The sequence below is a fragment of the Natator depressus genome, chromosome 2 (genome assembly GCF_965152275.1).
Source record: "Natator depressus isolate rNatDep1 chromosome 2, rNatDep2.hap1, whole genome shotgun sequence".
Taxonomy (NCBI): Eukaryota; Metazoa; Chordata; order Testudines; family Cheloniidae; genus Natator; species Natator depressus.
The window spans coordinates 170,789,673-170,933,851 of record NC_134235.1 but is presented as its reverse complement, the minus strand read 5'-3'; the positions used below and the strand labels follow the sequence as shown (position 1 = coordinate 170,933,851).

Sequence of the window (144,179 nt, the reverse complement as noted above, 5' to 3'; positions counted from 1 at the left end):
ACTTATTGCTAATGAAAGAACCTGGCCATATGCCAAAAATGGCTGAGCACAAATGTGTGTAACCTTTCCAGTTTATGTGGCAAGCTCACCATATTTTCAAAGGTTTCAGAGTAACAGCCGTGTTAGTCTGTATTTGCAAAAAGAAAAGGAGTACTTGTGGCACCTTAGAGACTAACCAATTTATTTGAGCATAAGCTTTCGTGAGCTACAGCTCACTTCATCGGATGCATACAAATTCAAAGGATTTCACTGTATTCCATCTCACTGCTCAACCTAATGTTATCACCCTCACTCCCATGTGTACACCCAAATGAAAACAGCTGCATGATGTAATTATATAACTCTGAATATTCTTGATATCCATATAAATATACAATCCCTTTTTACATTTTGGTAAGTTCTTGGCCTTAATAACTTCCTGCAGTTGGCGTTTCAGAGCTTAATTGCATGTTGTGCGGAAAAATATTTCTTTTATTGATTTTGAATTCCCCATCTCTTAATTTTACAATATAGGGAGAACAGAAGTTCCTGATCTGCCTTCTTTATCCCATTCAGTATTTTATATACTTTTATCACTTTTATATACTTTTATATTGTTCATCTCCTTTCTAAGGTAAACGATTACACTCTTTTCATTTTCTGTTCATATAAGAGATTTTTCATGCCCTTGATCATTCTTGTTTGTCTTCACTGAACCTCCCCTAGGTCTACAATATCTTTTTTGAAATGGGGTGACCAGTAGAATACAGGTTTCAGAGTAGCAGCCGTGTTAGTCTGTATCCGCAAAAAGAAAAGGTGATTTAGTCTCTAAGGTTCCACAAGTCCTCCTTTTCTTTTTTCAGTAAGATATACATTCTTCCAGATGGGGCCCAAATTCAGCAAATAATTTTTGCACATGCTTAACTTTAAGCATGACTATTCCCATTAGGCAATGGGACACCTTGCATGCTGATATATTCTGCTGGATGGAGGTTTAATAAATTTTGATTACCCAGTTTGCTTATGCTATATTCTCCAAGGGTTTGTCTCTGCACTTCTTTTCAGTTTGTTTTATTATCCACGCTAAAATAGACATAGAGGAGACTCATTATATCAATAACTCAATAGAAGATGATATTTCAACGGAGTATTTGGCTTACTTTGTGTGAAAGTACCTCTTGTTCTTTTCTCCTCAAAATGGTTTCTTTTCCCCTAGAGGAATCTTTGTCTTGTGAACTAATTCTCTTTCCTCTAGGCAATCCTGAAAGAGAGGATATTTGAGGAGATGAGTGTGGAGGGGGAATTTATTCACTTTATCTATGGAGAACCTAATAATGCAAATATTGTAAGGGATTTTGAAAGGGCTGATACTGTCTCTGCAGCAGCAGGCTGAGCTGCTACAACATTAGGACTCATCAGAGACTAATGAATTGATGGATAGCTCTGTGTCCCTTCCACTTTGTCAAACAGATCACACTGAGGATAGAATGAGAGATAGGAAGACGGACAGGCCCATGAAGCAGCTTCTCTGCTGAGGAAGCTCCTGGGATCTGCCCCAAAGAATGAAAGGCCTGAGAGAGAGAATTGGCTTAGGTTTGAAGGGAGAGGAGGCAGCTCTGGGGATCCAGGCAAAGGAAGGTGAGGCCTGAGTTAGTCCTGTGTGTAGAACCATTCTTAAAGGGACCAGGAAAAGCAGCCTGAAAAGGGAACTCTGTGAGGATGTATGTGGGAAACTCAGTCAACAAGCTGAGTTAATCAGGGGGCTGGGTTAGGGCTCATCCAGGATCATTGGCCCAAGGATTAGAAAGCTCTCCCTCAGGACTGTTGCAGGTACAGGTCTAAGTTCCAGCCTGAGGAGAAGAGAGTCTGGGGTCTCTAATTATCATGAGCATTCAAAATTGGGTTCTATGCTAATAATGGTATCTGCTGTTCTGTATAAGTCTTTTAATTGAATTGCCTTGCATTCCCTCTAACCTGTGGCTGATCTTCTCTCTGACAGACTGTGAGTAAAGCTCTCTCTGCTTGTTTGGGTACATTTAATTCCTGCATGAACCTACCTAGTGTTAGCTGCCCAGAACATAACATAAGAACATAAGAATGGCCAAATTGGGTCAGACCAAAGGTCCATCCAGTCCAGTATCCTGTCTACTGACAGTGGTCAATGCCAGGTGCCCCAGAGGGAGTGAACCTAACAGGTAATGATCAAGTGATCTCTCTCCTGCCATCCAGCTCCACCCTCTGACAAACAGAGGCTAGAGACACCATTCCTTACCCATCCTGGCTAATAGCCATTAATGGACTTAACCTCCGTGAATTTATCCAGTTCTCTTTTAAACCCTCTTATAGTCCTAGCCTTCACAACCTCCTCAGGCAATGAGTTCCACAGGTTGACTGTGCGCTGAGTGAAGAAGAACTTACTTTTATTTGTTTTAAACCTGCTACTCATTAATTTCATTTGGTGGACCCTAGTTCTTATATTATGGGAACAAATAAATAACTTTTCCTTATTCACTTTCTCCACAGCACTCATGATTTTATATACCTCTATCATATTCCCCCTTAGTCTCCTCTTTTCCAAGATGAAAAGTCCTAGCCTCTTTAATCTTTCCTCATCTGGGACCCGTTCCAAACCCCTAATCATTTTAGTTGCCCTTTTCTAATGCCAGTATATCTTTTTTGAGATGAGGGGACCACATCTGTACGCAGTATTCAAGATGTGGGTGTACCATGGATTTATATAAGGGCAATAAGATATTCTCCGTCTTATTCTCTATCCCTTTTTTAATAATTCCTAACATCCCATTTGCTTTTTTGACTGCTGCTGCACACTGCGTGGACATCTTCAGAGAACTATCCACGATGACTCCAAGATCTTTCTCCTGATTAGTTGTAGCTAAATTAGCCCCCATCATATTGTATGTATAATTGGGGTTATTTTTTCCAATTACTTTACATTTATCCACCTTAAATTTCATTTGCCATTTTGTTGCCCAATCACATAGTTTTGTGAGATCTTTTTGAAGTTCTTCACAGTCTGCTTTGGTCTTGACTATCTTGAGCAGTTTAGTATCGTCTGCAAACTTTCCCACCTCACGGTTTACCCCTTTCTCCAGATCATTTATGAATAGGTTGAATAGGATTGGTCCTAGGACTGACCCTTGGGGAATACCACTAGTCACCCCTCTCCATTCTGAAAATTTACCAATTATTCCTATCCTTTGTTCCCTGTCTTCTAACCAGTTCTCAATCCATGAAAGGATCTTCCCTCTTATCCCTGACAACTTAATTTATGTAAGAGCCTTTGGTGAGGGACCTTGTCAAAGGCTTTCTGGAAATCTAAGTAGACTATGTCCACTGGATCCCCCTTGTCCACACGTTTGTTGACCCCCTCAAAGAACTCTAACAGATTAGTAAGACATGATCTCCCTTTACAGAAACCATGTTGACTTTTGCACAACAATTTATGTTCTTCTATGTGTCTGACAATTTTATTCTTTACTATTGTTTCAACTAATTTGCCCGGTACTGATGTTAGACTTACCGGTCTGTAATTGCCAGGATCACCTCTAGACCCCTTCTTAAATATTGGCGTTACATTAGCTATCTTACAGTCATTGGGTACAGTAGCTGATTTAGGACAGGTTACAAACCATAGTTAATAGTTCCGCAATTTCACATTTGAGTTCTTTCACAACTCTTGGGTGAATGCCATCTGGTCCCGGTGACTTGTTACTGTTAAGTTTCTCAATTAATTCCAAAACCTCCTCTAGTGACACTTCAATCTGTGACAATTCCTCAGATTTGTCACCTACAAAAGACGTCTCAGGTTTGGGAATCTCCCTAATATCCTCAGCTGTGAAGACTGAAGCAAAGAATTCATTTAGTTTCTCCGTGATGACTTTATCGTCTTTAAGTGCTCCTTTTTTATCTCGATTGTCCAGGGGCCCCACTGGTTGTTTAGCAGGCTTCCTGCTTCTGATGTACTTAAATAACATTTTGTTATTACCTTTTGAGTTTTTGGCTAGCTGTTCTTCAAACTCCTTTTTGGCTTTTCTTATTACATTTTTACATTTAATTTGGTAGTGTTTATGCTCCTTTCTATTTACCTCACTAGGATTTGACTTCCACTTTTTAAAAGATGCTTTTTTATTTCTCATTGCTTCTTTTACATGGTTGTTAAGCCACAGTGGTTCTTTTTTTAGTTCTTTTACTGTGTTTTTTTAATTTGGGGTATACATTTAAGTTGAGCCTCTATTATGGTGTCTTTGAAAAGTGTCCATGCAGCTTGCAAGGATTTCACTCTAGTCACTGTACCTTTTAATTTCTGTTTAACTAACCTCCTCATTTTTGCATAGTTCCCCTTTCTGAAATTAAATGCCAGTGTTGGGCTGTTGAGGTGTTCTTCCCACCACAGGAATGTTAAATGTTATTATATTATGGTCACTATTTCCAAGCGGTCCTGTTATAGTTACCTCTTGGACCAGATCCTGTGCTCCACTCAGGACTAGATCAAGAGTTGCCTCTCCCCTTGTGGTTTCCTGTACCAGCTGCTCCAAGAAGCAGTCATTTAAAGTATCGAGAAATTTTGCCTCTGCATTTCATCCTGAGGTGACATGTACCCAGTCAATAGAAATCCCTCACTATTATTGAGTTTTTTATTTTGATAGCCTCTCTAATCTCCCTTAGCATTTCATCATCACTATCATTGTCCTGGTCAGGTGGTCGATAATAGATCCCTACTATTATATTCTTATTAGAGCATGGAATTACTATCCATAGAGATTATATGGAACATGTGGATTCATTTAAAAATTGTATTTCATTTGATTCTACATTTTGTTTCACATATAGTGCCATTCCCCCCCGACCTGTTCTGTCCTTCCAATATATTTTGTACCCCGGAATGATTGTGTCCCATTGATTGCCCTCATTCCACCAGGTTTCTGTGATGCCTGTTATATCAATATCCTCCTTTAACACGAGGCACTCTAGTTCACCCATATTATTTAGACTTCTAGCATTTGTGTACAATCACTTTAAAAACTTGTCACTGTTTGTCTGCCCTTTTCTGATGTGTCAGATTCTTTATGTGAATGTTTCTCGTCTGATCTGGCCCATACTTTGTCCTCTTCCATCCCCTCCTCCTGCCTAAAACCTAGAGAATCTCTATCAATAGACTGTCCTCTAAGAGAAGTCTCTGTCCGATCCACGTGCGCCTCTGCAGCAATCGGCTTCTCCCCCATCTCTTAGTTTAAAAACTGCTCTGCAACCTTTTTAATGTTAAATGCCAGCAGTCGGGATCCACTTTGGTATAGGTGGAGCCCATCCTTCCTGTATAGGCTCCCCCATCCCAAAAGTTTCCCCAGTTCCTAATAAATCTAAACCCCTCCTCTCTACACCATCGTCTCATCCACGCATGGAGACTCTGAAGCTCTGCCTGCCTACCTGGCCCTGCACGTGGAACTGGAAGCATTTCTGAGAATGCCACCATAGAGGTCCTGGATTTCAGTCTCTTTCCTAGCAGCCTAAATTTGGCCTCCGGGACATCTCTCCTACCCTTCCCTACGTCATTGGTACCTACATGTAACATGACCACCGGCTCTTCCCCAGCACTACACATAAGTCTATCTAGATGCCTGGAGAGATCCGCAACCTTCGCACCAGGCAGGCAAGTCACCATACGGTTCTCCCGGTCATCACAAACCCAGCTATCTATGTTTCTAATGATTGAATCTCCCATTACTAACACCTGCCTTTTCCTAATGACTGGAGTTCCCTCCCCTGGAGAGGTAACCTCAGTGCGAGAGGATACCCCAACATCATCTGGAAGGAGGGTCCCAACTATGGGAAGGTTTCCCTCTGTTCCCGTTGACTGCTCTCCTTCTCTGGGCCTTTCATCCCCCTTAACAGCGCAGGGGCTTTCTTTCCGGAGGTGGGACAAATCTACAGTGTCCCGGAAAGCCTCATCAACATACCTCTCTGCCTCCTTTAGCTCCTCCAGTTCCGCCACCCTGGCCTCCAAAGCCCGTACACGGTCTCTGAGGGCCAGGAGCTCCTTGCACCGAATGCACACATAAGCCACCCACCCACAGGGCAGGTGATCATACATGCTACACTGAGTGCAATAAACAGGTTAGCCCACACTCTGCTGCTGGGCTTCTGCCTGCATTTTCTCCTCCCGTTACCTCGGTTACCAGCTAGCTTGAATAGTTGGAGCTCCTACAGAACTTGCCTCTAGGGACTGTGTTGCATTGTCCCAGCGACTGAGGCTGTGTCTACACTACAACCTATGTGGGCATAACTTTTATGTCACTCGGGGGTGTGAATAAACTGCCCCCTTGAGCAATATAAGTTACACCAACATAAGCACTCACATGCACAGTGCTGTGTCGATGGGAGAGCTTCTCCCACCGACGTAGCTTCTGCCGCTCGTGGAGATATGGGGAGGTGGGGGGAGGTTATGCCAACAGGAGAGCTCTCTCCCATCAGCATAGGGCAGCTTCACCAGAAACACTGCAGCATTGGTGCAGCTGCAGCTCTGTACGTATAGACGTGGCCTGACTCTATCCAGTTTTTGCGCACCGCTGCTCACATCAGTGCAAATCTAGGCCTATGAGGGACAAGGGGTTTGTTACAATTTTTCCAAATGATTGCTCTTTAACATAATGTAGCATTGACCTGAACTTCTTTATATGGCAAAAATATAGTGAAGTAATTTAGAGAAGCAATGGAAAGGTGTACAGTTTGCCCTTATATTGTAAGCAGCGTGGTGCATGTACTTGTCAAGGTGGCTGGAGTATCTGGGCAATAGAGAGTGCATAAGAAGAGAGTTAGGATCTCTTAGTACATGTGTTGGGAGAGACACACAGGGACTTAGCAGCTGAGGGAGCTGAGACGATGACAGCTCACTAGACATGCCTACTTTTAGAGCGAGGCTATGTCTACACTACATCATTTACAGTGGTGCAGCTGCACCGATGCCGTGCTTCTGGTGAAGATGCTCTAAGCCAACAGGAGAAAGCTTTCCCTGCAGCTTAATAACTCCTGCCTCTGTGAGAGGTGATAGCTATGTCGGTGGGAAAAGCTCTCCCACCAACATAACACTGTCTAACACCGGCACCTAGGTCTGTATACCTTAGGGTGGATTATTCATACCCCAGAGCGACATAAATTATACCAAACTAACGTGTAATGTAGATATAGCCCAAGCCTTCACCTGAACAGGGAAAATCTTAAATCAATTCAGACACTCTGAACTGTTTGTGCTCCAGTCTGTGCAAAAACATCTAATGAAACTAATCAAAGATCCCACTGTAGACAAGGCTTTGTTCCCAAAGATGGGCTGGATGATGGAAATTAAATGAAGTACCAGATTTAGTCACTACCCTGTGTAACTAAACTGTATATGAGTTAAGGAGGGATCGACAACCTTTGGCATGTGGCCTGTCAGGGAAATCTGCTGGCGGGCCGGGATGGTTTGTTTACCTGCAGCACCCGCAGGTTCGGCAGATCAGAGCTCCCACTGGCCACGGTTTGCCATTTCACGACAAAATTTGTGTCCAGGGTCAGTAAAGACACTCCCAGACAACTAGTCAAGGTTTGGACTTGGTGGAGGACTTTATCTCTGCATGTGGAAGAGGCAGACTTGGTGGTGCCTTTCATAAGGCATCCTATCAAAGTCCAGAAGTAGACACTCATCCCTAATGATGGAGTGGAAATTGACTGCGTCTTCCTCTAAGCCTGAGGAGAAAAGGGTTAAGATAAAGCTGTGCTGTGTGTGGTTTGATATTAGAAGTGGCCTGTTGAATTTATATGTCCTGGTTACTTAAATCATGATTCTGGGGGGCAAAGTATTGCTCGGTGTAGGGTTTGGTTAATTCCAGGGCTTTTCAGTCGTACGATGATTCAAGCAGCACTAGGGATTAGTCTATGAAGCTGGTTATAAACTGGTCGTGGAACTGTGAGAGATAAGATCTGACTAAGGTTGTGTGAAGTTATAGGAAAAATAAAGGAGGTCGATAAAGAACTTTACACATGCTGTCCATCTTATCAAGAAATAGTCTGTCAAAGTAATGAGCCAAAAGTCTTCTCACAAAGTGGTAAATGTATTCTTACCCTAATATACAGGGGAGGTCTTTCTTTATATCGGCTTGTTCAAATGTTATGTAATGTTAGACAGGAATCTTTACAGAGGGTGTCTGTGGCTATTTTAAACGTGTGACTTCCTTTTCTGGCTGTGACTCTCACTCATGAGACACTCCTATGGGGTCAGTATAAAATTGCAGTCTGTTACTGAATATGTAGGGTTTTTCCTAGAAGAATGGGTCTATTCTTTCAGTGTGGAGCTAAAATTGCCCTTTGCATATATATTTAAGTCTGGATTGTTGATGACTTGTTTTTTTGCAGCAATTTGATAGACAATGAATTTACTAATTCTTTGAGGTGTGAGTTGCTACAGTATTGGAGACTAATGAATTGATGGATAGCTGAATCCCTTCCCCTTAGCCAATCAGATCACGTTGGGAGTAGAATTAGAGATGCAAAGAATTTGGGGGACTGGTGCATGAGGCAGCTTCTCTGATTCTCAAGGGAAAAGGAGAAACTCCTGAGGATCTGGTCCAAGAAATTAAAGGCTTAAGTAATCAGACAATCACCTAGAAGAATCAGTCCTCTGGGCTTGGAGACAGAAAGCAGTATGGGGATCCAGCCTGGGGAAGTTGAGGCCTGAATTGGTCCTGTGTGTAGAGCCATGAAAAAAGTATCCTGAGAAGGGAGCTCTGCAAGGAAGTCTCTGGGAAACCCAATTAACCAGCAGAGCTAACAAGGCAGCTAAGTTAGGGTGCAAGGCACATTAGCCTGAGGGGAGGGAGTAGGAACAACAGCCATAAGACTATAGCAGGTGTTGGCTCAGAGTTCCAGTTTGCAAAGGAGAGAGCCTGGGATCTGTAATTATCATTAGCACCCACACCTGTGTTCTACTCTAATAATGGTATCTATTAGATAAGCTTTCTTAGTGCTTAACAGTGATCAGCACATGGCTGAACACCAGCTGGCCACAGCTGAACCCAGACAAAACTGAGACGATGCTGGTGGGAAGAGGGAATCCCCTGTAAACATCTGCAAAGTCATTTCATTGTTCTGTCAAATCCCTCCTTAAAACTCTCCTTTGCAGTGATGCCTACAAAATATCTTAACAGTTAGGGTAGTCTCAGCATGCCAGCAGCCTATCATGCTGACCATTATCATCTGATTGTTTCCTTGTACTCCCTTGTCTGTCTCTGACCTTCTACTTAGATTGTAACCTCTTGGCGCTGGGACAGTCCTTTTGTTCTGTGTTAGGTGCTGTATAAAATATAATGGGGTCCTTGTCCAGTGACTAGGGCTCCTGGGTGCTACGCCAATACAAATGATAATAACCTATAACAACCACAGCCATCAAAATCACTTGCTCCCCAGATAGTTGAATTGGTCTGCAGCTTGGCATCCCCCAGGACTACCACTGCACTCAGATACCCAAATAGGCACAATGACACAAACTGTGTCCGGTCTGAAGAGTGTGCCTGATTCTATCAGACTCAGAGCTAGCCACTAAGACCCAAACTCTTGTTATATCCAGACTGGGCTATTGCAATTTTCTCTCTAGCCTAAGAGGCTAATGGAACCAACAACGGATAAACTAATCTCTCTCCAATGTACTCCTTTCTCCTTATTCTTTGATGCCCTCCTTGTTACCCATCTCTCCCACTTCTGCCCCTGTTCCTGTCACTCCATTCTTTTCCCTTGTCTCTCTGTCATTGTGAACCCCATTTTTCCTCTTCCCATTTCCCGCACCCTTATTTTTTATTCTTGTTTTGTTCACTAAATAAACATCATATGCATGTACTGATCTCCCTCCTTCTCCTCCCACCCCACCCACAAAAAAGCAGGAAGAGAAGCATCCCCAGAAGAAGCTCAGAATTCACCTTCTATTTCTCTCTTGCCATATTGGCTTGCTTCCCCTGAAGATCATTAACTGACATATTCTTCAGATAGCCAGAGTCCAATCTCTCTATTGAGTTTTCAGGGTGGGAGGAGGAAAGGATAGTAGTATTGTGACATCAAGGCTAACTTAATCAATTAGTGTTCTACCACTCTATTTCATTTGCATACTGCAATTCTACTGGCTGAAATGACCCAATCAACAGTACTGTAGTTGGCACAGTGAAACATAAGCACAGCAAAGTGGTTTCAGATATATCTATAGCCTCCAGTGAAGCTGCTGGTCTGATTCTTGACCTTTTTATGATATAGTTCTATATTGGGTGAAACCTTGCTGAAGCTGGTGTGCCTAGCAGCCCCCCTTCATTCAGGATAAATGTAAGATGCAATTAAGCTCCTTTATGAAATAATATAGTTGAAACAATAGGAGCCACTGACCCAAGTGTAACCCACACGCCCCCTGGGCACCGAGATCACTTAGAGATTAATGAGTCTGCTACAGCCTTAGCTAAGAGCCACATGGCTTTTAGTTCATGCAGTAGAGGCTCATACATTTAGCTCTCAAGGTCCTGGTTTGATCCTGCCCACTGTGGTCTGTTGGCATTACACAAGCCCCAGGTCACAAACGAAGAGCTCAGCTATGTGGACAGAGTGCAAATGCAGGGGGCTGGAGGGTGTTGAGAAAAGGGAATAATGTGAAGGAGGGAGTGTGTGTGCCAGAAACTCTAAAGAGGAAGACAAAAAAGGCAGCAAAGAGGTACCAGAGAGTTAGAGAAGCACTTAGAGCATGATCCTGAGAGAACTTGTAAGCAGAGTATAGGCTTTAATAGGGCTTGGAACTGTGAGCAAAGAAACTGTCTCCTGTTGTCTGATTCCTACTCTGTTCAGGGAAACAGGACTTTATATACATTCTTTGTCAATAAACAGGATTGCATCAAAGAAATACCTGACTCTACCATCAATTTTCTGTATCTAGTGGAAACAACCCGCAAGATCCCCGAGTGTTGGTTAATCCTTTTGACCCGAGCTGTTAACCAATTGCCCATACACGTTTCTCAGGGTTCCTTGGCTAAAGAACAGAATATTAGCAGTTATTTTCAGTTTTATTACTAAAATAGATTAAAAAGTTAAAATTGAAAACAGAAAATAATAAAGATGGTTATATGATGATGTACTAGGTTAAAAGAATAAAACAAGATTAAAACTTATAAAAATAATTAAATCATTGTAAATCACTAAGTTGCTCCTTTGGACTAAAGAAGCACCTATTAGCCTGCAGTCCTCCCTCCACCTTGAATGGTACCAGGCATAGAAGAGCTGGTTCCCTGGATATAGCCTCACAGCTCCTCTGGGAAGTTGGTAATGCACAGGATTTGGGTTCTCATACAGTGGGATGCTACATTATCATTTGGACTATGTCATGACAGCATCCCAGCAGCGCGTTATTCTGTACAATGAGCCCTCTATCTTGCTCTGTGTCACTTATGCAAAATGAGATTTCTGACCCTTTTCAACAGAGTAATGTTTTTGCTGTAAACTTCAACAGTTAAGTGAAATAATCATGGTTCTGCTGGAGGTAATGACTAAATGTCACTGTGGAGGCTAATAATCACAGAGGAAAAGAACAATGACTTACATGCTATTCTTTTCTGCCTGGGTCTGACTGTAGTTGCTGGTGACACATTACTTGCTAGGCAATTAATGATAATGCTTCATTATCACATATGTTTGCAGCATCCTGAAACCTAAGGATGCTGATGGCAATTAGCACTCATGTAGAACTAACTGACTCTCCAAAGAGGAAACAGTCTTTGTCTTTGCAAAGCAGCCCATGTCTTGTGTGAAAATCTGGCACTTCTCCACCTTTAGCAGGCAGTAATTCTTTTGTAAAAACTTTCACCTTTCTGGGATAGGAATATAAGTGACATTTTTGAGTTCCAGTAATGCTGCAGCCTAACTTCAAACTTTTTCTTTGTGGCATCCAGATAGAGTGAATGGAGACTCTGCAAGCAAATTCATGGTATAAGTATGTCTGCTAAAGCTCATGCCAGGTGGAACATTGCACTTGATTGATTGCATCTGACTTTCTCCTGATTATATGTTGACAAGAGTGACAGAACAGTGTCTTGTGGTTAGGTGAGCAGCACTTAATAGGACAAGTTTGGGAACACTATGCATGAAACTAGACTCAGCTGGTAGCAACCACACAAACTGATAGTGATCCTTTAACAGTAAGAAACTAGTAAACTGGGTTTTTGTCATTTTGTTGTTCTGGAAATAACTAATACTATTGACTGCTGTTAAGTTATTTTTGTTCTACCTACAAAAGCCTGAGCACTCAAGCCAATGCCTATTGAAGTCAGAAGCAGGGCCTATATTAAGTATGTGTGGTGAGGGATTATTTCAGAAGCAGGTGGCCTAGCTAAAACAGATGGATTTCAGCAACAATCTGAGCTAAAAAAAAAAATAAAGCATCAGTGCACAAAAACCCAACATTGAGTCATTATCTCTCTTCAATACAAAAATAGCAACAGTTTGGGAAGTATTTCATTCCCATAAGAGTGAGGATGGCATGCTCATTAACTCAGATATTTGATTATTAGGACTTAGCATTTATGTGCAACATTAAAGCTCTTGTTATTTTTAGCAGATGTGAATTACAACATTAAATCACACTTTTAAATTATTTTAAACACATGAGCAGTATGTTACCTTAGAAATACACCAACTGGGCTGGAAATAATAAAATAGAGATAAAACAAACCCACTTATTTGTTTTATAATCTTTTTTTAGTGGAGGAATTATTTTTAAAAATAAAATTGTGACAGACAGTACCCCTGTGTTCATCCTTTTTACAATACCATGATACATTTTGTACAAAGTATGCCTTGTGAGGTATCATTTGAAAACTCATAATCTGCTGAACATTATTGTCCTGATAAATGTGTGGCAACATTGTAATGTAAATTTTTAAGATTCTCCTGTATTACATTGCTGTGACATATTCCAAACTTAGATAAGCAGCCCAAACCAGTTCCTCAGACAAAAAGCTAGGAAACACCTCAGCCAGGCGTCAGCATAATCTATTGGACTATCATCTATTTAAATGGCCATTCTTCAGCAGGAAGAAGATTGTAAGCAAGAACTTTACATATTGGAAATAGAACTGGGGGTTCCCATGTAAACAGACTGGTTGTCAGATGAACCCCAGCTGGAGATAATCCTCAAAGAGGGGAGAATGGTACAAGAATAGAGAACACACACACACACACCACAAATGACCTCTCTCTTCCACTGTTCTCTGCTCACAGCAGCAGCAATGCCTGAAGAAACAGTGAACAGGGGGAGGGTTCCTTGTCTGGAGGCTTCCAGCCAGTAAAGACTAAAGAGCATATAGTGAAAAAAACCTTTGCTTTGAATCCATTTAGCTTGCTAAGTTAAATATCAGCCTGCATTTTATCTTTTATTTTCTTTGTAACCAACTCTAATTTTTATGCCTTATTACTTGTAATCACTTAACATCTATCTTTATGTAGTTAATAAACTTGCTTTACCTAACCCAGTGTATTTGGATTGAAGTGTTTGGGAACCTCCACTTGAGATAACAAGGCTTGTGCATATCATTTTCCATTGATGGAATTTCTGTGAGCTTGTATTGTCCAGGAGGGTGCTGGGCAGTACAAGATGCACATTTCTGGGGGGGAGGTCTGGGACTAGGAATTTGCTGTATGGCACCCTGCCTGAGTGGCTGGCCAGATCATTCATGCAATTCAGCTGGGAGTGATTTTTTTGCATGCTGGAGGCTGTGTGAGAACTGGCCAGGAGTGATTGTTCTCAAAGCAAAGCAGTGTAAATGGCACCCTAGATTGAAGAATTGAGTGGACACAGCTGTTCAACAGTCCATATTGTACACTGGGGGAATACATAACAGTCTCTCCTGTTGAAGCTGCTGCACTCTGGATCAATAACAAAAGGGATATCAGAATAAGGGGGGATAGGACCATGGCTCTCCACTTCCCAGGCGAGTGCTCTAATCACCAGACTGAAGAGTCATTCTCATGCTTGGGCCCTTTTCTCTCAAGGGTCATTTGGGCCAGTCCCCCTGTGCCAATTGCTTAATTATTTATCCACAGTGTTCCATCTTAAACAGGAGAGATTGAGGGAGTCTCCCATCAAAATATCCTATAGTCCAATGGTTAGAGCCCTCACCTGAGGTGGTAGATTCCTGTTCAAATTGCTTCTCCCCACAGGATGAGGGAGACTTGAACCAGAGCTCTTCCACAATGAGCACTATGGTCACTAAGCTGAAAGTTATGAGGGAAGTGATTGTCATGCTCCCCTCCCCACTCTCCTGCCTGTTTTTTGTGCCCTCTGAGCTTGCCTACTGCATCTGGTCCCGCACAGAACTTACAAAGCTGAATACCTATCTTCCCCTGCTTTGTGAATTACTGAGGCTTAGGCAGGAGATAGGTGCCCGGAAACACGTAGAGGGAGGCTGTCGTACATGTGCCCAGAAACAAATGTCCAGGGCATTTTTACTACAAAAACATAGGTGCCGAGTGAGTTTAAGTGCCTGCAGGGTTGTATGCATTGCAGTGGAGCCTAAAACTGGCATTTAGGTGTCTAACTCCTTTTGTGCATCCAGGCTGTGCTAATTAACATGTATTAAAAACCTAGTGTAGAGAAGGTATATTGCCTTGGGGAGAGCCTATGCTTTTAACTCAACCAGTTTAGTGTGTGCTAACATCACAATTTAAATCCTAGTCTAGACACAGTTGTGACTGATAGAAGACTACACTCTCCAATTTAACTTGGCTGCAGGGTGAAGCAAACATAAAAAAAATTTTAGCACTCTTTGCTCATTAACAATATCAATAAAAAGACCAGGGCCTAAATAGACTGAACTACGCTCTCTGTTAGCAGAGGTCCCAAGAGGGAAAGTGTAAGATATATTGACCAGCAGCATGAGGGAGGTAGGCAGGGTGCTGTAGATAACCCTGGAAGTTAGCTGCTCTGTTTATCAGTCCAACACTTTTCATGAGCAATACATCTATTTAACCTTTTAAAAACTTAGAGTAATTCTTTCCTCTTATTATGTTTGGCAGGTTGGAATTTATTTTCTGGACTACAACACAAGTTGTTGCTGCCTTTTAAACTCTGTGCTTCCCTTCCCCTCTAGCAGCTAATCCAGCATTTTTTATAGCAGCCTCACAGGAGACAGAATGTCCCATCTGCCTGCTAACAAGATAAATTGCTCTGATTTTGGTTAAGAAGAAGAGAATTTTGAGGAGGAGATGAAAATAGGGGAAGCCAGTTTTACTAATGAGGTTGAGAGCAACTCCTACTCCGAGGATTCAGATAAATACTGTTTATTTTAAAAAATCTGTTTCTGTAGCATGTGAAAAATCCAGTAATGGAAGATGACTTTGTGAGTCCCTGTTCCCTAGGGTGGGCCAACACTGGGTCACCAAGATACATTAGAGAGGACATGAGATTATAACATGAGAGTCTAAATAATTGATGTTAGCCTGGAACTGAGCACTCTGAAGACAGGTCTCACCTCGTATTTTCACAGCTTCCCCAAAAACCCTAGTACTGATTTTGGTGTCTAGAACAATGGTTTCTACATCCATTTATCTCTGAGTTGCTGTCAGCAAAGATTCAGTAGATTGTTGGGTAAAGCACACTTTGTCACTCATAGCTAATTAATGTTTATAAGGTCCTTTGACTGCCTTTGCTGGCAAACATTGTGTTGGCCAGATTTTCAAAAATGCTGAGGGCCCACTTGAATGGGAGTTGAGGCTGCTCAGTGCATGTGTTATATCTATTTTGATTATTTATCATCTCTTGGCGCTGTAGGCAGTCATCTGAATTCCTTAAAGTTACTTTAAAGATATTCTGAGGATAGCATGGATAAGTTCTGCGATTTCAGGTCACAATTTAGGGACCATTTCAGGCTTTCAAAATGTTCTGAAATCTGCTGGTCCTTTTGATGTCCTTGAAGAGAAATGATGCTCTTTTCAATCTCATTCATTGTGTGTTTTAATCAAAATTTAGAGAGAGATTTTCAGACATCCTTTTTTCTCTGCTGTATGAAAGATAAAGCGCTTAATCTGAACTCAGCTCGCCTTACTAGAAGTCAGAAATATGATTTTTAATTTGAGTTTTTTAGTCAATTATTTTAGCATTATTCGTTTCTGTCCTTCATTTAAACATCATGTAAAAATGTTTGGTATGGAAAATGTCTCGGAGTGCACAGAGTCTGACTTGGATAATTTACTGACGTCACCATAGCCGGTAACTTGAATTTTCTCTTTGTCTCTATTTAAACCACTCATATAGTCAAGGCAACAATGGAAGAAGCACCAATGATCTGCAGCCTTGGACTAAACTGCACACAGGTTCTGATTCTGTGGCTGGATTGGCATGGAGTGCTTCCATGAACTTCAATGTGAGTTATATGTACAGAATGGTTATAGGATTGGGTCTTTGTTTGGATACTTTTTACCCATTTTACTTGCATTCTGCCCGCTAACTTAACTTCATCACATCTACTTTTAACACTGCAACTCCAACAGCAGTTTTCCACCATAAGCCAGTTTTTCCCCTCAAAAAATAATGTATTCCAAATATTTACCCTGTTCCCTGAAATGCAACAGGCTGAGCTCCTTCTGAAGAGCTAACACAAATGGGAGAGAGGGACCTAGATTCTGTTTCTGCCTGTGCCTCAAGAGATTGTGCACTACATCTCAGTCATTTACACCTGTGAAAACACAATGGCAGCAATTGTATTCCATCAATGTCATTAAGGACCTGATATATCTTAGAGATTTTTTGTTACTGGTGGTGATGAGTGAGAGGGAAAGACCCCAGTATGCCTCTGAGCCCAGTTTAAGTTTTTAGGGCTGACAGTTAGAAAAGACAGCTTTCAGCTTGTGAAATGAGCACCTTTGATACAGCACTCACTGAGAGACAGTAAACATGAGAAGTCAAAGTACCATTTGTACAGTCACTTTTTAGACTGGAACTGTGCTTTAATCAGGTACTTAATGGGAATGTATTTATAGTAAGTGTTTCTTCCTCTATATTTTGCCCTCCATTTCTTTCCCCTCCTATGTTTCTTTCCTATTCCTCTGCTTTCTACCCTCTTTTGACCTTTCCCCACAAAATTCTGGTTCCCTCCTTTTCCAGCTATTCACTGTGTCATATATCCTAATCTCCAGTAGAGGTTTCACCAAAGCTCTGCTCCTGGGTCTCTTTTTTTAATTATCTAAAAAAAAATTAATCACTCATCTTAATGCTCCTGGTTTAGACTTTTTATAAAAAGAAAAAGTGAGAATCTACCCAAGCCACAGGGAAAGCAATGTTCAAAGCCTCTGACTGATGTATGATCTTTAAAGTGCAGCTGTACTGGAGATGTTTATGCAATTGGAGATTTATTTTATGCTATGTACCATTCTGACTTGTTTTTTATTATACTCATTTCAACTTCTTCGTTACTGATGTCAATACTACAACATAGCATGAAAATCTATTTGTTAAGAAGTTATTAAGCACATCCAAAGATTATAAATAAAGATGTGTGCAAGCCCCAAAGTTTTCATCCAGATCTGAACTGCCCCAAAGTTTCCCCCCGCCCCACCAGCTGATTATACAGAAAAAGGCAGTATGGGGGTATGTAGACAGCTGAAGTCCCTATAGAATTTAACACAATTCCTCCTATAGAATTTTTAAGCTTATTCTGATGCTGTTGCAGTTAAAACTCCCACTGATTCCAACGGAAGCAGAAACCGTCCATTGCTGAGTACTTTTGAAAATCCTGTCCTGCATCACACATTGACATAAGCACTGTGGACAGCTCCAGCTCTAGGCTTTTTCTGCACCAGGCAGATCTTAAAAAATGCAAACATATATATCTAACCACAACCCGTCCCCTCCCCCAGCTACCTGCACTATAAGCAGTACCTTAATTTCTCTTCCCGTGCCCCATAGGGCTCAGTCCCGCTACCACTGAAGTTGTTGAAGGTGAGATCTGTTCCAGTAGTGTGGGATGAGGCACTTAACGTTCATCTTTCATTCAGAACATTTCTTTCCACTTGAATGTTTTTTACTTTGAATATTACTTTACCTGATTTTATTCTCTCTGCCACCATGCAATGGACAGTTTGTATGCAGTTTATCAATACATTCTTAGGCTCCGACTTGCACCATCTGTGACCCTCCAATAGCCCCTGACTTTCCTATCTTTGTGGCCTCTGGTTCCTGTCCTCTGACCCTGTGATGACCTCCAATTGCTCATCTTTTCCCCATAGCTCTGCAGTATCCCCCTGGCTGCCTTTCTCCTCAGAAGCCTCTAGAACACTCTTATTTCTTAACTACTTCCTCCCTCCTACAGCTGATATTGGGATGAAAATCTCTCAGTGAAACTGGAAACTCAGAAAAGGAGCCCAGGTGCATTTGAAATCATAACATTTGTCAGAAAATTCATGACAAAAACAAGTTCTTGCTACTCGGAGGTGAAAATAAATCACTTCACAGTAATTTCACCAAAAAATGAATTGGTTGGGTTCTGAAAATGCTTGGATTAATGACTGATGGGGTGTTCGCCCCATACTGGAAAGGGGTCAAAAGCAGCCTAGGGAGGCTGCACAGGGAGCAGCCAATCAGGGTCCAGTAGGCTCACATAAAAGGGAGCTGCATGGCTAGAGACAGTCAGTGCTGCAGGAAGCTCCAGGAGAGAGGACTCTGTTCCTAGCAGGCTGCAGGAAGCGAATACCTTGGACAGAGCAGTTGCTCAAGAGGACTGGGGGAGCAACAAGGAGCTCCTGGTTGGCTGCTGGGACTTGCAGGCTGGAGGCTCTGAGAATAGGGTGAAGAAAATGCTGGGGCCATTGGCAAGTGGCCCAGGGAATTGAAGCAGTATTGGCAGAGAAGTGAAGGAGAGGCAGCAGGAGGCTAATATCTACAGGGTCCCTGAACCAGGACCTGGAGTCGTGGTGGGTCCATGTCTCTCTCTTCTCCCCCGGCCCATTCACCACTGGAAAAGTGGCTGGACTATAGAACTGGGAGATTCCTAGTCCCCCTGGAAGGGGGAAAACATGGGTGTTGACACAGCTAGAGGGCTGAGTCATGAAAAGGAAGCTGTAGTTCATGGGTGGAGATGGGTCTGCGGGTGGAGAAGGTGGCAAGAGAAGCGCTACCAGCAGAGGGTGCACCAGCTGAGAGAGCTAAACCCCAAGTCAGCCAGCAGGAGGCGCCGCTCTGGTGAGTGAATTCCATGACAAAAATATTGGTGTGAAATTTCAGGAAAAAACGCGTGCTTTTGGACATCTCCTACCTTCAATGCTCCAATAACCCTCCAGTTTTTCTTCTAGTCCTGTGACATGGATTATTGGCCCTTCATTCTTTCTGTTCCTGCACCCTTCCAGTTGGCTCTAAGCACTACATTCTGTCCTTGCAACACTCCAGTGACCATCTAGCTATTGTAAAGTTATGCAGTGGTAAATATACTACCTTAGAGTATCTCATTCTACAGTCCAGTAAGCCTGGCCACAGCCATTATTAAATTTAAAATATTGGTCCACATTCACTAACCTGCCAAGATATGCTTGGCACAGGAAGGGAAAGGTTGATTTCAGGGAATTGATTATGCCTCCCTTATTCACTGGCTGCCCTGGCCTTGGCTAGTTAGATAATTATGGCACCCATTCTAGCTGAGGAGATAATTGGCTAATTCCCAGATCCACAACTACAAAGGCAGAGCAGATGATAGAGAGTGGTGTACCAGACCTACTCATCAACCATGCTAACCTTTGCTGGGATCTCAGTGGAGTTCATGACCTCTGTGGCCAGCCAAAAACTTCATACACCTGTAGCACTCTCCATCCAGACAGACTTAACGAGGTCCACAGAGATCAGTTGTGTGATTGTAACAGCCCATCCCATATCCCATCCAGTTAACTGTATTACATAGGCCCAACCATTCGACATGTGCAACTGCTGAAGAGTGATGATGAAACACATGGGACGTGATCTAAGGTGACCATAGTGGGGTGTGCATTCTTTCCAATGCAAGGCAGCCTTAATGGTCTCATTGTTGCCTTTGCTGCCATGTGCTGTTGTGGGGGGAGCATATACTACAGTGGTTAGGCCTCTAGCTAAATCTCCTTTCAAGCTACTCTGTACTCCTGGAGCACTGCTGCTAGACAGGTAAGTGTCCATGTCAATGACAATATCCGTGCTCTTGCTTGTCCACTGTGTAGCATAAGGTCCAACAGCTCAGCATCTAACTGATCACCATATTTGGGGTCAGGAAGGAATTTTCCCCAGGTCAGATTTGTAGCCAGTGTGCCAGCTTATCTCTATTATATTCACTGCTTTGCATTACATTCTGCTTTATTATATTCAGCAGTAATGCAAGGAACCTGTAGGCTTGTATCCTGTAAGACATTGGCTTCAGCAGTTAGCATGAGGCTTGAGGCCTATGAACTTTGCCATAGATAAACTTAGGTAACTCATAAGTTTTGGGGAACTGGAAGTAGAGTGTAGGGGGAATTTTGTCCATAATGACATCAGCAAACCATAGAACATGAACTGACACCAGCTTCTGGAACATCCAACCGCAAGAGTGCCATGGCAACGAATTGATGTATATGATAATGGGGTGAATCATAAATACACTAACCTATAGAAGGACACCTTAACATTGGTAAGGGGAGGAAATACAAATAAGGAAGAGGGGAGAAACCCCTATTGAATATGTATTAGACATGGTAACGTCAGCGTAACATATTATAAAAGTGGTATCCCACTGCAGTAGGAGAGAGAGATGTAGTCTGTGGGAGGGGATAAAATGATGGCCACTGGTGAAGATGAGGAAGGTGACGGTGATGAGGAAGATAATGGCTAACATTTCAGGTTGTTCTGCAAGGGATGGTGTGAGTATGGATGTTCAGATGTACTTTCTGTATTATCTCTACCTACCTTACTGAGTCAGAGTGTGTGTGACTTTGCTAAATGTATTAATAAATTATTTATTTGTAAATATAAGAGTTCCTATAATGTGAGTGTTGAACTTGTGCACATCGGGGTTCCCAACTATATAATAATTTTAATAATACCAGGCCTGATCTTGGGGCAAGAACCTGTCAACCCTCAGTGATAATTGGGAATTTATATTCAGTCTATAGATCAGGCTACAGATTAGCAGAGACTCTGGGCAGCAGGCGAGGTTGCTTTCCTCTGCAGCACGGGACACAAATCACTTTCTGGTTTGAACTAGAGTAAACAGAAGATTTTGTATCACTTTAAGTCTTTAAATCAAGATTTGAGGACTTCAGTAACTCAGCCAGAAGTTATGGGTCTATTACAGGCGTGGGTGGGTGAGGTTCTGTGGCCTGTGACGTGCAGGAGTTCAGACTTAGATGATCATAATGGTCCCTTCTGGTTTTAAAGTCTATGAGCTGGAATCTGAAGCTGGACAAATCCAGATTAGAAATAAGATGGAAATTTCCAACCATGAAGGTCTAACCATTGGAACAACTTACTTAAGGACATGCTGAATTCTCCATCAATTGAAGTCTGTGAATAAATATTGAGGTAGAGAATGTCTCTTTAAAATATATATATCCCAACAGAAATTATGGGTTTGAGACATAATTTCTGCATTGCAGGCCAAAGAACCTCATCCAGTAAAGTCAGGCTAGATGATCATAATGGCCCTTAGTGGCCTTAAAATCTATGCATCTATGGCTAGCTGCCAAGGGAAGAATGGGTCCAAAAAATTGTTCAGATGGAAAAGTAAAAGGAAATAGAAGATAAAAAGGAGAGAGAGAGTTTGTAGTATTCTTATAATGAATAATAAGAATGTCCAGTTATTGTTGTATTACAATAGCGCCTATGGGTGTCAACTGAGGTCAGGGCCCCTTTGTACTAGGTGCTGGACAAAAACATAGTAACAGATTGCAAACTCGTCAACTTGCTATCTAAACAACCAGGACAGAAACATGCTGGGATTGGTTTTATTCCCATTGTAAAATGTCAAACTGAGCCACATCTGGGTTCAATTTGCAGTTCTCTTGAGTCCCAGTCCAGTGCCCTTCTTCTTTTCTTTCCTTGGTTGTTTTCTTTTGTCTTGTGAGAATACTGGATTTGGAGTCTCTCTCATAATTCCAATGAGCTCTGTCCTCATTATCTCCTGGCATCAGTTAAATAACAGCTAAACTAAAGGAAAAGAGCTAAGTGGGACTAAGAACCCTGGCTGAATATGGTATGTAACTGTCCTTGCTGTCAGATTTTCACAAACCAACCATGAATTTATAAACAGGGCCTTGGCATTAGCAGAGGAAGATGAGAGCAATAGCTGAAAGATGTACTTTGCCCTAGTTCTGCCTGAACAGCTGTACAGATTATGTAATTAAGCTAAATTGTCCAGCTCAGTTACCATTTCCTTTCCTGCTCAAAAGGCAGAAGACTACATTTCTGTCAGGGTATGGTTGTTAATGAGAATTAACTAGAGGGTGGCACATTTAACATATCTTCTCCTGCAGAGTATGACCATAAAAGAAGTGACAATAGGTCATATCAGTGGGAAAAACAAATCAAAAATATCATTTATTTTGATTTTATATTGGTATTTATATAGTTCCTCTTGAGCACTTTAGGAGGGGATGGGAGCAATTATAAATAAAGTATTTAATTATTTATTATAAGTTGGGCTTTAGCACTGGCTATTAGGAAGTGTCAGGCAACCTTATTATATGTCTGTTTTTGAGGCTGTTTGGGCAGAAATTTTCCATGACAGATTTCTGGAACACTTAAGCCAAAATGGCTCAACTGTTTCTGAGAAGAAGGTTTGAGGAAATAGATTGTTTTGTCCATATTAAAACATTCTGGTGACCTTTCCTTTGAAAAGCTTTGGTGCCCCCATGCTTTGTAATAGGGCCTTGAAATCCGGCAGGTGCTGTCCTTTGTACAAGGGGTGTGATTTTTTTAATTATTATTATTATTATTTTTTTTTTTTGCTATCGTCATGAAAAATCCACCCAAGTACAAGTTGACTGGGTGGGAGAGAACACTGAGATCAGATGCGGAGCTGGGAGCAAGAGAGACTGGAACTGGCTGGACAAAGAGACTCTGACCAGGAGCCAGGAAGGGAGGTGACAGGATATGGAGCGGGAAACTAATATTAGGTTAGGACCCCAGGGAGGGAGACTGGGATTGGGAGCTAGTTGGGATGCAGGAGAGAGACAGATCAGCTGAGGAGCTGAGCAGGGAAAACTTGAACTGGCTAGGCAAGGAAACTAGGAGTCAGCCAGAGAGTCTGGAGGGGTGATTAGGGTTTGCTGGGCAAGGAGATTGGGACTGGTATGAGAAGTTTGAGGAGTGAAGGAGACCAGGGCTGGATAGGTGAGCAGAATGAGACTGGGAAGAGAAACCAGGGGAAGGGAAGAGACTGAATTATGACAAGGACAGGTTGGAGGGGACTGGACAGAAGGGGTCACACTTGGGAATAATCAGAAGAGTCTGTACCCACTAGAGACCATTCCCCTCTGGGATCTGGAATGGAACTGAATATTCCTGAGCCTCACCATTCCTCTGCTATCAGCAAATATCTGTGAAACCCACTGGCAAAATGTCCCATGCCCTTCTTTTGGCTGGTCTACATAGAGAATAACTGACTATTGCTATCAGTTACTCTGATAACAAAGGTTTCAACCCTGCTGATGAACCATGTGGATGTGAGTATGGTGCCACATGATAGAATTTTTGGATTTTTTCAGGTTGCTCTCTTGAAAACCTAGGAAAGTGTGTGTGTGTGTACATGAGAGAGAGAAACACAGACACTTTGTTAAAACATTATTAAAGTTGAAAAGAGAAGCATTCAAAGTTAGGAAATGCCAGAATTAAGGTTGCCTGTGTAACTAGGCCTGTGTGTGTGTGCACGTGCATTATGATACAATTTCTAATTTATTTATCACATACTAAGTTTTCCACAGGAGCCATGCCTCATTCCGTGCGCAGGCTGGAATGAATCAGGGTTGTGTAGTAACGGAGGTTGTCATCTGCAGAACCTTTGCTTCATTTTTTGCAGACTTTAGAAGGTATGTAAGGAATGAGGCAGGGATTGTGGGAAGAGAAAGGATGGTTTCATGGTTAAGGCAGTTGAATGCTGCCCTGGAGAATTGGATTCTCTCCCTGCCTCTGCCACAGAGTTCCTATATGATGCTAGGCAAATTGCTTAAACAAAACTTTTTCACAGCTGGTCAGTAATTGCATGTTCCTCATTTTCCGGGTGCCTGACTTGATACCCTGGGATCTGATTTGAAGAAGTGCCGATTGCAGTCCCAGCTGTAACTGAAGTCAGTGGGAGCTGTGCTATGAACATGTAAAGTACTACATAATGCTAAGTATGCTGAAAAATCAGGTCTTAGGTGTCTCGGATTGAGCACCCAAAATTAGTTGATACTTTTGATATTAATCTTGCTGTGCCTCAGGTTCCTATCTGTAAAATGGGGATAATACCACCTCCTAACATCCCAGGGGTGTTATGAATATATATATTTAATTCAAGTTTGTGAAGCACTTGGATACTATAGTGATGAGCACCATAGAAAAGGCCATAAAGAAACTAATAATTCTGTATTTGGGGCAGGGTTCAAGTAATATGCTGTATATAGGGGTCACTGAGGATAAAAACAAATAGTGAATAGCTGCTCAGTCAGTGCACACTGTCCATTCTGTGTACTGAAAAAGATGGGTCCTGTGGGAAAAAATGTGATCATGTAATTAAAGGCTGTATCATAATGCATACACACAAGGGGGCTGAATTAAGGATAAACCGGTAACCTTAATTCTGACACTTCCTAACTTTGGAGTGCTTGACTTTGCAACCTACATGTTCTCTTTGTTTTGTGTGTGTAATTATTCTTTAGGTTCCTGGCTGTCACACTAATATAGTCATAAAAGTTAATGATAGAAGAGTCTCATCAAATCATATTATTCTTTGTCCCCCAAATAACAGGGCTTCCACCACTCCCTGGAGAGGCCATTCCATAGCTTAATACATATGACAGGTTTTTATTCTGACATTTCATCCTAAAACTTTCCTTTCCTAATTTCTCTTAGTTATATCTCTGTGCACCATTAAATAATTCCTGTCCACGAGCCAGATCACTCGTATAATATGTCACCAGGCTGTGCTTCTCGCCAGCTCCAAAGCATGCACTGCCATGCCCAGTCTTTTCAAGAAGGTGTCTTTCTTTCACAGAGGTTACCACACAAAACTCTTTTTAACTGAGTCGTTGGCCCCAGGCTTCAGGGCCACCACTCCCACGGGTCTCTGGCACTCGCCTCAGCACAAATTAAACACTGCCCAGAGGTGCCAGGGCTAAGCCCTGGCACAAACTAAGCACTGCTGGCATGCCAGTTCCTGACAGCTTTCCAGCCTCACTCCCTTCCTGGAGCAACAGCCCCAGGACTGCTTCTCTGGCCACGTGCTCCAGGATCCCACCACAGGAGCTAGCTCTGTTCCAGTGTGGTTTTCCCTTCCCACCGCTCAGCCTGTCTTAGCCTTTCTGCCTCCAGCTAACTACCAGCAGCCTTTCATAGGCCCTGGTGTAGCCCAGACCTCTTTAATTAGTTGGATTTGACCTCGTCCAGGGACACTGGGCTTAGTCTATCCACAAGGACTAGCTACCTTGTGACATGGTCTTTCATACGGAGGTGAGGGGGTTGGGGGAGGGGGGAGAAGCTTCAGGGCTGGATGGCCTAAAGATACCTGTGCTTAGGCATAAGGTACAGGATGGGGCTAACTTCTTCATCCTCCAGCAGGCTCTGGGGATATAAATTAGTCAGATACTTTCGTTCCTGCATAACATCACCTGTTGATGTTTTGTTTGCATTGATATGCTGCAAAGACCCTGGTAATCTTACACATTTTGGTTGGTTTGGATCAATTATCCTAGTAATGCTCATAGTCTGTTTTATTTAAATGCCTGTTGAATCCCTATGGAAAGATATTGTCAGTAGTGTTTAATTTTCTTCTACCTTTCCTTTCCTCTTATTCCCATGGTTACTGTTTGATTAAGCTTTCATCAGAGAACATTCAGAAGAGATGATATTGCTAGTCAAATTATGACTGCATTTAACCCAATTTGGGGTGGACCCTATTGATGAGGTCAGTTCATACTGACTTTTAGGCCTAATCCTTCAGTCCTCATTCAGGTACAACTCCAAATTGAAGTAGATTTTTAGAAGCATAAAGTAAAGTTTTGGGGTATTAGGATTGCAAGATCTGTCACTTTATTATCTTGCAAATGTCTTTGGTGTAGGCATATGATACCTTGGTAATTATTGATGGAAAAATTTTGTTACGCAAAAAAAAAGTAAAGAACTTTTAAACTTTGCTAATGATATTAGATTATTAAAATTTAGTTACAAAAAATCAATATAATATCCTTTTAATTTGTGAGGTTCAGTTTTTGCATTTTGCACAGCTTAGAAAATGAAAATACAGTAACTGGTTAAAAGATAGGAAACAAATGGTAGGAATAAATGGTCAGTTTTCAGAATGGAGAGAGGTAAATAGTGGTGTCCCACAGGGGTCTGTACTGGGACCATTCATTTTTGCATTGTTCAACATATTCATAAATGATTTGTAAAAAGGGGTAAACAGTGAGGTGACAAAATTTGCAGGTGATACAAACTACTCAAGATAGTTGCGTCCAAAGCAGACTGCGAGGAGTTAAAGGGATCTCACAAAACTGAATGACTGGGCAGCAAAATGACAGATTAAATTCAATGTTGATAAATACAAAGTAATGCACACTGGAAAAACATAATCCCAACTATACATACAAAATGATGGGGTCTAAATTAGCTGTTACCACTCAAGAAAATAGATCTTGGAGTCACTGTGGATCGTTCTCTGAAAACGATCCACTCAATATGCAGCGGCAGTCAAAAAAGCTAACAGAATGTTGGGAATCATTAGGAAAGGGATAGATAAAACAGAAAATGTCATATTACCTCAATATTAATCCATAGTACGCTCACAGGTTGAATACTGCATGCAGATCTGGTCACCCCATCTCAAAAAGATATACTGGCATTAGAAAAGGGCAACAAAATGATTAAGAGCATGGAACAGCTTCCATATGAGGAAAGATTAATAAGACTGGGATTTTTCAGTTTGGAAAAGAGACAACTAAGGGGGGACATTATAGAGGTCTATAAAATCATGACTGGTTTGAAGAAAGTAAATAAGGAAGTGTCATTTACTCCTTCTCATAACACAAGAACTAGAAGTCACCCAATGAAATTAATAGGCAGGAGGTTTAAAACAAACAAAATGAAGTATTTCTTCACACAATGCACAGTCAACCTGTGGAACTCTTTGCCAGAGGATATTCTGAAGGCTGAGAGTATAATTGGGTTCAAAAAATAACTAGATAAGTTCATGGAGAATAGGTCCATCAATGACTATTAGCCAGGACGGTGTTCCTGGCCTCTGTTTGCCAGAAGCTGGGAATGGGTGATACGGGATGGATCACTTGATTGACTGTTCTGTTCATTCCCTCTGAAGCACCTGGTATTGGCCTCTGTTGGAAGACAGGATACTGGGCTAGATGGACCATTTCTCTGACCCAGTATGGCTGTTCTTATGTTCTTAGTTGCTTTCACTTGTTTCTTAGCACTTTTGCTTTTAGCAAAAAAGCAGGGGGAAAGAAGAGACTCCATGTGAAGTGGCAGAGGATCTAAGGAGACTTGATATCTGGCATATCCAGATACCAACAAGATATTTCAGGATAAATTAGTAATAGCTCAATTTATAGATGCTCAGTTGGAGTTGGATTTGCAGCTCAAGATCAGTGAAAGGTGGCCAATGTTGTTGGTTGAAACTCAAAAAAATAGAGTTGTTTCAAAAAGACGTAACCTTCCTGGGGCACAAGGTAAGCTGAGAGGAAGGTGACTTCTACTGACAAAAAAAGAGGCAATGCAAAAATGACCAACTGTCTAGATTGTCTCAGATGTGCGGAGTTTCAGAGGGCTCCACTCCTACTACAGAAGGTTTGCTTGTAGATTTACCAATATTGTGAAACCATTGTATAGGTTGGGTGTTACAAGAAAACCGTTTCAGTGGTCAGTAGAGTGGGATTTAGTATTTTCAGAATTGTAACTGTTCCTACTTAGCCTACCCAAGTTTCAAAACCTCTTTCATTATTAGACACAGATTAGGGGAAATATTGTGTTTACAGATTGTGGGAATTGTTGATACAAGAACATCTGAGATGGTACCAGAATTTCAACTTGGCTGCCCCCAGAAACAGAATGTAGCTGCCGAAGCTGAGGCTGGAAGATTTTGTGACAATAACAGAATCCCCATTGGAACACAATTGGTGAAGTCTATCCCAACGGGCAGACTCCACAGAAACAATAGATAAGTGGATACACTGACGGAGTCCATTTGAAATCATCCCTTCCCGGTTGGCTACAAGTATAACAGACAGGGAGGGAAAAGTTCCAAGGAGATTTGGATGGGAGCAAAATTGATTTGGGATGGTGACATTGTCCTGAAAAATACTATGTAAATAAGAAATGTAAAAATATACAAGCTTAATTCTTTTTTTTCCTGGGACATAAGTAATTGAGGATGTCATTATCTTAAGCTTCACTGAGGATGATGTGCTGTGTTAAGATGGGGGAGGTTGTTATGCTGAAAGGTGCTAATGGTTGCCATGGAGCTTGGTCTTTGGATCAATCTCAGACTTCTTAAAGCCAATGAGTGTGCTGAGCACTCTTCTTTTGGGCTCAGCAGAAGGAGCAATCAAGCCCATTTACAATCAAACCCATAACAGGTGGAGATGGGGGACCGCATGGCAGACCAGAGTTGTCATATGAACAAAGGGTATGTCTTCGCTGCAAAAAAAACAAACCAACCAAAAAACACAACCCATGGCAGCAAATCTCAGAGCTCATGTCAAATGACTCAGGTTCATGGTACTAACACTCTGGGGCTAAAAACAGCAGTGTAGAGGCTCCTGATTGGGTTGTTTTTAGCCTTGTACTGCAAGCCTAAGTCAGTTGATCTAGACTCTTAGACTCACTGCCATGTGTTTGTTTTGTTTGTTTTTTTTGCAGTGTAGATGTACCCTGACGGGCTAGGGGATTGTTTTGCAGTCGAAAACCTGGAGAAGGAGCTGTGAGTGTGACCTAGAGAGGAAAATGAGACAGGGATTCTTTGGCTCAGAGCTCGCTAGAGAGGCAGACATGTGGATTTCTGACCAAGGAACTGCTTGCTGTTGCTTCTTTCTACTGTTCGGGGAAAGAAGACTTTGTGTACATTTTTTGTAAATGAACAAGATTACACCAAGAATACATATCTAACTTGAATAATCTTTCTCATCCTAATGGAAACCACCCTCCAGGGCGCTGTGTTTTGGCTAGCTGCTTGGGCCAAAAGGGGCAACAGTATTTTTCATTTGTATCTACTGTCTGTTTCTAAAGGTGGCTTTGTACATTCATAGATTCCAAGGCCAGAAGGGACTATTGTGATCATCTAGTCTGACTTCTTGTATAATGTAGGCCATAGAACTTCCCTAAAATAATTCCTAGAGCATTTCTCTTTAGAAAAACCTTCAGTCTTGATTTAAAAATTGCTGTGATGGAGAATTCAACATGACCCTGGCAAATTGTTCCAATGGTTAACTATCACTGTTAGAAATGTATGCCTTATTTCCAGTCTGTATTTGTCTAGCTTCAACTTCCAGCCATTGGATTGTATTATACCTTTCTCTGCTGGATTCAAGATCATTTATCCCAGATTAAGATTAAAAGAGGTACAAACTTCAGGGCATAAAATGTTTAGCAGCTGGGTCAGGAAGGAATTTTCCATATGGTATAATATTCCACTCATGGGAATGTTTTTACACCTTCCCATGAAGCATCTGGCATTCAGTGACAAGATTAGCACTCCTTATGCAGGGCTTCATGAAAATATAATGGGAAATTAAAACAGTTTGAGGGTGAGCTAGATGCCCCAAACTCGCTTCCATTTACTCCACGGAATGCACAATAATCAAGCCCACCTCCCCACCTTGCTATCCTGTGCCCATTTCCCGTAAATAGATATTCGTCCTAATCCTTTCTTCGTGTCCACAGCCCGTTTTATTTTTGTGGCTTGTCCGCTTCTCCTGCTGTAACTGAAAAGCGTAATCAAACTCTTCTGGGTTACACAGTGTTCTCGGGCACATACCCATTGCTGCTCAGCGGGGGCGGATTGACCAGGAAACACACAGTACCCGGGCGTGGGGGTCCCAGGGCCCGGCGCTCGGGCGGCGCAGCACCGGTGCCCCCCCGCCGGGGGACTGCTCGGCGGGAGGGGGCGCACCCACCCGCAGCCTCAGGGGAGCGGGCGGGAAGGCGGGCGGGAGGGCTCAGGAGGCGCACCGGGCAGCCGGCCGGCGTAGAAGCGGAGCTTTGAAGGGGGGAAACCGCCGCTTCTCTCTGGCTGCGCGGCTGCCCCTGCTCCTCCTGAGGCCTCCAGCCCGCGCTCGCAGGGCTGGAGTTAGAAAGGGGCCGGGGCTAAGTGGGCCCCGGCAGCCCCTAAAGCCCTTGCGTTCTGGCCCTGCCTGATGTGGGGGAGGTGGCTCGGAGAATCACGGCCAATGGGAGCTGCGGGGGGCGGCGCCTGAAGCCCGGGGCCACGCGGGGCCATGCGGAGCCACCTGAAGTCCCTGCACCTGCACCCCCGCACCAAATAGGAGCTGCCCCTGGTAAGTGCTCCTCACCCCACCCCTGACCCCCCTCCCGCACCCTAACTCCCTCCCAGTCCCGGCACCCCAACCCTGACCCCCCTCCTGCACCCTAACTCCCTCCCAGGTCCTCCACACCCAGCCCCCTCCTTTACCCTAACTCCCTCCCAGTCCCTGCACCCCAATCCTGAGCCCTAGGAAGAAAATGCAGAAAAAATACCATGGTGGGGGTGGTAAAAATGAAGCTGAGCACAGGGCCCCACTAAATCCACCACTCCGCAGCAGTGCTAATCCACTCCTGACTGGGATTCTATCTTGGCCTCCTCAGCCAGAAGTAAGTGTGTGTGGGGAAGAGGGGAAGGAAATGTTGTAATACAGATTACTGGCTGTGTGTCCTTTATTTAAAAATGGAGGAACTTCCTTTCTATTATCACCACAAATGGAAAATGATTCTGGACAAAATTTTGTTAGAATCTAGCACAATTTATGTAAATTTACATTAAATAATTATTTCACTAAAGTGAAGGGTCAATTTACAACTTCACTAAAACAGAAATTGTAGAAATGAACATAATTCAATTGATATTTGATTTAATTTTAAAATCAAGATTTTAGGAACATTACAACGTGTAATAAGTTTCTCAGTTACCTGAAGGCCATATGCCCCCATGTTCTGTAATTTGTTACATAATGTTCTTCAGATAACTGTATGGCGGTGAACCTTTGTGAAAAATCTTAGCATCCTGGTCAGCAAAGCAAATAATAAAAGATCAGTTACAATAACTCGGTTTGCTGGAATAAAATGATTTGAACTAGTAGGGGGTGGAGTGGCACTGAGTGAACAAGCATGATTCTCTGAAGTCAGTCTTGGGAGAATCAAAGAGTAAAAACCATGTCCTGAACTGTAAGGAATAATGGGCTTCATCTAAAACCCACTGAAATAAACAGACCCATCAACTTCAATGGGTTTTGGATCAGACCCAATGTGAGTAAAGTACTTCTCCCATCCCCAAAGGGATTTCTCTCCTTCCTAATGCAATCTTATACAATCTTTTCCATTGAGACGGCTGTCCTTTTGTACAACAGAGTTTTTCATATATCTGCACTCCTGTAGTACCAAATGCTTTATTATCTTGACTTGTCAGGATGGCTTTGTGTGTGGTTTCATAAAGTAAATTGACCTTATTAACCATAAACATCACCACCCTAAATTAGATCCGCATTGTCTAGTTATCTGAGCATTCACTGTAGCATGCTGTGTATTTGTTTGATTCTATGTGTAAGGATGTTTGGGTGAATGAGCAGTTGTTAGAGCAACTCAGTTTACTCCCTTATAATTATGGGTCTGAGAGTTCCCTATTATCCAATCCTTTAGTCAGTTGAGGACCAAAAAAAGTCTAAATGACCAGTTATATCAATAAGAGGTGTGATAACTCCATTTTTTAATTTATTGGATACCAAATAAAAGGCCTTAAATACTATTGAATACAGATCCAGGTATTAAGGAAGCAACACCATTTGTTGACAATAAGCATCTGATTTGTATGTCTACACTACGAAATTAGGTCGAATTTATAGAAGTCGGTTTTGTAGAAAGCGTTTTTATACAGTCGATTGTGTGTGTCCCCATACAAATGATCTAAGTGCATGTAGTCAGCGGAGTGTATCCACAGTACCGAGGCAACCGTCGACTTGCGGAGCATTGCACTGTGGGTAGCTATCGCACAGTTCCCGCAGTCTCTGCTGCCCATTTGAGTTCTGGGTAGAAATCCCAGTGCCTGATGGGGCTAGAACATTGTCGCGGGTGGTTCTGGGTACATATCGTCAGGCCCCCCTTCCCTCCCTCCTTCCATGAAAGCAAGGGCAGACAATCGTTTTGCGCCTTTTTTCTTGAGTTACCTGTGCAGACTCCATACCACGGCAAGCATGGAGCCTGCTCAGCTAACCGTCACTGTATGTCTCCTGGGTGTTGGCGGTACTGCATTGCTACACAGCAGCAGTTTATTGCCTTTTGGCAGCAGACAGTGCAGTATGACTGATAGCCGTTGTCGACGTAGTCCTGGGTGCTCTTTTAACTGACCTTGATGAGGTCAGGGGCACCTGGGCAAACATGGGAGTGACTCAGCCTGGTCATTTCCCTTTTAAGTTTCGTCTCATGGCAACTGAGTCCTACCCGCAGTGCACTGTCTTTTAATGAGCAGCCAGCAGAAGATGATGGCCAGCAGTCATACTCCACCGTCTTCTGCCGAGCACCCAGGAGATGACGATGGCTAGCGGTCATACTGCACAGTTTGCTGCCAGCAAGATGTATAAAGATAGATGAAGTGGCTCAAAATAAGAAATAGACCAGATTTGTTTTGTATTCATTTTCTCCTCCCTCCCTCCGTGAAATCAACAGCCTGCTAAACCCAGTTTTGAGTTCTATCCTTGAGGTTTTGAGTTCTATTATTGAGGGGGCCATTCTGTTTCTCGCAAAGCCACCCCCTTTGTTGATTTTAATTCCCTGTAAGCCATGTCGTCAGTCGCCCCTCCCTCCGTCAGGGCAACGGCAGACAATCGTTCTGCACCTTTTTTCTGTGCAGACGCCATACCACAGCACGCATGGAGCCTGCTCAGATCACTTTGGCAATTAGGAGTACATTAAACACCACATGCATTATCCAGCAGTATATGCAGCACCAGAACCTGGCAAAGAGAAACCGGGTGAGTAGGTGACGTCAGCGTGGTGACGAGAGTGATGAGGACGTGGACACAGACTTCTCTCAAAGCACGGGCCCTGGCAATGTGGGCATCATGGTGCTAATGGGGCAGGTTCATGCAGTGGAACGCCGATTCTGGGCTCGGGAAACAAGCACAGACTGGTGGGACCACATAGTGTTGCAGGTCTGGGACGATTCCCAGTGGCTGCGAAACTTTTGCATGCATAAGGGCACTTTCATGGAACTTTGTGACTTGCTTTCCCCTGCCCTGAGGCGCAATAATACCAAGATGAGAGCAGCCCTCACAGTTGAGAAGCAAGTGGCAATAGCCCAGTGGAAGCTTGCAATGCCAGAGAGCTACCAGTCAGTCGGGAATCAATTTGGAGTGGGCAAATCTACTGTGGGGGCTGCTGTGATGCAAGTAGCCAACGCAATCAAAGATCTGCTGATATCAAGGGTAGTGACCATGGGAAATGTGCAGGTCATAGTGGATGGCTTTGCTGCAATGGGATTCCCTAACTGTGGTGAGGCCATAGATGGAACCCATATCCCTAGCTTGGCACCGGAGCACCAAGTCAGCGAGTACATAAACCGCAAGGGGTACTTTTCAATAGTGCTGCAAGCACTGGTGGATCACAAGGGACGTTTCACCAACATCAACGTGGGATGGCCGGGAAAGGTACATGACGCTCGCATCTTCAGGAACTCTGGTCTGTTTCAAAAGCTGCAGGAAGGGACTTTATTCCCAGACAGAAAATAACCGTTGGGGATGTTGAAATGCCTATAGTTATCCTTGGGGACCCAGCCTACCCCTTAATGCCATGGCTTATGAAGCCATACACAGGCAGCCTGGACAGTAGTCAGGAGCTGTTCAACTACAGCTGAGCAAGTGCAGAATGGTGGTAGAATGTGCATTTGGACATTTAAAAGCACGCTGGCGTAGTTTACTGACTCGCTTAGACCTCAGCGAAACCAATATTCCCAGTGTTATTACTGCTTGCTGTGCGCTCCACAATATCTGTGAGAGTAAGGGGGAGACATATATGGTGGGGTGGGAGGTTGAGGCAAATTGCCTGGCTGCTGGTTACGCACAGCCAGACACCAGGGCGGTTAGAAGAGCACAGGACGGCACGGTAAGCATCAGAGATGAAACTGGTTTTCAAAGCTTGACTGGCCAGGCTACGGTGTGAAAGTTCTGTTTGTTTCTCCTTGATGGAAACCCCCCGCCCCTTGGTTCACTCTACTTCCCTGTAAGCTAACCACCCTCCCCTCCTCCCTTCGATCACCACTTGCAGAGGCAATAAAGTCATTGTTGCTTCATATTCATGTATTCTTTATTCATTCATCACACAAATAGGGGGATAACTACCAAGGTAGCCCAGGAGGGGTGGTGGAGGAGAGAAGCACCAGGAGGGGTGGTGGAGGAGGGAAGGACAAGGCCACACAGCACTTTAAAAGTTTAAAACTTTAAAACTTATTGAATGTCAGCCTTCTGTTGCTTGGGCAGTCCTCTGGGGTGGAGTGGCTGGAGGCCCCCCCACCGCGTTCTTGGGCATCTGGGTGAGGAGGCTATGGAACTTGGGGAGGAGGGCGGTTTGTTACACAGGGGCTATAGCGGCGGTCTGTGCTCCTGCTACCTTTCCTGCAGCTCAACCATATGCTGGAGCATATTAGTTTGATCCTCCAGCCTCAGCATTGAATCCTGCCTCCTCTCATCACGCTGCTGCCACCTTTCAGCTTCAGCCCTCTCTTCAGCCCGCCACCTCTCCTCCCGGTCATTTTGTGCTTTCCTGCACTCTGACATTGTCTGCCTCCACGCATTCGTCTGTGCTCTGTCAGTGTGGGAGGAAGTATGAGCTCAGAGAACATTTCATCGCAAGTGCATTTTTTTCGCCTCCTAATCTTCGCTAGCCTCTGGGAAGGAGAAGATCCTGTGATCCTTGAAACACATGCAGCTGGTGGAGAAAAAAAAAGGGACAGTGGTATTTAAAAAGACACATTTTATAGAACAATGGGTACACTCTTTCACGGTAAACCTTGCTGTTAACATTGCATACATAGCACACGTGCTTTTGTTCCAAGGTCGCATTTTGTCTCCCCTCAGCGCATGGCTAGCCCCTCCCTGTGGCTAATAGCGGGGAACATTTCTGTTCAGCCACAGGCAAACAGCCCAGCAGGAACAGGCACTTCTGAATGTCCCCTTAAGAAAAGCACCCTATTTCAACCAGGTGACCATGAATGATATCACTCTCCTGAGAATAACACAGAGCGATAAAGAACGGATGTTGTTTGAATGCCAGCAAACATACACTGCAATGCTTTGTTCTACAATCATTCCCGAGTATGTGTTACTGGCCTGGAGTGGTAAAGTGTCCTACCATGGTGGATGGAATAAGGCTGCCCTCCCCAGAAACCTCTTTCAAAGGCTTTGGGAGTACATCCAGGAGAGCCGCGAATGCCAGGGTAAATTAATCATTAAACATGCTTGCTTTTAAACCATGTATAGTATTTTAAAAGGTATACTCACCAGAGGTCCCTTCTCCACCTGGTGGGTCCAGGAGGCAGCCTTGGGTGGGTTCGGGGCGTACTGGCTCCAGGTCCAGGGTGAGAAACACTTCTTGGCTGTCAGGAAAACCGGTTTCTCCGCTTGCTTGCTGTGAGCTATCTACAACCTCATAATCATCATCTTCCTCGTCCCCAAAACTTGCTTCCATATTGCTTCCATCTCCATTGAAGGAGTCAAACAACATGGCTGGGGTAGTGGTGGCTGAACCCCCCTAAAATGGCATGCAGCTTATCATAGAAGCGGCATGTTTTGGGCTCTGACCTGGAGCAGCCGTTCGCCTTTCTGGTTTTCTGGTAGGTTTGCCTCAGCTCCTTAAGTTTCATGCGGCACTGCTGTGGGTCCCTGTTATGGCCTCTGTCCTTCATGCCCTGGGAGATTTTGACAAATGTTTTGGCATTTTGAAAACTGGAACGTAGTTCTGGTAGCACGGATTCCTCTTCCATACAGCGATCAGATCCCGTACCTCCCGTTCGGTCCACGCTCGAGCTCTTTTGCGATTCTGGGACTCCATCATGGTCACCGCTGCTGATGAGCTCTGCATGGTCACCTGCAGCTTGCCACGCTGGCCAAACAGGAAATTGAAATTCAAAAGTTTGCCGTCCTTTTCCTGTCTACCTGGCCAGTGCATCTGAGTTGAGAGTGCTGTCCAGAGCTGTCACAATGGAGCACTCTGGGATAGCTCACTGAGGCCAGTACCGCCTAATTGTGTCCACAGTACCCCAAATTCGACCCAGCAAGGCTGATTTCAGCGCTAATCTCCTTGTTGGGGGTGGAGTAAGGAAATCGATTTTAAGAGCCCTTTAAGTCGAAAAAAAGGGCTTCGTCGTGTGGGTGGGTGCAGGGTTAAATCGATTTTAACGCTGCTAAATTCGACCTCAACTCCTAGTGTAGACCAGGGCTTACAAAGCTTACTTTGATCTACCTTATTATATATGTAGTTTCTATCCAGGGCCACTAGAAGAGGCTAAGGGGGGTAAGAACATCTCAAAAGGACTCTAAAAGCTCCTTCACTATAGAACTATCCCTGCACACTTTAGGCAGACAGAACTGCCTCTGCTATCAGTGGGTTTGGCCTGAGGAAAGACTGCGGGATGTCTCCCCTCTCTGTTCAGGAGTTACTTCACTCAGCACTTACATGTAGTCACGTACTGGTGTGGAACCCAACAGCTCTTTAACAGTGGACAACACCACAATGCAACAGTTTAGAACAGGAAATATAGTACCCTCTCCAATCAAATCTGTAGTGGGAATTTGTGTATGGTATTTGTTTGTACTCTACACGCCCAAAGACCCTGTCAATGCCTAACAAATACTACATGGCTTATTTCAGCAGTTTACTGTTTACAAAGTTCCTAAATATGTATTTACGCAGTGAGGTTAAGAAATAACTACATCTTAATAGTCAATGAATGGATATTCATCCTGCAGGCTCTGAGGGAGTGGTCATAGTTATTCTGGTTAATGATGCTCATTTTTTTAAAGGTGCTCAAAACGGCTTTTTCACAGTGGACCCCAAAAGGCTTTTAAAAAGCCATGACAATCAACAAAATAAATGTCATTCTAAAGCTCAGTGAACAATTCCTTGTTTTACAACTCAGACCTGTATTAGAGATGTGACTTCTGTGGTGACATGAGTTATATTTCCCCTGTCCATTCCTGAGGGATAGCCTGTATTTATTTTTCAGTTCAATGACAGCTTGGTTCTCTTTCCTTGCTCATTAGAACAGGGGAAGAAGGAGTTTGCTGGTGGGCATTAGCTAATAAACATGTGGCCAGTAATTCCTGGTGAATTGATGCTGTATGCCTAGAGAATTTTCCAGCTGTATTTAATGAGCTCTCATTTCTCAAACTGAAAGGTCCAGCTGGAATAGGAGGGAGCCTTGGATTGTTAGGGAGAGAGAGAGATTCACAATAGTAAAAACACCAGCAAATTAATACTACTTTAAATGGTGAAGGAAAGGACCAGTTAAGCAGCTCACTTGATTTCTTTCTATTTTTGTTTAATAGCAGACCTCTAATGCCAGATTCTCCTCTTGCACCAGTTTTACGGTGGTATAACACCATTGATTTCATTGGATTAATTCTGATTTACTTGGATGAAAGGGAAATCAAGCCCCCAGAATGTAATTGATGACCTGGAAAGTCTTTCCAATCTCTGCTTACAGGATGAATTCACAGCCCAGACAAGAAAGCAAGCTGAGATAATGTAAATAGACTGTTCTGGGGATTTTTTTCCCAGAAGGTTTGTCTTATTGGGCCTCAGGAGAATAGCTTTACATTTCCATTATACCATCATGTGCTTGAGGTTGCGTTCTCTAGTCACTTCTGCTGGAATGCTAGGACAGCTCTCTTGGGTTGGTGGGAGATACATCACATTGTTTTTCATTCCATCATATTTTCAGTTCTTAGACTCACCCCACAGCCCCTTTTCCTCCTCTTTCTCCAAGAATTTTCTACCAGAGAGAGGGACTTTAAAATGTTTTTAATCAAGCTACTGCTGTACGTAAGGATTCAGCAGCTGGCAAAGATAAGAGGACTGGATAGATTATGGCAGGATATGCTTTCTCTTTTTGTAGTTTGCTGTATCTGCAGAACATGAACTTTTGCCCGAAAGGAATTTTTGGCATTATATTTTGTTATATAAAAATGATGTCTTTGACACTGCTTCCATATCAATTGATAGGTATACACTGTATAACAGATCGTTTGTGCTCACTAGGCTTTGTTCTACTGTACCTTCCACTTCAAAGTCTCACTCCCTTCCTACTCCCTCTTCCTTCCTAATAATGCAAGGCTCTCGTGATGGACTCCCCACTTGTTTTCTGCTTCCACTTCACTTCCCCTAAAACCATCTGCCCACTGCTAGAATCATTTATCTGTTCTTGAACCCGTTGTCATAGTTTAGGACAACAGTGGATGTATTTTCCCTCAGGGGTCCAGCAAGTGGTCCCACTCTCCGGTTTGCAGCTTCTCAGCCATTGTCTTCCTTGGTGGAGACCTGCATCTCTCTTGATTCTGACGGGGATATTTCCAGGCTTTGCAGTTCCCTGCCTATACTGTGTTCGTCTCACCACAGACACTTGCCCAAGGATACTTGCTTGCTTTCTCTTCAGAGATGGTTAACAGCTGTAACTGTTATAATTATAAGGTACCACACAGCACTTCCTATGCAAGCCTACTTTATTCTTAAGGAGAAAAACTATTAAAAAAACTAAAAGAACCTACATGCATGCTAACAAGCTTACCGAAGTTCACCCTAAGATGGATTCTGGCAGAAGTAGTCCTTCAACTCCCCACCCAAGGCACTTCCTTGTGGTTACAAGTTCATAACTGCTTCAGCTCACAACAAGCGCACAGTTGTATGAGATCTCAGTAGGTCCAGTCCTTCCAAACCTACCCTAAGGATTGAGGTCCTCCATGGACCAGAAGTCTTGTCTGCTTGCTGGATCAGGAAGAAGGCCCTCAGTCAGTTTAAAACCAGGCTATTTACCCAACACACCCTTTCTTTGTTGGTCCCTGGAGAATCCAGTTTGAATTAATATATGCATACCTCTGTAGGCGGTGGCCTCAAAGGGTTGATAATGGAGGAAGTGCATTAACATCCCGTTCTCCAGTAGAGAAGGCATGTACAATGTCACTATAACACATACACAGTTGCATTTTTAATACAGTGTATCCCAAAGGTAATAGCCCTAATTCAAAACATTCAATGAAGTAATAATTTTTAATTCCATAAGGGTTGTTCAGGGTATTACAGGATATAGTCAGTCTGTCACATCATTCCACAGCTGAACTCCACCCCTTTCCTGATGCCACCTCTCTTGCTGACAGACATCCAAATGACCTTCTCTCAATCCTGCCCACTAGTAAGTCCCCGTTCCCTCATTAAGGCTATGTCTCATTTTGAGAGACCTCCAGACAATCAGTCTCACTGGTAGGCCCTCCCCTCTCTTAGTGAGATTTGTCTCTTTCTGATAGACTTTTGATTCTCTCCTTAAAGTCATCTTTCATAGTAATACACTTCTAGGTCCTGATTCTCCACTGCCTTCCACTTGTGCACTCATTTACAACTGGTCAATGTCAGTGCATAATGTTACCATTCTGATTTGGAAGCATTTTACATGACAAAATAAGGAGCAAGGCTGTGGAGAATCAGTCCCCTAGCAATACCATGATTACGGCTAGCCCCTGATCCTCCCGAAATCCTTCTGCCATGCAAATGCTTGACCTCGCAACTGGGACTGCAAAAAATGAGCCTGTATTTGCAAAGAGCCCATCTTTTGTAAACAGCTTGGAGAGCTCTGGGTCTATAAATGCTAAGTTTGGGTATATTTACTATTTGAGAGAAAAACTTCATCTTGAATTGGAGAAAAATGAATATAATGGCATCTGATATTAATATGAATATTTGGGTTGTATTGTGCAGTATGATTAATCAGAATGATGAAGCATTCTGTATGTTGAATAATGTTATACTATACTTACTGCTCCTTAAAATATTGTTTGCTCCATTTTTTTTAAGATGATGGCCAAGCAACCAACACTGCTAAGAGACTGAAAGGCACAATGAGTATGCAGCACTATGAAGAGTTTAACACAGCCATGTTCTTCAGGAACATCCAAGAGGTTTGCCAATTAACACATAATCCTTCATCCTTAACTTCATTTCAGATAGGTTGGGTATTTAATTTCAGCAATTATAACAAACTGTAGGTGTCCCAATCTTCTATTGTGCCCTGCAATTTTAATAAAGAGGCTGGCATTGTATGAAAAATTAATATCTGCACACACTGTTGCTAAAATACATGCAGGACAAATTTATTTGTGCTGATTGGTGCAACTGGGCTCAATAGTATCTTTTCCTATCAAAATTAAATTGAATGGAATCTAAATAGTGACATTTCAGTTTCACACTGGACTAACGTGGATCAGCTCCCCAAACCTCCATGTATTGTGTTTCAGGTATAAGTGTATACTGCTTAAAGATGTAAAACAGCTTGCTTTGGGGTAGGGTTTTCCTAACCATCTAAGTAAGTTAGAAGCATAAGTTCCATTGAAAGTCAATCATACTGATGATGGTAAGTTATTAGTCAGTTACAGTGATCAAGATAAGAAATTAGTCGTCACTATTTGAGCAGTCTGGTGGTAATTTAGGCCCTGATCCTGCAAATGGGACTACTGTTGTGTGCAGAGCTGTTCATATCTGCAAGTGTCTGCAGAATCCAGGCTGTAGGTAAAAAGGAAGTGTGGGGGGGTGGGGAGTGGAAGAGTTCCACAACCTAGGATTGAACAATGGGACTTTTACTATATCTCTTTAGCCTAATACACTCCCATCCAAGCTATTTCAACAAGTGTCTTGTATGTGTTCTAAAGATGAGAGGTTATTTATATTTTTTTTTGTTATAATCAACATTACCCAAAGAAGAGTTACGTTTACATCTTTCTGAAACAAAAGCTTAAAAATGTACTTGTACAGGAATGTTACAATTTTTAACAACAAATCTCGAACTAATGACTGGTTTTTCTTCGACAAAATTAAGAAGCAGTTTTACTCATATAATTAGGACCATCTTTTTTTATTCTGTTCACAGAACCTAGCAAAATGGGATTCTGGTCCATAACACAGACACCTAGGTGCTATGCTAATACAAATAATTCACAATATATAATACAACACAAATAGGGAAATGAAAGATAATATAGTATCAGCTGTTTTCATAGTAGTGGTTACCATATTTATTTTACAGACAGCCCCTGTGAGACCATATATTTCATAATGGCTTTAGGAACAACTATTTCAGCATTAATAAGAGTACTAATATTCAATAAAAACATTTTTGTGATAAGTGTTAACTTTTTTATTCTGTGGGTTTTTTAAACTTGTTTTTATGCCCAGATATTGGCAGAGGGTGGCTGTTCTTTGAAGTGTCAAACCATTTAAACATTGTCTTAAGAGACAGGGAAATCAGAATGTGAATTACGGATTAAATTTTATTTAGAGAACTTGCCCAGAAGAAAAGGCTTGTCCAAGTCAGCTGTTCTATTTGATTGGTGCAACTTGTGCCTCCTAGATGCTTTGCTGATGCGTTGTAGTGTGGTAGAAGGAAAGTGTTCATTTATCTGATAGACAAGTTGAAAATGTTTTTTCTGAAACGCATGCTTTCACAGACAACAAAAATGCTACATGCTGGGCTAAGTGAATTTCTATTAAATGTAGCTGACTTGCACCAGGGATGAATCTGGCCCCTCGAGTCCAAACAAAGATGATGGAAGAGCACTAATACCACTTGATGGAGCCTAGGTAGGGTTTATATGAAATCTGAAACTTTTTATTCCTGTGCCCTGAGCTACTTTTGTTCTTTCAGTTTAGCATTTGCTTGGGAGAGAATATTATGATTTTGGATATCAATATCCTTCTCTACAAAGATAATTTCCATCAAGTGTAATAGATACCCTACCTCACTCATAGTGTATGTCACTATGTAACTAGGCTCTATTTGCTTCCTTTCAAGCCCAGAATTTTCTACCCCTCAGGAACTATATCTCCTGTTGACAAAGTATTGTCCGTCCCTTTTCTTTTCATGAGAACATAAGAATGGCCACACTGGTCAGACCAATGGTCTCTCTACCCCAGTATCCTGTCTTCCGACAGTGGCCAGTGCCAGGTGCTTCAGAGGGAATGAACAGAACAGGTAATCATCAAGTGATCCATCCCCTGTCGCCCATTCCCAACTTCTGGCAAACAGAGGCTAGGGACACTTCAAAGTATGGTTTTGCATCCCTGCCCATCCTGGCTAATAGGTCCATCAATGGCTATCTTCCGTGAGCTTATCTAGTTCTTTTTTGAATCCTGTTATAGTCTTTGCCTTCAAAACATTCTCTGGCAAATAGTTCCATGGGTTGACTGTGCTTTGTATGAAGAAATACTTTCGTTTGTTTGTTTTAAACCTGCTGCCTATTAATTTCATTCGGTGACCCCTAGTTGTTGGGTCATGAGGAGTAAATAACGCTTCCTTATTTACTTTCTCTACACCAATCATGATTTTATAGACCTCTATCATATCCCCCCTTAGTTGTCTCTTTTCCAAGCTGAAAAGTCCCACTCTTATTAATCCTTCTTCATATGGAAGCTGTTCCATACCCCTAACAATTTTTGTTGCCCTTTTCTGTACCTTTTCCAGTTCTAATATATCTTTTTTGAGATGGGGTGACCAGATCTGCATACAGTATTCAACCTGTGGGCATACCACAGTTTTATATAGAGGCATTATGATATTTTCTGTCTCATTATCTATCCTTTCTTAATGATGCCCAACATTCTTAGGGTTTTTTACTGCCACCGCACATTGAATGGACGTTTTCATAGAACTATCTCTTTCTTGAGTGGTAACAGCTAATTTAGACCCCATCATTTTATATGTATAGTTGGGATTATGTTTTCCAATGTGCATTATTTTGCGTTGATCAACATTGACTGTCATCTGCCATTTTCTTGCCCAGTCACCCAGTGAGATCCCTTTAACTCTTTGCAGTCTACTTTGGACTTAACTATCTTGAGTAGTTTTGTATCATCTGCAAATGTTGTCACTTCACTGTTTACCCCTTTTTCCAGATCATTTATGAATATGTTGAACAGCACTGGTCCCAGTAAGGACCCCTGGGGGACACCACTATTTACCTTTCTCCATTCTGAAAACTGACCATTTATTCCTACCCTTTGTTTCCTATCCTTTTACCAGTTACTGATCCATGAGAGGACCTTCCCTCTTATCTCATGACCGCTTACTTTGCTTAAGAGCCTTTGATGAGGGACCTTGTCAAAGGCTTTCTGAAAATCTAAGTACATTATATCCACTGGACCCCCCCTTATTTTACCAAGATAAAACTCCTGACACCTGATTGATCCTCACTCTACGTGTGGTGTCAGTAATGTATATTGGGTTATTTAGAGAATGAAGAATACCTAACAGCTGGCTGTCAGCCACTCAGGGCAATGTACATGGCCAGTGGACTATCATCTGTAAGTGCACGCAGAATTAGCCTTTGAGGCCAGGAAAAAACCTTAGGTCATAGGCCCCTAATATCCTTCTCCAAGCCTTTCCCTGTGCGTGCTTTCTCTCTCCGCTGGCTTTTCCCAGTCCCTTCTCTTCTTTCCAGTTCCTTCCCAACTGCCAATTCTGCAGCCAGAATTCTCTCCGTATCTCTCTATTGCCACAGAGCTCCCATCAATGTATGCAGGAGCACCCATCTTCCACTGAGGAATGTAACCAATATTTTGTTAAGGAATATGTCATCTGCAGATGCATTTGCACCTCTAATAACTAAATTGCAATATGAGGCACAAACATGTTTGGTGTCTCTCCAAAGCATATCTTGTATGTTACATGAGATTATAGAAATTTGAGAGGTACTCCTTGGGAAACTCTACGCCACTGCATGTGTGCAGAATTCATGTCCCCTGCAGATTTCTTTGCTTCTCTGCAGAAAAATGACTTTCTGGAAGAGCAGTCATGTGCCCTCCCCAACAGCATGGGTGTGTCATTTTTGGACACCCAGAGCAGCCGGCAGAGAGGTAAATCACAGTGACCAGAGCCCCTGGCCGGTGGCTCCTACCCTGCACCAGGTTCAGTTGCTAGTCCGGACTAGGGGCGGGAGAAGATGAGATTTCCTCTTCTCCTGCATGGAGCAGCTGGGGCCAGGGCTGGGTCAGACAGCCACCCCCCCCCCCCAACCTGCAGGAAGCTCTGCACAAGCCCCCCCACTTCTTGTTCCCCATCTGCCCAACCTCCTTGCATCTAATCCCCCGATACCCTGCTGGTGAGCCTCCCCCCAGAAACCTCCCACCCTGCTGCGCCTCGCCCCCTGCACCCGGAACCCCCCTGCACCCAGACCCCCACACACTTGAATTCCCACCTTGATGAGCCCCATCCCCCTGCACCTCGACCACCCCCAACCACAAGCCTCAACCAGCTGCAGCTGGACCCCCATCCCACCAAGCCTCACTCCCAATGCTCCTAGACCCCCTGCTGAGTTCCCCCATACCCAGACCCCTCCAGCAGAGCCCCAACCACCTTTACTTAGACCCCCCTGCAGAGTCCCATTACCTCTGCACCCAGAATACCACAGCGAGCCCCTGTGCATCCAGATCCCCTGCCTCATCGAGACCCCCCCCCCACTGATTTGCCCCCACCCAGACTGCCCCAGCCAGAACCCTCTCATCTCACACCTGGATTCCCCCCCCCCCAAACCCTTCCACACTTGGATCCTGCTGGGCTGAGCCTGCGTGCCCACACCTGGCGCACTCATGGCCCACTCTCACTCCATCTCTTCCTCGAGGCTCCCCCACTCGCTCCTCTCTGCCTGTTTCCCCCAAGGCCTCCCTGCCCACCTGCTGCTTGCTCCTCTTCTCCTAAGACCGCCCTCACCCCTCTCTGCCTCTTCTCCAGATGCCCCCCTCCCAGCTTCTCTCCGCCCCTTGCCCTGAGGCCTGGCCGGCTGCTCCTCTCTGTGGTGCGCGGGAGGCGCCTAGGGGGAAGAGGTGGAGTGAGTGCAGGTCCCTAGGGGAAGACGCAGAGTGAGGGTGGAGCCTGGGGGTGATCAGGGCCACAGTCTGGGCGCTGGTTGCTCCCACAGCTAGAATAAAATTAATAAAATTAATTTATTGACAAATAAAATGTGCAGAATTTTGCAGAGCTTTAAAATATTGTGTGCAGAATATTTAATTTTTTGGTGCAGAATTCTCTTAGGAGTATAGAGGGAAAGTGAGTTTAAATTAACCAGTTTATTTGAGCATGAGCTTTCGTGAGCTACAGCTCACTTCACGATATGCTATGCATCCGATGAAGTGAGCTGTAGCTCACGAAAGCTCATGCTCAAATAAACTGGTTAGTCTCTAAGGTGCCACAAGTACTCCTTTTCTTTTTTCTTTTTACGAATACAGACTAACACGGCTGTTACTCTGAAACCTGAGTTTAAATTCTGATGCAAGTGCAGGACAGAGCCCTGTTATTGAAGACTATCGAGCCTATATTTGATTTTAGACAGTTATGTATATGCATTGCTTCTCATTTCATGTTAAGGATTATGGGCCAAATTTTCAAAAGTGGCCTCTGAAATAACTTGGATCTGATTTTCCTAGCTGGTGTGTGTAACCCACCAGTCAGGATGTTAGATGTCCTCTTCTATGTCCAAGTCACAGAGGCTGCCAGTCTGTTACAGCTCTTTGCTAACTTTTTAATTTAAATGGCACAGACTCTTGCTTTTAGGTCAGAGACCCCTGGTTCAGTCCTTGATGTTGGCGAAAATGGTGGCCATCACTTTGCAGTTACTATTGACTACTGACAAATCCAGGCCAGGGTATCTCACGTTGGCCAATGAGTAAGGCTACGTTTTAATCACGGGTATTTTTAGTAAAAGTTATGGACAGGTCACGGGCAATACACAAAAATTCATGGCCCCCTGACCTGTCCATGACTTGTACTATAAATACCCCTGACTAAATCTTAGATACCGTCGGGGGCCACCAGGGCACCACGGCCGGTCCGAGACCTCCGCTCCAGGGCAGTGCCCAGGTCCCCTGCTGCTCCGATATCTCCTCTGGTCAAGCTGCTTGGGGCCACCAGAGCTGGGGCAGGTGCGGCGGGCCCCGGGACTTCCCCAGCTGGACAGCCCTAGGGTCAGCTGCACCGCTGCTGCGGACGTCAGGGAGGTCCCGGAAAGTCACGGAAACCCCAACCTCCGTGACAGACTGGCAGCCTTACCAATGAGAAATGGAAGATCCAAAATCAGTGGTTCCTTTTGAAAAGCTGTTCCTAAATTCTTCTACAAGGTACCTGAATCCTCTGAAGATCTGCAGTAACATCCAACACAACAGGGGGTTCTCAAGTGTACTCATTACTCCCACCTACAGAACATGGCCCCTGAACCCCAGAGGCTGCCTAATGGAAGCTTTCCGCGAAGGCTTTTGTAATCTCCCACCCATAACCCTTCCAGGCCTGGCACGGGGGCTAGCCGCTGCCATTTGGCTGAGCGTTTCTAGTCTAGCCTAGGAAAATCTGCGGCGTTTTGGACAGCAGGAGGCTAGGCCCGAGGGCTGGTAACTCTCCAGCCCCCAGCGCGAGGGAGGCTGCAGGGCCAGCTCAGCGGGAAGCAGAGGGGGGCTCGGGTCTCCTTCCCCCCCCGCCCGGGCTGCTCTGCCATCCAGGTGCCTAGCACGGCCCCATCGTCCTTCTCCGCCCGGGCAGCCTTGGCCCGGGGCTGCTCCCGGCCCAAGACTGCGGCGGCTCCCTGGCCAGGCAGCGCCGCGGGGCGGGGCGGTCCCGGGGGGCGGGTCCCCGCCGCTCCTCTCTCCCCGCCCCGCGGCTCCGGGCCTCTTTGTGCCGCTCCGGCCACCCTCGCCCGGATCCGCTCCCTGCTGCCGCCGCCGCTGCTGCTCCCGCGGCTCCGAGCCAGGCGCCCCGCACGGGACCGTCCCCCCGCAGCTGCTGGCCGGGAAGGCGAAGGGCAGCCTGACTGCGGACTGACGGGCCCTGACCTCCTCCCCCTCGCTAGGGGATCGGCGTGGGCGTGGTCCCCCAATCTCTCCTGGTCTCCCCCCTGCCAGGGGATCCCTCTGTGCGCCGCCTCCCCCCCCAAGCCCCGGGGAGCTGTGCCAGCCTACCGCCCCCGCACCCCAGAAGGCATCGCCTCTGGGTGTCGCCCCCCACCATGCTCACCCCCTGATGCTCTTCTTACACCTCCCCTCTCCCCCAGTGACAGTGATGGGGCTCGCTCTGCTGACAGCTTTCATGTACATCTGAGAAAATAAGGCTACAGAAAGAAGAGGCGAAATGAACCATTTCCAGCAGTGGGTCATATTCCTGCTCTCCTTGTTTCTGGAGGTAAGATTGAAGATAGAAATATATATTTTTTTAAATTTAATAAATATTCTTCTGTTATTTGCAAATAGATTTTCTGGTGATATATATTAAAAATCTTTATTAATAATGGCATTTATGTATTCAGAGATTGGTCTGATGACTTTTAAAATGATGGCAAATCACTTAGTGCAGAAAGTGGATCTGTGTGGTCATGTCTCCCCCCACATCTGGCCTTGTTTCCCCCCCCTCCCCCCGCACCAGGGGATTCCTCCTTTGTGTGTATATTACACCTCTTCCCCCTCTAAAGATCAAAACTATAGTGTATTTTGTGCTGTCAGCCTTGGAGACCTTGAATACATTTTCATTTTTGATTCTTGAGTGAGTAGTTTCAGATTCCAGATTTATTTTTCTCACTCTGGGTCTCCTGTCCCACATGTTTCTTTTTTCTTGTGCAGTTGTGTATTTTTTTTCCCACCCAGTAGAGGGGAACACTAACCTTTTGAGAGAGAAATCTGTCTGTAGTCAAATATTAATGATGCTCACAAGCTGTAACTGTACAGATTGGGAAAGAAAAAGCTTTTAGTCTCCTAGGAGCCATGGAAAACTCCCACAGGCACCTGAAAAACTTAAAAAGCAGCATTGTAGTGGGACTGTTGTGAAATTATTCTCTGTGGTGAAATTGACTTGATTTTGTAGGACTGAGTTTGCTAGTTCTTTGTGAGGTGCAGCAAGGGTGGTGGTGGAAGGAGTGTATACAGGGAATACTGGTATGGTTATAGTTATGGGCCAATAAAACTATTCTTGGCTATACAAAATCTACAACTGGCAATTTAGAAGCTCTAAGAACTAAAGTTGTTATAATTATTAGTATTCAGCTGTATGCTGAGGGAGGGCAAATTTCATTTGTATATTATTCTTGTGTTGGAATTGGTTCAGTAACAGACATATTCTGGAACACTAACTGCTGAACGCTACCTTGTCTTAAAGCACTTTGAGTTGGTTAGCTTCTTAGCTAGGTGTTAAATGCTGCACAGATTCACTCTTGTGGAAATGAGCAGATTTCAGCTAGCATTGGACTGGAAGATGTATCAAGTTTTTGGCCTGGTGCCCTTTTGTTGATGAAATGCATTATATAAAATGGACAGTTGCCAATATTGTATCAGGATGAACAGGCCAGAGAGAGTGAAGAATACGCTATTTTAGACTTCCTGGATGACTTTGGTAGTTTCGTATTTAGCTTTAGCAGTTATAACAAAAAGGGGAAAAAAGTGCAGCTTATGTTAATTTTAAAAAGTTATTTTAGGCCTTGTACTTATATCACAGAGCTGGAAGGGTGGCTTTGTAGGAGTGAGATCCACATGCTTTTGATAAAAAGATCAGCTGTACTCATTTCTTGTTTTGACTTTTGGGGTTGAATTCAGTGCACCTAAAAGCATAGCATTACACTGATGTGAACCAGGCTTGGTGCAGGCATATTGCCATGTGTAAGCTCCCCTTTCACAGCTTTGCCAATACACTTCAGTCTCTTCCTTATCAAATACTTCCCTGTTCAGTGTATTTCATTGATTTCCCGAAGACCCAAGTGGTTTACTTAAATGTGCTTTTTGAACACTTGACCCTTTGGATGCTGTCTGGTAGTTTAAAGCTTTGGAAATGTAGAAATGATGTAGTTCTCTATGCTCGATAGTTTAGAGAAGGAGTATGTTTGTTGCAAAAAGAGAAAACTGATTGGAAAACTACTAGTATCTACCTAATGATGCAGTGTTTCAGGAAATGGATATTTTTAGAATCCGTGTTCTTTCTTTTTAGGTTTATGCCACCCACTTAGATGAACTATTCTTGGTATATTGGTCATTATGCCATCCATAATTGTCACACTTAAGGGGAAAAAACGGGACAGGGGATGGACAAAATCACATTTGGTATAAGTGGATTTAATTCTATTAAAATTAACTGGGTTGTGCCTTTTTCACCAGCTGTGAATCTGGTTCAGTGTCTTCCATGATAACTCTTGGACTCTGCAAAAACTCACCATAAAGTACAAGAGGCAAAATGTGAATAAGAGGAAACAGACTTGAAGACCAGCAATAAAATAAACCAGAAAGAGAATTGGTCTTCAGAAAATGTGGGATGTTTTGCACATGCAAGATCTATTTGATTAGATGTCTTTGGTCCATAATACATGTTACGCTGGGAAAGATTTGGTGTGCTTGGAAAAGTAATTTGCCTAAATCCTCTTTGGATATACCCCCATGTTGATTTTATTTAAGGTTTTATATTGGTTTTAATTGTTCTTCTTTTAATCTGTTATGTTTGTTTTGGCATCTGGATTTGTTGTTTTGTAAAGCTCACAATATTTTTATAGCTTAGGTGCTGTATAAATAAAATGTATTGTAAATTGTTATCAGTAATAGCATGTAGAAAAAATGCTCAAGCTTAAGAACTGTTGAGCATAAACCACTGGATCAAAGAAATGTGACTTTTTTTGAGTGAAACTTTTGAAATCTATGGTAAGGTGCACTGACTGCCTTATGACTGGTGCATGAGATTGATTTGCTACATGATTCTTTTACCCAGGTTGCAGCTTCCACATGAGCTAATATAATATTTAAAGTAGTGTGAGCTGTGTCATGCTTTTTTTCATTCAGCCTTTTTTGGGATTCCCAGGCCATTACCACAATAGAAATAATTGTAGTAATAATAATACATACTTAGAATTGATTACTGTCAAAGCACTTTACAACCATTAACTTATAAAGTATTTTTATTTATTTGCTTAAATAGCACAAAATACACCCTATAAAACATTTATATATCTAAATAATAAAACAATATTTATATTTAGGCAATCCAAAAAACACAATGTGATTACAAATGAATATATATTCAATCTCAGATACTAGTCCCATATCTTCTTAAATGTCTCTAGATGTTCTTCAAAGTTAACGTTAGCTAATTCATTAACCTCACAACACTCCAGTGAGACAGATGTTATTTCAATTTTAAAGGGAGAAATTGAGAATGAGAGCTTAAATGACTTGCCCGAGGCTAGTGACAGGGATCAGCATCAGAACAGAGATTAGAACACTGGAAATTGCTGGCTCTCTGTGCTGTTTGCAGGACCAAGCTGCTCTGTAAAGCAGGGCTTGAAATGTATTTGTCATGGAAATTTATTGCAAGTAGAAATGGCGGGGATGGACAATTAATTCAGAGGTATTTCTATTTGACAAAGGGTTCCCACCATAACTAGAGAGACATTTACAACATCAATCACTGACTTCTTTCTCCTGAAAAAAATATAAAAAATAAAACAAACAAGCAGCTCTTCCCCCAAGCAGAGATTTCTAGAACCCCAAATGGGGGAAGAGCCAGAGATTTCAAGAAGTCTTCTAGGCCTGGATCCACAAAGGTATTTAGACTTCTAAATTCCATTGAAATCAGTGAATCTGGGCTCGAATGACTTCATTATTGTCTGTCTATTTAACGGGGAAGGCACTCGAATACTACAGTGGTGGACGGAAGTGCAAAACCTAAGGCAGATAGCTACACAAGTAATTTAAAGGAGTACTTGTGGCACCTCAGAGACTAACAAATTTATTTGAGCATAAGCTTTCATATGCTCTAATACATTTGTTAGTCTCTAAGGTGCCACAAGTACTCCTTTTCTTTTTACAGATACAGACTAATATGGCTGCTACTCTGAAACAAGTAATTTAGGATCCCACAAGAAGTGAATGAACATTGCTAAATGTACATTTATCTTTCTTTTAAAAATGAACCCAGTTAGTCAAAAGTCAGTTTTATGCCACAATAGCAGTGTGTACTATGCAGAGGTCCTTGTGTCTCAAAAATCTTATTTTTCCAAAGAGCCCAGATGCACTCTTGAAATCCATGAGCTGTTGGGGCATTTATATAGCCAATCGTATTATCTGTTGCTACAGCTGTGGCCCCTGTAACAGTCCTGTTCTTTGTTTGTTTTAGTTTTATGTGGGTCATCTTTATAGAGGGATGAAAAGTGGGTCTAATGGGAATATTTGTTTGACAGTTCTGGAATGTATCGTGTTACCCTGCCTTTATTTCTTTAGACACCCAGTGGCTTTTGGGCATGGGTGCTCTATATATTTAAAATATTATTTTAATAATGAGTCACTGCCTTTAGGACATTGTTGAAAACCCTCTTGATTAAATTAGGCCTTCTGCCAGCAAGAGCAAAGGTACAACATCATCTATTTGTGGGTTATTTCTCAGGACGGGTGTTCATGTCAACCTCTGTAGCAGGCTCAGGTCATTGTATTTATGAACCTTGAATTCATTGGTGGGGAAGACTGAATTGAACATTTTAGGATCTACTTTTGCTAAAGGGTATTATGTTAGTTACAACGCTATGTAGAGGAGATGTTCTATAGGTGGCTCACAGGATCTAGGTATACTATTCCCAATTCTGCTGGTAGTCTGCTGTGTAGTTTACATTTTCAAAAGTGTCCTCTAATTTTAGATGCATCAGTTGGATGGTCAACACGAGATCCCCTAGAGCCTTATTTTCAGAGCGGCTGAGCACCCGCAGGTCCCACTGTGGACAGTTGAAAGTGTGAGTGGAAAGCAAGCCGTAAATGTCTCAAGTTCGCCATCCAAAAATGGAGGCAGTCAGAATGTGTGAGCTTTTCTGAAAATGTAAGCGCTGGCATCCGTGTACATTAGGGTCTCCCTCTGTAAAATATGTATGATGATTGATACATGCTATGCCTACTTGATAGGTGTATGGTGAGGTTAAATTAATCAATCTTTGTCAAATACGTAGAGATCATCAGATGAAAGGTAGAGTAAAAGAAGAATGAAGTGTTATTTTTTTGAGTACAAGGGAACAGTCATAATTTGTTGATCAAATTGCTTTAACTGTAAATAAAAAAGCACAAATTGCAAGCTTCTTTCCATTTGTGTAATTGCTGTCTCATTTTTTGCATAGACTGAAATGGGATTCCGGGATGTAAGGAAAACTTAATAATTCAGGCTGTTCATAAAACTTCTGTACCTCCCTTTATGTGAACAAAAATGTTAGCAAAGTCAGACAAACCAGACTAAAAAGCCCTTTGCTCCATTTAGATACAGGCAAAGTTCTTAAGGTTGAGGGTTTCTTAAGGCTGAGGGTTTTTTAAACCACAAAGTTCTCGTTGTGTGTACTCATTAAATGGTGTGTGTGTGATCTCCATGACAAATGATTGTCAATAAAAGACCACTGATATTGACCATGTGCTATTAAAATCACGTGGATAAGAAGCTTTACCTGTGGTTGACAGCATGTGGGGAGGGGGAATGCTTCACATGCAGAATCTACTAAAAAGGACTGCAAAGAGCATTTTTCTGTCCATTTGTCCTGCATGACATGATAACACCTGTACCATGTGATTGAGAATGTTACTGCAGATGTGTCCACTGACTCTTTCCCATCTGTCTGTTTCAAGATGCTCAGGGACCCAGCGGCATGAAAATGGTTTTCTGTGTCTCCTTTCTCTCTTGCTGTTGATTGGAAAGTAGCTGTTGCATCACAGAGTGAAGGAAGAGAGCCGCTTAGTATGAGTTATTGTTCTGTGATACAACCAGTGCTGGCAGGAACCAAGTCTCCCCTGTCTCTGGACAGCAGTGAGATCTGCAGTGACTTACAGGCAGGCTGCTTCAGGCTGTACACTGAGCCCTTTATTATTGTCAGTGAGAACATTTCCATGTTAATTGCAATAGTGGTACAGCAAGAGAGAGGTTCTTGAGACCCATTTGCCTGCTGTACAGAGAGGTTGGAGAATTAGTCCCAGGATGGATATGCCTGCTGTGAGTTTTCTTTACTGTGTGGGTTTTTTTGTTTTTTGTTTTGTTTTGGTTATATCACTGAGTTGGTTTTTTTTATAGAGAGCTGTCACAAATGCCTAGCACTTGTCATCATGCTTTCTATAAAGGGAAGTTGCACTTTCTCTCTCTGACCCCCCCCCCCCCATCCCTTTGCTCTCCTTACTTCCCACTTAGTTGATGGAGATTCCCATAGTTTGCATGCACTCATCAGTTTAATATTGTCTTTTGTGTCTGTGGCAATACAGCATGTCCCCTCCATTCTTCCAGCATGCAGTAGCCTTTTTGTGAAGTTGTAGTTTATTATGATGACTTCAAATATCTTTAGCAAAGTTTTCAAAACCACAGGATTTTTTTTATAATTAACGTACCTCTGCGTTTCAAAATTGTCTTTTTTTGGGGACAAATTTTTGATTGGTTTTAAAAAATAGTACTCCAAGGCCAGGGTTTTCCAGGCCTTGACCTTTGAAAGGTTTCCTGCGAACAAGTGGCAAGGGGAGATAATGAAGGTCTGAATAGTGAGGAGTTTAATATTTTTTTTCCTGCCAGTGTTATCTTGGGACTATCAGGAATGTCAAATTTGGGCTTCTCTAGTTTTATTCTATTTTATTTATTATTTATTTATTCATTCTCTGTTTTTGAATGACTCAATACACAGAGATGGCTTTCTCACACCTTAACTGAAGGGGCAGAGATGCTGAATCTTTAACAAAGATGTCCTTCCTCCCAATTGTATATTAAGCATTAACGTTAAATAGCTGTTAACAAAATACAACATTTTAAACAGTCTGATTAATAATATCTTTCTCTTAATGGCCCAGCTTTCACTCTCTTTAGGTTTCATAATTTCCCTACTTCCCAAGTCATCTACCTAGTTATAAAACAGACAAGACCTATGATTGTAATGGAAAAAAATCCTGCTTTTTTGCAGTAAGTGGGAAGAAGGCAGATGGGAATCCATAAAGCATTGGAAAACAAGAATTGGATTTGTGCCCCTTTTCACTCCAAGTCATCTTTAAATAAGATTAACTTTTCCAGAGTGCTGGTTACTTTTCCCACATCGCTCACCCAATGTACTTCAGTACTTATAGCAGGGGTTCTAGTGACCTCTCTGGCCCTCCCTTCCTGCATAATGAGAGAGGGGTCCCAGCTAGACAGGAAGGGGCTCTGATAGTGATTGCAGGATGGAAAGGATTTAGAATCACAGTTCTGGACTACAGCTGATTCTGGTCCCAGCATTCCTGTGGCATAGCTCTTCATTAGTCCCATGGGCTTCTTTTTGAGTCTCAGTAAGAACATGACGTTTGAATGAGGGAAACTTGCATTGATTCTTTTTCTTAAGCAACCCTGTAAGGCTGCCTAAGAAACCAAAAGCCCAGCACTGGTGGTGTAGCATTGTGGAGAGGTCAGGATTATCAGCCTGTGAGGCTTCAGGGCAGCATGAGGCATAGGTGCTACCACAATACTGACACACATACTACTTCTACTAATAAAATAACCTTATGCCTGTGTTGAAGGTGGTCCAGACTCTGTTTGAAATCTGCAAGGTTTCTTCTGATCATTCTTACAATTTTGCTGATCACTTTGGTTAATAATGAGAACACTTTTCCATCTATAGATCTCAAAGGCTAGGTAGGAGTTATTCTGTCCATTTTACAGAAGAGGAAACAGAGGCACAGACTAGCTAAATGGTTTGCCTACCTTCATGCACTAAGTGAGTGACAGAGTCAGGAATAGAACCCAGGTCTCTTGACCCCTAATGTAGGGTCCTGTCCACTGAGCCACACTGCTGTTTTACAGCCAAGGAGACTGATTACAGGGAAGAAACAATCAGGCACTCAATTCCAAGGCTTTCGGACAATGAAAGCAGACATTGTTCATCAGTGCTGAAAAGCAGCAACAAAAACATACATTTACCAATACACATTCTGACCACCATCCTCTGCTATACTGTAGCTCTCTAAGCATCTCTTTTCTGCATTTAGAAAAATAATGGATGTTATGGATCGCTGTAGAAAATATGCTTGCTTAATTTGACCGCTTAAGTGTTCTCAGGAACAATCCCAGTTTATGACAGTTCAATTTTTTAATTATTTCCAGAAAGGAAAAAAATCTCTGAATCCATGGAAGTGAGTTTTCAAAGTGCTGTGCAATGATTTGCCTGCCCTCCTGCTTCTGGTGTTAATGGACCTCTTGCAGCTAAATTGTTGCCCACCACTTTGAAAATGGCTCACTCTCCCTCAAGTTTCACGTAGGAGGAAACAAAGGTAGAAGCACTGGGTCTGATCCTACGTTTCGTGCCCACCCCAAACTCCCACTGAAACAGAATGATTTTACCTGCCTTAAAGTAATATATTTTGTGCCTAGGTGGCTATATTCATTCCCAGCCTATTAAAATTTTGAGATGATGAGCAGAACCCTCCAGAACAAGGACAGGCCTGCTGTCTCAGGGGAGGGTGAAGCTGCAGAACTCAGTATTTAAGTGACTGGGAGACAAAACATGAACAAACAGTGATGGGTGCGGAGATCATAATGAAATGTTCAGCTCTGGAGCCTGAAGACTATCCCCATCAAAATTATGGCATGATTATCCACATCACAAGCTTCTCCATGTTGCCCTGCCAACATGCTTCCACTCTGACCTACAAGAACCGCCTCTAGGAAGGGAGGGTATTTTATTATACATGGCTCTTTTTCTTCTCAGGCTGTCTCTCTGTGGGAATTGCTAATAGGTGTCACCTATGCTGGGGTTTCTGTGAGCTGCACATTGTCTGTTGGTGGTTGGACTGAAACTGCCAAACTCATTTCAGATATAGAAAGTAATATAATTGAAAGTTTTTTCTTGCAAATGTAGAAAGTCAGTTCAGACTCCTGTTTCTTTGCACTTTCATTATGCCTGGTAGCTTTAAGAAAGCATTAGCTGTTGATGCAAGATCAGAGCAGGATGACTCAAGCAAGAGTTTTCTTTCATGCCCCTGGGGGAATCTGACTTTCCCATCGCTCAAGATAATCAGCCCCATCCCAGTGAAATGAGACCCAGAAACTCTCTGTCGGCCTTCCCTGAGCTTGAGTTACGGCTAGGGGCCGTACCGCACTCAGGACAGCACGGAGCCTGAGGACCAAAACACTGAAGGAGATGGAGTATCAGGTTTCAAATTCTGCCTGCAGATGCAACTGTACAACACCATTGACTTTGACTGGGTTGCATGGAAGTTACTGAGAGTAGGTTCTGACCATCAGCATGCTACTCTGATATTTTTTATTAGTTAATCTGGGGTTTAAAAATCTATTTTTTAAAAGTCTAACACAACCTGTAGCTATACTGAGTGCTCAGTTAACTGACAGGTGTCCTTTTTGGGATCGATAGAGATCACAAATTGCAACAGGTTGGGTGCTAATGGTGCAGATGGTACCTGTTACTGTCAGTCCCAGGCTTTCAATAGTTGCTTTATGATTCATGCTCCTAGGCAAGCAGCATGATCCAGTGAATAGGGCACTGGATTCTAGCCTTGGCTCTGCCACTGACCTACTGGAAGGCTTGGGCAAGTTACATCATCATTTGCTTCAGTTTCCCCATCTGTTAACGTGGATGAAGGGATTTTTTTCTTTGTACAGTGCTTTGAGATCTGTACATGAAAAGTACTAAGCATTATTGCATATCATGATCCCACAGACCTTCAGCACTCAAAGCTCTTATTGACTACAGTGATTCTGGCCCACTGCAGACAGCATCTTTCATGCCAGGATCTCAATGTGTTGGACAAATGTTAATTCATTAAGCCTAGCAATATTCAGTGAGTAGGCAGTTGTTATTATGCAGATTGTTTACAGATGCGTACACTTTTACCAGAAGACTGTAGAGGAGATTTTAAAATCTCAATAAGGGACATATAATGTGTACAATATGAGGCCTATTGTAAAATGCGCTAAACCTTCTGACAGATTAAATTTACTGATCAAATATGATGCATATATTTCCCCCCTTACTATGAGCTTTTAACTTTGAACAAAGGCTACAGGAGCCCTCAACCTATATCCTTTACAGTTTTATATGGTGATTCCTAAACATAAGACTCCACAAGGGTGCCTACAGTATCAAGGGCATTTGGATTAAGTTTAATTCCACAGTAATCTTGACCTCCTGATTTTATTGGTGCCCTAATCCTGGGTCTCATCCAAACTCCAGTAAGATCAGGGGAGAGACTCCCATTGACTCTGCTGATCTTGGAACAAGCCACCTGAGAGGTGCTGAGCACCTGCAAAACCTATTGACTTTGCTAAGAATTGTGAGTGCTCAGCAAGGCTTCAGCACCTCTCAGGATTTGACCTGTTGCAAAGTGAACTGTGCACCATGTGTACTGTGCAGAGTCATGTCTGTTTTTCAGTGTGCTGGTTGGTGTTTGCCAAAGAATCAGACAAACTCCATTAATTTATTTATGGCACCACGGCTAGAACGCCGAGGCATTAGTGAATCAGTTCTTCTTTTCTGCACCTGTTGCCTGCCAAATCTGGAGAGCAGTTAAAACAGTTCGCTTGAGTGAGAGAGGGTTATTTTAAACAGTTACGTGCTCCCTGGTTGTGATTAACGTTACATAATCACTACGACACAATTCTCCTTATGCAAAAAAGATTATGTAACAAAGCGATTCTGTAAGCAAGTCCCTGGTAAATGCTAAGAATAATTTGTGAATGTGCATTTATTTCTTTTATATATACAATGCTTAATTTCTGTAAACTTTGGGTGGTAGGCCAAAGCACAGGACAAAATTCATAGTGTCAGATTATTGGGGCATATTTACTCCAGTGCACTGTAGTGTGGGTAGCATTCTAACAGGACAAGTGTGGTGTTCACTTATTGTATCTTAGTCTGGTGGGGTCCTATCTGGCTCAAATCTTATACAATAAAGTTTAAAATCGTATGGCTCATTAGTTGCTACTGGTTTTCTCAATTAGCCCTTAGACTCTTGTCATTTCCCAGACTGCCAGCCACATGAAAGTTTAGGAGGATGTGTAGTTTAAATCCCTGGAAGGACAAGAAAACCTGCTTTGCCTCACAGAGAGTTGGGGAGCTTTCCTCTTTCTCTTGCAAATTTGCCTAGGTATCCATTCTGTTTTATATGGTGTGACACAGGGACTCTTTGGCAAAGAGGGCCCCCTGTTCTTGCAAACAACTCTTATCTCAGACTTGACCAAGTCACTACACCAAACACATGTCTTGCAGGGTATTTATCCATGAGGGGTAACATGTAAGGTATCTACAGAAAGCTCATGACTTACCAAGGCTCATAATCATTGCAAGATGTATGTATTGGTAATATTTAAGGAATAATGTGACTGTACTGAAAGTATGCTTTAGGAGCTTGATATAAAAGTTAGTCACCAGGGGATAGTGTGTCTCATGATGGCCCACACATGCAAGAGGGAGTTGTCACCCCTTCCCTGGTGAGGTGGTGAGTAATGCAAGGCTTAATTGTCTAGTCTTGCTCCATCCCCAGATTATCAGTTGGAAACCATCAAAGACAACTGCAAACAATCAAAACCATTTGCAGTGAAAAAGGAATATTACAACAGACTGGTTTGCCCTGTCTGTGAACAGAGACAAAAGACTATATCAGTATAACAGAGGAGGGGGAAAGACCCCGTGCATCATTTCACTGAGGAGACCTCTTGGGGAGCAGGGACATTCTCATGAAAAATTGGATCCTCATTCCTATGAAGCCAGCCATCCCTGCAATAGACTGAACTTTGTGTGTGTGTGTTTTGGGGGGGGGGGGGGGAGACACCTATTCCATTAGATAGGAATGGTAACTATTGGTAAGTGCAGCCCCAGGTTCATGTTTCATGATTTTGTTTTGTATTGTAACCATTTGTTTCCACCGCTGTCTCGTTTTGAGTAGAATCTCTATTCTCCCTCTGAAATAAACCTTCTTTTGGTTTATTATAAGTATTCACAAGTGCTATGCATTATACACGAGTTGTGATTTAAGGTCAAACTATTAAACTGGAGTGCACTGTTCCTTTGGGGGCACAGGATCTGGGATTTCTGAGAGTGGTCAGGGGCACTCAAGGATTGGGGTGCACCTATTGTTAACCTGTAAGGCAAAGTCAGGGTTGGCATAGCTTGGAGGGGAGTGCTTGAATGGCTGACAGGCTGGTGGTGTGAGGGAGCTGGCAAATAGTCATCACAGGAAAGACTCCGTCTTACTGGAAGCAGGGAATAATAAGGTGACTCACAGTCCTGGCTGCCCCGAGCACCATCATAGTTGGCAGGATCTGTTACCTTGTTTGCTAGCTAACCACACACCATGTACTTATAAACCGGTTAGTGAGAGATCAAAGAGAGGGAAAGTTAGAAATGGAAAGAAAGGTTACAGTTTGTTTTATTTTGGGAAAGGAAACAGAGCAGCCGAAAAGGGAGGATGAGCAGATAACTATACACTAAGCCCACGAAGAAGCAGCTGGAACAGTTGTGTGCAGAGCACTGCTTATTTGTCACAGGAAGATATATGCGTGGGTTGAAAACCCTCCTCATGGAATATGACAAGCATCATGAAGGGCAGCCAAACTCCCTGAGTGTGCTTAAAGACTCGGGGAATCTGCCTAATACCACCACCAGTGTGACACCCATGGAGCTGGACAAGGCCAGGATAGAGCTTCGCAAGCTGGAACTAGCAGAAACAGAGAGAGAGTGTGAACACCAGTAGAGGATAGCAGAAGTTGAAGCCCAAGAAAAAGCGAGGCATCACACCCTGAGCATACTGGCCTTACAAAAGCTGAGTCCTCAGCCCATGGGTAATACTCCCCAAGGATCAGTCAGCTGGGACAAACTCTGCCCTGCATAGAGAGAGACAGATTGTATTGAGAAGTATCTCATCACTTTGAAAGAAGATGTGAGCTGCACAAGGTTCCAGAAGAAAAGAGAGTTCCCAAGCCAATCTCCACGTTGTCTGGTAAAGCGCTGCAGGAGTTTAATGAGATGGACATGGGGGAGACATTGAAATGTGACAAGCTTAAAACAGCTGTGTTGCAAAGATCACCCCCAAAGTGTACCGTTTAACATTTTGAAACCTCAAAAAAGCGCATGAGAAGTTGAGTCATTGAGAATGTGTGATTTAATGAAAAAGTAGACAAAGGGGAAAGGGGTAGAGGATTCTGACCAGTTGTATGATCTCTTTGCACAGGAACATTTCCTGAGTATATGTACTGAAGAAGTCAGTGGCAGTCAGGGATAAAATCCCTGACACTGTACAGAAAGCAGCTGATATTGCTGACTCCTATGTCCAGGCCAGACCATTCAGTGAGCACAAACCCCAGAGAGAGAAGCAGAAGCCTGGTGTAAAGAGAGCCCTCCATTTATCCTCAGGAAAAGGGGAAGACAGTGTGATTCCAAGCATGCCCCACCCCAGAACTGATCCCTTTCTGGGAATCATAATTACAGGGCCCTAGTGCAGGCATGTGCCCTATAAGGAAAGCAGCGGTGAGTTCTTTGTGCAGGAGAATAAGACCAGGTTCATTGGAGAGCTCTACAGGCAGCTTGTGGTGCCCAAAAGGTGCAGAGCTATTAAGGTTGGCACATGATTGTCCATTTGCTGGTCACTGGGGGAAGGAAAGAACTTTTGAGAGGCTTAAGAAAAATGTTTGGTTTTATAATCCATATTCAGGATTTGGTGAAGGACTATCTTAAGGCACGTGGCTTACGTCAGAAGCAGGAGAAACCTACCAGTATCAGCAAGGCTCTGTTGCAGCCTTTATGTGTGATTAAAGAAGCATTCATGAATATCATAGGGAAAAGATACATACTAGTGGTGGCTGATTTGCCGCTAGATATCCAGAGGCAGTCATCAAGTCAAAAGTGGAAGCTGGGACAGTTGCAGATGCACAGTTCACTATATTAATCAGTGTGTGTTTTCCAGAAGAAATCCTGTTGGATAGAGGGTCAGATATAATGTCCCTGATATTGAGAGAATTGTGGAAGAAGTGTGGGGTAAAATAGTTAAAATGTGCCCCTTACTACTCAGAGGCAAATAGTCAAGTTCATGCTAAGAATGCATGTGGACAGAAAGTGGGAGATTGGAATGTATCATTGCTGTATCTATTATTTGCTTGCAAGTGAGTACCCGGAGAGTCCACAAGGTTTGCCTTGTTTGACCTCCTATATGGGAGAAAGATCAGAGGGTCCCCTATATCTTATTAGGGACTCCTGGGAGGTGGACCCTGAATGAACGGGGGAGCCCATAACTGAATATGTAACCAGGTTTAGAGAGGATTTAAAATGCAGGATTGATTCAGTGCAACAAAGTCTCTTAAAGTGCCAGGCTATACAAGAAGAGTGGTCCAGCAGGAATAATTTTAAAAAGACATTTATTAGGGGAGAACACATTTGTCCCGAGCTCCAAAGGGTGGAGTCTGTTGTTGACTGGCCTGTACCTCAAACCAAGGGCTGGGTCCAGGCCTTCATAGGCTTGGCAGGTTGTTGTTGCAGATTTGTGGAGGGCTTCAGATAATGTTGCACCCAGTCTCGCCTCCCACCTGCCTCTCTCCACTGCCATGTTTATCCATCTCAGTCCTAGGGCTTGTCTACATTTGAAACAGTACAGCAGCCCAGCTGCATTGCTTCAATGTAGACCCTACCTATGCCTACAGGAGGGGTTCTCCTGTTGGTGTAGCTAATCCACCTCCCTGAGAGGCAGTAGCTAATCTTCTGTCAACCTAGCGTTTACACTGGGGGCTAGGTTGGCATAGCTATGTCTCTCAGGGGTGTGGATTTTTCACACCCCCTGATAGATGTTATGCCGATGTAAGTTCCCAGTGTAGACTAGCCCTGAGAAGTAGCTGTGGGGAGATGTCACATGGGAACAGAAGCTGGGGTCATGGGCTGGAGAGAGCTGGCACATTGCTGGCAGAATTTTTGAGCAGAGAAATCAGGGACTGTAGATGGGTGATGGCACTTGAAGTTTTCTTCAGCCCACTGGGCTATGAGAGGGTGCTTGGAAAATTAGGGATGTACAAAGGGCTTCAGGAAAGGGAGAGGAAGGCTCCAGCGGGAGAGGAAGCAAGTGAAAGGAGCTGAGTTTCCTTAGCTCCTGACTCTCACCTTAGAACCTGAGTTCTAATTGCTGCAATCCTTGGTACAATTCTTGCCTGGAATCTGCTCTTTTTTCACCGCCCCTCTTCTGATCTTCCCTCCTCCCCACTTTTTTTTCCTTTTTAAACTATCTTAAACACTGCTGCTAAAGGTGTAATTTTCTCCATCACTTCAGACATGTTCCCCTCGCTGCCTTTAATCCCCTTATTGGCTCCTCATTTTACTGCCTCAAATTCAAGTTGTTTATCTTCACCTTCAAGCTACAACATAATCCTACCTCCGCCTACAGCTCTGATCTCATTTCCTTCTACTCCCCCACTTGCTCCTATGCTCCTTCCAGTCATCTTGTCTTACAGCTGCTTTCTTCTCTCTCATTTAATATGTGACGCCACAAATGCAGAGCATGTGGCTTGGAATAATCTCCTGTTTCCTGGCCGTCAGGCCCCCTCTCTCCTACTTCAGATTTCTCTCATGAAACTTCTTCCAGGGATCTTTTCTTCTGCCTCTCTCCACTGATTCACTTTTGTGTCTTTCAATGCACCCTTTCCCGCCACACACCAAGGCACTAGTGATGCAGACCTTGACACATCCTCTTTTCCCACAGACCCCTCTGTTCTTCTCCCCCGCTTCATAGAATGCTTTCTGTTCGCTGATCCCCAAGACCATACTCTTTTTGCATTCAAATCCCTCCTGAAGGACCACTTCTACCTGACACCTGTAATAAACTAGATGATTGATACCACGGAGGTTGATAGGTAAATGGAAATAGTCTGTATATGCAACAGAAAAAATATATATAATAAAACCTACATCATCTTATCATTGTATGATCTTGTCCCTCTCCATGTGACATCTTTACTTCTGTGTTCTATTTCCCCTGTCCTCTTTCTTTGTTTCGTCTCTTATGTATTAGGGCAGAGACTGTGCCTTCTTTTATGTGTCAGTGCCAACTTACACAGGAGTTCTCAAACTTTTTCATTATGTGGATTATATGTTACTAGGGAGAGACTGACTTGTAGGCCAACACTGCTTCCTTTTGTGATTACCCTTCCCGTTTGTGATAGCAATTGCTTCCATGGGAAAGTAATATTAGAAAAGTATTTTAATGTACATTTAGCTGTTGGTTAATGCAGTGTAGTAGCCGGAAATAAGGAGGAGGAGCTGTCACCATGTGACCAGCTTTCTGTGAACCACTACCAAGTGCACCATGAACCTTCAGCCTTCTGCATTGTGGCTACCGCTGGTAGAAAAAATTGCAATTGTATTATTTGTTATCTACTTATATGGTTTCCATCACTTCAGTATGTGAGTCTCTCACAAATATTAGTGGATTTATCTTCATAGTGCCCCTTGTGAGGTAGGGAAGTGTTGCTATTCCCTTTTCACATATGGGAAACTGAGACACAGAGAGAAGTGACTTGTCCAAGATCTGTTGCAGAGGTAGGAACTAAACCTAGATCTCTAGACTCCCAGTTGAGTGTCTTAAGCACAACATCTTCTTACATGACTGCTTTCCAGTATGTCAAATTACACAAATTTTGTAGCTATACATCTAAACAAAGTTCACCCTTCTCAGAAGCATTTGCTCGGAAGAGGTTTAAGATGAGCAAGGGGAATGGGCGGCGGCACCTTTGTAAATGTGAAATCCATTCTACTCTTTGTGGACACATGAAATTCTTGTTAACATCAACGGGAATTATGTTTATATATGCAGAAGAGAGCAGAGGCAAAGAACCAAATTCATCCATGGTGTAAATCCATTAAAACCAATAGATTTATACCAGGCATGGATTTTGTGTTTGATTCTCATTATTGTTAATATGAGTTATGCCTGAGTGTTGAGATGAGAATTATGTCCCTAAATTACTTTTGTCTTCTTGTGGGACTGTCTAACATCAAAGCAAAAGAGAGAGAATTACCTACTCTTTGTGTTATCTGTTGTTCTCTTGTTCATAAGGGGCTCAAAGCTATATGAATGCACATATTAGTGCAATGTTAAGACTGAAAATTTAACCTCACATCACAAATGTCAGGAAATTCAGGGAAGCCCGCCCTGCTTGCACATACGTAGTACATTACAGACTTTAACTAGATATCACATAATCCTCGGTGATGGTAAATATAATATGTACAATTTATAATAAATTATAATGGAGCTGCACATTTTTCTACAATGTTGGATGTACCTGTGTAGCCTTTTATAATGAAAATGCCAAAGAATTAGAGCCTTCTATTCAAACATAAGGCCGATCCTGCTATCACTGTAGTCAGTGGCAGCACTCACATGGACTCATCAGGAGCATAACTAGATCCATATTCTGAAGTTTAACCCAAGTCCTAATCTGTGATTTACTCTATTTCAAGAAAGTGGGGCCCCTTGAAGGATATAAAACTTCTGAAGGGAATATGGTTCAGATGAATAGCTCTCTAAAGGTTAACCACAGAGTAGTGGCATCTGAGCAGGCCCTACATATGAGGAAAATTACACGCTTTTACAAAAATCCCACCATCTGGAAGTGCCTTTTGGAGACAAATTAATAACTCATAAAAGTTCCCTTTTGAAATTTTCCCACAGTGAGTTTTTAAAATAACATCTTGAAAAGAGTGGGAACAGGGGCCCTTTGTAACAGTGCTTTCCTTCAAACTCTAATGTTTACATACAACGAGGTATTGAAGATGCAATTAATATTGGGTTTCATAATATTGCTTAGTCGATGCTTGCAAGCCTAGTTCAAAGCAGTAAGAATGGCTGTTATAATTATGTTGTCAGCATTTGCAATTCCTCTAGCAACAGTAATGAAACTGAGACAAAAGAACTTGAACCTCCTGTGTTTGACCCGATGACTGGTGGCCTGATCCTGCCTTGAGGACTGTGTGGATGTAAGGATATATTCACATAGTCCTTGAGGCAGGAATGGGGCCTAGATGTATAAAGTTCTTCATAAAAATGAATGACTTTTCTAAGTTCTTTGATCTCCCTAGACACATCCCTAGTAACCTGTTCCCAAGTTGCAGACCACAAAACATGTCATGTTGATTCCAGAGTTAATTTCCAGATGACTCTTGCAAGGCTTTTATATGCTTTTCCTCAGGACCGAGTCTTTTTAAATAATTTTTTTTGGCTCAGGTGCCTTCCTTATTCATGGCTGCCATTTCTCCTCTGAATCGATTTATCTAAAGTATGTGAAACCAGCTTGTAGATCTAGCATATTTCTTCATGGTGTATTCAGACCTAGCAATGAAGCAAAGAGCTGATCAGGCCGTTATGCTGTAGAGCTTGGTGACAACTAACAGTTAGATTTTTATGTGAGACAGAATTTTTAAATTAATAATTGTACTTCAATAGTATCTTTCATACCAGGATCTCTTGGCACTTTTAAAGCATGAATTAAGCCTCATTGCATGCCAGACACATAAGTGAGCAGAATTATTGTTCTCAGTGGGCAGATGGAGACACTGCATCCCAGAGCAGTGAAGTGACTTGCACAGTATATCAGTGGCAGAACTAGGGATAGGACTTTTAGGATTCTTCACTCTAGTCCTTTGCTCTAATGATTAGGAATGATTCTGTCTTCTAAGGCTTAATCCTGCAAGGCACATTACTTTACTGGTCAGGGGCCAGTGTGCTCAGCACTCTGCAGGATGGAGCCTGAAGAGAGAGACCTCTCCATGTAATTCTGGAGGTCGATAATAAAAATCCCAAGCCAGAGTTTTCCAAGGCAGGGAGCATCCATCCAAATAACCTTGAGTGTGGTCCCAAGTTTCTCAGCATGGGGCTCCTTTCTTTGTCTAATTGTCAAAGTGGCACCACCACAGAGTTGCAAAATGTTTATGCAGTGTATTTTGACAGTGGGGAATTTGATATTAATAGAGAGAGAGTATGATTGTTACACTGTCTGCTTACCCAAATCCTTTAGTTTACTCGCCCTTTCAGATACTTACTCCTCCTCCCACCCCCTTCCCCCCAGAATATCACGAAAGTTCCAAAGTGACATGTAGGACTATTATTGTTTGAGCTAATCAAGTCTCTGATTATTAGGGATGGGAAAAATGAGTTCAGATAGAATAAGAACTCTCTTAAACCTTGACCTCAAACCTACCTTATTGGAGTTCTGAATAAATGTGGAGAACTTGTTGCCTCAGCATATCTGGCTTGTATCCAGTGCTGGAAGCAGGCGTCCTGAAATACTGCGAGAACAGCTTCTCCTGTGAGATTTCTAGCCCAATTTGTAAGAAACAAAAAGTTCAGGTAAGGCTGGGAATGACCTCTTGAACTTTTAGGTGCTTAGCCAAAGTATTACCATTTGGAAATCACCTGTCATTATTAACTATGTTGTCACTTCATAGACTCACTGAAATATATATTTAATAATTTGTAGCTCACAGAAAACTTCGGTTTAAAAAACCCCAAACTGACAAGGTTACATAGTATTGAATGCTGCGTGATGTGGTCCACTCAACCAACGGGGCTAACCTGGAGTAACTTATTTCAGTAATTTTTGCTCCTACTAATTTACCATTGTGCCTTTTGTGTGCGCGCGCACATGTGTGCACAATGAAAACTGCAGAGAGCGCTGTGACACTTCTGGGGGTACCCAGGGTTGTGAGGCACTTCATTACCACCTCCCCTTAGTGTGAGGAATTCTAGTCTGTGCCTGCCGTGGGTCAGCTCGACCAGCTACGGGCAACGCAAGCACTCATCTCTGGGCCTGCCCACAGGCCCTGCTGGCACTCTACAGTTTAGTGATTGGTGCACTCCAACCCTCGAGCCCTACGTGCGTCTCCCTGGAGTGTCCAGCCCCTGTGTCACTGGACACTTGCGGTCTTCATGCGTTCACTGCTTCCAAAGAAACAGTACAGCTTAGCTTACCAATTTCACCTCAGATCCCTGCTCCACTTAACTCATAACACTTGGGTTTGTTTCTAGTAAAATCAAGAATGAATTTATTTAACAAAGCATGGAGATTCAAGAAGTAGCAAGTAGAAGTACTGGAAACAAATGATTACATATAAAATAAAATCATAACAGCTATTCTGGAGCCTAGACTTAATCAGCAAGATACTCAAAATCCATGAAGCACTTTAGAGCTAGGCTGGCTGTGACCCTCCTTTCATGAGACATGCACGCTGTCAGTTTTCTGCTTAGGTGAAGAACTAGATGTGTCCCCTTGCACTCCAAGATGTACCAGAACAAGCCTCTGTCTTTGTTCATAAACCGAACATCCCCTGCTGCTTGATTCTGCCTGTAGATTTTCTCCCTTGTAGATTTCACAGTCTCTTAATTTGCACCTGGATATGTATACACCTAGGCATACAATACATAATACACAAACAGCCAGACAGGGAAATAGGTGTCTGCCTGAAAGGCACATCTCTGATGTATGTTACCTCCTTAATCTGCCTTAACTCCAAGACCTTCAGAACATAATTTTCAGTATAGATACGTAACTACTTAAATATTATCTGTATATACATTTTGCAATGATTATCATGACCAGTGGGCTACCGGCTCTTGGTAGAGACCGCACATGCCACCCTTTGGTGAAAGATTATGAAGATAGCTCACCCAGGGATCCTTCTACAACATTATATACCCCCTATGCCCTCTGCCAGTTGTCACCCAGGAGTGGTCACAAGGACAATGTCCAGTAGATATTTCCCTTTCTTAAACAGAACCTAAATCTGTCTTATAGAACAATTTTGTTCACCTTTTTGGTTAGAGGCCGTTTCTACTAGGTATTCTCCTCTTAGTATGTGCCCCAAGCTGCCATCAATGATGGGAGAGAGATACACCCATTCATTACGAAATAAACAGAGGGCCTGACGCTGAATAGCGACTGTAAAATTACCCATAATCTCTCTAACATATTGAAAAGAACATAGGATGTAATTATCTAGACTTTCTCCGACATATTAAGAGAGTAGTAATCCCATCATGTTTTCAGGTTCTAATAACAGGAATTCCTTTTCCTGCGAGTCTGATGCTTGCTATGTGTGTGTGTGTGTGTGTGTATACACACATACATATATATCTCAAGTAATCAAAAGTAATATATTTGTAACTTTTCCAAATGTCTCCAACTTTGGGGGTTCATATCGAGATTATTATTATTATTATTAATTTTTTGGCTCTTTCTGACTTCTTAACTAAAATCTTCAAGAATCCTTCGACTCTCTGGATTGTGACTTGATGTAGTATGCTTGTTGGTAGATCCCTGCAAATCCGCGGATATCCACATCTACGGATGCAGCTGTGGTTGTATTGTTTACCATCTTTGGGGATCGGATGTGGATATAATTATTCAGATTCAACTAATACCGGTGAAAGTTCACTTTGGCTTTGTCTTGCGTTGTCAGTTTGTCAGCGCGAATTGAAATTATCACTGCATCGCCCCTCTGCACTTCCTTGCCGATTGACTCCAGAAAAGATTCCAAACTCTGTATTTGAAGAGCCAATGGAGAAAGAAATTCAAAAGAAATTAAGTGCTGGTGCATATAGTCTGCAGGGAAATGACAGAGGCAAATCACCAATTTTCAGATTTCTTGTTGATGAAAACAGAGATACTATGGCTAGATGTGTTGCGTGCAAAAAAGCTTTTACTAGTCATAAAACCGGTATGTCAAACTTACATAAACATAAATGCAGACTGGAATTGAGATCCAGTTTGCTGAAGAAATTCACCAAGTAATGGGTCGCTGTCACACAAGACGTGAAGACAGTTGTGTCTCAGGAATTATTGAAGTCGTAGCAGCAGACATAAGAACTTTCGAGGCAGTCTGCAGCGAGGGATTCCTAGCATGTTCGCAATGTTTGATTAACATGGGTGCCAAATATGGTCAAATGGATGCTGGTTTGCTAATACCATATTCCACAACATTAGCCCAGCATGCCACACTGATGGCAGAAGAAAAAAGAAAACAAATGTCCATGGAGCTGAAAAACATTATTGGCACAGTGGGTGGAGGAGTTACCCTCGATCTGTGGATGGATGATTACAGAAAGGTTGCCTATTTGGGAGTAACTGTTAACTATCTAGAGCCTCAACAGTTCAGAATAGTGGAGTGGGTGCTTTGTGTGACTCAGTTTGACAGCAGGAAACCAAAAACTACAGAGAACATTCATTTGGCTGTTATTCGGGCACTCAGAAAACTTGATATACACAGCATTACCAACCAGATGGTTTTCGTTACAGACTGGGGAGCAAACATGGTTGCAGCCCTCAAATCCTATGTGCGAATAAGCTGCTCAGCGCACATTATAAATACCATACTTCAGCATGCTACCAAACTGGGAAACTGGAAAGAGAAAGCAGTAGCCGAACTGATCCACGCAAGCCAAATCTTATTACTTCAGGAGATCTGGATTTCAAAGCAGACTGCAAACGTCTCTGAAAGGAGGTATAGAAACATGATGGAACAGCAAACTACTCACATTTAAGACAATCGAGGAGCAGTGTGGGACAGAATATATGAAATTTTGACACAAAAGGGGGATACTCAGCTCATTGCTAGCTTTGTCCTCAACACCCTGAGCATCTTAATAGAGTTCCTGGAGCCCTTCAAGGAAGCTTCAGATGCACTAGAGCAATCATCACTGGCCACTTTCCACTTTGTGCCCATTTAGAGCAAAACACTGAAAAAGCATCTCCATGCTTCTACCACTGATGTAAATAGTCTAAGTCAACTCAAATCCAAAGCCTGGCAATGTCTCATCGAAATGTTTGAAATCAAGCCTATACACAGAGTCATGGTTTTTCTGCATCTACAAATGAAGGGATGAACGTTTTTTCACTGAAGAAGAGAGACAGGCAGTTTATCGTGAGATCAAGAAGCTTGTCTCATTGCGGAAGAAAAATATTCCTGCAATGAATCTTATGCTTCTTTTGTCAGCTACACAGACACCATCACCAAAGAAGACAAAAATGGTCACATACAGAGTCTGCGGATTTGCATAGTGAATGGGGAAGTGAAGATGAAGTGTCAAAGTATGTCACCCTGAAGCTGGCAAATAATTGCTGCAAAGCAATTGCTGGAGTGGCGGAGACAACACAAGCACAACTTTCTTCTTCTCAGTTGAGTTGCGCTGTTTGTGCGTTCCATCCCCGCATCCAGTGCACGCTCTGAGAGAGTCTTCTCAGTCTCTGGTTACACAATTAGTGAGAATCGTACTTCACTTAAGCCAGAAACCGTGGATGATTTCATGATTTTACACAGTAATTTTTCAAAGAAAATCAGCTGTCCCAAGAAAGACATCTAAGACAGAGTCCCACAGTTCAGGGCTGGTAGAAGTCACAAGGTAAATAGGCAGTTGACTTTTTTTTATTTTGTAGTTCAGTTTGTGATTTTGAACATTATTGACTTGAGATGTTTGTTGTTACTTTTATGTAAAAGACTATTTGTAGCCTATTGTATAATAAGGTTGATGTTTAAAATAATAATAACAACAATAATAATAGCGTGTGCATGTATTAAGCCATATAGCTTTCTTATACACACACATGCGCGCACACACACACACGCTCCTCCTGAGAGGCACAGTGTGATAGGGTGTGGATACAGATACATATAAAGGTGGAGTGTGGAAGTTAATGATCACGGATGCAGAGCTACATTTTTGTATCTGTACAGGGCTCTGCTTGTTGAAATCGCAAAGTGTAAAGTTCTGTCCAAGGGAAAAAATGCTGAATTTCTCCTGACTGTTGTGAATAAATGAAAGTGATGAGTATAAGTTTCTAAATAAGTCTCCCTTGTATGCTGTCACTGTGCCTCAGTAGGTCACGGTTTAGAATGCCAGATATAGGACAAACTGCTGTGAAATGGGGGAGATTCACCCCAAACTGTTAGTTATTCTATCATTAGCTACACCAAGTCAGTAACAAATATAAACTTCTGTCTCACCACATTGGCTAACAAGAAGTTAAAAATCCAGTCTACTTCCTGTCCCAAACAAAGCTCATATCCCAGTCTGTGGAAAGATACGGGTACAAGATGGAGTCCAGGGTCACATGAGCATATCACATATCCTTACATGACTTGCTGACTCACAGGGGGTAGCCGTTGGTTATATCCCTGCTAAGGCATCCACAGGAAGACTTACTGGGTGGGATGAATTTAATAGGTTACACAGTTACTGTTTTTACATGTTGTTTTGCATCCCTAGTCTCCATGCCCATTTGGTGCTTTTCCCCTCTGCTGAGACTGCCAGCAAGGTTGCTAACTAATCAGCAATGCTGATTGTTTTTGTGATGTGGATAAGATCCCAGTGTGGGATTATCACAGCCTTTTCTATTTGGATCTCCAATCTATTTGGAGGCTTCATAGGGTTTTAAATGTTGATTTTTAAGATGTTTTCCACCTGTTCTTCATCTGCTACTTATTGTGTTTGTGAAGCATGTGGCCCAGTGGCTAGGGCACTGAACTGGGACTCAGGAGACTTGGGTTCTGTTCTTGGGTCTACCTGGCCTGTGGAGTGAAATTGGGCAAATCTTTGTGCCTCTGTTTCCCCATTTGTAAAATTGGAGTGATACTTATCTCCCTTGTAAATTACTTTGAGGGTCCTATGTAAGAGCTAGCTAATAGTGTTATGTAAATGAAACTTTCCCATCGATGGACTATATATCATTTATTACATAGATTTCTGCCATTACCAGAAACCAAACAAAATGATTTTACCCCGTCTTGTAGTTAATACTAATGCCCGATAGGGTAACGGTGTTGTCACCCTTGTGTAGTACTGGCTCTGACTAAGCTGTAGTGTTCTAACTTGTTTGGAGGGTACCTTTCTCTCATGTAGTCCGTTTCAGAAATAGTTTTGTTAATGCATGTAAGGAGCTTTTATATTTTAATCAGATTTGTCTATTTAAAACTCTGGGTATAAATTAGCATGATTTTTTTTGTCACCATTTGAGGGTTCATTATAATCCCTTTTATATCCCTGAGAATCCTTCAGTTTCCCTCTGCTTTAACCGTCTTCACCCCACTCTCACGGCCTCAGGTCACAACATCCATCTTCTCAGCCAGAAATGACCCAGATAGAGATTGGCTTTGATCCTGTCAATGCTGTGCTTTAATGAGTGAGAGGCATTACATCTAAGCAATCTAGAGTAATCTCCCCACCCCCATCACAGCTGAGTATGCTGCCTCTCTGTCATTCCCGACCATAGAATTTGGTGCTTCAATTTGCAGAGTTTTCGTGGACCTTTTTCCTGTCCAGATTCATGTAGTTTTGCTGTAAGGTTTAGATTCAAGTGAATCCAGAAGTTCAAAGCAAAATTCAGCCTAAATTACAACTCAAAATCATGTCGTCCCAGGTGTGACTTCCACTCACCCAAGTTTGTCAAGGTTTGTGAACCAAAGCACACCTGGCCAAAGGTTCTGATTTGTAATGAGTCCTAAAGTCAAGTGACTGTCATCTGGCTTTGGGCTTTGTTGTGAAAGTTTCATAAGAAGCATTGTCACTGAGCCACCAAACCGGCCCAAATGTAGGTCATCGGCTCATCATCATTGGGAGTCTTTAAATCAAGATTGAATGTCTTTTTAAAAGTTATGCCCTAGTTGATGCACAAGTTATTAGTCTTGATAACATTCACCTCTGAAATAGGGAAGAACAAGTTCCTCCATTATAGGAATGACTGGGTGACATTTTGTGGCCTGTGTTTTGCAGGAGGTCAGACCAACCTTAAACAGTGAAACGATGATTATTTTTTTTTAATACTCTTCTTTCACTAAATCTAGATGGCAAAACCCTGAATATCTAACACTGTAATATACTCTGCATATCTTTTCAATTTAAAGGCTCGACTCAATAAAAAATACATCCCTGCAGGGTCAAAGATGAGACCAGTATGGAATACCTTTTGTAATTGATGTATAAAGCATTATTTAATTAATGCTTCATCCCTGCCACCAAGATACGTGGCAGGAGTAAAGTTTCATTTAAGCAATAATTATGCAGTGATTATACTGAATGATATTTCATTTACTCAGTGCAGAATAGGAAATATAGCATTTTACTGTCAAATTGGTTGTTTTCAGTTATTTACTTATGGCAAGGTCAGCAGACTGAAAATAAGACCTGTCTTTTTTATTTTTCTTAAATCTGTTAGAATTGTTTCAATGCTCTTTTCCACCCTTAAACCAAGCCAAATTCTCCCTCCCTTATTACAATATTCATGAATGCAACACTTGGTAATCGTACAACAATCCAGCAAGCATGTGTTTGCAAGATTCTATCTGCCAACATTCAAAAGCTATAAATAGGGACCTTTGGGGAGAAAAAATAAGTCTTTTGGGCTAAGAGTGCATTAGGAGGACAAATAGGTCAGTATTTTGCTGAAAAGTAGGGTTTGTCCCTTCTATACAGGGAGAGCTGGAACATATTGCAAAATGGAAGCATAAAAATAATCTTTTTAAAAGAAAACTGATTTACTTTCAAACTCCCAAGTAGCTGTAATAAACAATGATAAGAAAATAATTGCTTTGGGCCAGTTTTTAACAGCCTCACTTATGGCTTGTCTGCTCCGGAAAAAAGTCCAGAATAGCTACTATGGAATAGCTATTGCTGCTGGAAATGAATTAATCTAACCTGCACAAAGGCAGAATGTGCCCACATGGGGAGTTAGTTTGGGATAACTATTTTGCTTTAAATTCATATCCTAGCTATTTTTCACTAACTTCCATGTGAATGTCCCATGTAGAACAGCCTTTACTCTTAACAGCACCTTACTCTGTGTGATCCCATTGACCTTAGCAGAGATACTCATGGAGTAATGTGTTATTCAATGGGAGTAAAGGCTGAAGATTATGAAAGCTATCTTGACAAGTGTGCTTATTTACACCTCAGGTAGTTCCACGGATTTCCAGGAGGTTGCACAAAATGTAGATGAATGTAGAATTCTTGTCTTTTTAAACTAGCGGGGACAGTGATGAGAGAGAGGGCCAATACACTTGAAAAGCCAGTTTTCAAGGATTTCCTTGAGTATGCTTTGGGGAGGAGGTAGGTAAATCATTAGACTGAAGGACTCATTCATGTTCAGCTGGCAAATGCTCGGTGCTCTCATGTGGTATGAGTACAGTACTGGTACCATGAAGCAGATTGTGATGTTTAGTCATGACAATAATTTGTCACAAAAATCTCATCACATGACATGTAGGTGTTTTGTTGTGTGACTTTTAGTCATACTGAACTATTGTCTTTGAGCATATTCTATATAGCTTCTTATATTGTGCTTATCACTGTAGTATCTGAGCTCCTTGCAATAGTGCATTGAGCAGTGTGCTAATATCCGTCATGCATTGTTTGTTTTCTTATCCTCTCTGCTGGGGAGAGAAGTGTATGCTGTGTTTATGTTAGAGAAGAAAAGGTCAAAGATATGTGCCTTGCACTTGGAGTTGAAGGTAGTGAAGTTTGTAATTGGCGTTACTTCCTGGTGGAGTTCATTCCATGGTCTTGAACCGCCTCCCAGAGAAGGTTCTGTGTCCTTGTTTGTAGAGGTGTGGTCACATGCTGTGAAGAATAGGTAGAGCTGTGGGTCATCTGCATATTGCTGGCACTTAAGGTCTGTTCACCTAGTGGCTGCATATAGGTGTTGAAAATGACCGGAAAGAGATTTGATCTTTATGAGCATAAGATATGCTTTAGTCAAACACAAGTTATTGGGCTCAGTACATAACTGGATGAAATTCTATGGCCTGTGTTATACAGAAAGTCAGACTAGATGATCATAATGGACTGTATTAGCCTTAAAATCAAATATGCCTAGCATTAAATATTATAAATCAGGGTTCTAACTGCTGGGGCCAAAATGTCAACCACAAAATGTCCCATAATGATATGTTTGGGGCCAAATGTGATGCAACAGAAATGTGTGTAATAACAATATGTTTGCCATGTCAACCTGCAGCTAGATCTGTCAGAACCATATGTCCAGGTCTTAAAAGCCATGGGATGAAGGCTTGGATCCAGGAGTAACTTGGTCACTGAGATGCCTACTTTTCCTGTTTCCTCAAAAGAAATCCAATACATGCACTCTGGGTCACCTAGCCCTTTTGAATTTTGATTTACACAGCATTCTGCTGATGAATTCATGACCATGCTCATTGATATGAGAGAGGCTGTTTGTATGAGCATCTCAGTTGCATAAATGACCAAGAAAACCTCTGATATGTTATGTGGTGCATAAATGAAAGCAAGATTGGAGTCTTAGTTTAGAAGTGAGATAACTGCGAGAGGAGATGTGGTCTGGAGGCCTGAGCCCAGGAATTTGAGTTCTAATCCCAGCACTAAATTCTTCTGTGACCTTAGGCCTCAAGCACTTCAACTCTTTGCCTCCGTTTCTTCAACAATATAATGGAGATAATAATATTTTACCTGACTCCAAGGAATGGCGTGAGGATTGTTCAATTAATGTTCATGCAGTGCTTTGACTAGTAAAAGTGCTAAATAAGTGCTAGGTATCACTCTACAAGCCTCATATCAGTGGAAGGATGAGCAAGAGTTTAACTAGGTTTAAAAAAATCAGGTTAATTGAGAACCAAATGAGAAAATAAGCTCTTGTTTGATTACATGTGGCCCAGAAAATCAAGGAGTGAACTTATCAGAGCAGACAGGATGGAAAACCACCGCTTCTATTACAATGCGACAAGTGGTAATGCACTCAGGTTTAAATCCCAAATGAAAATATTTGTAGACTCTCTGGACTAACGCACTCCCGGATTGCTGTTCCATATTTGTTGGCAGTCCATTTCAGGGGAAGGTTGCAGAAGCATAATGCCATGTCGTTCTGGGCTGTGTTAACATCATTTTGTTGTAGGTCAGACATGGGAGTTAAGTATCGCACTCTGCTTGGCAATGGCGAAGCCTCAGCTGGAAAATTGCATCCAATTTTGAGCACCACACTTAAGAAAGATGTGAACAAACTGGAAACAGTCCAGAACAGTCCACAAAAATGAGCAGAGGTTTAGAAAATGTAATCTGTGATGAAAGGTTGAAAGAATTTGGCATATTTAGTCTAGAGAAGAGAAGGTTGAGGGGAAGCATAACAGTCTTAAAATATGCAAAAGGTTTGTTATAAACAGGATGGTGATCAATTGTTCTCCATGTCCACCGAGGGTAGGACAAGAAGTATTGGGCTTAGTTTGCAGCCAGGGAAGTTTAGGTTGGATATTAGGAAAGCCTTTCTAACTACAAGGATAGTTAAGCACTGGAACAGTTTACTTAGGGAGTTTGTGGGAACCCCGTCATAGGAGGTTATTGGACAGGTTAGACCAACAGCCGTCAGGAATGGCCCAGGTATACTTAACCCTGCCTCAGCAGAGAGGGCTGGACTAGATGAGCTCTTGAGCCCTTCCAGCCCTACCTTTTGATAGTGAAGGTTCATTTAGATACAGTGTTAGAAAAGGAACCAGGAAAAGGTCCTTTTGACGTTCATGATTCCATCACTGAATCTCTGCTCCCTCAGTTGGAAAGGTAGACAGGGTAGTAAGGAACTAGGAAGGTTTTGGTTAGACTCTACCTAACTCCTTGAGCTCATGTGATCCTAGTTTTTCCCTCCTAAATCCCCTGCAGTGTTTGAATAAACCATGAAAACTCTTCAGTAATGAGTCCAGTCAGTTGAAGGGAGTAGCAGTGCCGCATCCCTATTTATATTTTCTAACAAACCCTACTTCTAATGAATCCACTTCCATTTTATTTCATTCTGTGTGCGCTATACACCACACACAGCTTCCTCCTCCAGCAAAAACTGAAGACAACTGATTTTACAACCTCTGAGCTTCCTGCTGTTCATTTTATCTCACATCAGTCTATGTGAATTTCTTCTTATCAGGGACAGATGCACAGTTTCTGTGTCATATAACACACAATTGCTTGCTTTCCCCTCTCAACACCTAAGGAAATAAACTAGATGATTATAAAAGCTTTTGTACCAGGTTCATTTTATTTTAATTGACCGGTAAAAGCAACTGGTATATAAGTTGCTTGCTTCAGTATCCCTGCCTAAGCCACTGGCCAAACAAAATGACTGGCTCCAGACAAAGAGAAACAATAGTGACAACAAGAAGAATTGGCTCTGAGAAGACATCAAATGAGTGCCAGCAAATGCTGTGACCCCCAGTGTCTATTTGCTGGTTGTTCTGAACTCTTTGTTTGACATTTAGAAATGTCAGCATTTTTTTAAAAATTTGTTTTACAATATTTTCTGTTACGCTGAAAACATTTTTGCAACATCTTTGGCAACTCTGGAAACTTGCCAAGAGCATCAAGGGCCACTCTACTTAATTTGCATGCCTATTTACATCAGGGTGTTTGTTTTTCAAATTGACAGTATGTCTATTGTAGCCTCTATGCACATATAAAAAAAAACCTCTATAAAATCACCTACTTACATTTATCATATATGAACTAATGTCAACAAATGATGTTAAAAATCCTCTTCTGTGTTTATCTGCGTAACAATTTTGCCTTTTTCTGTTTTATGCATTTTTAAATTTCTGCTGGCTATAGAGACAGCCAGCCATTATGTGTTCAGTGTAGTCTGCCTAGGAGTCATACAACATGTGCTCTCTCATGTAAGGTGAAATTCGCCACTATGCATAAAACAAAGCCTATACAGCACATATGCTCTAATTTGAAGGCATATGCAGTCTGTAGGCCTTTCTGGGCCCTCTAAGTAGGGGTGATTTTCACTTGGGGACTTTTACTGTTGTTCTTCTTTCTTCTGTTGCTCTCTTAATCTAAAATAAAAGTAATTCAGATTGAATGTATTTGTTTGCTCTTTGAGTGTAGAGAAACGGATAACAACAACCACAAAATTAAGATATCACAACCTTCCTTAAACCACTTTAAACTTGAGAACATCTACATGAATTAGTAGGTCATACAACGTGTCCCCAAAATCAATTAATTTATCCATTGGCTCAACACAGACCAAAGTGAATTCTAGTCTCTTGGGTCTTCTGTTGAAAGTTCTATACACCCAGCCCCCAGATGTATAATTCTGCCTTCAGCTAATTTCAGCTGGCAAGTTGGAGTGTGAAGAAATAGCCTCTTAAAAACACAGGAACCAAACCATAAAGGGCTTAAATACAGCCGGGGAAGGAGAGAGGGGAAATACGGGCACATGACCATAAAATTGGCTTATGCTTGTATCTCTCTAGATAGATGAACAGATTTTTTTTTTTTTTTTTTTACCTATAGTTCACCAGAATGAAAACCCAGCAATTTGACCAGCTATTTTTATTCATAGTTACAGGCTGACACACACTGAATTTGGCCTCGGGGCTGCCTCCTTAGTAACCCTACCTCCTTAGTAACACCAGGCTGGAGCCTAATTTATGGTTCTAGAGAGTCCCCTCTCCCTTTCCATTTTGGAAACAGTAAAATGAGCTTTTCAATTTTGCATGTGAAATTAAAAGATATTGCGATCACTCTCTTCCAGAAAAAGCTTTCAGCCAGTAAAATATTCCTGAAACACTGTCATAGTATGAGCGTTCCGAAAAATGGCTAGCCAAATGTAGTGATGTAAAAATTCAGTAGTATTCAGAGCAAGATGGATAGTAGGGGAAACGACGTAAGTGGTTTTTAGGGAAAAAAACCCCAGCTCAGAACAGAGCTTACTCTTTTTTTTTTTTTTAATCAGTCATAAACATGATCCATTTTAGTTTAGTTACTTGTGTACTTTATTTAAAAGACAAATAGCTTTCCTTTCTCTTATGTCCTGTTAAACCCTTTAATAAATTATGAGGAAATAGGTGAAGGGTTTTCAAAATGTAGCCATGGACTATAGATAAGGCTGCATATCAATCATAGAAGTCACGGATTCCGTGACTTTCTGTGACTTTTGCAGCAGCCAGTGCGGCTGGTTGAGGGGCTGCCCGAACACTCGGGCAGCCCCTGGGCCAGCAGCAGTTTGGGTGTGGGAGGGAGCTCAAGGCTCGGGCAGAGGGTTGGGGTGCAGGGCGGTGCTTACCTGGCCGGGGGAGGCTCCCTGGAAGTGGCCGGCATGACCTTGCAACTCCTGACCTATGTGGAGGGCCCAGGGTGTTCTGTGCGCTGTCCCTGCTTGCAGGCAGCGCCCCCGCAGCTACACTGGCTGTGATTGCTGGCTGTGAAACTGGAGCTCGGCAGGGGCAGCGCATGGAGCCACCCGACCTTCCCTCCCCCTAGGAGCTGCAGGGACATGTGGAGCCAGGTAGGGAGCCTACCAGCCCTGCCAACCTCCCTGGTTGGTCCTGGGCCACCCCCACCCCTCCCAGCACCCACGATGCCCCCAGACCGCCCCTCCCCCCCAAGAGCACCCGGCCCTAATTTTAGTTACGGGTAAATAGTACAAGTCATGGTCAATGAATTTTTGTTTACAGCCCGTGACCTGTTCAGGACTTTTACTAAAAATACCCGTGACTAAAACATAGCCTTAACTATAGGTGTCCTGTTGAGTATTCAGTGTTACCAACTCTCACAATTTTATTGAGAGTCTGGTGATTTTCTTAAAGACCCAGCTCTTTGAGTCATGTGATTATGGGAGCTTTCCCTTAAAAACAAAGAGGGTGCTAGCCCCTGTGGTTGCAGAGAAAAGTTTAACATTTAAATTATGTTTGGTGGACAGGACTTAAGTCAAAATGAAAATATACTCTCTGAAGACTTCCAATTAAGATGCAATCAAGCTGTAAAGTGCTTCTAATTCAGCCACTGTTCCTTTCAAGTATGAAATGCTACCTCCTGTGCTGGGTTGCCTTTTTTTTAATGAACAATGTGCTGTCCCAAGTGCAGGCTTCTGGGAGTGGCTGTGATAATTAGCCGGCCGGTCACCTGTCCAAAAATATTCTGACTTTGGCTTCTTTTGTGAAGGACCAATGAAAACTAGTCTGTGAGCACACAGCCCTCCAAGAAATACATGATTAAAATGAAAATGCAACACACCATTTCCCTGAGACAAATCTTGTCCTGGGACACTCTCTCTCAAGGCAGCTCTTACCATTTTTAAGGTTGCTAGAGGGAGGAAATTAGGCCAGGGTTTTTCACAATCACCGTCACCCAACTGTTGCATGATAGTGTCTGGTGGTGGTTCTTACTGCTAGAGGGGGAAAACAGGGTTGGTCCCTGAGTTGCATAGCGTATGTGGAACTGCAGGGCTCTTAACTTTGCAGAGCCTCAAGAAGCTGCTTGCTTTGTTTGTCAGCTTCAAGGCTACCTGAAATCTTATTTATGCATAAGCTAAAAGAGGTTTCCCCTGCATTTAGAGCTTCCATTCTTCTTCGTTATGATGGCTTCCCTCATTTTAGTTAGGCCTGCAGTTCAGTTATCATCTGCAGCACTTGCCTTGTGACCCATTGACAGGTATTTAAATAATTAATATTTGAAATATTAAAGAAGAAAGGTTAGAGGTGCACAGTTGGCAAGAGTGATTGATTGTTGCTGCTTTTAATTTATTATCATGTCACTGTATCTTCGTAGTAGAAAAAACATTACCAGTTATGCTCTCTCATTGAGAGGAAAGTTTTAGGGCCGAAGCCAAAACCCAGTGAAGTTAGTGGAACGACTCCAGTAGATTTGAGTGGGTTTGGGATCAGGCTGTTTCTGTAGAGAGGCGGTGTCCACAATGGTAGTTTGAAAACATTTCTCATTTCTACCCATGTTGCTTTTTCATTTTCTTACACTGCTTTGAAACTTTCCAGTTGCATTAGTAAAAATGTGCAGAGCCCTGTAAATCTGCGAATCATTTTTGCAGATTGCGGCTCGGATGCGGATACAAATTGTGTATGGGCTCTAAAAATGTGTCCTATGTGGGGGTATGAGGAAGATTGTCTCACCTAAAGCTCTGCCCACCGTCTAAGATGGAATCATGTTTGAAATCATTTTCACATATGGTTGCAGCCTGGGGTGGTTGCACCCCCATCTAGTACAGTCACAAATCATATTACAACCTTGTTCAAAAACCATGCTACCGACTGCCCCAGGGAGAGTACGGTACCATTTCAGCTAGTTCTGTTGTTTGGGAAAATAAACAAGGACCAAAGTGATCCTGTCCATGCTGGACAGGAAAGCTGTGCTAGGAACAGTCAGTTTTGTTGAGTCTTTCACAGTTCAAGCTGTAGTTTAAACAGAGCCTACCCTGTGTCAACACAAGATGTGGGGCCATGTTTGACAAGATGTGTTACATATGATTATCCTGCTGAATCCCCACGGCCTTCAACTGTAGTTAAATGTAGTTTAACAACTGGTATAGGCAGAGCCAAGCCCCATTCAACACTCAACAGAGAATGCGTGATTGCCCCCTCTTGCATTGGGTAATGAATGTGTCTATAAATCGGTGGCCCATTTGCTAGCAGAGACTGGGCCTAAGTCAGAGTAATTTAGTGTCGTCTTTGTGCAGCACAACGTACCATGCTGCAGCACTGTGTTCAAACACGGCAGTGTCCTGTCTGTGCGCTAATGCTGTTTTTGTCTTGGCAGTGGGGATGGAATCAAATTGTTTGAAACCTAGTGTAGATGGGCTCTTAGAAAGAAGAGGTTGGAATTTTTGTACTAAATATTACATACTGTGTAGTTTGGATCCTGCAAACCCATACTCAGGCAAGTAGTCTTTACTCATGTGAATAGTACCATTGAAGTGAATTGAAGTCCTTGCCTTAGTTAGGGTTTGCAGAGTGGGCCCTACAGTTCCTTATTAAAGTTATTTATTTCTTGATTCTGTTTCATTTCTGTATCATTTAATTTTCCATGCATAAATGAAGCTATAATTTTTCACTTAATTGCTGCTTTTGGATACCTGCACGCGCGCGCGCTCTCTCTCTCATTGTGTGTGTGTGTAAACATTGGCTATCCAGTATTAATTCTGCATTGCCTAATCTGTAATCAGTTAAGTATAAGGCAATCCCTGGTGGTTGGTGATGGTGCTGGAAATGTCACAAGTACAGGCCCCCAACTAAAGGCAGGGGGGAAATGTGTACACTTTATCAGGGCCTACCCATTGCCATGGGGCCCAGCCAGAGCGCCACAAGCCCATCACCGTGTGAAAAAAAATTCAGGCTAAATTGTGGATGTTTGAGTTTGACTAAATGTTATTTGTATAATCTCGGTGAGTATCTTTGTACCTATGCAACTATGCAGTGTCCAGATCTCTCAAGATTTACCTGGGCCAATCAGAAGCAGTTTTAAAACTGAAGCAACATCAAGAATCTCTCTTGATTCAGAGTCCACTCTCAGTGCTGATATTATTGAAGAATTAAAGCAACTTTGACACCGGTGGCCATCAGGGAGGACCAAAAAAGATTTAATGGTGAGACACTCTCTGAGGATTCATATTCTGTCACCTCTGAAGATGAAAGAGAGTATTAAGAAGGAATATGTTCTATGCAGATTTGGACAATGTTATCTAAGAATTGGAATGCTGATTCAAAGAACCAATGACATTTGTTTTATGTTCCATTTAGTCCTAAAATATGTCTCACTGGAGCCTGAGGAACTGAAGGAACTATTCAAATATCTGGTTCTCAAGTATCTTCAGGCTCTTTCAGAAAACTTTTCATGTGAAATGCTGTATCTGAAAAAAATCTTCAAGACTACTTTTGGAAAAGAACTTCAACTGCCACCACCAGTTAATGAGATTTACAACAAAAAATGCAACTAATTTTCAGTGAAGTGTGTATAGCCCTATGAATTTTTTTCACATTGCCAGTGACTGTGGCAGAAGCCAAAAGAAATTTCAGCAAGCTGGCACTCATCAAAAACTACAGATGATCTTCTATGGCACAGGAATGCTTAAGTCATCTTGCTGTTTTGTCTATTGAGTGTGAACTCACAAGAAATATTGACTTTAGTGAGGTCATACATGACTTTTCAATGACAAAGGCCAGAAACATAAAGTGATAAGGCTTATCTGTGCCATTTCAGAAATAAAATATTTTCTTTCTTTAAGTAGGTGGGTGAATTGGGATAGGGGCCCATGTTATGGGTTTGTCCTGGGTCCAGTGAAATGTTGCTTGGGGCCTGCACAGGTAAGTACTTTTGGTGTCACATCCTTCTTAGCTAATCCTAAAGCATTTTGCCTCTTTGGCTATTATTTACAAAGTTTGACTGGGACACTTTTTGTTCATTAGAAATTTACAGTTACCTTGTTCTTTATTCAGGTAGGAGAACAAAATACACACCAATGACAAATTTGAAACTGAACTTTATTTTAGGGGGAAAAAATTGTGTTAGACATTTCAGCACTTAAAATAGAAAGAAAGATCTGTTCTTTAGCTGTAAAAATGTGTTTCCAGTTTGTGAGCTCTCATTAAACATATTTTTCTGCTTTACTTGCTAAGAAGTCTGCGAGCCTGATATAATCAACTGGTGTTTGACTGTTTAAACGGGAATGAAAAGGCAGGCAGAAAAGTTTAAGTGGACATTCAGTGGTCTTGATCATGCCAATCTGTCCTCTTCTCCTTCTCCTTGAAACTCAGATTCGTTGCTTGCCTTTGGCATTCACTCTGGCTGAAATATCTGCCTCCTGGAAGTACGATATCTTGCCAGGACTGAAATCAAATCATATTGTTTTGTCATTAAATGGGCAAGGTTGAGTACTTTGGAAATCAACAACAGCTGTAGGTTCTCTAGCTATTTTTATTTGTACTGTAGCTATAATTTTTCTAGTGTGTGAGCGCCAAGGTTACAGGAGGAAAAGAAAATAGGTCCCCTGGGAAGATTCTTTTCCTCTGAAAAAAAAAAAAATTCTCTCCCCCCCCCCAACAAAAATCCATGAAAGACATAGCAGACAGAGCACTGTAGCAATTTGTTCAGCATTACATGTGCCCCTTGAGTTGGTTGTTAAAGTGACTTTCTAGAATGTTTGCCACATAAGTACCCCATTCAGGCTTGGTACCTCATTACCTTGGTATCTGAGCTGTAACATAACTAGCAGAATCCACAGACATTCCTAGTGACACCTGTGTCAGCCTTTCGTAAAGTACCAGATCTAGTGATCTCTAGATTAGTGGCAGCAGAAAAATTTTATTTTAATTTGACTGTTTTATTTAGGTTTAACGTTCCCAGCTATGGGCCTGGGCCAAAATTCATAGAAGCCAATGGAAGATAGTGACTTCAGGAGGCATGGGATCAAGCCCTAAAATCCAGCAAAGAATGCATAAGAAAATTAGAAATCAGATGCCCTTTGAGAGTCCAACCACAGGGATTTTCTCTTAGAAGCATCTGAAAGCAGGATAGTCATTCACCGAGAATGACAAGTCAGAGCCAACATTTTAAAGTTAAAGGTCAGCCCGAAGTGTATGTATTAAGTTATTGCATTAGCTGAAATGATTAATTTTTTCCATATTCAATTCTGTAACCCCACCTAATGATAGGCCTGTGTATTCTGGAGGCAGAGCTTCTTGTCTATAGCTGATGTGAGGTGTTGTTGCTGAGGGACTGGAACATGGGGATGGTTAGGATTTCCTGGAGTTCAGTGGAAGCACTTATTAGAGGAATTACCACCCCTCATGAAGAATGAAGATGTTGTCCTTAGTTCTGGGGGATAGCAAAAAGCAGCAGTTGGAAGGTGCAAAGGGAGAACAAAACTTTTTTCCAATCTGGAGCTTTATCCGAGTATGTCTACATTACAAAAAAAAAAAAAAAAAAAAAGCACCCCACGGCAGTGAGTCTCAGAGCCTGGGTCAACTGACTCAGGCTTGAGGCTGAAAATACTAGCATAAATGTTCCTGCTTGGGCTGGAGTCCTGATTCTGAAACCCAGTGAGAGGGGAGGGTCTTGGAGCCTAAGTTCCAGCTCGAATGGAAACATCTACACTTCTGTTTTTAGCCCCATGAGCCAAGTCAGTTGACCCAGATTCTGAGCTTATTGCTGTGTTTTTTTGTTTTTGCAGCATAGATGTTAGTGACTAGGATGTCCTTTCCTAATGAAACAACTCAGCAAATGTAGACATGGGTGGCTGGAAGCTGACCTGTTCTGTTACAGAAGCGGGAACCCTCGCTGATGAGGCTGCATTGCAGTTATCTTTCCCAGGCAGCCATGAAAACATCTACTTGAAGTCAGTTGGAATTTTGCCATTGAGTTCAATGGGAACAACGTAAGGCCATACGTGTGTACTGCATGCAGGTGTACTGTGTTTAATTAATTGGAAGAAATTTATTTGGGGAGAAATATTACTTTCATTTCATTTATTTTAGGTTGGTTGCTTGGGGGGAGAGGGGAGAGATCAGGTCCAATCCTGCAGCCTTTAGCCAAAACACCCAACATCTTGAGTGGATCTTTTGTAAGAAATTTGTGTGAATTATTACAAATTATTTTATGAATCTTGGAATGCATTAGTATAGATCTGTTTTACTTTTATGGAAGGTGAACAAGAACAGAGCAAGGCATCAGTTGTTCTTACTCAGTAACCTAAAACTTCAAGATCTAAGTGCTGAGTCTGCCAGCATTTATGCACATGCTTAATTTTACTACTTTGCCTAGCCCTATTGAGTTCACTGTAATTTTATATTTCTTTTTTTTTTTTTAAATAGCAAGTTAAGTGACTTAGGGAGTCAGTGAACTGAGGGGTGAGTTCTCTGATGCTATAAAATGGCATAGCTCCATTGACTTCAGTGCAGCTGGGCCAACTTACACTACCAGAAAATTTGGCCCTGTGTCTGAAAACAATGATTTCCTGGTTGTGTGAGCAATTAACTTGAGAACTGAAGAGAAGGAGCCACAACTGAAGCTTGGAATTTGTGAAGTCCACTCCAGAGCCATCCATGGTCAAAGGGGTGGGATTAGCCTCTTCTCTCTTGCTAATGGTCTTAATTCTGTCGGGGAAGAAACCTGACTGGGACCTGGAGGGAACATTTAAAGACCATTGGTTTGTGTGTTCTACGTTCTTAAATAAATCCCCAAAGTTCTGTTGGAGATTTTGGAGCATGATTTTAATCTGATTTACACTAGTTATACAGCTCTGCAGCTCCACTGACTTTAATGGATTTACACCAGGGGTAGAGCAGAATCTGCCCCAAATGTACTGGGTAATTTTTTTTCTTGCTGTTTTATATGTTCTTTTTAAAAATCATTTATTATTTATATTACACTCAGGATTGGGGCCCCATTCACAGTACAACAACACACAAAGACACAATCCCTGTCCCAAAGACTTGGAAACTATTATCTCTAATCTCTTTTCTTCTGTTGTCCCCTACCCATTTATAAATCTTCCCCCCACTTTTCTTAGTCCCATAATATCCTTTGTCATCTTCCTCTTCTGCCATTTTCCCCTTTGCCATTTCATCCTGCCTCATTCTTCTTTCCCATAAGTGCTATTACCATCCACAAATTCAGCAGTTCCAGTTTGCTATGTTATCTACCTGCAAGATGCTGTCTTTCAGGGATTGAAGCATCATATTGTTGGTTCAGTGTTGCCATAATATAGTCTTATAGTCCGAAGCGAACCATTCGGAAGACTAATATTTTGGAGAGCAGTGTACTCTGCGTCAACAAACAGAGCCCTGAAGAGAGAGGCAGCAAGCACAATTCATGTCTACTGTAAGAACATAAGAATGCCCATAGTGGTGCAATGACCAGGCCATGGGTGGTCAGGCCTAGTGTTCCAAGCATGAGTCATGCCTTGTGGTTGGAGCCAAAGGTCAAAAACAAAGACAGTGTTGGGTACCAAGCTGAAGGTCAGACCCGGAGGCAGCGTCAGAGGTCAGGCAGAGGAATAAGGCCCTGGAGTAGGGCAGGAAAGCAGGATCTGGGACAGGAACCAGGAGCAGGTGGAGGCAGGAACTGGGAGTAGGCAGTAGCAGGAGGGGTCTGTAGTAGCAGCCACCCAGAGATTCCTCTAGTTCAGTGATTTTTCGACCTGTGGTTCGCGGACCCCTGGGGTTCCACAGACTATGTCTAAAATTTCCAGAGGGTCCGCACCTTTATTCGAAATGTTTGAGGTCTTCAAATGAAAAAGGTTGAAAACCAATGTTCTAGGTGCTCACACAACTTCCTGTTGTTCCTGGTTTATATAGCACTCCTCAGCCAATTGGGGAGCAGGGTGTTTCCACCAATTGGGAGTTTTGGGGGCAGGGCCCTCTGAGAGCTAACCGTTTGCTGGACCCTTCCCTGGTTACTCAGGTGAGCTGCTGGATGGCAGTTGAGGCCTGAGCACTGCCTAGGGACCAATAGGCCCGGATTCAAGGCCCAGGATCCCTCACAATTGGGTCAGACCAGTGGTCCATCTAGCCCAGTGGTGGGCACCTGCGGCCCGTCAGGGTAATTCACTGGCAGGCCGCCAGACCGTTTGTTTACATTTGCACGGCCGACTGCAGCTCCTAGTGGCCACAGCTTGCTGTTCCCGGCCAATGGGAGCTGCGGGAAGCGGCATCCAGCACGTCCCTGCGGATTACCCTGACAGATGTAGCCCTCTCTGAAGCATCTGGCACTGGCCACTGTCAGAAGAGAGAATGCACAGAACAGGGCAATTTATCGAGTAATAAATCTTGTGTCGTCCAGTCCCAGCTTTTGGCAGTCAGAGGTTTAGTGAGACCCGGAGCATCCCTGGCCATCTTGGCTAATAGCCGATGATGGACCTATCCTCCATGAACTTATCTAATTCTTTTTTAGAACCCAGTTATATTTTTGGTTTTTACAACATCCCGTGGCAGTGAGTTCAACCGGTTGACTGTGTGTTGTGTGAAGAAGTACTTTTGTGTTTATTTTTAACCTGCTGCCTATTAATTTATTTTAGTGACCACTAATCCTTGTGTTACGTGAAGGAGTAAATAACACTTCCTTGTTCACTTTCTCCACACCATTCATGATCTTATAGACCTCTGTTATAACCCCACTTAGTTTGTGTCTCTTCTAAGATGAAAAGTCCCAGTCTTTTTAATGTCTCTTCATATGGAAGCTGTTCCATACCTCCAATAATTTTTGTAGCCTTCTCTGTATTTTTTCCAATTCTAATACATCTTTTTTTTGAGATGGGGCAACTAGAACTGCGCTCAGTACTCAAGATGTGGGTGTACCATGGATTTATATAGTGGCAATATCGTATTTTCTGTCTTTTTACCTGTCCCTTTCCTCATGGTTCCTAATATTCTGTTACCTTTTTTGATTGCCACTACACATTGAACAGATGTTTTGAGAGAACTATCCACAGTGGTGCCAAGATCTCTTGGAACTAATTGAGACCTCATAATTTTGTATGCATAGTTGGGATTATGTTATCAAATGTGCATTTCTTTGCACCTGTTAACACTGATTTTCATCTGCCATTTTATCACCCAGTTTTGTGAGATCTTTTTGAAACTCTTCTCAGTCAGCTTTGGACTTAACCATTTTGAGGAATTTTGTATAGTCTGCAAACTCTGCCACCTCACTGTTTACTCCTTTTCCCAGATCATTTATGAATTAGTTGATCGGCACTGGTCCCAGTAAAGATCATTCAGGGACCCTGCTATTTACCTATCTCCACTGTGAAAACTGACCATTTATTCCTACCCTTTGTTTTCTATCTTTTAACCAGTTACTGATCCATGAGAGGACATCCATCTTATCCCATGACAACTTGCTTTGCTCAAGAGGTTTTGGTCAGGGACCTTATCAAAGGCTTTCTGAAAATCCAAGTACACTATATCACTCTTGTCCACCTGTTTGTTGACCCCACCTCAAAGAATTCTAATAGATTGGTGAGACATGATTTCCCTTTACAAAAGTCATATTGGACTCTTCCCCAACATATATGTGTGTGATAATACTGTTCTTTACTTCGGTTGCAACCAGTTTGCCTGGTACTGAAGTTAGGCTTACTGGCCTGTAATTGCCAGATCACCTCTGGACCCTTTTTAAAAAATGGGTGTCACATTAGCTATCTGCCAGTCATCTACAGATGCTGATTTAACTAGTAGGTTACCTACCACATTTAGTAGATCTGCAGTTTCATATGTGAGTTCCTTCAGAACTCTTGGGTGAATACCATCTGGTCCTGGTGACTTATTACAGTTTAATTGCTCAATTTATTCTAAAACTTTCTCTACTGACATTTCAATCTGGGACAATTCCTCAGATTTGTCACCTAAAAAGAATGGCACAAGTGTGGGAATCTTCCTCACATTCCCTGCAGTGAAGACTGATGCAAAGAATTCATTTCACTTCTCCGCAACAGCCTTGTCTTCCTTGAGCGCTCCTTTAGCATCTTGATCCTCCAGTGGCCCCACTGATTATTTGGCAGGCTTCCTGCTTCTGATGTACTTTAAAAAATTGCTGTTATTTTTTGTGTCTTTTTCTAGTTGTTCTTCAAATTCTTTTTTGGCCTGCCTGATTATGCTTTTACACTTGACTTGCCAGAGTTTATGCTCCTTTCTATTTTCTTCAATAGGATTTGACTTCCCATTTTTAAAGGCTGTCTTTTTGTCTCTAACCATCTCTTTTACTCTATTCTTTAGCCATGCTGTCATTTTTTGGGGGGTGTTCATGTAGTTCGAGACTCTGTTATGATGTATTCAAAAAGTTTTCATGCCGCTTGCAGGCATTTCACTCTTGAGACTATTCCTTTTAATTTCCTTTTAACTAGCCTCTTTTTCTGTAGTTCCCCTTTTTGAAGTTAAATGCTACTGTGGTGGGTTTCTCTGGTATTTTCCCCCCTACAAGGATAAATTTAATTACATTATGGTTGCTATTACCAAGCAGTTCAGCTATATTCACCTCTTAGGCCAGATCTTGTGCACACTTAAGACTAAATCAGGAATTGCCTCTCTCCTTGTGGATTTCAGGACTAGCTGCTCCAAGAAGCAGTCATTAATGGTGTCTAGAAATTTTCTGTCTGCATCACATCCTGAGGTGACATGTTTCCAGTCCATTGTGAACACATATGACCTAAATTATTCCTATGGAGTTGCCCCCTGCTTATCCCAGGGTTGAATTGTATCCAGGGTCCATAAATTCTACCCAGCTGTCATCCTAATTAGAGCCAGGCAACTATGTCAGGTATTTTTTCTGTTTGTGTTTGTTTCTAAGCTATCGCTGGTATTTCCATCTGTTAATGTGGACAATGCACTGATGAAATCCTTGATACTTTCATTCCAAATAAATAATTGTCTAGCAATTATAGGTTTATAAATTAAACATTGCTGGCTTTATTTCATGCTTTTATCCATCCCTAGCAATACCTCAAGGCAGAGCTCTCAATCTTTCTCAAGGGTGGACCACATCTTAATGGAGAGAGTGTCTCATGCACACTTCCCCTTCCCTTCACAATTGTCTAACATCCCTCTGGGAACTACAGCAATTGCTTGCCCTGGAAAGATAATCCAGTGGAGAGCTCTTAGCTGTGTTCATTGAAAAGTCTTTGCTCTTTCTGAAAAAAGTTAATCACACCATCCCATTCATTTTTCCTCACCACTTCATCTCCCAATCCCTTGCATTCTGTTTCTCAGAAATGGAAACAAGAAGGAGATCTAACACCATGTGACCAACCATATCTCTACAGACCTCAAACAAGGGCTTTGTAGACAACTTGCGGTTTACAGATCACAGCTTGGAAATCTGTGTCCTAAGCTTCCAGTGGCATTCCTTGGTAAACACGCTTTGTAATTCGTAGGTTGGCTGCGGAGCCCTAACCCTCAACGGGACTGCTTCCAGTATGCCCATAAGATCCATTTATTGTGAGGGTAGGGAGTAGGGAAGGGGCTTAATTTTCTAATGAACTGATTAGTTGGCATTTGGATTTGTGGCATTACATAAACTGAACAACATGGGAGATGTGTAAATGGTTATCTCCATTTAGAATGCCATGTTTCGTACCTGCAAGATGAATGGACTGAGTTTAGAGGAGCAAAAAGCAGGTCAGGTAAAGGCATGAGTGCCATACCATGACTGGTACTTTAAATCAGATGGATCTGTTCGCAGTGGCTATGACTCCAGCATTTCTACATTGGTTTGGAACCTGTGGTAGATGTTTACTCTTCAGATTATGCTATGAGACGATTTCCAAAAGTGTTGAGAACCCATGAAAAGGAATGTTAAGATTCTTGTGTAATCATTTGACTCTAGTTGCGAGGGCTTTAAGAAAAACACCAATTTGCTAGACTTGTGAATTATGGCAAGAGTTGGCAACACTGGTTAGTGGGTATTTATATTTGTGGATTACATCACAGTTGGTGTGTATAACACCAGATGTTTGAGACATTGAAGACGTGGCATTCAAAGTGTTGAAAGAAAGATCGTTAAAGTTGTGATCTTGCATAGGACCCTATTTCCTTCTTGGGAAAAATGTCTCACCATTACTAGGCATTGCTACCTGTCAGAACTGATTTTTGCTTTTGAATTGCCTGTATTCCTTTTATTGGAAATATGCCAAGGGTATTCCCCCCCCCCCCCCCCCCCAAGAAGGAAAACTCACTCCTAGGCAGGGCCTTCAGGTCGTGCTTCCACTATTTTTGCTATGGTGCTGCTGCTGATTATCCAAATATGGGTAGGATCAGGTTCTCATTTTGAACAAATATTTTTGTTCAACCTTATGTTGGCACACCTGGTCCCATGGCAGGTAAATGCCCAAATGCCATAGTCGCTTAACCTGAGAACTTGAACTGACATGTTAACCAAATACAAATCACATCAGATCAAACTATTTGCTTCTTTTTAATTGCTTGATGAATACAGTAGACTGAGTAGGGTGAATTAATTTAAATCAAATCAATTTAAATCACTGATGTTAATGATGAATTAAATCAGCAGGCAGGAAACTTTTATTTAAATTGTTGATTGTAATAGTGTTTTGCATTTGTACTCTTTAGTTTCCTAAAAAAAATTTGATTCTGATTGGTTGGCGACCATTAAACATGTTGATTTGCAACTAAATTTAGTCTTTACCCCAAATTTGGTGCTTCTTTTTGCTAACCAGAAACATATGCTATATGTATGTGTATTTATTTAAGCAATTATATAGCTTAACTTACATTTATTCAGAATCTTCATTTTTATCTTTTTATTATGTTAAAATGGTGAGTGATGTATTCCTTATTTACTTGATGATTAAATTATTACTGGCAATTTGTATCAAGTTCTGTTTGGATGGACATTCAAATTCAGTTAAAAATGCACAAAAAACCAGCATTTTTTATTAAATAAAGCTACCTTAAATCAGACTAGATGATCCAGTAGTCCCTTCTGGCTTTAAACCCTATGCATAAATGTGCTGGATAAATAAGAAAAAGTTGATCAAAATATATTTTACATTTAAAATGAACTGTTTTTATTAAACAAATGAAGTATTATCTGTAGTTTAGTGAAATGAAGTGATTGTTTCTGGTCGCTATGCCCTTCAAGATTTTAGAACTAACCAGTCTTATCCTCTCACCTCATTTTTATTCATAGACTGGAAGAGGAAGACAAGCTTCCCTGCTTTTTCCATTCCCAGTAGGTTTCTTAACTTTGAATGAATTAGTCGTTTAACTGAACTAATTGAATAAACTGAAATGTAGAAATAGTTGCTCTGCACCTGCTGTCAAAAGCTGGTTAGCACTTTAGCCAACTCTGGTTCCAGATGCTTAGCCAGTGACTTCCACCAGTTCAGTGGTTTGACTTCCTTTTAAACATGGCAGAAAGCATGTACAGCTTAATATTCTTTTTTTACATTTAATGTAAATGATTTAACTAAGTTATAATAAATTTAGGCCTTACTTAGATTGTCAAATTTAATTTTAAATAGGCACATTGTGGTAACGTGGAGGGCACAATACTAATGACAGTTAATGCCATTCTCCCTGCAGGGGACAGATGATAGTCAGAATGCAGCTGGGTTTACTATTCAGTGTAAGGCTGGTAAAATCTGACCATTATAAAAGCTCCACCCTTGGATACCTTATATAGGCAGAATAAATAGAATAAATATCAGGCTCATAGTGCTAAAGTATCTAAACTCTCCATGAACTGACTTTCACACATCAAAATGGCTTCCATGAAATCTATTTGACCTCTCTTCAGTGTTCATATGTTCACTTGCTTAATACACATGGGGCCCACGTAATCTGATTTACAGTGAACAGACACTCATAACCATGCATAATGGGATTCAAAAATAAACCCCTTGCAAGTTCAGAAGTGGGCCTGGCACACATACCTCTTAATGAACCATATTAGGTTGTCTGTCTATTCTATCAATATTAATTTACTTAAAATAGTTTGCATGCTCTATTCTTTGTACTGGATGTATGTGATTGATGATACAATCTTTATTTTGTACTGTGAGATTATGAAGCCCATGGAGTTTTGATCCTATAACTGAAATTTTGGAATAAATATTTCAGAAACAATAGGAAAAAAAGCCTCACTGGGGTAAAAGAAATCTTTTGACTTTTGATGATTATTCATGAAGAAAGACATGGGGAAAGAGTACATCATCAGATGAAGTGTCAGGAATGATAAATAATGTTGGTAGGAAGAGGACAGAGAAGAGCTGTGATTATGTAGCAGCGCACAATCATGTCAGCGTCCTCTCTCCTGAGCAAATGAGAGAGAAAGAGCACATAACATGAACAGAACAAAGCCTCTTAGTTCATGGGACCATCAAAGAAATTCTCCTTCCTTTAGCCTAGGGATCGGGAACCTTTGGCACACGGCTCGTCAGGGTAAGCCCTCTGGCAGGCAGGGCTGGTTTGTTTACTTGCCGCTTCCGCAAGTTTGGCTGATCGCGGCTCCCAGTGGCCGCGGTTCGCTGTCCCAGGCCAAGGGGGGAGCGGTGAACCGCGGGCAGTGGGAGCCGCGATCAGCCAAACCTGCAGACTTGGAGTAACATGATGTGCTCCCTTCTTCTCCAGCAGTTGGGCCCCTGCTAGCCAACCAGACTGGGACCTAAATTGGATCCTCCAATGTGCACAGTGTTGTGTTGTCATTAGACCATCTGTGTGGATCTTGTTCAGCTTTACTACACAACAAAGTAAAACATCAGGCAAGAGGATGGTGCAATTATTTTGTTGTCCTTGAAACCCATTAATATCTTGTTTAATCTTCCACACTTTGGCCATGGAAGCCTGTGTATAAACACCATTTGATATGGTTTGTGCATTGAGAAACCATGGTCAGGATTTACCTCATAAAATGGATTTTTCAAGTGCCTTTTTCAGCTCGCAAGGTTATAAGGTCTTTGTATGTATGGTCAGTCCTATCAAGAAGGTCAGAAAAAAGAGATGCACTGATATCCACGCAAAGTGCTGCCAAGTTAGGTGGACCATAGCAAATTATATTTGATGAATAAGATGAAAACCAAGGTCCGGGCCATTTCTACTCACTAAGGATCCTATGGCACTTTCACAACTAGTTGGTTCAATGTCCTCATGTCCTGACTAGATTCTAAATAGGCTGATTATATTCACATACCTAAAATTTCCCCTGTAGCTTCAATGAGATACAGTATAATCGTTCTGGTTTCAAACAGATCAAACATTATTATTCTGTTCCTGTCCTAAAATGGTTTGTGGTATTGCTATGCCCTGGTAAACCGCTTTCATGTTCTCTCCCAGAGGTGGCTGCCTTTGAGAACAGAATGAAGCAATTACTATAAATATGTGGTTTATAAAATGCTTTGAGACCTTTCAAAAAGTTGTTTGTAAATATAACTTTCCTGCCTGGATGAAACATGTGCAATACTAAGCCAGTTTCACCAACATTAGAATGGACATAGACAGTTTTCTTTGTCAAATTCTAACTCACAAATATTATCCATGTTTTATTTTTCTGCTTTATGTTTTAACCAATGGTTCTGTTGATACTTAAAGAATGTTCATACTTCTGAAGCTTGGCCAAATTCAGATAATACCTGTTTGTTGTCTCTGAGGTGCTGGGTTTCTATAAATATAGAAATTCAGTCACTATCTCTAGGACTATTGATTTAAAATTCAAGAATAGGTAACAAATAAATGGCCTTTCCCATTCACTGTTGAACATACACACACCTTAATGCATTTCTCTGTCAACCCATTCATAATACCAACCTATTGGCTGAAAAGGCTTTTTGTGTCCTTGTGCCACTGTCCAGGGTTCTGAGACCGCAATTCACTTCTATCTGGAGGGTCTTTGTTTCACTTGAAAGAAAGGCACTGCATTTAAGTAGGTTGAAACTGAAAATTGACTAAGATCACATTGCAGCATGTGTCAGGTTCTACTTTTGACAGATATGAAGGCAACAGCCTGGCACGATGGGGTGCTGCTCATCCCTCTGAGAAATAGCAGAGGCAGTCACTGATCTCTCTCAAGTCTTCTATCCGCTTGCGGGCTAATAGTGGATAGTCTTCCCTGTGGCAGACATGTTTGCTTTTTTACTGCTGCTTTGGTTTACATCAATCTGAGCCTCTCCAGTACTCCTACTACCTCTCCAGTACTCCTACTATCAGTGTCTGTTCGTTAGGTTTGGTGATCCCTGTGTGAGACAATTGTACTCTTGCTTATTCATACATTTTGGAAAATGTGGATATCTTTTTCTGAAACAATGAAGAAGCGATTATATTCAATTAAAATTATATTGCTCTAGGATTGAAATGTATTCACAATTAGTGCATAATGGCAAAGAAATCAGTGATGCATCCTCTTTAAATGAAATTGCATTTAAAGACTGTTGTATCCTTTACATAGGAAAAGCTAATAGATTTAAATGTAATGTAATGCTTTCTGATGCTATCTAATGCTAATTCACATTAATTCCAAATACAAATATGATGATTAATGTCACTACTGTGAGCACCAAAGGAATTACTAAGTACTAGCTGCTTGTGGTAAAATTGTATTGTTGCCAAACATGGATTAATGATGTTAAGGTAGGGAATCTGCTTCGGTTGTGAATCTTGTGTGAATAATATCCCCATCTGTCTGAGAGAAGATCCAAAGAGAATGGCAAGAAACAGACAGGTCTGTAATATAAAGTGTAAAAAGACCTGAGTCATGTGATTGGCTAATGTTGGGGCTTGGCGGATTCAGCTGTATCTAAGGGACAGTGTCTCTTCATAGAGCTATTATTCCTACTAGAATGAGAGGACGAGACTAATCAGGTTTCAGAGTAACAGCCGTGTTAGTCTGTATTCGCAAAAAGAAAAGGAGTACTTGTGGCACCTTAGAGACTAACCAATTTATTTGAGCATGAGCTTTCGTGAGCTACAGCTCACTTCATCGGATGCATACTGTGGAAACTGCAGAAGACATTATATACACAGAGACCATGAAACAATACCTCCTCCCACCCCACTCTCCTGCTGGTAATAGCTTATCTAAAGTGATCATCAAGTTGGGCCATTTCCAGCACAAATCTAGGTTTTCTCACCCTCCACCCCCCCCACACACAAACTCACTCTCCTGCTGGTAATAGCCCATCCAAAGTGACCACTCTCTTCACAACGTGCATGAAAATCAAGGTGGGCCATTTCCAGCACAAATCCAGGTTCTCTCACCCCCCTCCAAAAACCACACACACAAACTCACTCTCCTGCTGGTAATAGCTTATCCAAAGTGACCACTCTCCCTACAATGTGCATGATAATCAAGGTGGGCCATTTCCAGCACAAATCCAGGTTTTCTCACCCTCCCCCCCCACCCCCATACACACACAAACTCACTCTCCTGCTGGTAATAGCCCATCCAAAGTGACCACTCTCCCTACAATGTGCATGACAATCAAGGTGGGCCATTTCCAGCATAAATCCAGGTTTTCTCACCCCCCCCCCACACACAAACTCACTCTCCTGCTGGCAATAGCTCATCCAAACTGACCACTCTCCCCACAATGTGCATGACAATCAAGGTGGGCCATTTCCAGCATAAATCCAGGTTTTCTCACCACCCCCCCCACACACAAACTCACTCTCCTGCTGGCAATAGCTCATCCAAACTGACCACTCTTCCCACAATGTGCATGACAATCAAGGTGGGCCATTTCCAGCATAAATCCAAGTTTAACCAGAACGTCTGGGGGGGGGCGGTAGGAAAAAACAAGGGGAAATAGGCTACCTTGCATAATGACTTAGCCATTCCCAGTCTCTATTTAAGCCTAAATTAATAGTATCCAATTTGCAAATGAATTCCAATTCAGCAGTTTCTCGCTGGAGTCTGGATTTGAAGTTTTTTTGTTGTAAGATAGCGACCTTCATGTCTGTGATTGCGTGACCAGAGAGACTGAAGTGTTCTCCGACTGGTTTATGAATGTTATAATTCTTGACATCTGATTTGTGTCCATTTATTCTTTTACGTAGAGACTGTCCAGTTTGACCAATGTACATGGCAGAGGGGCATTCATGTGCCAGCAATGCACATGAATGCCCCTCTGCCACCCGTACCATTGTGATACATGACCAAAACACCTGCTGCAGTCACCAATCACTTGTTTGATGAGCTCAGTAGCTGGGAAGCTTGAAGTTTGGTCACCTTTGCCCTCATATGTTAGAGCCACTAGCTAGGAAATAAGGATGAATTTTGCCAATTCAAACAAAGCTAAATGAAACCACACTTCCTAGCAGGTGGTTTCCCCCCATACTGACACTGAACAGTGCAGCCCTGATATCGGGAAATCCATTAATCTGGCAGGTGGGATTCAGCTTCTCTCCTGGCCTGTGGAAGAGCAGTATTTTCTAGTCTACATACCTGATCCTTCCAGCTGCCTGCATGCAGAATTCCCACTGATTCCAACAATCCATTTTTAAGAAACAGCTTGTGCTTCGGAATGGTTTCGGCTCTTGTTTAGGGTTCTGAGTGAAGGGGGTTCTGGTCACTGATCTGATTTAAAGCTCAGATTCCTGCAGTACAGTGATTCCCAGCCACTGGCATGTCTGTCAGTATTGGTTCTTTAGCCTGTAGCGATTGGCTGTCCCCACTTGGGCCACATTCTAGAGTGCAGGTACCAGATGTAGAAGAAATTTCTGCTGCCCTAACACACAAAAGTGCAGCAAACCCATGAAAGTGACTTCTGTAAAAGGTCTCCTTATGGGATCATGTGTAACGGGGGCAGGAGGAGTTGATCCTTGGCTCAAGTATGGAACCACCTGGTTGGTACACAGCATGTGGAAAAGCAGCACGCCTTCTCTGCTGTGCCTTCTGTCCCCACCTCCTCCACCTCCAGCAAACACGCACACTCAGCAGTAGCCAGTCATGGCCTGACTGCATGGGGTCCTTGTCCTGAACATATGTTGGACTGAGGATTCCTTCCCTAAGCCACGCTGGGCATTGCTCAGTTATTCAGGCCTTCAATGAGAAGATTCTGTTCTGGGCTTCTAATGTGCTTTTATTGCCCACTTCCCATTCAGCTGTGGAAGCTTTAATCTTCAGCAGAGCCTGCGGCGGCCATGAGAATGGGCTTTGGAACAGCCGAGATTCTATTGCAGTTTCGCGTGTGCCCAGCTGAACGGGAGGTGGTGGGCACTGACTGATGCAGTCGCTACAAAATGCTAGGAACCGTTTCTGCAATTGTTAATGTGGCAGGTCACGTGGCTGAATTCCCACTTGTGCTCAGTATTCACCCTGCTAAGTCCTCATGATCTTGTGTGTAGAGAAAAATTATACTGCTACTCCCTGCACTTTGTCTGGCTAAAAAGAAGGAGCCAGATCCTCTGTTGATAACAATCAGTGTAGGTCCACTCATTTAGCAATCAGTCGAGGATGAGGATCTGGACTGGAACAGATTTCACAAACTAAATGTACCTTCAAATAAAAAAACAATCTCTTGCTTCCACCGACAAAAGATTTCTTTGTTCACCGGTTCCCTCAAAAAAAAAATTAATTGCATCTTTATTTGAAAGTGTTTTAATACCTCTGGAGAACTTCTTAGTAGCCTTCTTGTTTTTCCCTCCAGGCCCAGTAAACACACTATGAGTGAACGTGTTGTATTATCCTTTGTGCCCAATGGAGCATTGTTCAGACTGACCTGGTATCTTTGAATTCACTGGTGAATCTGAAGATAATGATGTGTGGTGTGGAGGAGGATCCTGCTGTAGTATTTCTGTAAATCTTGCACGTTGTAAGTAATGATCCACAGAATAGCTTCCGACATTTAACAAGCAGACTGCCTGCTCTCGGGTGGCATTAAAAAGAGTTAGTATTTTAGCAACTTCTTTTTTTCCCTATTGTTCTTAATCGCGGAGTCATATGAAGAAAACTGCTTCGGTCTGTGGTAGAAAGCACGTTTCCTTTCTTAGAGGAAACCTAAATGAGTTCAGTGATTTTAGGAAAGCAGAGCTTGCAGTTCATGTCATTACCCCCTGTTAAAGAAACCAGTCAGTAGCAATGTGTCAGAGAAGCAGATATATGATGTCTCCTCATCTATGATTTTTCAGTTTCTCTAAATACCACAGTGTTGAGAAATGGTTCATGCAATCTGGCTAATATACAGGTCATTAATTCTTTGGAATTGACCTATACTCACCAATTAAGCCTGCATCATTCATTTAAAAAAATGAACACACTTCTATATTTATTTACATTTCATGATAGTGTGGTCAAATTGATAAAGGACATAGAATAAACTATTTTACAGCCAAAATGGAGAGAAATCTTGTGTCATAAAAGTTAAAACACCAGCAGGGTCATAAGCAAGACTGGTTTTAAATCACAGGTCTCATTGTTTGTCTCGCCATTGGCAAGTGTGCGAGTAGCTTTTTCAAGACCTAAACGAAACACAAGTTCTTTGGGACAAGGACTTTGTCAGTGCCTAGCACAATGGAGTACCAGTCTTGTTTTTGGTATTTCTTGGTACTGTGGTAATATCCATATTTAATAATAATTAATAATACAATCACAATGACTTTCCTTGACTGAATTCATCCTGAGGAGAGGGGTGCTGTTATCTACCAGTTGCTGAGGGCTGTTTTATTACTGGTTTATTTGTTGTTTGTAATACCATAGTGCCTAAGAGCCCTAATCAGGGACAAGGATTCCATTGTGCCAGGTGCTGTACAGACCCAGGACAAAGAGACAGTTCCTGCCCAAAAGAGCTTGTGTGGGCATTCCATACACCATTGTTCTTCCCCTTTTCCCCTGTTGCAGTGCAGCCAAGCGGTAGTCATGACATGCAGCAGGGAGACATTGAATGGTTAAAAGGGAGTAGTTGTCAAGTTGTCCCCCCACCCACACCTTTAAATTTCAGAGAAGCTTCATGTCCAGCAGGGAATAACCTACTTCTCCAGCTCCCTTGAACCACATGGCTACCTAGCTGGCAAGTTTTGTGCCATCTATGTGACATGATTAGAGTCTGGAGCACATGACTTAAAAGGAGAGGCTGAGGGAACTGGGATTGTTTAGTCTGCAGAAGAGAAGAATGAGGGGGGATTTGATAGCTGCTTTCAACCACCTGAAAGGGGGTTCCAAAGAGGATGCATCTAGACTGTTCTCAGCGGTAGCTGATGACAGAACAAGGAGTAATGGTCTCAAGTTGCAGTGGGGGAGGTTTAGGTTGGATATTAGGAAAAACGTTTTGACTAGGAGGGTGGTGAAGCACTGGAATGGTTTTACCTAGGGAGGAGGTGGTGGAATCTCCTTCCTTAGAGGTTTTTAAGGTCAGGCTTGACAAAGCCCTGGCTGGGATGATTTAGTTGGGGATTGGTCCTGCTTTGAGCAGGGGGTTGGACTAGATGACCTCCTGAGGTCCCTTCCAACCCTGATATTCTATGATTCACATGACCAACTCAAATCTAATCCTGATGTTCTATGATTCTATGACAATTTTATTTGTTTAACGAAATAATTTGCATAGTTGCATATAACCATAAACATAAGCTCACGGTCAACAGGCCCTGTCCTGAGCAGTGGTGAGGATCGGGCAGGGCATGGAGCTGAACAGAATTTGACAGCTGTGGCTGGAGTTGGGTAGGTGTGTGGGTGTTCAAGGGTATCGGAGGCCATAATTGTATGGGGTAGAAAGCTGGAGGTAGCTGGGTGGAAGGCTGTTGGGATTTTTAGCGCTGAAGGGCACATGGGTGTTGGGGCTCCTGGAAATGATAATGGTTTCACAGAGTTCCTGGGAGTAAAGGGTGCTGGGTGGCAGGGGCCTTCTAAGTGGCAGGGGCTTGGTGTGCTCCAGGGGGCGAGGGGGCTGATGGGAGCAGGGCATCAGGGATGAGGCTGGGGGTTTGTGCTTGTGAAGCCTGGAGCAGGTGGCTGCAGGGGGAAGAGGCATGGGCATCTGAGGCCAAACTGAGGCCCCCCTCACCTTTTATTGCTGCCCCTGCCAGCTTCCCATCCCTGGCCCTGATCCAGCACTGCCTCAAGTGGCCAGAAAAGGAGAAACTGAAATTGAAGACCTGCTGCCTTCCCTGCTACTGAGCCAGGTGTGTGAGGGTTAGGCTGGGCTGCAGGAAGGCATGACGGGGCTGCAGTGTAGCTCGTGCTCACAAACTGATCACGAGTCACAGGGTTTTGGAGCCTGCAGGGAGAGCTCGGGCGATGATATAAGCAGTTCCTTTTTGCAATTTTTTTCAAGGCTGGGCAGGAGGGCAGAGCTGTGTGGGAGCCTCGGGGCTAAGGACACCACATCTGCTCGGCCACTGAGCCCTGCCTGCCTCTATGCATTGGCCTTAGCACAGGGAAGGCTGGGGTAGTAAGAGGCAGGGGTAGGGGGAATTGGGGAAAACGTTGCTGCTGGGCCTGCGTTCGGGCCTGCTGCCTCCTGTTGTCCCAGAGCTGCTCCTATGCCTGGTACCAGCTGCAGCACTTTCCCCACGCTGCTGGCAGTGGAGGAAGCTCCTGGGCAACAGGCAGGAAGAAAAATTCAAATACAAAATAATTTATTTTGGCTATTTGATTTGGACAATTAATTATGAGGTTTCTTTTATTTAAATAATGTGTTGTAATCACTGGATAATTGATACGGTTATGTCATTATTGAAATGATAGGAAGAAAGGAGAATGATTTAAAATTATTTTTATTTGCTTTGAATGTGAATGAAGATGATTTTTTAAATAATAACGCTTAAGGGTTATAAATGTCATTGCAACACTGAGCTATCGAATGCTCTGCTAGGGCTGGGGGGTTTCCACAATGAGCAAGGTGGATGATACTACAGGATGGCTGGGATCAGGGAGGAAGGGTGAGGTGGAGAAGATGGGAAACTAGGAAGGGAGAAAGTCAAGAGAGCCATAGGAAATAGATGGCCCTTCCCCTCTCTCAGGGATGAGAAGAGGGTCAGTGGAGTCTGACCTGGGAAGGGTGGGTTAGAGGATTTTTTGAATGCACCCCAAACTTAACTGACTCATTTTACACAAAGTGTATGTGTGTGTGGGCAGGTGGATCTTTAGTTCTCCGGCTGCAGGAATGGAGTGCAGCTGCATGTTGTTTTCAGTCTTCGCATCAGTCTGAGGAGGAAAATGGGGTCAGTTTCAGAAGGAAAGAGGCTTAATTTGTTCTTAAGTTGAAAGCTGTGGTCCTCCTTACAGGGCCCAAAGCCTGTCTCTGTTAATAGGTGGCTGGCATGAGCCCTACCACCTTATCAGTGATCATGTGAGACAAGGGTCTTTTCTTCCAGTCTTAATTGTTTAATCTATAGTAAATGGTCTTCTTGGGCAAAAATTCCTCTAAGAGGGATATACTAAGTGCACGTGAAAGAGAATAATGTTGCTAGATTGCAGAGAGCAGTCTCCTTTCCTAGATACTTTACCATGCACCTTGAAACATTTACAGATTTTATTTTTGTTGTAGAGAAATAAGAAAATATCCCAACCCTGTTTGTTGACTTTACTCCTTTCCTAGCTCTATTCCATCTGCATAGAGATTACATAAAGATTATCACTTCACTTCTATAAACTAATGTCTAATTAAATGTATGGTCATATGAATGAGGTAGTCAATTTCAATTGAGGATGCTTTAGAATTGTTTCATAAATGACCTGTGATGCTGACTGGCTCTTAACTTCCCTTTATCTTTGGGGTTTTTGTAAAGCCCTAAAACCCTGCACGGAGATAAGATCAGACAGACAGATCCCCGTCTCTGTCTGGAGCTCCACTGACCTCCATGGACATCTCCATGCAGAGTTCAGGGCCTAAAGGTGTATATTACAGTTCAAGATGTCTGAGTTCACAATAGTAGTATTTATTAAGATTGTGAAATCTTTGGGATCAGAGACCTTTTTCTTGTCTGACTACATCATATTTATTTGATGCCTGTATTTATAATAAATTATGATTGCCCTACATAAACAATAACACCAAGATGATTATGGTTTTTCTTTCTTTCCAGTGTACAGAGGCCAAAAAGCATTGCTGGTACTTTGAAGGGTTGTATCCTACATATTATATGTAAGTAGTCATCATTTTCTTCTATATGTGTTCAGTTGCTCAGATTTCACTCTCTTGATTCTTGTGATAGCATCGTTTCACTAGTTCTCCAGTAATCCTAGAGTCTTCCAGAACAGAGAAGAAGGTTCTCAAGTAAAAAAGAAAGTGGGGGCAGGGGGAAATGATTAAAACAAAACAAATCTAAACTTCCACATCTTTTTTTATAGCAGACAGAAGCAAAAAATAAAATAATAAAGCACAAGTACATTTTCCCCACTTTTCAGGCCACCTTTAAGCTGAGAGAAGAATAAAGGAGTTTATAAACAAGTCTGTCATCAGAATGTTACAAGAAAAGGTGGCCAGTGCTTTATGAGGCAATGATCATATCTTTTTTGTTTTGAACAAGGAGCAAGTAGCTGGGCAGGATACCAAGCAGGCTTTGAAAATAAATTTTGTCTCTGTGGTATTACTGTTTGTTTAGTCAAGGGAACTGAGGTTATTTGTTACCCAGAGTGTAGCTGCGTTATTGGTGGATGGCATCCAAGTTTACATCAAGTTCAGTCGTAAACTAGTCCTGAGAAGTTCACTGTTTTCTAGATTGGAAAGTGCCTGTGAAGCTGGCCACCTGCATTACCAGCCAGTTTGTTTTAGGAGAGGTTTGTTTTTAGGATTGAATGTTTCATGTCTTTTGTGACAGGGTCAGGCCAGATGGCTACAGGAGAGTAATAGAAGGCAGATATATTAGCCCCACGTTAAGTAGGTCCCTTTTCCCTTGGTAAGGTAACAGGGAAGGTTCCAGAACAATCAGGAACCTTCTGGAAACAAGACAGACAGGCTGATTAGAACACCTGCAGCCAATAAAGAAGCTGCTAGAATCAATTAAGGCAGGCTAATCAGGGCACCTGGGTTTAAAAAGGAGCTCACTTCAGTTTGTGGTGCATGTGTGAGGAGCTGGGAACAAGAGGCACTAGGAGCTGAGAGTGAGAACGCGTACCGTTGGAGGACTGAGGAGTGTGAGCATTATCAGACACCAGGAGGAAGGTCCTATGGTGAGAATAAAGAAGGTGTTGGGAGGAGGCCATGGGGAAGTAGCCCAGGGAGTTGTAGCTGTCGCACAGCTGTTCCAGGAGGCACTCTAGACAGCTCCATTCCACAGGGCCTTGGGCTGGAACCCGGAGTAGAGGGTGGGCCCGGGTTCCCCCCAAATCCTCCCAACTCCTGGTCAGACACAGGAGGAGTTGACCTGGACTGTGGGTTCACGAAAACGGCCAAACTGAGGGCTGCCGTGAAGCTCCGAGGCGAGCAAATCCGCCAATAAGCGCAAGACCCACCAAGGTAGAGGAGGAACTTTGTCACACTTTGTATAGGGTTTTTGCTATTCATGTACCAGGTGAAATTATCAGAGAGATGAATGGGTACTTGCATCCTGGATATGGTGTGTATATAGTAACATGGGGAGCAAAGATGTAAGTACCCAGATTATTATTGTTATTATTTGTGTTACAGTATTGAGTACAGATCCAGCTGAGACCAGGGCCCATTGTACTAGGCACTGCAGAGAAACATAGTAAGAGACGGTCCCAACCCTGGATGATGATGGTGATGACACCTAGCTCTTAGCTAGCGCTTTTCATCCAGAGATCTTGAAACACTTTACACTATCATTATCCCCATTTTACATATGGGGAAACTGAAAGAAGTGAAGTGACTTGTCCAAAGTCACACAGCAGCTCAGTGGCAGAGCTGGGAACAGAATCTAGGGTCCTGCTCATAGAATCATGCTGCATCTTCAGAACCTTCCTTTTCATAAGTCTAAAATTTTGAAGATTAAAGCTTCCACAGCTGAATGGGAAGTGGGCAATAAAAGCACATCAGAAGCCCAGAACAGAATCTTCTCATTGAAGGCCTGAATAATTGAGCAATGCCCAATGTGGCTTAGGGAAGGAATCCTCAGTCCAAAATATGTTCAGGACAAGGACACCCATGCAGTCAGGCCATGACTGGCTACTGCTGAGTGTGCGTGTTTGCTGGAGACGGAGGAGGTGGGGACAGAAGGCACAGCAGAGAAGGTACAACAGGTACAAGCTGTGTACCAACCAGGTGGTTCCATACTTGATCCAAGGATCAACTCCTCCCGCCCCCGTTATACATGATCCCATAAGGAGACCTTTCACAGAAGTCACTTTCATGGGCTTGCTGCAGTTTTGACTGTCAGGGCAGCAGAAACGCATAATTTCTTCTGCATCAGGGACTGCATTCTAGAATGTGGCCCAAGTGGTGAGAGCCAATTGCTTCAGGCTAAAGACTCAATACTGGTAGACATACCAGTGGCTGAGAATCACTGTACTGCAGGAATCAACTTAGTTCCACCTGCTTCCACCCCACGGGTGGTTGGATTGCCTGTTTTGCCCCTGTCGGTCTGTGCCTTTAGGTAGGTGAACACAGGCTGCTAGCAGCAGTGGAGAAGAAGATGAGAGTGCGACAGCAAACTATGGCATACCTGAACAGAAAGGGAGCTTAAACAAATGCTTATAGTTAAGGACCATTGAAGTCAATGGGATGTAGGCACAAGCTTAAGCGCTTTCTTGAATTGCAGCCTATACTTGCAAAACTCAGTTCTTTGACTTAGCACCAAGTGGGTGGGAAGGATGGGTGGGTGCGGGGAACATTCCTAAAGATTTGGCGGAAGGAAGGAGATGATCAGCTGGATTCTATCATTTGGATTTTATAACTTTGTTGGGCACTTGCATACTATCGTAATGAATGTGGGATAGATGGATAGGTAGAAGCGATAGGTGAAACGTTCCCTAAGCAAACTCATCCTTGCTTATTATGAGGGACTTGGGATAAAAACAGTCATTATGTTGCATAAGAACAAGCCTCCCTTCTATTCTCCACCCCCATTTCATCTGCCCGAAACAGAAGAAAAACACTACAGACAAGAGCAGCCAGGAAGGTAGGCAAGAAGCAAAGCTCTCTGAAGTGACACACAATATTTTACATGCATGTTAATCATCCGTGATCTAAAATACTAACTGGTATATGATGTTTGTTGGGATCTGACTGTCTTTTTAGGTGACAAAATGTTCAGAATTACTCATAAGCTGTTGGCCAGAATAGATGGGTTAATTTAAATAATTTAATTTTCTTTCCATCCTTATAACAACAGGAGTTTAGTTCCACCTACATGTAATTTTTTTGCAGCAATACAGGAAAGAATCTGAGATGTTATAAAAATTCCACTGTACCTTAACATTCAGGAGCACATTATTCACCATCACACCAGGGTTCCACTTATGTTTCTGCTCACGCACAATCATAGCAGACTGCCGTTTTCCTTGTTAACATGAGGTTCTGTTTGCTCTCATGTTTGGTGTTGGCTCAGTCTGCTTATACTCCAGGTAAATTCAATGTGAACTGGTGAAAGCCTCGGTTACATACACAGACCAAACAAGAGACTGACTATTTGCAATAACGAAACTGATAGATCTCCCAAGTACAAGGATGCTTCCTAATGATTTTTCTTGAGGCAACCAGCATACCACCACCTTTGTGTGCTAAAATTGATTATTCTGTGGGGAGAAAATGCATTTATTTTCTAATCCATCAGTGACATTAATTGGACTTGTAAACAACTCACCACCCCCAACGCTGAAATGGAGACAGCTCATACATTATGCTGAGAATTGTAAGAGAGACTGTTCCATTTGTAGGTGGTGGTGGTTGTTTTTTTTTTTTAATTATTAATAGACCTACTCAATTGTTGGGATTCTTCACATGTCCCTGTGGTGGGAGCCTGGTGGACACCGTGCCATTTAACCAGATGATGATGGATCATGTTGATCGTGGTAGTGCCCAAGGGCCAGCCAAGAGTGGGACCCTCACTGTGCAAAGCACTGTACAAACACAGAGTAGTAGACAGTCCCTGCTCTGAAGAATTTATAATCTGAATAGACAAGATAGAGACAGCGTAAGGCCAAGGGATAAAACACAGCAGCAGAACAAACAATATGATGGCGGCAAGCATCATCTTAGTTCAACAGTTTTTTGGGGCAGGAGGGTGGGGGGCATGATTCAAGCAGGAGGTTGTGGGGGAGGGGGGATTACCTAACTAAACGGAGAGGGAAAGGTGAAAGGAGAGGGAAGGTTGAAGGGAAGTGGGTGATGGGGACGGGGCAGGTTGAAAGGAAGTGGGTGATGGGGACAGAGCAGGTATGGAGTGAAGCTGAGATGAAGAAACGGAGAGTTGGAGCAAACAGCCAATCAGCACAGGGCAGAGAGCATATAGTCAAAACTGCAGAAAATTATGTGATAGCATTGGGATCTGAAGGTCACTGCTTTGGCTGCTTCTGTAACTGTTCCTCCTGGCTGGGATCCGTGGCTGGCTCCTTGCTGCAGTTTTTCCTCCACTTGACTAGAGGAGTGGAGGCACCATATAAGTCCTAGTGCCCCCTGAAGGGGGTCTCCTCTACACAGTTTTAGGTCACAGGACTGTTGGGGAATGGGGATTGGCTACAGCTGGGCTCCATTTTACTCCCTCGCCCCCAATGCAGCAGTCCTTAAGAAGAGAACTTGATAGGCAAGCTCAGGTATATAATGAATTTAGTGGCATTTTATTCCAAATGATCTAACAGGACTGGCTTTTCCCGCCGACATAACTACCACCTCTCCCAGAGGCAGGAGTTATTAAGCTGATGGGAAAGCTCTCTCCTGTCAGCATAGAGAGTCTCCACCACAAGTGCTGTAGTGTAGATGTAGCCTTAGGAACTGGAATGAAGTCATCATTTTATTTCAGATGAGCCAGCAAACACTTATGGGACAGGAACAACTTTCAGTTCCTAATAAGGGGTGTGGGATTGGAATTGGTGGCCCAAAAGTGAAATGTGCTGCACCCTAAGAGTACTGCACATTTGAAGGACATTTCTGTTGGAAAAAATGGCACGGGAAGAGATCTCATACAAGAGTCAGTAGTTGTTTGGCAAGATACATAAAAGACTTGTAGTATATATCCATTGTGTGCAGGAAGATTTGTAGATTACACTACAGAAAGGAAGATGCTCAGATTGCCCTGTCCGTACAGGTGTCCTTTGCCATTGCCAGCTGGGATCATAAAGAGGTTTCCTTCCTTAGTGAGAAAGGCCTTCATATTGTTACAGCTTGCAGAACAGTTAATGGTAAAGTGTAGCTAACAATACAGCAAGCTTCAACTGCTGTAGGGGAATCTGGATTATGTTTTGATTATGGCTATTGAAAAGGAAAACAAGGATTTGGCTTGTGGAGAGCTTTCAATAGATTGAGTCAGAGCAGCTGGTCGTTAAGCGGACATTATTTGCCATAACGGGAGACGCAAAGGAGCCAAGTTAACAATGACCTGCAAAAGAAAAAAATTGGGTTTGTTCCCTATTTGTTGCTTTATGATGTCTAGATATGGCCTCTTTGTTAAAATTGTTGAATTTGCTGCTGGTTTTTTACATTAGAAATTCATCTTTTGTCTATTGTTTCAAAGTTATTGGTGGCTGGAGACTGGGCAGAATGATGACATGGAAGGATGAAAACCTGATTAATTGAGAGAGAAAGTGATTTTTATTCAGATTAAATGCTTTTAATCTATCTCAGATGCCTGAGAAACATTTTGGGGGTGTGGGAGCGAAAGTGTTGTTAAAGATTTCAATTCAGAGATGAGAAGAATCACAGCCAAACATCTCTGAGACCTCCAACAAGTTGTTCAGCCAAATCAGGGAAAAGCAGATATATTTTTATTGTGTAATAAGCAAGAAACAAAAATACTTCTTACCGGCACCCTGAAAAGAAATTCCCAGTTAAAGAAACCCCAAAGCAATAACTCTTTTTTTCTTTTAAAAACTCCAATAAAAACTTGAAAAACAAAAAACAATTTTCAGGGCTTCTTTGTGCACCATGAAGAGGATGGCTGTCCTACTGCTGACCTAAAAAATAAAAAAGCACTCAGCATTTTAGCCCTCCATTCAAACCATTAGCCTCGCTGCTGCTTATCTTCCTGAGTCATATGCCAGGAAGGCCAATCTATTATTTTGCTCTCACTTGAGTAAGGGTCTTATGTGGCTCACTGGTAATCAAAAATGCATTGACCTTTGGATTCCAATTCTGCCCCTTTGGAGATATGCATAGGTATCCCTGACTCTGTTTAAGAGCTAGATTGTGACGGTGTCCATAGGAATGCACAGAAAAGTGGGGATGGTGGGGGGGAGGGGAGACTGTACAAGGAACCTTAGCCCAGCCTTAACCCAGACATACCTACAGCATAGACAGAGAGATGAGTTATTCTGAACATTTCTCTTATCTGAACAGAAAGTGAGATCTGGACACAGAACATTTTTGTAATATGCCAGTTAATATTATAGATCACAAAAGACTGACTCACATGTCAAATGTTCTGTGTCAAATGGTGCTTTTATCTGTACTGTTTTTTCTCCTGTTGCTGACAAGTGAAGTGGGGGTGGAGGGTAGGCAGAAGGGTGTTTGCTTTTTACCTACTTAGAACAGTATGATGGTGATGATCCCAGGTCTGTCTTTCATTACAAGCAAGAGTATGTTGTAGGTAGGTCAGGCATATCATATCTTTTTCCTCTTACAATCACTGCCATCATATCAGAGCACCTAGTAAAATGATCTAATCCCAGTGACTGAATTCAGCAGATCCTTTCTGAGCATCTCATGTCTTCTCCAGGGTTGATAGTATGTTCTGTAGAGCAGCGCAACCTTTTTGCGGAGGAAGTGGCATAGGGTGTGATCCTACACTTGTTGAAGTAAATGAAGGGACTGCCACTGATGTCAGTAGCCATTGGATCAGGCCCATGGTTGGGGACATGTTTGGATGGGAGGGAGGAAAGAAGCAAAGAGTAGTGGGACATCAAATCTATCCTCTATCCTTCTATCCCGCAGTGGGATCCAGTAGTGCATATTTCTGTGCCTTTCCAGAATCCCAGTGAGGTAAAAATTACTGCTTTCTTTCAATTTTCTTTTTACCAGCGGCTTGCTAAATTTCCCCAGAATTACACAGTAAAACACTGAAGATAGCATATGAAACATTATCTAATCCTACACAGGTTATGAAGAAGTACTACAAAGACTGGCCTTGATCCTACAATCAGATCTGCTTGTGCTGACCTCTGCTCCCATGTGCAGTCAATGAACTCAGTGGGCCTCTGCCCAGGTGCAGGAGTTGTCTAGCCCAACCAAGTGCAGGGTTGGGACCATGGTTTGCTTGATACAAGCCATTAATTTGCCCCTTATTGTAATCAATAAATTGCTTATGTAAAAAAGGCAAATCAGGAGGCAAAAGTTGCAAAATCTTCAGTGATTTAAGGTATGTTCAGTTTTCTAACTTTGGTGATATCCAAATTTGCTTAATCAGACACTGTTTCAGATCAGCCTGTTGGGTTACAGCTTTTTGAGCTTGAACCAATCAGAAGCTACAAAGGGTGGTAGTGTGACAGGTGCGTATAAACTTGATTGGTAATAACGTGTTTAGTAGCCAGTCTGTTCCTGTGTGAAAGACCCACTCAAAAAAACAGAAAATTACTTACATAGTGAAATCAAAACTGACTATTGATGAAGTGGTGTCCAATCTGCAAAGAAAATAAACAAGAATAGAAAAAAATATTTTTTCTTGAATTTCTTTCAGTTGTGGTAATCTTAGGAGTGTCACTTGTAGGAGTGACTTGTATCATTAGTAGATAAAACACTTTCCTACAGAAAGAAGTGTATTTATTTTAGAGTTGGATGCCCCTTTAATATTTGTTTCTCCCACATAGGTTAGTTTAGTGCATATGTAAAATAAATTATTCCATATGTACGTAGATCATTTTTCAGATTGTACATGTCAACTTAATTTCCTGTTTTTTACCTGTTTAGATTCTAAGAATTTGTCTACACTGGCAAGTGAAAGACAAAACTTTTGTTGTTCAGAGATGTTAAACACACACACACCCAAAAGACAGAAGTTTTGTTCACGACAAGTGCCGGTATGAACAGCGCTTTGTCGGCAGGAGCGCTCTCCTGCCAACAACACTAATGCTGCTCGATGGGGGTGGAAGTTTTTGGCGGCAGGAGAGCTCTTTCCTGCCGACAAACAGCGGCTACACTACTGCACCTCTTAGCAGCACGGCTGTAGCAGCACAGCCGTGTCACTAAAAGCTGCGTAATGTAGACCTAGTCTAAGCATCAGATTCCTTCCAAAAATAAAAAAGCAGTGTTGTGAACAACATGAAAAAATAAGCAAAACGATGTTCCTGCAATATGTATACAATAATCCATGTACTGAAGTTTGTTTTGTTTTGAAGTACATTTACTACTGACTGCATTTATTTCTGTGCATATTTAATTGCATAATCAGTTTCACATTTTTGCACACATTTTCTCCATTTTTGCCTGCAAAGATGTCTAATTACTGATTACATAGGAATGTAATTTAGTTCTATTACGTTGTGATTCAGTTGGTTTCCATGTTTGCTCAGCTCTGGAATGTAAGCCTGTAATTAGGTATTCTGCAGGTGGAGTCAATCAAGAATATTTATTTCGCGTTACCAAGTGCCTGAAAATGAATACCAAAAACAATATAAAATCAATTATTTTCTATCTCTAATCTCTTGCTGTTATTACTAGAGCACTTCAGAAAGTAGATACATTCTCAACGATACATACAATAACACTGTGTCAGACTTAGAGCAAATCACTATCTAAACATCATCTGTTGCATTATGAGGATTACTTAATATGCTCTGCATCCCGTGACAGTTTACTGCTTTTAATTGTTGGGCTCTTTGATTTTACACTTAGCTTTCCAATGACAATTACAGCTGCATGAAATGTCAGCAGGTGTGTGTTTAGCGAAGTGATCTAGCTTCATATTTCTCCTTCATTTGAATTGAAAAGAGCCTGCGGGGGTAAAGAGACGCTGTGCAACAGCTAGCATAATTTCAGATTTTTTGAATGGCTGGCACAGTACACAAACATAGACCTGGATTTGGGCCAAAGACACTGATTTAGCCATAAATGATTACATGAAGGTCTCGGATGCATTTTCAGTTCAATTCAAGAGCATAAGGAGAGAGATTTCCTTCTTCTAGATAAAGTGAAAGTTGTCAGGTAGTTTTTATTTAGAAAACCCCCCAACCTCCTACACTCTTTCACAGTAACGATCCAAGACATTGTGATGGTTCTATTGTAAGATTTAGTGTTCTGGACCATTAAAGTTGAATATTGTCTTTTTTTTTTTCATAAGGGACTTGGTGGCTTGGTGCAGAGTGAATTTCTGTGCATTCATATCTTAAACCAGGGGAGTAGATTGGAATTTGAAATGTGTACACCCATTACTTCCCCATCCCCCGCAGTATGTTCATAATCTCTGAAGGCAGACATACCATTAGACTCAATATGATTGCTAACCCAGCGGGTGCAGTTTAAGACAGAGAGAGCTAGTGATGTGACCATGAGAGGCCTGATGATTAACAAAAAGTCCTTATTCCAGTCGTCATTAAAAATCTACATTCCCACCTCTTGGAAATTAAAAACTTGTCATGGTATAGAGAATATAAGCCTGCCCAAACCCAAGCCTTAAATTAGCTAGCTTCTCTGCTTTGTTCTACTAAGTACAGGCCTGCAACCTGTGCAAAGAGACACCTATAAATATGTTTCATGGGCCAAATGCTGCATCCCCCTCCAAGGATGGTCAAGGTCCAAAACACAACAGAACTTGCTCTGTTCTGTTGCATGGTGGTATTCCACACCTTTTACAGACAAGGAGAAGCACTCTACTGTGGCTGTCTTCACGAGCATGGGAAGAGGTAGTTGGGGCCAGCGTAGACTGTGGTGTAACCATGGATTCATAGACCCATTGGTTTAGAGTAGCAACCACTGAAGAAGATGTGCAAATCCCTCCCCCCCAAAAAAGTTTATTTAAGCCCCCTCTGGAAGGCCAGTTAATTTGGGCTGTTCATGAAAAACGATCAGCTCTTGCCTACCATCATTTTTCATGCTTGCATGAAGGACAAGAGCCAAATCTTTTCTCATTGGAGGGATTTTAGTCATGTCAGAAGCAGGGAGAAGACTGAAATGAACAATACTGTTTGTCTATCAATCTCTGTTTTTGCCACACCATAGGCTAATTCACTGAAAATTCCCCTCCTTCCTTTTATGTCCTTGTAATTGCCTAGTAAAGTACCGGCTGACTTATCAAGTACAGTAGGTGGACAGAATGTATTTCCCTTGCTGTCACGTGTACTGTACCTCGTATTTTACCTTTGAAGTACTGCTTTTCCACAGAAGCTACACATACATTCAGCTGTGAAGCAATTACGGTATATTCATTATGTATATTTCAGCAGCTGAGATCAGGGCCCCATTGTGCTAGTCAGTGACAGCCCCTGCCCCAACTAACTTGAAAACAAAATATACAAGACAAACTAGGGGTGAGAGGGGAAATGGAGGCATAGAGAACTGAAATGAGTTGCCTGTGGTTGCACAGAAGACCTGTGGCAGAGGTGGGAATAGAATCCAGGTCTTTTGATGCCCAGCTCACTGACTTACCTAGACCATTCAAAGGTGTCTGGTTTGGGGTGTCTCTATTCTTGAGTACCCAACTTGGACACCTAAGGCTTGATTTTTAAAGGGGCTGAGCAACCATTTCTCCGATTGACTCAGTTGGAGTTGTGGATGTTCAGCTCCTCTGAAAACCAGGTCATGTACTCCACCACTGAAATGCAGCCAACAGTAGGGTTGAGAGCAGCAATCAACTGGTGCCCAGATGCAGCACAACTGTCTAGAGAAGGTACGCTTTGCCAATGGCACCAGGGTCTTAGGGCTACGAAATGTGCTATAGGGGCAGACAGGGCCTTGATGTTAAAGACTCATCCCAAAAGATATAAAACAATTTTGGGCCCAGTCTTGAAGTCCGTTCTCAGGCAAAATTCCCAGTGACATCAAGATTGGGCTCTTTGTTTCTATTTTGAGAAGCAGCCCCACAATGTACCTTTTCAGCAGAGTGCTCTAGCAGCATGGAATCCTTGGGATAACCTCTCCTCCGTGTTTGTACAGCTTTCCCTTCCACTTGGCTTGGTTCTTTCTCTGTCTTTGATACACTGGGACTGTACATTCTTATCAGTTCAAGCAATGCTTTGTTTCAAAGAACACTTTTTACTGTGAGCCCAAAACACAGAATAATATACAGAGCCACCTGATAGTAGAATAAATTCGGAAAAATACTCACTCTTTTACATATTTCAGCTATTCACCAGTCTGTCTGTGGGGAAAAAAAAAAAATTTATTAACCCCTGACCCTTCATATCCTTAGGGTATGATTCTGGTTTGATGACAGTTTTACATAGGACTTACTCCTAATTTACAGGAGTCAGATCAGAACAAGGCCACTATTCTCTGTCACTGTTGTCTTTGCTTATCAGTCACATTAGTTGTTTTGCAATCTGTAACATTCATCATTTTCTCATTTCATTAACTCACTTGGTTTTTTCCACTCAAGATGGCTACCGCCTGGCAGGGTGAGTTCCAGACAGACTAGATCCTCTTGGGATTTATTTAAGTAAATGCATTTTCTGACTTCTTTTCATTACACAAACATACACGTTTTTGCTACCCGTCTCCATCTCTCAGCGGCAGACCAGAGCCTTCTGTCTGAGCTGCAGTAAGTGTGATCATTGAATCACCCAGTGTAAAGATGGAAAAGCCCTTGTAGTTCATCCAGTCCATCTCCCTGCCAATATTAGTGTCTTGTCCAGTCTACTTTTAAATTTCCTCAGTGATGGGACTTCCTCTACTTCCCTTGGGAGACTGTTCCACAGCCTCATCGATGCCACTTTCCAAAAATCTTTCCCTGACTTCTCCCTTTCTTAATTTCATTCCATTACTCCTAGTTAAATTCCCTTTCCTATCCTAAATAATTTCTCTCATTCCCTTGATGTTTTTCACCCATCTGTAGCCTGTTATCATGATCCCTTGTATTAAAAAGAATCCCAGTGAGCTTTACAGACCTTACCCATGATAGGCACAGAAATCATTTACATCTAACGCTGGAGTGCAGCAATCTCTGGGGTGAATTTTGGGCCTTGTCTACTTTAGAAAGGGTTTGCCAGTGTCATGGAGACACAGCTTTTGCTCGTATAGCTTATACCAGTTTCCTGAATGGAATAAGCAAAATAAACAAAAGGACTTTTTCGCCATTGTAACTATGTCTATGCTAGGGTTTTTGCTGGCATAGCTATGTCAGCTAGGGGTGGGATTTTTTTCACACTCCTAACCAACATTGCTATGCCGGGCAAACTTTTTAAGTGTAGACTCCTACGCGTAAGTGTAGACCAGGCCTCAGAAACTGTTTAGCAACACATTACCCAATAACTTAGAGAGAAGTGAAGGAGAATGCTGTCCTCATTTGAAATCAGTGTTGAAAGAGGCTTGCAGTGAGAAATATTGGTGGGGGAGGAGCTCTTTTATAACCTTTAATCTAGTGACTAGAGTACTAACCCAGGATGTGAGACCCTTGGATCAAGTCTTCCTTTCCCTTGAAGGGGAGAAGGGATTTAAACGGGGATCAGCCACCTCTCAGGTGAGTGCCCTAACTACCAGACTGTGGGATATTCTAATGTGAGTCTCCCTCAGTCTCTCCTATTGAAGTTATTCCACTTTAATTCAATAATTAAATATTCATTGGGCCAGTGAAAGCGTTAGAATGACTCTATAGCTGAGTTCCAAACACTGATAGCAAAGGATTAGCTAGACTTCTGCAGGACCTTAAGAGCAAATAAAACATTGATTTTTCAATATTTTGGCACTGCTGTCAAGTGGTGGGAAATGTTAACAATTGCACATACACTACCCTGTTGATTTAAGAACATTCTGTATATATTCTTTTTTTAAATCAATATTAAATATATCCCTTTTTTTTCATGAGGAAAAAGTGAATGTTCTTGTGGTGCCAGGTGTTTTAGAGATTCTTTCCTGAATCAATATATTAGCTCATATTCAGAGAACCAAGCAGGAAGTACAATAATTGTCCTCAGAGGAGCTGCCTCAGAAAGCTTAATAGCTATTTTGAAATGGAGATTGACGTACAGGGCCTGAGTCACAGAAGGCCCTCACCCTGGCCTCCTTTAGTGCACATGCAACTTTGCGCAATAAGCATATGTGCATTTTTAAAATATTATCAGCTACACACACTGTGCATGCAGGGGACAGAGTGGATCTGGACAGACCCGTGGAACATTCCATCTAAGGAGCTCAACTGCTTTATAAACATTCTAAATTAAGCCTCACTTCCTCCCTCTTTTTCTCCCTGGTTTACAGGTAGGGGAACTGAGGCACAGAGAAGTAAAAGAGACACTGCCAACTTGCAACCCTGTCAGTTTAAAAAGAAAAGAATTAAAAGTTGTTTTGGGCATTACAGCTAGCCTAGAGACCCCGTCAATTCTTCTGGTTTTAATAACCATAGTTTCCTGTTTTAAAAATGTGTGTCTGTCCCCGTTTGCTGTGTGGAAAAACCCATCCAAACGAAAAGGGAAAATGACTAGCTAATGACTATACCAGGGGAACAATGACACTGACTATACACAAAGGGCTGTCTCATACTAAAAGTAAGCAAGCTGAAAGAATAAAGAAAAAATATTTTTCTCTATTCTTGATAGGTTCTTTACGTTTTAGTGGCAGCACCTAAAGATAGGCACCTCGTAGGATTTTCCAAAACAGCCTAGGTGCCTGACTCTCATTGGACTTGGCATCTTGGGATGTTTGAAAATCCCATCTAAACACCCAGTTCCAATAGGAGTTTGGCACCTAGGCTCTTTTAAAAATCCTACTAGGCACTATCAGCTGGTTGATGTTTCAGACACCCTGGCTTGCCCGAGAAACTTCTGCAGAGTCATTGGAAGACCGTTCCACCACCTTCCCTTGCATAACAGCTGCTCTTTGTGTATTTGAAATTCTCTGACATCAAATAGCATCCTCCTCTTCTCCTTAGCCATAGCATGTCATCTGCTCAGAAATAATCCCTAAGGACAAGGGAGCCAATTTTCAAACAGCAGAGCCTGAAGCCTATGTGCATTCACCTGCATTTGTGAATGCAGATTTGTTAATTGAGCATGTAAATGGGTAATTGTGCATGCAGTTAACCAATTGATTTTTTACATGCAAACGTGGGTGCACAAGCACAAACCTAGCTTCTACTTTTTGAAAATTTGACTCAAATTAAATTCATACATTGGGCATATTAAAGCAGTTCAATGCAGTTGCTGATTATTCTTCTCTTGTCTTATCTGGATATGGCAATCTGAATCATATTCCCATCCAAGGGCAAATTTTGTCAGCTAACCCCATAGGCTGTCCATGTATCACAGCTTCCAAGTTATCTCTGTCCATTTTTTTTTCATCTTAGCATCTGGCTACTTTTCTTGCTGCTGCTGGAAGTGGCACCCGTGAACACATGTGCTGGCTTCAGCATTTGTGACCTTTTCCTTACCCTTTCAATGGATAGTGCTAAAATATTTTCAAAACTGTTTTTTCCATATAAAATGCTAGATTGACATGTGTTTATAGGAGAAAGTCTGCTAGTTAAATGCATGGCATGGGACTCTTGGCTTTTTGAAATCCACTATTGAAAAATCTTGGCTGGGAGTTCAAGTGTATCACTTTCTTTTTTCATTTAATAAAACTGTATAAACTAAATGATGATTTTTCCTGAGTCTTTAATGGGTTTTTCTTCCAAGTTTCATCGGAGAAAAAGCTGCATGGAATGAACTCTGTGGGTTTTGGGATTCTCCCCCCCCCTCCATTTTTCTCCTAACAGCTTTGCACTCTAAGAAGCCAAAATAATGTTACGAGTTTTTTTTAATTTGCAGATATGGTCATAATACAAGGAGGCTTACTCTGCCAGTTGCAAAGGATCAGTGATCTCACTGCTGTGATCTCATACTTCTGGTCTGTTGGCAGTGAACAAAATCCAAACCGCTTGACATTCAGTGTCTGCATTGTTCATGTGCTGGAATGAAATGCAGCAATGCTGCTTTCCTCTACAACAGTGGTTTTCAACCTTTTTTCATTTGCTGACCCCTAAAAAATTTCAAATGGAGGTGCTGACCCCTTTGGAAATCTTAGACCTAGTCTGCAGACCACAGGTTGAGAACCGCTGTTCTATGGTAATGATAACCTTTCGTGGACCCCTTAGGCATAGTCTGCAGACCCCCAGGGATCCAAAGACCACAGGTTGAAAACCACTGCTCTTCAACAAGCTCCACTGTATAAAATTAAGTGCTCCAACCGGTCATCTTAGGAGGCTTAAAAGGGGGCATAGAAGAAGGCTGTTTGAATGATGTGCAGCAATATTATGAATGGCAAAAAAACCCAAAACCCTATACAACAGGTCTGAACATATGAACAAGTAACTGAATACTGCAATCCTTAGCAAGTACTTACTCAAGTCAGTTGGACTGTTGCCTAGGTCTGACTGTAGGAGTCGGATACAGATTACTATTCACAGAATGTGTGTGTGTGTGTGTGTGTGTGAAACTTTGTATTAAAGTGACAGTGATGCCATGGGTCTGATTTTTACACTGGTGTAAGTCAGGAGCAACTCCAGCGACATCCGTGGTGTAAGCCCAGGATCAGTTGAGAGGACAATCAGGCCCTCTGTTACTATCTATGGTGATATTGATGCTGGTCCTTTACAGCCCCAGATTAGCCGTGTTTCCACTCTCCGGAGCAGTGGTTCTCAGCCTGCGGTCCAGTCAGCACACTGCTGCAGCCAATGTGTCATCCTCAGGGTCATACAGGTAGTATATGTGTTGTGTGGATGCAGCCCACGTAACACACAGAGAGCTACAGATGCAGCCCGCAATGGTAAATAGGTTGAGAACCACTCACTGCTTTGAGAGAACCCCAGCTGTGCTTTGTAGTACCAGGGCAACAATGTAACATGTTTCCTTCCAGATTTGTGAGGTCAAAAATGATGCCACTGGCCGTGAATCTAATTACATCTGAGTGATTGACTTCTCTGTCTCTGTGTTTAGATGCTGTACTGTCAGTTTGCAATAACTGGAGTTGATAGAGATTTTACTGTTGAGTTTATATTCCCCCCTTGGCGCCAGATTTTGATATGATGCATTTCTACTTTAAGTGACAAAACCCTCCCTAAATGTCCTTTTCTCTTTATTCCTATGTAGATGTCGCTCCTATGAAGATTGCTGTGGGTCAAGATGCTGCGTAAGAGCCCTGTCTATCCAGCGACTCTGGTATTTTTGGTAGGTTAGGACTTTTTTTTCTGAACATGGATCCCATACTTGCCTCATTTTAAGCAAGCCCTATAAACCACCACATTTCCTGCCTGGGTATTTTATATAGTTAACATTTTATATATATATATATATATATATATATATATATATATATATATATAGGCTGAGATTTTCAAAGCTGCATAGGAGATTTAGATGCACTGTTCACATTTAACTGAATGTGATGTCTGCATCTGAATCCCCAAGGCAGTTTTGCAAATCTCAGCCATTATGTTCAGGATAAACACTTTCTAAATAACAGAGCCAAAAGGGAATTTATGAATGTTGGCTTGGTGATGTGGGACCAAATTCTGCTCTTCTTTACACCAGTTTAGAATTTGGCCCATCACATCCAGTGGTCTATGCTGCCACGCAACATTTGTACCTTCAGCCCTTCTCTCCATCAGCCAGAAGGGAGCCCTGTAGAGCAAACCTACTTAGCATTTGGGCGGAGAGAGCAGCATTTGGGTTGTTCAACAGTGATCCCTCTGGTCAGTTTAAGGAATGGCATGGCTATGCTCCAAAGAAATCCCCTCTGGTACACCTTATTCCAAAGAAGGGGCACGTGGACCTAAGTCATTTATTTCCATCAATATTATTTGCAATTCTGATTCAAGGAAATGTTAGGTGAGGTAAAGAGGTGGCAGAAGGGGACAGATGAGCCCATAACCCCAGAGTTACGGGAAGAAGACAGTAATCTCCCAGCTCTGCTGGCATAATCACTATTGTTCCTGTAAGCTAATAAGAGAAAATACACTGGAAAACCACTGTATGAATAAAAACACTCCTAAGAACAAAATCTCCTCAGTCACTATAGAAATAGCAACTACGTGCTGCCATACAGAGGTATCTCAGTGTGTGCGGTCCTGCTTTCAAGGAATAATATTTTCAGAAAATCCTGATAACAGCATATGGTAGCTGATGGTTAGCGGGTAACGATCTTGGTTTCTCTTATCTATGAATCTTTGAACAACCCCAGCTCCCTGGGGCCCTGCACTTTAGATGGATACCATCTCCAAGTTTGACTTTTCCTCCTTCTTTGGCTCAGGTTCCTTCTGATGATGGGCGTCCTGTTCTGCTGCGGAGCTGGTTTCTTCATCCGAAGGCGGATGTACCCTCCGCCACTCGGAGAAGAACCTACTTTTAATGTATCCTACACCAGACAACCAGCCAACACCGCAGCAGGTTAGAGACTACTTATCTGCTAGCCTAATTTCTTCTGTGTGCACAGGAAACGTTTTAAAACGGTGTGATTTTAGCTAGGAGTAGCTGTTGCACTAGTTTAATTCACCACAGGTGATGTGGGTTCCAATTCCGCTTCAAGTATGTTGCGCCGGTTTTGAATGTACACCGGTACTACCGAGATCCAGTAGGAGATAAGAATGGGTCAGACCAGTGGTCCATCTAGCCCAGTATCCTGTATTCTGAATGCATCCGATGAAGTAGCTCACGAAAGCTTATGCTCAAATAAACTGGTTAGTCTCTAAGGTGCCACAAGTCCTCCTGTTCTTTTTGTATTCTGACCGTGGCCAGGTGCTTCAGAAGAATGAACAGAAAGGCAATCACAGTGCTCACAATTCTCTTTCAAAAGAATTTTTGCATTTCTTTTACTAATCCCTTCTAGAGAATTCTTCCCCCACTGGTTTTGTAACTTATCTCCATGAATGCAAACAAGATAGGAAAACAGTTAATCACATTGCAACATACGCAGAGCAATAGTCAATGCCACATTAGCAATGATGTCCCTCTTTTATATGAATAATAAGGAACGGTTTCCCATAGTTGGTACAATATACTAGAAAATACCTTTGCCAGAATGAAACAACCAAATATTTTCCTTCTGCAGCATAACCTAACTGTGGTTTTTCCATTTTTGCTGTGCCCTCCGTGTTACGGAATACTGCTTTAGAAGTGGAAAATGCTACTTCTTCCTTATCAGTCTCAGCATTTTTCAATTGTCAAACTATGATTTTGAGGAAGTCTGAAGGATCTGTACAGTAGTGGATCAAGTAGCTCCTCCATTCCCCCCAGCCTACCCCTATCCTGTCCCCTAAACAGTCCCACCCAGAGAGCCCTTCAGAGGGCATGCATGCTCTGTGGGACTTCTTGAACCCGGTCCCCTCCAGTTACGAGACCCTCTCTAGCTGCAGATGATGGGTCTGCAGCTGTACCTAAATTCACACCCACACATACCTGTCACACTCTGGCAGCCACAACGGAGACACTTTTATATACACCCTGCTCACTGCCCACACCACTCCATATCCATGAGCATCAACATACCTGGTGAAGAGATTTTGACTCCTCTCCCCCTCCCTAAGGGTACATCTACATTGCAGCTACGGGTGTGAATGGCTACTCATGTAGTCATACCCATGCTAGCTGGACTCTAGCTAGCTCAAAATAGCAGTGAGGATATGGCGGTGTGGGCTTCACGTCAGCTGCACAAGCGACCCACGAAGGTCAGACAGACTTGTGCACTCCATGCTAAAGCCCACACTGGTATGTCCTCACTGCTATTTTTAGCTAGCTAGAGTACAGCTAGCACAGGTACGTGAATGCGAGCTGCAAATCACACGCCCAGCTGCAGTGTAGACATACCCTAAGGCATCCCTCTGCTCCCAACCTGGAGTACATTACCTCACAGATAGAGCTGGCTGCAGGATTATTATTCCATTTCTTGACAGCTTTCTAGGTTTCAAAATTTGTCGTTCTGCATTGGAATGAAACCAAAATGTTTCCAACATTTTCACAAAACAGATATTGTGTCAAAACATCTGTCTTCCAATTGGAAAGGTCAGGGTTTCATTTGGGGTCTCTCTTTCTCTGAAAGTGACTGGAGAGTCCACTCTGAACCTCAGAAACTTTCCTGATGAAAACTTTGTCAAAATTTATACATCTTCGCAAAACATTTCAGCTTCAACAAAGCAGCATATTTCAATGAAAAAAGGTTAGTTGAAAATGTTCCAACCAGTCACATAATCACAAACAGCAGGTCACACAGAGAGTTTAAGTTCAGACTTTCCAACCTCTCCCATATCCTACTGTACACAGATACACTGCATAAGTTCTGGAAATACCCCTGCTCAGTGTTATCCACATCCTTATGCATATGCATACATACTCTCTTTCAGTCAGAGAGCTAACTGTGTCATATAAAAGGATTCCCCCTCACTCATACTCCCAGACACTCCCTTTTATTTTTATTTTTCTCTTTAAGGTATTTCTTTCTTTCATTTGTTAAATGTGTTAAATGCATAGGACATTCCATTCAGTGTGAAAAAACACACACTCATATTTTGTTTACCAATCACACTTTTTCCTAATGAGATAGTTTAGGTAGTTCTTTCCTGAGATGATAGGAAAAAAATTTTAAAAAATATTATAAGTCTTGGAAATAACCCAGAGGTTATATATAAATAGGGAGCATCACATGGCTGGATTGGCAAGCATGTTTAATGATTCTTAATGATCCACCCATGGCAGAAGTCATGTGGAAATAGAAAATAGCTATCTAGTTAAGTCTTTTAATGTCCTACTTATGCCACATGATTTTAATTTTTTAAAAAAATCTTAAGGTCTGATCAAAAGCCCTTTGAAATCAATGGGAGTCTTTCCCATTGGCTTTGGTGCGCTTTAGATTAGGTACTTACAAATTAAGTGCTTTCTCAGTCTCTCTCATATGACTCTCAGTCCCAGCTACTTTGAATTCTTCTACGTTTCTGCCCATGCTTGTCCTTTAAAATAAAGCACAGCTCGGGCCTGAGAGGTGCTGAGCACCTACGACTCGCATCAAGTCCAGTGGATTTGTGGCTGCCTAGCACTCCATTTTTGAAGGTCTAATGGGCTTGAATAGTTCTGATATACTAAACAATAAAAGTAAACACCTGGGATTTGATCCTGCAAGAAGGTCAGGATCCAGCTCTTATTTTGCTATTGGGTTTATTGAAAGTATCACTGATCTGAATACCAGTGTGGAAATAAATTGGTTACTATGATGTAGTTGTGCAAGACATTTTAACAATAATAATTGCAAAATGCAAGGAGTTCCCTCACTCCTTGCCCGAGTTTCCTTTGTGGAAGGAAAAGTGAGCAAAAATGCTGAAATGTGCAAGCACCAGCTTTGTGGCAAAATACTTAAGAAAAATAACACTGCTGTAATAGTAGACATAGGCCCAAACACCCCTGCACTTTAGGGAAGTTTGGGTTTGGAACCAGTTCCCAATCCAATCTCTAGGGCTCGACTCCATTTCTATAATGGGACCAGTGGTTACATTGGATAGAAACGGGGCAGGAGCTTTCATTGCCCAGCAAAGGAAGAGAGGAAGCTGTCTGGGAAGTGCTACTTACCCAAGGCAGGATGGAGAAGAAGCGCTCCTATCTGTTTGCAGGGAAGGAGTTGTGCTCCCAACTTGCTTCCCCTAACCTTAACCCCTGAATGGGCCAAATGCAAGATCCAGACACCGCAAGCTCCATGGATGTTTGGATCAGCAGTTTATGGCTTAGGCCCATCTCTCTTTGATACTTAGGGAATAAAAACTCACTCTGAAAAAGCATTAAGTAGTGTGTAACGCTTCAAGGTATCTCTGGGTTCCATCCTGTTGTCATTCTGAATCCCAGGCCACTGAGGCATGCAAATTGGTGATCAAATGGAAAATCCATGGGGGCTGCTTTCCTTACAGACAAAGTAGGAAGCAAGGCACCAAGGAGAAACTGCTGCTCCTTGACCACTTCATTCTGTTAACTCAGCTTTGCCATGAAAAAAGAGAGAGAGGAGGAAAGAACTTGATGTATTCCCACAGACAAACTCTGCAAAGTTCCTAGAGGGCATAACTTTTTAATTGCTGAGACTATATTCAGTAGATTTTTATTGATCAGAAATTTTGGAGTCGTCATGGATAGTTCCCTTTAAAGATCTGCTCAATGTGCAGCGTCAGTCAAAAATGAAAATGGAATGCTTGGAACCATTAGGAAAGGGGTAGATAATAAAACAGAAAATATCATAATGCCACTGTATAAATCCATGGTAGGCCCACATCTTGAATACTGCATGCAGTTCTGGTCGCCCCATCTCAAAAACAAAAGAAATTTAGAATTGGAAAAGGTGTAAAGAATGGCAACAAAAATGACTAGGGGTATGGAACAGCTTCCATATGAGGAGAGATTAAAAAGACGGGGACTGTTCAACTTAGAAAAGAGACAGTTAAAGAGATTTATGATGGAGGTCTATAAAATCATGAATGGGATGGAGAAAGTGAATAGGGAAGTGTTGTTTACTCCTTCACATAACACAAGAAGCAAGGGCCACCCAATGAAATTAATAGGCAGCTAGTTTAAAATAAACACAAGGAAGTACTTCTTCACACAATGGACAGTCAACCTATGGAACTCATTACAGGGAATTTTGTGAAGGCTAAAAGTATAACTGGATTTAAAAAAGAATTAAATAAGTTCGTGGAGGATAGAACCATCAATGGCTATTAGCCAACATGGTCAGGTACGTAATTGCATGTTCCATGTGTCCCTAAAACTCCAACTGCCAGAAGCTGGGAATGGACGACAGGGGATGGATCAATCGAAATTGCCCTGTTTTGTTCCTTCTCTCTGAAATGTCTGGCATTGGCCACTATCAGAGATAGGAAACTAGTCTGGCTCAGTATGGCCATTCTTATCCTATTATGATCATTATGATATCTAGAGTTTGAAGCCTATCTCCAGTCATTCTTAATGGGAGTATAATGTCTCTGGGTACCACATAGTTTTTCAGTTGCTCATAAATTTCCATGTTGTTCTGGGCCCAGATTTCATTATTGGCATGTGATGAATGAAGTGCCTTGTGAATTCGACATTTCTTAATCTTACTCTGTGCTAAGAAATCCTGTCCCATAATATTAACGAGACTTGTATTGACTTCAGCTGGAGCTGGGTTGGGCTTCACACTTGTCTGTCTTAAAGGGGGCTTGTGAGCTTGAGATGCAGTCCAAGAGGCAACACCATTCAGTACATTGTAAAATACCAGGTGCATTTTTCTGTATCTTGGAAGATTTTAGACAAAGATCTTGGTTTAAAAATAAAGTAAATAGAAAAGCAAACCCCCAAAGATATTTATTTGTAATTGTAGCATATCTGACGGGGGCAAACAAAATCAATGTCGGCAAATTAGTACCAAAACCTCTCCCAAAAGCAATTTACAAAACACAAAATGGAAATTGGATCAGGCCCTGAGAGGAGATAGTTAACCAGCAGCAGGTCTGGGCTGCTCAGCTCTTCTGGGTGTACTGGCTTAGATCTCTTGGGGCCAGTCTGCCCAAGGAAGAATCACAGATGCACCTGAAACAGTGTGTGTATTCTCTCATAGAACCCCACCCTGGCATGCACAAATGCCAACTGACGTGCTCATACAGCATTTGGCAGGCTCAGCTGATAGGTAGGTACATCCAGTGGTCCCTTCTTTGAAAATGTGGCCCTTGCTGTTTTTGTCATGCTGCATGGATCCAGACAGAAGGAAGTTTGATTATTATAGCTCTAAACTGCCTGTGATCCATTGCAGTGTGAATTCTTGCACCACTGTAAGGAGGCTCCATCTTAAAGAGGTATTTTTACTCAGATTTGGCTATAATATCATCTTTGGTTAAACTTGCTAATTTTCAGGTAGCTATCACCAGGAATCTAGTTTATTCCCTTAGGAATGAAGGTTTGCTAGTGGGTATTGTGCCAGGGGAGGGGAGGAAGGGCTTGTGGCAGTGAAGTAAATGGAAAGATGGATGAAGCCTTAGAACATTTGCCTAGAATCAGTACTATCTAATCCCGTCTTTCTATTTGCCACGCAGAAAACTCCCAACCCCCAGCTCTCCATCCTGTCTAGTGATGGTGGTGGTGTTATTTGTTACCATAGTGCTGAGGAGCTTCAGTACCCCATATTGCTAGGCACTCTACAAACATAACAAAAAGACAGCCCTTGCCTTAACATGCTTACAATCTAAGTATGCGACAAGAGACATACTTGTCTCTCATATAGACAGATCAGTGGGGGAATACAAAGAACAAGGAGACAAAGGTACATGGATACGTGTCTGTCTGGCAGACTGCCTGCGAGCCACAGGCCCTGGAAGCCCTGGGTTCCCCCAGTTCTGAGGCATGTGGACTACTGCAGAGCCAGGTGGACACGCCGGCAGGTATCCAAATAGGTTTCCAATAGGACTTGGGTGAAATCGAACCAGCTCTGCAAAGCAATTTGATTTTACTGAATCTTCAAATTTCAATGGAAAAAAAAATGTCATTGGAATTTTTCCTACCAGTTCTAATTACTGCAGTTGAGAGGCGTTGTGGGTGGGGCACTGGATTGGGATGTGGACATCCTAGGTTCTGTTCCTGGCTCTGCCACTGGCTTTCTGTTTGAGCTCAGACAGATCACTTCACGTCTCTGTGCCTCTGCCTTCCACCTCCAAGCCATCGTCTGTTTAAACACTTTGAGGCACGGACTGTGCAGGGGTGCTGGAACAATCTGTATAGTGGGGGTGCTGAGAACCATTGAACCAAACTGTAAACCCTGCATATAATGGAAACCACTTCAAGCCAGTGGGTGCTGCAGCACCCGTGCACCCTTAGTTCCAGCACCTATTGGACTGTGTATTACGAAGTCTTTGTATAGCACCTAACACAGTGGGCCCCTGATCTCAGCTGGGGCCTCTAGACACTACTGTAATATAATACTAATCATCATACTTTCCAGGCAGTAGCTTGGTGTTTGACTAATGCTTCTTTCTCATCATATTCAAAATGCTGCTTTTAGTGACTTACTCTCCTTTGTCATTAGGTGTAATGATTTATTAATATGTTCTTTGATATTACTTTGGTTCTGTGTTTACATTTTTTTCCCTTTGAGCTAGTTGAAGTTTTGTGCCTAAATGAACTGACAGAATGTCAATGGAATCAAAGTTTCCCTGGGCCTAGAACAACCATGTTTGTTCTTTGTTCTCTCGGGCCTACGCTAATTGCTCATGTCAAAGATGTTGCAATTAGGTTAGTGAAGAATCACAGAACAGCCTTATTAGCAAGCATGTTGGTATTAATTGGGCCCTTAATATTTGCTGATCTGAATGTCGTTTCTTGCTGACACAGCTAAGTACATTGATACATGTTCTAGGGTTTCCATCTCATTTTTCTTGGGGATATGTCCTTACTCTATTCAAACAGTATCCGCAGGCAACTGAATATAGAGTACATGCGTTAAAGGCTCTGAGTGTAGGCTGAGATCCTATGGTGTATTTTCTCTACAAAGTAAATTTAGTGCTCCTAACTGGTGCAGGTTCAACAGCCCTGGAAAGTGAACACTTCTATCCACAGAAGAAGCAGTGACTGGGAAAGCATCCCCAGTGTGTGTGATCTGGAGAAAGCACCTTTAGGGGGTGAAAGGTAGTTCCATCTCTGGGTCCATTCAGTCCTTCAGTTGTCTTCTGAGACTCCCAGCCAGGATGCTAGTAAGTGTGAGGGTGATTTGTTATGGTGTCAACCACTGCCCACTGGACTGAGACCACCAACTTGACTGGTCAGCCATCAGATGGAAACAACTTTTGTGCATTGTCTTGGCCATGTGTCACATACTTCAGCTAAAACCTCCTGTGTATCATTTGCCTTTAGAGAAGAGCATATTTGTGCTTTCCCCAGCATTGGAGCAGCATCATACTAGCCTGTCTTTTGTAAATTTACCGTTGCCTTGTAAATTAATGTGTTTTCGCTCCATTTCTTTTAGGATCACAGCAACCAGGGATGCCATACTACACGGATCCAGGAGGACCTGTGATGAACCCCATGGCTATGGCTTTCCATGTCCAGCCCAACTCCCCACCAGGGAATCCAGTGTACCCACCTCCACCCTCTTACTGCAACGCACCCCCACCCCCATATGAGCAGGTGGTGAAATCCTCCACGTAACAACTCGGCAGCTCTGTTACCTGACTGTGTGAGAAGCAGGTGCCATTGCACAGTGACTGGGGTAGAGGGCCTCTGCCCGTCCGAACACTTGCTAGTTCTCTGTCTCTCCCTACACACACTCCCCATTAACATTACTTGCAAGGGATGATTTTTTTTGTAGTAGGGGGTGAATTTTCATTTTGATGTATTCAAAATTAAAGCAAGGTCTTTTAAATGCTTTTAATGGAAACCTATATTTAAATCCAGTACGTTTTCCCTTTATTTATTGTTTCAAAGGTGTATATTAACGCATTGTGGCAAAATACGGTAGCAGCTTTATGCAACCACAAAGTGATGCACACTCTCCTAAAACCCGGTACATGAATGTGGTATTCTACTAGAGTAGAAAGGAGAGAAGGAGTGAGTTGGAGGAAAGAGTCAGGGCTAGATATTTATGAGAAGTGTGACCACCAACCTCATGGTCTGTGGTTTTCTAGGAAAGCTCTGTTCTGAGACACAGAAAAGGGACAGGATGTTATGGAAGCCACTGAGTGAGCGAGGAAGTCAAGTCATGGCAGTGGGTTCTGTTTGGAACGAGTCCCACTTGAGAGCTTCACTTCTATAAAGGATGTGGGTCCAAGAAATCATGAATGAGCAGGTCTGCAATGTCTCCACCTGCACCTGGACTCTGAACTTGCCACCTTAAGCCTGGCTCCTCTTCTCCTTTTTTGACACTTTCTGGAGAGGGTTTTTTGTTGTTGTTGTTGCCAAGGATGAGATTGTAAAATATAGTTGATGATCTAAATGTTACACAGACCTGCGTGTGGCAGGGAAAATGTTATCAGCTCCCAGCTACGTATCTACACTTGTAGAGAAACTACTTAGAAATATTTCAATACACAAGAGTTTTCTGCCCTAAAGTTAAAATGGAAAAAATGGGAAGTTAGGCCCAGATCCTCAAGGTATTTAGGCACTGAACTTCCATCTGGGCCTTGGGTCCCAATCTTGCTCCCTTTGAAGTCCCTGGGAGTTTTGTCATTGACTTCACTGGGTGATGACTGGGTCCTTGTTCCATACAGCACGTTAGCTCACTGCTTTTGGTTATTGTCTTATAGCCACAGAGAGAGCATGAAAGGGTGTTGTTTTCTCCAATCAAGAGATTTGAAAATCTTCTCTTAACAATGCTTTAAGCGCAGTAGCTTACTGGGACATATGTTTAAGGGTTGCTTCTGAGCCTAATGCATGGACACTTTGGCCGTGCAACTACCACTTGCAGACAAGTCCCTATTCATCATGCTGAAAATGTCCCCATTTGTATTTGCCTCATACTCCTCGGAGGTTGTTTGAGTGGCAGTGGCCACTACCCAATATCTTCAAACAAACAAAACCTTTTCTCCTGAGGTGTTTATGAATGGTTGTTTTTGCAGATATTTTCCCACTTATTTTGATTGTTTCCAGTTAAAGTATGGTGCTTTTTATTGCTGTTAGAACTGAAGAACCACCTCAACTATGAGCTTCTGGCACAAGACCTATAGAAATGTTTATTAACTTCCAATTAGTTACAGCGGGGCTATCCCATTGGATGCCTGAGGGTGCCCATGTGTAACTGAGCACATACTCCCAAGACATCTGCATTGCACAGATATAGTTGAGGGACTTATTTAGCCTACAGAGCCTTTAACACTGGGGTAATTTTGTGAGAATTGGTTCTCAGAGTTTGCAGGGCTAACAATCGGAGAACAACATCTTTTTGCTTGGAAATTGCACACCTGAAGTACAGAAAATACTGAGCACCGATAAACCCGGGAACCCCCCCGTCCTCTTTTTAGTCCCTTTTCCGAGTGGAACTACCCTTCAAAGGATCAAATCCAGCAGTCCTAACTCAGCCGCAATTTCTGTTGAGAATAAACACTTGTGTGACATCTGGAAGAAAATACTTTCTGGGCCCATTCCAGTACAACCCTGACAAACTGGGAGGAATTGGCCTGCTATAAATACACTGAAATTGCATCCATTTGAATTGTGTTACATTCACCAAAGCCCATTGTGTGTAATTTACCAGTCTGGGATTTGAGCTAGAATCCTTAGTCACAGAAACACATTTCATAGACTCCAGTGGATGATTTGCAGGCAGTCATAAGGGGCCAAATCCCAGTTCCACTGGAGTCAAGGGGAGATTTGCCATTGATTTAAACTGGATCAAGATTTTGCCCAAAGGAAAGGATTAAACTTGTTTAGCAAATAAAATATAAGCAGAAGATTCCTGCCAGGAGCAGTAGTAGCATTTCTGTTACCCTTCGCACTGGGTTTCATCTCGGCATATAACTATTAGTCTTGATTTCAAGAAGAAATAAATGAAGGGATAAAGATGACAGGTTAAAAATGCTAACCTGTTAGGCTGGACTGTTTTTGCATTTTCTAAATACAGTCTTTAAAAGGGCTTGTGTACACAAACATTTAGTTTGTGGCAAGCGGCATTAGCCTGCTGCATCATAAGTGTCCGCATGAACACTGCTGATGCACAGTAACAGTTCCATAGTACACTTTGATCTACTGGCTTTGAAACGGGCGTAGGTCAAAGGGCATTAAGGAGTTGTTAGTGTGGATCAGTGCGGGGTAGATTCACACCCCCAGTTTGCTATGAATTAAATGATCAAATAGGCAAACCCAAAGAGCCTGGCTATGTTTCTAAGCCTACTTACACTGGTGTAAACCAAGAGGAACTCCAGAAAAGTCAATTCTGTTCGTCTGGTTTGAGATTAGAACCAGGCCTTGTGTTTGTACTTCCACTTATAGTAAAGTCCATAGGAAGTTAAATCAGATCATATCCGACCATATTGGCTCACGTTCAACATGTGTTTTAGAAGTGGTGAATGTGACATTCAAATCCCTTTATCTTTTTAGGGTAAAAAGAGATACTCGTACTTACTGAGACTGTAAGATTTCACGATACATGGCAAAGCTCATTCCTTTCTGTACTGCTGTGTTTAGTGCTATATTCCAACATGAAGTTTGACCTGATCTCTTGCTTATCCTTAGAGTCTACTTTGCAGATTAAAAATCAGCGAATCAAATTCTGATATTTTCAGTTGTTCTTTTTCGCAAATTTAAAAGGGAGTTGGCTTTAAAAAACAAACCAAAACTTCTGTGTGATATTTTTGATTGTCTTAGTGTGTCATATCGGGGTGATGATATAAAAAGAAAGGCAAAATTCCTCTCTGCTCTACCCAACTGATCTTGACTAAGCTAACCTATCTGAATCTAAATTTACTGTAATCTCATTATCATTGCACATCTCTTGCTAGCACCAATCACTATGGTATCCAAGGTGCCAGATCCTGCAAACACTTATATGCTTAACTTTAAGCAAGGAGGCTTCAGTGTGAGTACTCGGGGGCTGAAAATTAATATTGCACATAAATGTTTGCAGGATTGAGACCTAATCACCCACTGTTGAGATCTCCTTGTTGCCCATATGGTTTTTCCACACAGACTTATGTGCCTACACGGAATATTGGAGGGGAAACCTGCAGTGCAGACCTGAGAGAAGACTCTTGCACTTAGTGAACTCTCCTATTGCAGTCTTACTCATGGGCTTAATAGATCTAAAGCCCGAAGGACTCATTAGATAAGCTAGTTGGAACTGTATAACACAGGCCAGAGGCTTCCACCCAATTACCCTTGCATTGATACCAACATTGAGAAACACTGAAGAAAAAAATATATTTCAAAAGTATTGCAGCAACAGTATGGTGTTCTGAGGATATTACTGTTAAAATATTCTTCCTGGCCGGGGCTCGTGGTAAGGATACAGCAGCTACTCGTGGGTTTGCGATGCAGGCCCTATGAATATTTCAGATATATGTACTACATGGTCAAAAGGCCCAATTACCTGCAGTGCTCAGTTGTATGTATTTTCTAAACTAGTGTGCACACTAACTGTAACGCTGCTGCCAATCACATAATATGGCGCTGTATACACTGTATTTTTTTAAACTGAATCAAGGGATTCTTTTTCCTTTAATGGACTAGGCCCTATGATGTGAGCAGATAGGTGTCGTTAAACCCTTTTAGATTATTAAATGTGTCTAAGAGAACTGATGTTTTCCCGATAACATTGGGTAGAACCCTTTTCCAGTGGACTCTGATGCTGTGTATTGAAATTCAACTTCTGGTGAAGTTTTTCTGTGATTCAGTTGTTTCCTTTATTAATGTTAGGGGATTATAACCACCTCTTACAATGAAGTCAAACTCCTGTTCTAGTGAAGTTGTTTGGTACTTAATTGAAAACACAGCAGCACTGTAGGTAAATCTAGGATTGTTTGCAGATTGCGTGCATGCTTTTCCTCTGATATGTCTCTTTTGGTTTCTAGGTTTTTATTTTGTTTCCCTTTATTTTCATTTTTTAAAAAAGAAAAAAGGGGAGAAAAAAAAAACCCTATAACTTTTGATAGGGTCATGTTTCATATATATTCCAAATAAAACTGATCTGGGTGTGTCTATTGCTGCTTTTGCCCACCGTGGTTTGGGAATGGTGGCGGGGGGGAAGTTAGCCCTTCTACTGCCTGCGGCTTCTGCTGTTAGCTTAGAATGGGTCCACTAGAAAGTTCAATTTAAGTTGCATTCTATTAAAGCAACAGAGCACAGAAAAGGGCAATAAAAGTGATTAGGTAGCGAGAGGGAGGGATGCATTTAAAGGATTTCTTTATTACTAATGGAGAGCTGAACCCGTGCTCAGTTCTGTACAAAACAAGAACATAGACGCCGAGATACGCCATAGAGGCCCAGATACTTCGGGAGCTTTGTGATCCTATTTCCAACCTCTCCCCCTCTGCTTAAGACTCTGCATATTGGTTAAATAGAAATAAAGGGATGTGAGCCTCGTTCTCCTTTGCCTTGAACGTTCTGCAGTTGTTTATCCCACATTAAAGGGAGAGAGCGTTTTACTTCCATTTTGCATCAACATAATTGACTGTGAGAAGTAGTGAAGAATCAGGGCCTCCAGGGAGTTACATGATAAAAGCCAAAGGGCCTGAGTGGCTGCTCTGCTACATGAATTCTGTGCTTCTGTAATTCCACTGCAGTGAAAGAAGTCTGGCCTGTCAGGCCCTACAGCTTTTGTGAAAGGATGTAAAGGTTGCTCCAAGGAGGTATAATAAGGACCGCGGGGATGAAATTAAGGTAAATAATGAGGTAATGCTGAATAGGAAATGCTCCCTGATAGTGAGCAGCTGTAGACTACTTTCCTAGATGAAGAGGTGAATACTCCATCTGTGCACAGAACATTGAAAGAACGGGCCAGTGCTGGCCGAGAAATAAACCTACATTTGCTTGGAAGACCTTTTCCACGTCTGGCTCCTGTGATTCACTGAAATGACCACAGTTCAATGCAAGTGTGAAAGCCAAAGCTTACTGCTGACCAATAATAAAACCCATATGCTCTGGTTTTAGGCCTCTAGCTGAAAAATGAGCAGGAGTGGGTCTGTGCTTTGATGGTGGGAGCAGCAGCTCCTCCTGCATCACAGGAAAAGAAACGTTATGAGTCGACACTTAGGGCTAGATGCACAAGGGCCTTTTGGGCATAGCACTGCTCAGGCGTGAGGTGTGGGCCCGGTGTCTGGACTTAGGTATCTTGGTTCATGCCCACAATGAGAAATGGAGGAGCCATAGGCTACTTATGGGTCTGGCAAGGCAGCACCGAAACCCCAGTGTGACTGTAGCCTGCAGTGGGATTTACAAAAACCGCTTAATGTGGTCATTGAAATCAATGGGAATTAAGCCCCTAACTGGATTAGCAGATTGTTTGCATCTTTAGGAGCGTAAGTACCTTTGAAAAATGCGTCCCTTACATGTGTAGCTTGGCACGGAGGGGTGGGGCCATACATGTGCTTATAGTCTAACAAACAGCTGAAGAGTGTAAACAGCAATGACAAAGTGGACTTGATCAGGGAATAACTAGAAATAGCAGGCTGAAAATTAAATTTTAGATTGAAGAGGGATCTAGCCTTCCCTAAGGAAAGCAAAAGTGATAGAAATGAGGCAAACCTATGGCACTCCTTCCCAGTCAGCTACCCCGCCTAAACACATTTGTCAAACTTACATTTTTCTACCAAGCAAGGCCTCTGCCTTCAGCCACCCAACCAATGGTGCAGCTACATCAGAGCTCGGAGATGTGCCCCCCAGCTAGGAGTGGCAATTTGGGTGGGCAACGACAGACTGTGCTAGCTGATCACGTGAGTGGGGGCAGATGCTAAGGGCTGGAGTTGGGGGGGGCAGGACCAAGGGAAGCGCAGGACATGGGTGAAGCAACAGAACTGGGGAGCAGAGCAGAGCCTGAAGCTGGGCTTCAGGGCAGGACTGGGGCCCAGTTGGAGCTGGGACCCTGGGGTGGAGGGGCACCAACCCTTACCACTCAGCAGGCACCAGATGACAAGGCTCAACGGGCACACAGGCTGGGGAACGCTGACAGGGCTCGTGAGCTGCCTGGCCGGCCCAACTCTGTCTTGGTGTCCATCTGCCCAGTGGGCCGTGACCTGCTGTGTCCATCCTGCACCGCGTGCTGTTGCCCAGGTCGTGGAGGGGGGGTCTGGGTGGGGTGAGCCAGGGGCCAGAGTAGGGCCAGGCACCTAGGCATATGACTGGGCAACACTACCCCCCACACCGCCCCCAAGAGTTGGGTAGGTCTAGGTGCAAGGTGAGTGCTGCCCAGCTTGACATAGTTGAGCTAGCATGTAAATATAGCAGTGTGAGCATGAATGCATGGCTAGCAGCCAGGGCGAGCCACCCAAGAGAGGCGGATGGGCCTGTAGTCCGGCATATAGCCTGTGCTATCACAGCCACACTGCTATTTTTAGGCAGTAGGTGCGCAGCCCTATCACCTGTAGGTCTACCCAAGCTGAGCGGCCCACCAGCTGTGCAGTGCCCTGCTACCCCACAATCCAGCTCAGCTAATGCGCCAAGTGAAGCAATAGTGGCTCAGGTCCCAAGAGCTTATCACATTCTGAGGGCGCAAGGCAGATTCCTTCACCACAGCAAGAATGGCAGGGCTGGGGCTGACAAGCCCAAACTGGGTTATGGGAGTGAGTGACCACACAGCCAAGGTGTGGTACCTGCCTCATGAGAAAGCCTTGGCTCTCTGGTTCCTCTTCTCTAGTCCTGGATTTGAAGCATTCAGCTGGGGCAGTCAGTGCCAGGAAGGAGAGGGCTTTGGGAAGGCAGCGATGGGAATCTGAAGTTTGGGTGTGAGGCCAACTTGGGGAGCGGCAGAATTTGACAAAAGGGTGTGGGGGAAATTAGAACTTGAGGGGGGTGTGCAGGGGGTTAGTCGAGGTGGGTAACAATGGGTGTGACAGAGCCTTTTTTGACAAGCTAAAGCCTGAAGAGGTGGGGAATTGAGCCACCCCCTTTTTGTTGGTCATGCACAGGCCCCCCCCCCCTTTTTTTTAATGCTAGAGCCTTACCAGATCTCATAGCTACTGACTCGTCAGGCACAAAGGCATCTTTAAGAATGGCAGCTCAGCAGTGTTGACTACATTTGGCTCCAGTTCAGGTATGGAGAGGGTGTGTGTGTGTGTGTATTTTATATAGATAGATATAAAAGCATATGTGTACAAATGAAAGTGGGGGGGGGGGGAATGATGACAGGAGCAAGGTCGTTGTAGCTCTTACCTCTACCCTACTAGCCACTGGTGGAAGAATTGTCAGGGTTTTTTTTAGCCAAAGGACACCTTGGGCATCTCTGTCCAGCCTCCCTGCCCTTTGTAAAACATGCTTATTTAGAAGATTAAAATGTCTTCATAGTTGGGCTCCAGGCAAGTGCTACTCAGACTACAAAGCCCCAGGGTCACCCCTCTGGCTTTAAAGGCTTCACCCAGTCATTTTTTTTAGACCTGTGACCTTTGACTGAGCCACGCTAGGCCTTCATGTTCCAGCTGCAAACCCGGGAGGCAAATGACATATGTAGGAATCGTCAGAAAACCAGTAGGGAACAGCTTGTCAAAGGCACTGTAAGCTCTGAACTGCATAAAAACTCTTGCTCCTGTTTTGGACAGAAAATCCATTTCAACCCCTTAGCCCCGCCATCTCCTACTTCCCCACATTCTATGACTGGAAGGAAAGAAGCTTTGGGCTCACTGAAGCACAAAAGCAATCACAATAAGGCATGTTCATCGTTAATGGTCGTGACTTCTCATTACAAGCAGGAACATCTGATGCCTTGGCCTCGTTTCTTCTCTTTGGGTCTCAGAGTTTGGTAGTTGAATGGGGGGCGGGGGCGGGGTGACCTAACTGCAGTTCACCAGTATGAATGACCTTGATTCTAGCACCAAGGTAATAAACTTGTGTAACCCTAACATTCCCCACTGTGATCAGAGACAGTAGGTAAAGTTCTACGTGTGTGGCTGAGTGTAAAGTGATATGTAAGTGTGCTATTCTGCTGTGGCCTACAGGCACTGTTTGCCAAACTGGACTGGTATGTCATCTGTAAAGCCAGGTCATCCCCCAAACTGGAGAAGAGAAAGTTCTTTAATCACACTATGCATCTGGGACAAACTTTCTTGGGCCAAACTTTCTTGATTCCTACTCTCCCTTTGTCCTCACCCCTTCACATCCCCAACTGTGCCCTGTGGCTCTCTACCACCCCGCCCCCCGCCCCTTCTGTTGCTCTTTGGTCCACACCACACTTTCATAACCTGGAGCAGGGCCACTAAGCATCCCGGTGAAGTACACTCCTTATCTTAATGTCCCCAAACACTATGGCCAGGCCTTATGCAGCAGAAGAGGTGAGTAGGCTTTGGAGCACATTGTGCGAGCTCATTCCATATGCTGCTTGCACACTAAGCCCATCATCTTCAAGGCACCATAACAAGAGAAATTAGTTTTAGTCCTTGTTGCAATAACCTTCCCCTTTCCCTCTCACAGGTAGACTGCAATTCAGGAGGTCAGCAAGAATGTGTGTGTGCGCACACACATACGAACATCCCTCCCCCCCCCCCCCACAAAGTTGGAAGGAGGGGGAAATGGGTGCAAGAGCTAAGCACTCTTCCAGCGCTAAGCAAAAATAAAAATGGTGCTTCTGTCACACCTTCTATCCGAAGTTCTCAAAGCTCCTTGCATGTTTTTTAGGAAAGCTATGGAGAGGGCAGTCAAGTTCATCAGAGATGGGAGCTTCATAATGTTTTGCTTTGTTTTCTGCTTGTGCTGACCAGCATCTTCGCGCTTGAATGCACAGTTAACATACCTTGGCCAAGGAGGAGAAGAGGAAAGCCCCTTCAGGGCCCTGCTGCGACTGGGATTGTGAGTGCCAGCTGGCAGGAATGCCCCTATGACTACCAATGAGACTTGCCTGAGCTCACCCTTCCCTCACTTGCCTTCCTCTGAACTCTGATCTCCAACTTTTAGGATTGATTTCAATTGAATTATTGCTAATTCACATCAGTGCAAGTGAAAGGAGAATCAGAACAGGTGTTAATCTGGCTCCTGCTTTAGGAAGGGGTGGCAGGAGTTTCTTGCCCAGGTCAAAGGAAAAGAACCCTTGCTCAACTGCTTTGTATAGTCCGTTTACCACCTACAGGGACATATGTTACACTCCCCCCCTCATATTTTTATTATATATCTCGTGCACAGTACACTGAGCCCTTGAAGGCATCATCTTCTTACCTGGCAGGATGATACTGATCTTAAACACACTTGCCTTTTCACTCTCCCATCCGCTCTACCCCAAAGTCTAGTACAGGCATGGCCAAATTTAACCGTGGTATAACTCCACTGACCTCAGTCATCTTTTATCAGGGCTCCATTTGTCCTGTTAAGAAGTAGATCTAACATTACTTACTTATTCTTCTAATTAAAATTCCTATTTAAGTCCATGCCAGGGAAAAGACAGTGACAGCCACACCTGTTCTCTTTGGAATTCCCCCAGTAGCAGGCTCACCAACTCTACCATTTCATTATCACTTGAGGAACAAACAGTGCAGGGACAGGTGAATTTTCAACCTCACTGCTTGTTATGCTAGCGTGGAAAAACTTTGGAGGTGGAACTATTTATTGTTCAGAAAGCAAATAAAAAAATATGAAACACAAAAAAAACCTCGTGGTGCTGTTTTAACTAGAACCTCCTTTACAGAGCATGGACTGCTGGGGTGGGGGCTGGCAAAAGAGCTTTAAAAATTGTTTGCTAATCTTGTCCTTGCAAACAAACAGTCTATAAACTAAGGGCTGGTCTTCACTGCGAACTTACACTGGCATAGCTACTGCTCTCAAAGATGTGAAAAATCCATACCCCAAAAGACATAGCTATACTGCTCTAACTGCCGGTGTAGACAGTGCTGCCCTATCTCCTGCATCTCGGGGAGGTTGATTTCTTACACTGACAGGAGAACCCCTCCTGCTGTAGCATGTCAAGTGTAGACGAGCCCAAATGGGTACATTTTCAAAACACTATATATGGATTTAACTTTGTGATTCCAATTATAAACAATGGAATTTGTGCAGCTGAAACTCCACAGAATACACTGAAAAACTATCAGTAGGCTTAGCAGTTATTTCTAGTCAGGGCTTCAGCTACAGTGGGAAAAAAGACCATGCATAGTCAACCTGTGGATCTTCACACAGCACACAGTCAACTTGTGGAATTCTTTGCCAGAGGATGTTGTGAAGGCCAAGACTATAACAGGGTTCAAAAAAGAACTAGATAAGTTCATGGAGGATAGGTCCATCACTGGCTATTAGCCAGGATCGACAGGGATGGTGTCCCTAGCCTCTGTTTGCCAGAGGCTGGGAGTGGGCGACAGGAGATGGATCACTTGATGATAACCTGTTCTGTTCATTCCCTCTGGGGCACTTGGCATTGTCCTCTGTCAGAAGACAGGATACTGGACGAGATGGACCTTTGGTGTGAGGCCGTTCTTATTTTGTGAGGCTTACGTTAGAGTATTTGTATACAGGCAGGGGACATACGCTGCCCTTGATCCAAGCATGCAACTCTTATTGATTCCAACAAGAGTTTTTCACACCGCCTGAAGGCAGTATATGGAATACAATAATACCTGGCTCTTATATAGCTAGCGCTTTTCATCAGTAAGCCTCAAAGCATTTTATAAAGGAACTAAGTATCATCAGGGCCCTTGAGAACAGTTCTTAGGCTATGGCAGTTATTGTTCCACCCACATAAGCATGATTTTATACCCTAGCCTCAGATCAGGCTAGGGTGAAAGGCATTTCGGATTAGAGAGTTTTGTTAAAAAAACAACAACGTGATTTTTACAATTAATGAAGAATCTATAGATTTGACATACAGAACAAGGAGAGATGGAAAGTAGGTTAAGGCAAAAGGGCTCTGGGATGATTTACAGTCGATAAAGGTTTATACTGCTTAGGACTCTAAACAGACTCAGCAATGCTGAGACCTTCCATGTCATTATGGGGCAGGTTATGAAAGTCAGTCACAGCCTTATCACTCTTGGGGAGTTCCTATTCCATTCAATACAGTTACAACCCTCTGGAGCAGTTCAGTTAACTAATTAGCTGGTATGGATAGTAAACCATTCCCATAGACTGAACAGCATGTGCGCACAGGAGAGAGGTTTTTACAAGTTAAACACCAGACTAATGGGCTTTTACTACCACTGATGAACAAAACCACCAGCCCTTCCTCCCGCCCCGTCTACACAATGACCTTCTCGGATTTTAACATCACTGCTGTTCCTTTGCAACAAATGGATCATTAAATGTGGACAAAGCAAACTAAATAATGTAAAGAAATTTTAAAGTTTTAGCTCCAAGTGGTTTCTGGAAACACAAGTCTAGAATTTGCTGTTTAAAAAAAAAAAAAGCACCCCTACGCACCATATGCCCCTTCCTATTGGCCCACTGCATTCCCTGGAGTTCGCATGAATGATGACAAGGGTCCAGGATAAACGACTTGGGGGGCAGAAGAGTCAAGCCCAGCATTCAGTAGTGCGTTTCCTACTTTACCCAGCACGTTGCCAGTTTAGCTAGTGTGCAAGAAGCCGAGGCCGCAAAACATGCTGTTGACTTCACTCAGCAGCATCGGGCCAACCAAGCCACAGGCTGGCTGCTCTCTTGTTCGTTTTTTGACTAGTGAATTGGAGGTTTGGCAATCAGCTGTTATTAAACAGCTCTAAGGTGTATTTTTTAAACTATCCAGTGACTATTTTGTTATACAGTAACTCCTCACTTAACGTTGTAGTTATGTTCCTGAAAAATGCAACTTTAAGCTAAACAATGTTCAACGAATCCAATTTTCCCATAAGGACATCTTTGGGGGGGCAGACAAAAGGCATTATATACTATACTGTACTGTGGTTGGGAAGTGCTCCCGGCTTACTCCACAGAGGCACAGCCCGCTGCAGGCAAGGACGCTAGGAAGCACCTTCGCAGCGGCAGTGGCAGCTTACCCAGAGAAGAACAGACGCCGACTTTGCTGGGGGATGCTCCAGGCCTGCCTCTTCCTGTCCCTGCTCCACTCCAGGCCCACCTCTTCCCACCCCCACTCCACCTCCTCTCCGGAGCATGCCGCATCCCCGCTCCTTCCTCCCTCTCCCCCAGCACCGCCAAACAGCTGTTTGGCAGCGGGGGAAGAGGCGGAGAAGAGGAACTTGTGCAGTGCTCCCTGGTAAAGTCGCTGCTCTTCCACAAAATCTTACAAGCAGTGGACAGAGCAGGCAGCCAAATGACGTTTTTCGGGAGCATTGCACAACTTTAAACGAGCCTGTTCCCTAATTGAGCAGTGACGTTTTACCTTTGAAACAACATTAAGTGAGGAGTTACTGTAATTCACATTAGGCTCCATCTAGCCAAAGTTATCTCCCAGAACTGCCAGACCGTATGTAGTAGCGAATGAGGCTTACAATCACAAAGTGAAAATCCCTTGTGGAACAACTCATTATCTGTTCCACGCCACCCTCGTCTGAGGACGACGTTTGCTCCGCCGTCATAATGGGCGTGAGATGAAAGAACTAAACAGCACGACCCACAAGAGGTGCCGGGCTTGTCAGGCAGCTTTGCATCCTGCATCCGCAGAGCTGTTTGCTGTGATTGTTCTGATGGGCTTCCACTTCCACATTGGACATGGCCTCCAGTGGTACACTTTGCAGACACTATCCCTTCCTCTGCTCTCCGATCTCCTCACTGCCTCCACTTCCCCTTCTCTCCTCTACGCTCACACTCATGCCCTTCTGCCTCTTCCCTTCCATTCTTTACTCACTCTGCCACCTGCCTGGATCCCTGTTGTGCCCCAAATCCTTCCTCACGTTCTTCCTCTCTACCCATACAGCCAGCCAGCCAGCCACATGAGCCTCCTGACACTTTCAAAAAAAAAACTGAATCAGGGGCATAATCCGCCCAATGATTCGGCAACAGATGGCGTAATGGGCCATACTGGTCGCTGTTCTGACATTTGCACAGGATGGAAAGCCAGTGTTTTTCAGTTGTGAAGATAGTCCTAGGATCTTATTGTGGGGTGCACTGATCATTCGTATTTATGTCAACATATGCCCGGAAGGCCAGTTGAGTCTTGACAAGATCACAGACACACCACGCTGATATTAAATCTGAACTAAATTACTGTTAGCAGGAAAAGTGGAGGGTGGGGAGAGGCTGGAGGAGAGAGAGAAGAGATGACGACAAATCTGCAGCACCTTCTCTTTTGAAGGATTTCAATGCTCTCTTTAAACTAGGGGCCCCAAGTTTGTCCTCAGTGCTGAATTACCCCAGGCTCACAAGGCCAGAACTGGGCTCCATGTTACCCCTAGGGAGGGCTGTGCACATTGCATAGCAACACTGCAGGATAGCTTTGGGAAAGAAGTAGAGAAATAAACCTTGTATCCAAATGAAACTGCGGGAGTGTGGGGAGGTACTGCTTAAAGCAGGCAATCTGGGGTTATGCAAGTTGGGATTTGGCTGATATACTTTAACTGCAGAAATCTTAATAAAACATAAAGGAACCTTCACTTCCAATAAGCCCCTTTTTGCAGATGAAGGCACTTATGTAATAAACATTGTAAAACACTAGAGTGTAGAACATCCAGTTTAGTTCTATTCCTCGGGAATCCCGATGCAACACCCCTTCCCTCTGAATGAAACAGAAAAATATTATTAGGTAAAAGATCCTCAGTGGTACATGCAGCTGCACTGTCTTCAGTGCTGATCCATATCTGCTGAAGAGCTGGTCCTATAAGACTGTTTGTCCTTTTATTGAAACTACTTGAGAGGGAGGTTGCTCAACACAAATCTGCATTTTATTTTATTTTATTTTTTGCATAACAAGTTTCAACCGCAGGTCACTGTGATAGTTTAACTTTTGTTTATTAATGCTTTTGTACCTCCCCAACTGGCTAACATTTACAGCTCCTATTATACGGGATGGGCTATCAGGCTTGTTGAAATTCAGAAAAATGAGAGGAAATGAGTTGCTCTCCTCTCATTTCAGAAGTGGTGTGCCTTCCTAATTACCAATAACCAGACACTTCTATTCTTCCAGCCCTGCTCTCCCCATGTTTACTTATATGTTGTAAACTGTATGCTCTTCAGATTCCTTCAGAGGATGTGCTTGTTATAACCAAAGAGCACTAGCAGGAAAAGTGTAACTGCTGTCACAGTTTCACACTTTGCTATCGCATGAAACGTTGAGAAATGCTGGTATGAGTAACACACTCATGGTGTCTACTGGTATGTGTTTAAGGAACTAAGAAATACTTTGCTTTTGTTACTGCTGTAAGAAGGGGACTCCAAGCAGCTCTGTAGGGCAGGAAGACCTCTAGTCTCAAAAATTATTAATGATTTTGAATGCCTCAATTTTCAGGGCCCAACTGAAAACATCTTAAAGGGGCTTCTCTTTCTGAAAGTGCTGAGCCCCTGTGTCTGACAAATCAGGTCCCTTTAAGCCTTCTCAAACTGAAAACTGAGCCACCACACATCACTTCTGAAAATTTAGGCCAGTTTCTTTAAACGTAACTTCTAGAGCAGTGGTGGGCAACCTGCGGCCCAT

The 144,179-nt window shown here is 42.7% G+C and overlaps 1 protein-coding gene across 2 annotated transcripts; it reads left to right on the top strand.

The window, feature by feature from the left end:
* The first annotated feature begins 30,592 nt into the window (after positions 1-30,592).
* Positions 30,593-134,484, top strand: VOPP1 (VOPP1 WW domain binding protein). 2 transcript variants are annotated; one of them, XM_074945284.1, is made up of 7 exons: positions 30,593-30,732; positions 40,499-40,602; positions 47,728-47,855; positions 103,912-103,970; positions 120,149-120,226; positions 121,308-121,444; positions 129,012-134,483. In XM_074945284.1, exons 3-7 carry the CDS (start codon positions 47,805-47,807, stop codon positions 129,191-129,193), a joined length of 507 nt encoding a protein of 168 aa, XP_074801385.1. In that variant the 5' UTR covers positions 30,593-30,732; positions 40,499-40,602; positions 47,728-47,804; the 3' UTR covers positions 129,194-134,483. The 2 variants fall into 2 exon arrangements, with proteins under 2 accessions (XP_074801385.1, XP_074801386.1); XM_074945285.1 differs by lacking the exons at positions 30,593-30,732; positions 40,499-40,602 and adding an exon at positions 47,108-47,179 and having other exon boundaries at positions 129,012-134,484.
* Positions 134,485-144,179: the final 9,695 nt, after the last annotated feature.

Coding starts and splice junctions, on each gene's coding strand:
- VOPP1 (XM_074945285.1), top strand. CDS start 47,805: ATGAACCATTTCCAGCAGTGGGTCATATTCCTGCTCTCCTTGTTTCTG. Junction 47,856..103,911: donor TGCTCTCCTTGTTTCTGGAG/GTAAGATTGAAG, acceptor CTTTCTTTCCAG/TGTACAGAGGCCAAAAAGCA. Junction 120,227..121,307: donor CAGCGACTCTGGTATTTTTG/GTAGGTTAGGAC, acceptor TCTTTGGCTCAG/GTTCCTTCTGATGATGGGCG.